This window comes from Platalea leucorodia, assembly GCF_965183815.1.
Source record: "Platalea leucorodia genome assembly, chromosome: 5".
Taxonomy (NCBI): Eukaryota; Metazoa; Chordata; class Aves; order Pelecaniformes; family Threskiornithidae; genus Platalea; species Platalea leucorodia.
Window position 1 is genome coordinate 50,409,313 of NC_138827.1, and position 121,896 is coordinate 50,531,208.

The 121,896-nt window shown below is 47.9% G+C and overlaps 6 protein-coding genes across 6 annotated transcripts; 3 read left to right on the plus strand and 3 right to left on the minus strand.

Moving 5' to 3' along the window:
* Window positions 1-36,170: 36,170 nt before the first annotated feature.
* Window positions 36,171-52,473, minus strand: NUF2 (NUF2 component of NDC80 kinetochore complex; the record flags this gene model as incomplete). The annotated part of the gene is made up of 13 exons (XM_082312161.1): window positions 36,171-36,320; window positions 37,482-37,617; window positions 39,463-39,638; window positions 40,850-40,990; window positions 41,994-42,131; window positions 42,906-42,968; window positions 43,919-44,015; window positions 46,397-46,470; window positions 47,072-47,169; window positions 48,459-48,520; window positions 49,655-49,731; window positions 51,094-51,168; window positions 52,351-52,473. 13 exons carry the CDS (start codon window positions 52,471-52,473, stop codon window positions 36,171-36,173), a joined length of 1,410 nt encoding a protein of 469 aa, XP_082168287.1.
* A 1,065-nt stretch (window positions 52,474-53,538) lies between these two features.
* On the plus strand, window positions 53,539-57,738 carry LRRC52 (leucine rich repeat containing 52; the record flags this gene model as incomplete). Its single annotated transcript, XM_082311841.1, has 2 exons — window positions 53,539-54,163; window positions 57,482-57,738. 2 exons carry the CDS (start codon window positions 53,539-53,541, stop codon window positions 57,736-57,738), a joined length of 882 nt encoding a protein of 293 aa, XP_082167967.1.
* Window positions 57,739-59,667: 1,929 nt separating this feature from the next.
* MGST3 (microsomal glutathione S-transferase 3) lies at window positions 59,668-66,473 on the plus strand. Its single transcript, XM_082311842.1, has 6 exons — window positions 59,668-59,768; window positions 62,487-62,610; window positions 63,815-63,888; window positions 64,582-64,639; window positions 65,824-65,896; window positions 66,245-66,473. The coding sequence occupies exons 2-6, from the start codon at window positions 62,494-62,496 to the stop codon at window positions 66,352-66,354; spliced, it is 432 nt and encodes a 143-aa protein (XP_082167968.1). The 5' UTR covers window positions 59,668-59,768; window positions 62,487-62,493; the 3' UTR covers window positions 66,355-66,473.
* A 226-nt stretch (window positions 66,474-66,699) lies between these two features.
* ALDH9A1 (aldehyde dehydrogenase 9 family member A1) lies at window positions 66,700-75,121 on the minus strand. Its single transcript, XM_082313757.1, has 11 exons — window positions 74,819-75,121; window positions 74,039-74,184; window positions 72,793-72,922; window positions 72,332-72,466; window positions 71,643-71,839; window positions 70,996-71,136; window positions 70,076-70,264; window positions 68,920-69,007; window positions 68,397-68,538; window positions 67,730-67,842; window positions 66,700-67,621 (listed from the first exon to the last, which is right to left on the minus strand). The coding sequence occupies exons 1-11, from the start codon at window positions 74,997-74,999 to the stop codon at window positions 67,527-67,529; spliced, it is 1,557 nt and encodes a 518-aa protein (XP_082169883.1). The 5' UTR covers window positions 75,000-75,121; the 3' UTR covers window positions 66,700-67,526.
* Window positions 75,122-76,884: 1,763 nt separating this feature from the next.
* TMCO1 (transmembrane and coiled-coil domains 1) lies at window positions 76,885-96,188 on the minus strand. The gene is made up of 7 exons (XM_082312109.1): window positions 96,000-96,188; window positions 94,556-94,633; window positions 91,059-91,118; window positions 86,958-87,004; window positions 86,278-86,345; window positions 82,549-82,693; window positions 76,885-77,239 (listed from the first exon to the last, which is right to left on the minus strand). The coding sequence occupies exons 1-7, from the start codon at window positions 96,067-96,069 to the stop codon at window positions 77,141-77,143; spliced, it is 567 nt and encodes a 188-aa protein (XP_082168235.1). The 5' UTR covers window positions 96,070-96,188; the 3' UTR covers window positions 76,885-77,140.
* Window positions 96,189-100,612: 4,424 nt separating this feature from the next.
* UCK2 (uridine-cytidine kinase 2) lies at window positions 100,613-120,593 on the plus strand. The gene is made up of 7 exons (XM_082314716.1): window positions 100,613-100,768; window positions 111,304-111,463; window positions 112,414-112,510; window positions 113,376-113,518; window positions 117,376-117,473; window positions 119,597-119,645; window positions 120,183-120,593. Exons 1-7 carry the CDS (start codon window positions 100,670-100,672, stop codon window positions 120,320-120,322), a joined length of 786 nt encoding a protein of 261 aa, XP_082170842.1. The 5' UTR covers window positions 100,613-100,669; the 3' UTR covers window positions 120,323-120,593.
* Window positions 120,594-121,896: the final 1,303 nt, after the last annotated feature.

Consider the following 121,896-nt stretch of genomic DNA (forward strand, 5'->3'; position numbering starts at 1 on the left):
ATCTCCTGCAACTCAGCCAAACCGTTCCAGCCAGATATAGAGAGGCTTAGACATTTCCAAAGGTACGCAAAGAACAAGGGGAACCAGGCAATTACATGTTTTCAAAAGCACTTCGGTGTCTTGTAGAATTAGAAGATGAAAACAGGAGTGCAACCCATCCCTCCCACGGCTGTGGTTAGAGAGGACAGTGAGTTATCACAGAGATTAGACTATCAATAGAGCGGTTGGCAGTGGGAACAAGGACAGGAAATACAAGGATAAGGCTTGCACCAGCTTTTCCTCCCCACGCTGAAGGAACTGTGTGCCGATAGACGATATATACAGTGCTAGGTGTGGAGTCCTCCTGCGTTTATGGAATCACAGCCCAAAAAGCTCGTGTGCAGGAAAGGGAGGGAGCAGAGCTGTTTCAGGTCAGCAAGGCGAGCCATAGCATCCAGGACACAAGTAATGGTTCACACTCTTCCCTTAGCAGCCACAATGGGGTAAAAACCACCGAAATACTTGTCTGTTCCCAAGGAGGGATGCTTCAGGAGGTTGCTGCTCATCTCCAGCTGCCCTGAGACACGAATGTTTTGCAGGACAAAAAATCAAAAGAAGTCCTCAGTTTACCCCCTTCCCTGTTGCTTTTCAATCTATATGGTCTCCCAGGAAAGCACTTGCAGACCAGCAACTGTCTCCAGCCCTGTGACAGGAGACAGATCAGGACTGCCAAGGATTGTCACCCATCACAGTGCTTCATACACCAAGCCTTTGAGATCTACATGGTTACAGGAGCACCAGCCAGGCCCACAGAAGGATTTGTCGTGTGACTGTATCACCTTCTAGGAAGCCTTTACTGTTATTTGCCCCAGGAAACCTGGAGGGGACAGGGCTCCTTCAACACCACAGCAACTGAGCTAAAGCAAACAGCCAGGTTTTAGGCAGAAAGCAGCCAAAAGAGCCCCAGGAGTTAAAACCAAGAGTTACTAACTCCAGATATCATCTGCCTCTTGGTGCCATCACAGCAGCAAATGATTTTGCATTTTGCTGGCAAGATGAGAGTCTTAGAGAAGCCAAGAAGAAAGAAAAGTATTTCACCAAGTAGAAACCACTCTTGGATGGCTTTCAGTGACCTTCCCAGTCCTCAGAGATACACAGGTGTGTACACACAGATGCACACACCACTACACTACCACAGCTGGGGTTGCTATTTTGGCAGCCCCCGGATCCGAGCTAATCGAAAATGCACTGGATGCAAGAGGAGCGCACACAGTGGCACTCCTGCAAAACATGAGCTCAATGCAGTGGCGGCAGCAGCAAGAGCCGAATTCCCATTTAAATAAAATGCCAAAAGGCAGTCAGCGAAAGTGACATTTATGGTGTTACTACAAATGCATTCAGTGGGAAGCTGAGTAGCAGAAGCAGGTTGGGGGGAAAAAAAACAAGCTGTAGTGAAAACTGCCATCTGTATATTGTGCCCCATTTTTAATATTCTGTATTCTCATAAAAAGTGTTGTTTCTGTCACTATTCAATCTCCCAAACTCACATGGAACACTGTTAAAAGTCAGCAGTGTGTGAAATGGTATTTTAAAATAAATGAAACCCGCTCGCAAAGCTGCGGAGGAATATTGCAATGCCAGGGTGCTGACAGACAGGCATTGAAAAGTAACAACCGTTATCATCTTAAAGCAAAGCGGATTAAATAAAAACCCACAGCTAGTGGTGCATTACCAAGTCTGATATTGACACAGCTGCCGTGGTGGTTATTTTTCATTGTCTCATCAAGACAAAGCATCATGGGATATCAATCTTCCCTCTGTCAGGCCATGCCTGGTGTAAAGTTTTTCGTTTACATTTTCATTATATCCCTTTTATCTCAGCTGCCAGCAAAAAAAAATATATATATGTATTTTATATATATACACACACATATATACATATATATGTATATCTATAAGTATGTATGCACGTATATACTTTTGGGAATGCTGAGACTGATTGACCTTTGGTGTATTGCCAAGGCACAGCCTCTGGCATGAGGGTCACCGTTGTCCCAGGACAAAGCCAATCCCTCCTTGTCCGTGTTAGAGGCGGCAGGTGCGTGGGCTGCAAGAACTGCTTTAGGTCCCCTCCAACTGGAGACGGGCTCAGGGGTGAGCTGGTAAAGATACGATCCCCTGAGAGCTTTATAGCCAAGAAATGCAATCAACACAGCTGCCAATGCTTTCTAAGCAAGCCCCTTCCTCTAACCAGATTTCACTGGATAGACCAGCGAAGTCTGTTCTGCTATCTAGCTCAGTTTGGTGCACAGAGAGGAAGAAAACAAAGCAGAAATCACAATTCTCCATGGAGAGCACCGGCTGTCTCATCAATACTAGTAGCTGTTACATTTCTTCCTTTGTAGCTCTGCAGATTGATCTCTGCATCCAATCACTCCACACATTTCTGTCCTTGATACATCTTTAACTTTTCCAGCCTTGCAATATTAGCAAAGCACTGCTCCTGTTTTTAGGAGGCTTACAGGCAAGTATTGCTAGGGCAGAAACCTCTTCCTGAGTATGCCAAGAGCCTCACAGTGCTCACTTACAAACACAGCCTTGGTAACTCAGTCTGTGCTTTCACTCACACCAACAACTCTGCTGTTCCAAGGCATGAGGCAGAACCAGCTGTTTGCAGCTGGCCACAGCATTCCCCAGAGCACCAAGGACTGCAGCAGAAAGAAAGGGTTCCTTCCCTCATTCTTAAGAGGGTCGCATCTTCCAAACCTGTTGCAAGTGTTTGCTATGGCTGCTCTTCTGTACTTGTTATTTAATTCAGTGCAGCCTCACTTCCAACATTTGCTGTTCTTGTTACGTCTCATCAGAGGCAGCTCAGCACTGCCTGTTACAGCACTTCACTCCTTTAAGAGTAGGAACTCTGGGAAACGTAGTTCCCAGTGGAAAAATAGGGCTAAAGCAGCCACAGAGGGCACGTGGTGCCCTGGGAAAGCTAAAAAAGGGGCAGTAATAATAATAAAGCAATACCCCTTGTGAAAGGGGCCACAAAGGAGCAAGTATCTAAGCAATCAGGCACGAAAACTCCCTGCCTCACTGCTAGTGGCCCCTCTGATGAGGTGTCTGTAGGCTGGCAGTGCAAAATCAGTACTTCCCCTCCTTTCTTCAACTCCTAAGTCAGGTAACTGCCCAAATCCTGTGCAACGTTGGACACACACCAGTTCACACCAGTCCACACATGCTGTGTTTATAGCCAATCATACTGAGTAGCATGAGTAAAACATTGATTACACCTTTCCTAAGCCAGAAAAGGGCTCTCTGCAGTGGCCCAGAGCGTTCTCCCCGTCCAAGTGGGTATTACCTCCAGTATGCTCGTCGGCTTCACTGGCACTTATCTTGAGGCCAGGCCTTTGCTGCTGCTCTACAGCCCAGCTGCCCCAAAAGCAGGGCTGACCAGTTCTAACACACAGCATTTCAGATACTCCATCATCTCCCTGGGCTCCACTCAGACCCTGGGGATCTTCACATAGATGGGATGGCACATGTTCCCTATAGCAGAGCAGGTGCTCCCTAAACACAAGAAATCCCTGCATGAAAAACACAATGCAATGTAAAGCAATTCATTCCCCCCCACCTGCTTTTCCGTGCCTCAGTTTCCCCAGCACAGGAGCAATGTCCTTGGGCACTCCACAGTCCCTCTCCTGCTGCATTGCTCGGGCTGTCTACACTGTTCTCCTCATTCCCCCACTGTAAAAACATGATCCCCCTGCCAGAAACCTCCATCCCACTGACAGGTCTCTACAATCCTGGGATGCGTGTCCTTTGTCCTGCTGCTAGGGACATTCCCTCTCCATCCCCCAAAATGTTCCCTTCCTCCAAACAACAGCCCATCTTTCCAGGTTGTTTCCATTTAAAGAGAGGATCATTAGCCCCTGCAAAAGGCCAATTTCTGGGAAGCCATGGCAGCTCAGTGAGACTCCAGCCTTCACTTCACCCCTCTGGCTCAGCAGCGTTTTGCTTGCTTTTACCCAGCCTGAATTTGACCTGTAGGTCCTGCCCCACCAGCCTGTGGCCCCAGACTGGCAGCAGTTACACCTTCTCCACAGCACTCAGCATAGCAAAGGGTTACACTAGCTCTTCCAGCAGCCTTTCCTCTCTCTCCCCCTCTGCAAGCAGCAGCAATTGCCATTCTGCATCCTTAATAGCAGCGTAATCAAAAGTTATGATGCATTTTTCAGTAATCACAAGAAATGATCCCCACTTAGCGTTAAGTAAAGCAAATTTGCCACTGGAAGGATGAAAAAAAGAAGAAAAAGAAGAAGTCAAGAGCATTTCAATTTTCATTTGAAATGAATGAGTCAGAGTCAATTTGGTAAAGCAGTTAACAGCAGCTGTGCTCCCCTTCCCAGCCCCTTAACAGGTACAATTTGCTTTTAACAAACAACCTCACGGAGGTCTCTGGCACTGTGTTAACATAGTGGCATTCAACCCCTCTTGCTGTTGTGTATTTAAATTGGGTAATAGAGTCAGGTGGAGGACATCCACCATGAATCTTAAGAAGTGCAATTTGACAGCATCTTTAAAAAAAAGTGGGGGGAGCCTTTATAAAAAATAATAAATTAGTTTGAGAGCAGGTTTTGCTGGGTTATTTCAAAGCAGCATATTAAAAACAAAAGTCCTAGAAAGCCCCAGCATGGTGGCAAGACCCCAGCAAGCTCCGAGCCATGAGCAAGCAGGGCCCCTCCACAAAAAGCTCTGCAAAACAAGCCAAAACAATTGACAGCCAAAGCACCCTCAGCCTGGGTGCACTTGGGATACTTCGCCCCACACCAAGAGCAACAGTGGAAGGCTGTACGTCAGGGGACAAAAAATTAAAAACAAAACCCAAAACAACAGCCATGCACACTCATGCTAAGGTTGCCCCAACCCCTCAGGACATCCCACACCATCCCATAGCCTCAGCAGTTGCTTAGAGAGAGGGCTACCCCTGGACTGGGAGGAAGAGCAAGGATGTGTGATGGGCCTCCAGACACCCCTTCTTATCCCTCCTGACCCCAGAGCATCTTTGTCCTTCCCTCACCCCAAAGACAGGCCCTTGACGATGCCCTCATCTCACCGGGCTTTCAGTTCAGGCAGTCATCTTCTCTCATTCATTTGTTCTTTGAAGAAATCTCATTTCATTACCTTCCAGGCTCCTCAGCTTTGTGGGGAATTACAGGAGGTCAATGAAAAATTCATGTTCTCAGTCAGTAATTGGCATTTTTGTTTCCTTTTTTTAGAGGAAGGAAAGCAAAGAAAAGGATGTGAATGGGGCAGACAGCAGGGTGAGTGGGTATCTTCTGCCGGTTATTAAGATAAAGTCTCTCATATTGCTCCTGTCCAGTGTACTCTGGTGCTTGCTCCAAGCAAGCCCTGTAATCCTGCATATTGAAATTTGAAAGCATTCCTGGTACTTTTATTAGAGGGACAAGTAATGAAAGCAGACTGGACATACGCAATTATTACAGTGTAATCCGCTGGAAATGAAGTCAATCCAATCACCCAGCGTTCTGCTTTCTTCTCATTTTTTAGACTTCAAGTAAGTGCTTCCCAAATTCCAGCTGAAGTTACTGTTACAATCAATAGCACAAGGGCTCTCAGCATAAGACTCAATTAATATGATGCTAGCAAGTGCTCCCTATTGATCTCAGGCTGGTCTGAAACACCAGCCAGCAGTGGAACCAACTACTAGCAAGGAAGACAAATGCAAAATAAGGGGCTGCCAGCAAGCTAAAAGCAGAAGCAGACCTTTTTTCAAGGATACCCAAGAAAAAGAGAAACCCCTGTCCTGAAAACACAGGAAGTTCTCCAAAAACCGAAGTCTCCCTGGCTGTGATCTGCTCCCGTCAGCAGATTTGCCATCAACAAGCATGAGATCAGGAATTCACCTGCCCGATGTGTGAAAAGAAACTCCGTTCAGCCACCTTCAAGGTCCTGCCCCGGGGAGCTGCGGATGGGCAATGCTTCTTCCTCCGTCTCTCCCTCCTGCTAGCAGCGAGCACGCTGTCAGCCAGGAAACAGATTGCTACATACGGCATGGCCAAGGCTTGCGATGATTAGATCTATTAATACAGTGCATCTGATTCACCTCCAAGGCCCCGATGTTCGGTGACAAATAGGGACAGACTTCCCTGCTTTGCTAGAGCGGGGCCCTGCGATAACGACCTCCTTGCCAGTGGCTGCTTGGAGCCTGGATGGGCAGGAGCCAGCAGAGACTGGGGAGAACAGCATCCCCCATGTGCTGGTGGGTGCTCTGGGAAGAGCCCCAACAAGGACAGAAGATAGCAGGGAGCTGTCAATCACAGGTGGTGGTCCCAGAGCTTATGTCCTGGCAGGTCCTTCTCACTTTGAGGATGGAAAGGGCTCCTGGTCTCCTGCCCTTCCTACATTCTCCTCCGGCCAGGGTTGGTCCCAGTCCCACTGGAAAGACCGCTCTGGTGGCCCAGTCCCTGCTGTCTGCTGCCATAAAAGACCCTTGGGGGTCCATGCATCCCCATTGACTGCCACTTGGGACCTGGGTTTTCCTGAAGTTAGAGGAGGACGTGTTCCTCTGGACTTGTCACCTCCAGGATCACTTCTCCCCACCCACATCCCCAGCAAGAACAGCCACCCACTAAGGCACAGCAGGGGAGGTGAGATGGGCATTTCCCTGGGACAAAGACTCTTCCCTTGAGCTTCTCTGACCCCACACCTAGGCCCAGGTCCTCCTGGTACCATAACATGCCCCACAGCTGTCTTCTCAGAGCAGGGGGAGCATCACCCAAGCTTCTCTACTCAACATCTCATACTTCCTAAGCACCTCCCTCTCTAGTTGTCCTTTGTCCATCACCTCATGCACTTAAACCAAACTGGAAAGATCACAATTTTAGCCCCTCAACCAAAGACATGAAGTGTTTTTATGACAAAGTGAAACCCTACCCATTCCCTATCACAGCCTGCTGCGTGACTTGTAGGCCCCACTGCCTCGAGGGCTGATTTACATAGGATGAGGCTTTCATGTCCTAACCTGCTTCCCCCAGCCTGCACCTTGCCCTGCAGAGCTTGTGCTCCCCCTGCCATGCCCGTGGCCAGGAGAGAAGAGCCAGACAGCTATCGCTCCAGCAGGCCTGACATCATCTGCTTATCGGGCAGCAGCTGCAGCCCAGGGTCTGCCTCTGTGGGGAGGCACACAGGCAAGTTAAAGGTGGACACTTAGCGCATTTATTACCTGCTTATTAGATACCGGGCTCCCATTATGATGAATTGGCTGGGTGATGGCTCCCGCCAGCTCCCAATGCTCAGCAAGGCTTTCTAATTCCATTTTGCAAAAGCTGGGCCAAAGCAAAATCGTTTCTGAGATGAAGGAAGAAGCGGTTGTTTTTCTCCTGCCTCCAAAACAATCTGACCCTTTGCCCATTCTCAGCAGGACCTTTTCTTAATATACTCTGTCTTTCCTCCTGACCGTGTAAGTGCAAAAGGGATAGCTGGGAACTGGCAGCTTGGGTGGCTGCAGACTTCTGTGGCTGCACGGGGCGGGCATCTCTGGTGCTTCCCGCAAAGGCCCTGTGGCTGCTCTTTGGCAGCCCTTGCTCATCACCGAGAGCAAACAGCTGGTTGATCTCCAGACAGAGAACACTCCAGCATAGGACAGGTTCTGAAGCAAAACTTTGTTGTCTCCTAAAGGTTTCATAGAGCCCACGCAGCAGCTTTCCCCTGTACAGAAGGACTCCTGCCAACCTCTGCAGTACCCCACCACACTGATGAGTCTCCCAGTGGAAAAAACACCAGATGGGGACAGGTATCACGAGGTTAAAAAGTCAGTTGATGGTGCAAAGACTTTTCTGGGAATGGAGACAGGCTTGAAGGACATTCCAGAAAACTGGAACCCAGGAAGGAGATGTTTTTTGCAATGCAAAATGATCAGGAAATAAGGAAATTCAGCATTGTTTCACAGGATCACTGTCCAGCTCTTTGTAAGGCAGGAGTGAAAACCACAGCCAAGAGGCTGATGGTTTTGGGTGCCTTTCCCAAAGCATGGAGTGGAGTGCCGTCATGCTTTTTGTGATGATTTCTTCCGTATTCCTCAGTTCTGTAGAAACCTGTTCTGTTATCCTTTATCCCTCCCACAGGCCAGATTCAAAACTGCATGAAGGGGCAAAGAGTTCAAAGGATGGTGAAGCTGCATTCTCACTGAGTCACTCCCAGACTTTGGCAATTTTCACATTATTGGGCTTTTTCTGCTCATTTTTATCAGCGAAAGCAACCCTTGGAGGCTGAGTCCAGCAGAAATGACCATGCTTTGCTAACCAGAGGTGCTTCATCACCCACTCAGCTCTGTTGGCAGGAAAGACATTCCCATGCTGTCTTTTCACAAGGGGCACCACCTAAGGGTGGGCAGCAATGACACACTGCAATTGCTCTGAACAATACTGAGGAACTCCTTGGTTGAGGGAGACAGGTGGTGAAGATAGTTTGGGGACCTTTGAGGTGGCCAAGCAGTCAGTTCTCAGTGGCCAAGCTGTCTGCAAACCAAGCACCCAGCTCTCCAGCAGAGAGAGACTTGTTTCTCCTACGAACAGTCCTGGTATGGCTCTCATCTCATTCCCGCTTCACCTGCCAAGGTCCTGCTGACTCTCTTCTGTCTGCTCCCCACCACACCCTTGCAAAGGACATCACGCATAGAGACAGAGGGGGCAAGGAACCTCAGTCATACAGAGCTGAGCAGGCGAGGGCCTTGCTGTGGGGTTAGCTAGCTCTGGATGCTGATCTCGCTGCTCAGCAGGAGGTGAGCACCCGCCTCCCTTAGGTATGGACTCAGTGCTCAAAGTTTCCCTCCTCTTCCCTTGCTGGAGGGCCCTCGGCCCCAGCCTGGGGGAGGGCTGCACATTATACATCTCCCCACTGAATTGTTACACGTTTCTGCTGTGTTCCTTAGACAGAGGACTTTGCTACCAGCAAGCGGGAGAGAAACTGCCATCTGGGACCGCATGTGCTTTCCAGACAGATGGCTGACTATTCTAGTCGTGTTTTATTTCTAGCAATGGTTCATACAGCAACAGCGCTAGTGTGAAAATGGGATGTGACAAGATGTGTATTGCTTACACCTTCTGTAAAGTTCAGATAAAACCAAGATGTACAGAATGTAAAAATCAATATAATTAGGTAATTAAGAGAAGCAAAAACCCCTGATTTAATGCTGCATTGTGTTCATGTATATTACAGATTGTGTATATATGTGTGATATGGAACATACATATGTATGTTTCCACATTTATGCATGTACACAATGTAAACCAAATGAAAAATAATGAATGCATACATTTATGCATTAAAATAAAGTTACCTGTTCCAGCAGGTGTTTCAGACAGAATTTCTGACAACCACTTGCTGTTTCACCCTTTAGCCTGGAACTCCACAGGGCAGGAAATTCCCTCTGTTGTGCTTGAGCACGACACAGAGAAAGGTCCTGGTTCCGCCTGCGTTCCTTGGGCATTCTGCATTCTGGAATGCAGAGTGACTACATCTAGAAAGGGTAGTAGTAAGAAGAGCAGCATCCCACATGCACAAGCTCTTGCTTTATAAGCACTGGTTAAGATAGGATCATTGCACTGCTTTCTGCAGAGCCAAGAATTCAGCCCTGTTGCTCTGAGCAGCATAAACACATCCACAGAGCTCGACACATGCCAATGTACATAGAAATAGTGAAACCTGGCTATAAAACCCATTTCCAAGTTCTTCTGCAGTTCAGGTAGGAATGACGGCCTGAGCTGAATCTGTTAAAGGCCACTGGTTACACATTTGGAGCTGGCTAGAAGCGGGCTTCCCTTGCACATGGAAGCACTCTGCAGCTCAGCTCAAGAATTCACACGTCCCACACACAGGTCTTCATACAGACTCAAAAAAAAAAAAAAAAGGAAAGAGATAGCAAGAAAGTATTCAAGACAAAAGTACCTATGCTCTGGCTGCCCAAAGAGCCAGTGGATGCAATGAGCTTCTGCAAGAGGCTGCTGCTGGACTCAGGCGTGTCTGAGGCTGCTCCTTCCATCGTGTCCTGCTTCTTCAGCCTCAAGAGCAGTGAGGGTCCATCTTGTTTTGCACCATGTGAAACAATGTGGGACTAGAAAGAAGAGAAGCAAACGGGAAAAAGGCATTATGTGATCTGCACCTCTACACGCAGACCCCACCCAGCAAAGTCCTGTGCTCGTGGGCTCACAACCCGTCTCTCAAGGGGCTCAAGATAAGCAGAGACGTCCTCTGAAACAGCAATAAGGATCCATTCCTACAAGCAAATATTTGTTATAATGGGCTAGTGCAGAGCAGTAATGGTAAGGGACCTGAATGCAATGTAGCATGCTGGGGTTATCAGCGTCCCTGTCCCTGAGAGGTTATCATCAGGTGGGCAAGAAACAAGGTATGCAGCTTTCATAACATTAAACTACAGGACTATGGCTCAGCAAGAGTTGGGTGGCAACTAACACAGGACACTTGGGCACACAAGGCCCAGGATCCTATGCAGGGACACAAAACCATCCTTGTAGATAAGCTTGGGGATGCAGAACAGGGAAAATTCATCTCAAACAAGAGACGAGCCCCATGCTCAAACCATTTGCTCCAGGCAGGGATCCAAGCCTGGTCAGACAGACAGGTGAGAAACTGCCACCTCTAGACCCACCATGACTCTGACTCAGCAAATGATTTTTTGCACTTTCAGGCCCCAAAATAGAGTGAAAAGGACATTACATAGAAACCAGAGCATGTTTTGGGAGTTTTGGCAACAGCTAACTGTCTTTTTGTCACTTTGCAGCTCCCTAGGTGTCACTCAAACTGGAAAGCTTCAGTCCAGTTCCCATTAGGTGTAGATGTGTTTTCACACTTCTGCCTAGCCAGGTACTTTCTGTACTGCTGATGGTTAATTACTTGAGGATGAATCACACTGCTCAGCAGGGAGGTGGGGCAAACAGTGTTATCCGAGCAAGTCATGGAATAGGGTGGTAGGGAAGAAAACATCTCTGCATCAGGCGGGTGGGCACACACATACAAGATTCACAAGGAATAATTTCAGAGAGGAATATCAATAAATCTCCCAGCCTGGCCACTGGGGTGGGAGTTTCTTTTCCCCCTCCCCGCAACAGGGAAATTCTGCTCTTTCCATGGGGGGTGGGAAGTGGCGCAGGGCTGCATTGAAATGTAAATTCACTCAAATTATTAAGCACAAGAGAGCAGCTCCTGCCAGCCCTTTGTTCCGCAGTCAGAATGTGTAATCTAGAAGAATAAATATAGTCAGATATCAGCTAAACAAAGAGACCCGGGGCCATGCATATTCAGCGACCCTCTCCCCCAGGACATCCCTTCCCCCTTTATCAGGGAGGCTCTTTCTGCAGTCAACAATTGTAGATCAAAATGCCCTCATTAACCGGGGCTGAGATGAAAACCTCTTGCTGTTTCATACTGAGGGTGGGGTCCTTTATTTCTCTCCGGGAGCAGAGACCTCCCTACCCCCACCGGGTTCCTCCTCTGCCCTTTTTCCATCCTGGGAGGACAGGGCAGAGGTGCCTCCGAAGCCCGTTGGTGCTACACTCCCATCAGACAGGAGGGGTAGCTGCAGGACAAAGTCCCAGGGTCCAGCAGCTGGTGTGGCTCCAAGAACCACCCTACACTTTGCTGCTATGTCCACCTCTGTGCTAGCAAGGGGAATACCCGCAGGAAACAGCAGGCAGACGACAGGTCTGCCCCAAAGAGGGCAGAAGCCACCAAATACACCCCCTCTGCCACTTCACAGAAAGTATTACCTGGACTGAGCCTGACAATCAGTGGAGACTCCCAGAGATGCTTAGATAAAAAGACCACCCATAACAACTGTTTCGTACGTTTCTTCCCACAAGCTACTCATCTCCCGCAGCAAGGGGAGCCGAAGCCACCCTAGGGGCTCCAGGTCCAACAGCCTTTGCAAAGCTGCAAGTTCACACTCTGTGCTGTGATGACTGAGGACGCCTACTGCCTCCACTCCTGGGTCATACGAGAGCAGGTGATCACACTGGAACGAAGCCATGCTGGTAACTGGATGGAAAAGACATGCCCAGCTTCTCAGAGCCATTCCAGCAGCAGTGGAGACCAGAATATCAAGCAGGCAGCCAAGAATTGCATCTGCCCTAAACCACAAGGAGAAGTGGTTGGAGGCGAAACAAGCATCAGGTGAGGAGGAGAGGGTCTCTCCCCACCCACAGCTGGGGTCATTACCTAAACACAGCTTTTCCATCTCCAGTGCTGTCAGTCTCACACCTGTCATTACCACTAAACCCACTGCAAGATTTAAAGATGAGGTGGAGAAGGAGAAAAAAAAAAAAATCAATTTGGTTGTTTTTGACTTATATGAATATAATAAACCCTGAGTGTCCTGCTTTTGGATGCATTTTGTGCTTCCAATAACTCAGCAATATATTCATTAAACAAAGAGAGGTAAAAGCAGCAAGCCATTAAAAATAAAGCACCAGGAGAGGGAAGGCCATGCAGGCTGTAAATATCTTTGACTTTTTCAACCTCCATTTTCTTATCCCTGCTCATTCACTAATTGACCTCTGGATCCTGCTTCTCAGAACTGTTTCCATCACTGCACTTTGTCCTTCAACCATAGCTTGCAACAAAGGATCTCAGACACTTTCTAATGCAGAATAAACTCATATTGTAGCCCTCCAAAGCAGGAGAAAGGGTCCATCTCACTCATTACCCTAGTGTTGTGATGCAGCATCCCCTGCACAGGGCTACAAAAACTACAGGACAAAAGATCAGATGTTCCAGGTGAAAGAATACCTCCAAGTTTTAATCTGTTCACGCCCTGTGCACAGACCCTCTATGCATACGTAAGAAATGCCCACTTTCTGGTATTTCAGCTTCATTGCGTGAAGTCTACTCATGGCTACAGAGACAGGCTCCTCTTTCTCACCCAGCTGGAGGCATTCTGGCCACAGGGCACTGCTCCCTATCCTGATCCAGCCAGGACTTAATTCCAGGCAGCAGGCACCAGAGCCTCACAAGCTGATCTGGACTGAGGACCAGCACACATTAGCACTGAGCCATCTAGAAAGGGTGTCCCCACTCCATAAAAGCCCACAGATTTCAGCACTACTTAAGCAGTCTTAAGTTTGGTAAGGGCATAAGTTTTTTTCTGCCCCAAACCAGAAGTTATGAGATTCCTCCATCCCTTGCCTGCAGGCACTCAAAATGCCACATTTACTCCTTTCCATGGGATTTAAAAAAGCAGCCTTCTCATGCTCTTAATCCTTTCCAAAGCTCACAGCATATGGCAGTTTGGAAGGAAATTGGGTTATGACCACAAAGGCTATTAGAGGAGTTTTGCTAAGTACTGGCTCTGCAAGAGAGAAGCTACAGGAAAGGGACAGCCTGGGGATGTTACAAACCTTACTGAGCCTTGCAGAGCAGAAAGCAGCGCCAGGAGCTCCATATCATATGCCCCTTTGACAAGACGTCTGCACCCAGTCCCTGTTAATGCTGAGCAGCAGAACAAAGAGAGATCAGCAAGCTCATCTCCCTGTTTTCTCTGAGAAAAAGACATGTTCAGTGCAAGGAGGGAGGAGGGACAGTGCATCCCTGGACGTCCTTATCTGCCACATGGCCCAGGGTTGACAGGGAATAGTTCATGCAACCTTTTGCCTCAGGCACAGCACAGGACATTATTCAGTTCAGTTCAGCCCAGCCTGAGGAAGCAGAAAAACCTTAAAAGCAGAGATGTCCAAAGCCATTCTTGCAGGTGTCAAGGAACTGCTCTCAGCCAGCCAACACCCATCCGTGTAGCAGGCAGGTGATTGACACTACGGTTCTTTGGGTTAAGCACAGAGTTTATGTAGCCACTTATAACTACCAGTGTGCTAGACAGAAGTCCCCTCCATACAGCCTTCTGCTGCAGGGAGAGGATTTGCCACAGCCAGCAGCTTTCACTCAGCGAGCCTGTTTTTAACTAGAAATCAGTTAATTTAAAGAAAAGTGCTGCCTTCTTCCCCTAATAACCACAGGTTTTCTCTCATTTTGTTTTTACAATGGTGCAGCTCAACCGGGTATAAATCAGAAAAGGAGAGCAGAATCTGGCCTCAGCTACTTACATTTTGCCCCCTAAACAAAGCCACATTTGATCAGGAATCTCCTTTTCCATCTACTCATTCACTAGTACTAGGAGATATTTTCAGAACAGCACAGTACCTGAGTAGTTTCACACAAGATTTCTTGCATTGTATTTTCCAGGATAGCCCAAAAGTTTATCAAATGCTGCTTATCCCCAGGTACCTTCTGATCCATACACAGGTGTATATGACCTCACCCACAGATTTGACACAAAACCATTAGAGAGAAAAAAAAAAATTCAAGGCCTCTCACTTTGGCTCATCAGTGAATATTAATTTCTATTGTCATGCAGTTGACTTGTAAATCAACTGGATCATTAACTCAGACCTTTTGTGTAGTAACATTACAGGATGTTGCAAGTTATTTAGACACCACAGTGTTTCCTACACTCCCACTGCTCTGAATGCAGAGTTCTGCTCCCAAAGAAAGAGGGGCACAAATCAAGTCCACCCAAATACAGGTAACGCTCAGTGTGACACCTCCACTGCTGTGACTGTATTGGCTAGCTGCATGGCGCTTCCCAAAATAACCACACCATGCTAATCTTTCTAGCCAAATAGTGGCTTCTGCTGGATAGATTTTTCCCCACATGTACTGGAATAGCAGAACTAAGGAAAGACCTGTTTCTGCCAAGACAAAAGGTATCCATGATAAATTTACAGGTCTAGGCAAAAGACTGAAGTTTTAACTAAGGATTTGTGGCTCTGCTGAGACTAGGCTGCAGTTTCAGGTAGTGAACAGACCTATATCGATTTACAACATCAAAAGGCTCAGATCTTGTCTGTTTCATATCTATTAATAATAAGTATTGACTATAATAAGCCAATTGAGAACATACCGCTGGATCTCAGTCTGCTGTGAATACTGAATTAGTGGAGTGATGTGAAGCACAGTTTGTTTGCTTCCCAGGTTGTTGCTGCCATGGATGTCCCACCTTGTCAAGCCTGTGCATTCCTGATCATTCTCCTGAAGAAAGGCACAAGTGTCCATTGTCTCTGCTGGAAGCTCTCATTCAATTTTTCTCTAGAGAGAAGCAATGACATTAAAAGCCAAGGTGTATTCAAGCAGTATGGAATGGTGACATAAGATGCTAATTCACCTGTGCAACTTGCAGCAAGTTGTGACCCATGGAATTTTATGGAGATTCATACAAGGAACAGCTTTTTCAGCCAGCTTTTCTTCTCTGGGAATGGACTTGGTGCAGACATGCTCACAGTCAGGTCAGGATCAGCTAGGCTCAGTGGTTCAACCTTGGTGCTACTGTGGTGCAGCTCTATGCCTCCTGCCAGAGGCCTGCCCAGAAGAGGATGATACCCCTCTGCAGGAGTGCACTTGTGTGTAGGAGCAGTAGTTTAACCTCCAGTACAGCCAAAAGGGCCTCAATGAGCTTCAAAATGGGTTTCTCTGCAGTGCTGCTACTCAGACCAAGTTTTAACCGGGACCCACACAAACACCACTTGTCCACATGACAAGGCATACCTGACATGCTGCTGTTCCAGCAGAGTACAGCTGAGATAGACTCACCTGCAGAGCCCATATGCAAGGAGGTTTCTGAGCCATACCAAATCTCCTGGTCAAGCACAGTCTGTTCAGTTCAATTGTGTGATGAAGAAGGCCTATGGCATACAGCCTCCCGTACCCCACCATTAGAAAGTACTATATGGCCCACCTACACACAAATATCGAGCATTGCTCCTGTATGTGCTCCCCTCCTATAGCATCTCACTTTCAGGTTGGCCATGTTACCCAAAGGTATGTCTGGTTCTGACCAGTCTCGTTCCTCCAGACTTGCAGATAGAAGGGAGATCACATCACCTACACGTCCATGCCCCTCTCATCCTTACACCATCGCTATCACACTGCCTTGGCCGCTACTCTGCTGCTCAACACTACATACATTTCTCCTTTCACAGACAGCCACCAGGGCTAAAAGAAGAGATGTCTACTATGAACAAGGCTACGCTGGGGGTCAGGAATGAGTAAAACTGAGGAGCTGCAGATTCAGGCTGAGGGGTATCGGCAGGACACGTTGGTAGGTGCACAGGGCAAGAGTGAACTGCAGAGAAACCGAGCTCAACCACGCTGTCCTACCTTCTCCTTTAACTGCATCATTCAGTCCCTCATTTGCAGGAGCCTAGTGTTGTGCTTTTGGGAGAACAGACTTTCTGTAAGGGAAAAAGAAGCCTGAGGCGCTAGAGCAGGTTAAGAGCCGGACAGAAGGGAGAGAAAGCGGCTCCGGAGAAGTGCGGGGGTCTCCGTTTCCAGTTCAACAGCGACCTCTGGTCTCGGCAGCCTGAAACGCACGTGCCGCGTCCCACCACCTCAGTTTAGGGACACCTTAAGACAGATCATTTTGGTCTGTTTTATCTGTGGGGAATAAGGACACATCTTTCACATGTGGGCAACCACCGTGACCTTCAAATCCCATCAGATGGAGCCGAGGGCTTCACAGCCCCAGCAGTTGTTAAAGCATCCTAGGATTTACCTTCTCTTACTTCACTGATATTTAACCAGATGCCAAGAGAGACAAGGACACCTGGTTTCTAAATAGATTGTTTTCAGCATACCCCGAGAGGGAATATAGATATATGTGCACTCTCTCACACACACGAGACTTGCATGGAAACTCTTAAACAGAACTATATAACTAAGACAAACAAAAAGAAAGCTGCAGCTACAAAACATATCAACTGCCCCTTGAAGGCTGAGGGACTTAACAAGTGTGGTAGGAGAGCTGCAACACCGTGATGCAGCACTCCGTTACCACATAGAGCAAGTTGGTTTGAACTGTCCAGCCTGCAGAACCATTCCCAATATACCAAGGCCAAAAGATCCATCTCAGCTCCTCAATACAGGCATCATTAGTCCTCTCTGCACCTCTCTCCTCCCCACATTCTCACAAGTTATGGGATGTCTAAGACTCTTCTGATAACCCCCAAAACATCAAGCCAGGTCACAACTCCCAGCTACTAGAGTTCCCCACTCTCACAGGAGCCAAGAGGGGAGAATCCCATAGGAAATCCCACCTGTGCCATGCCAGGGGTCCAGCACCAATATCTGCAGCTAGGCTGCAGAAACCATTGATGCAGTTCTCACTCTAGCAACTCACTTAGAGACGCGTGGTCCTTAAGAACCTGGCATGCTGCAGAATACCTTCCCTGCGTGTCCTGCATGGGAATGATCCAGAGGAAACTGGGGTTTGGGCATGATGGCGTTTCTTGCCTCATTTATGAAGATCAGAAGGCTAAGGGGTTTTCCCTTGCTGGGAACTGAGGGATCCACCCGTGGCAGCGCTTCCCTGGTGCCAGCTGTGCCTCTCCATCCCAGCACAACCATGCACCCACACAGCAGTAGATCCACTCCAGCCACTCCTATCACTCAAATGCTGCAGTGCCCAGGAAGAAAAAAGACTGTTCCAAAAAGTCCCAAGCATTTGAGGATCTGTTTTGGGCTGAACTAAGACAGCAAAGTGAGAATCTCACACCTCACAAGATGAAGAGATGTTTTAAAGCCCCCTACAATTTGAATAATAAACTAAATATATTAGATCAAACAGCTTTTAGGACTACACATGACCTCTGCATGGGAAGCCTCCACTATGTTCCTCCTTTCTCCATGCACACTCACACAAACTGTACCCTTAAGTTGTTGTGACAATTCTTAGAAAAAGCAGCAAAGAAAATGAAGGTCAGTTTAAAATACCCTCTTAGCAACAGATAAAAAAAAAAAATCAAGCTAAAATTTTACCATTTTGAGTAAGACAGAAGATCCATTAAGCAACTTTAAAATTGCTGCAGCCAAGAATGTCCAAAGCTTGGACAGAATTTGGCAGAACACACAAAGACGTTTCCAGGCACACAGGTCTCTGCAGCTCTTGAGGATGGTATGTGCTCTCCCCACATACAGTTAAACAACAACAACAAACAAACAAACAAAAAAAAAAAAAAAAGAGTTGTCAAACATTGCTTTACCTATACAAAACATAAGCTTATACAGTGTTTCTAGGAAGCAGTCATATCAACTTTAACAACTATGTTGCATATTTTTACAACTTTGTATGGCTTAATTACTGCTCTGTTTATATTCACAATATTATTTCTGTATTTTTGGCTGAACTGCAACTTCATCTGTTGCAGATCTCTGCCCTTGTTTTGTCTCTGGACCCTTGTTTGGTCTCTGGAGCTCTTTATGAATGGGGTGTTGATTCAGGTAGAGTCCTATGAACGTAACTGAAATAACATTGCGAATATAAACAGAGCAGTAATAACAACTGTCCCTACAATTGCTTCTTGGGTAAAACCTGTGCATCACCAGCCCATCAGTCCTTCTGCTTGCCTTTGTCCCCAAACACTAGTGACATGACCCCATTGGATGCCTGCCCTCTAAGGCGATGGACAGCCTCCAGGTGGTAACAGCCCAGACTTAGACTCCCACCAAGGGCGTAGAAGCAAAAGGCTCAGTATTGCTTTAGTCTTTCAGAGCTCCTCAGCCAAGGTAACGTGCTCTGCTTCACTAAAACCAAGAGCTTCGTGGGGTAGTCGTCCCCTTGTCTCCACAGCCCTCACAATCTCTAATGGGCACAAGTTTAGGTGCATTAGCATCCATTCAATTTTCAGCACTTAGACTTCATAACTCTCCCCATTTTGTCACTCTTAATATTTATAAGACATCTAGCAAATGATTGATTTTCCTTCGGACCCCTTGTCACTCACAGTTGCTTATCTCCTGCATGTAGGGGGCAATCAATAGATTTATAGCAGCCCATAAAAGTTGTTACCAAAAGTACAGTTTCTTTTTGTGTGCGATAATTTCTAATAACTCTTACGCATGATAGCAATTACTGACAAAAGTCAGTCTCTGTTAATAGAGTTTATCTCAGTTCATCATATATCCTTTGTCAGTGGAAGCATTTTGACAAGCCTGGGGTTAATTAAAACCAAGAAGACAATAAAATACACCTAATCAAACATTACAGGTACAGAAATCAATTAGCAGATTTATGGCACTTTGGAGCCCTTTATAACGTGCAAAATTCAAAGAAACTGTCAGTTCCATCCCCCCAAGACAGTGTAATTGAATTTCTAATTGAAACTATTTTTCAATAGGTAACACAATCCACAAAGTTTGATTTGCATTAAAGTGGCATCTGCAGAGGACAGAGAAATCTAAAAAAAAAAAAAAAAAAAAAGAAATCCCCTGCTGCTCCCATTATTACCAGCAATAATAATTATTATTTGCGTATTTTAAATTTTGCAAAAGCCCTTTAGAATCAATGGAGTGGCCAATTCTTTGCCAAGACAGCTCTAGACACCAAGATTCCTGTAGAAAGAGTTCATTTGGATCAAAAAGGAGGGGGAAAATAAAGAAGAAAATTCAGGGTGGGCAGAAGTAAGAAATAAGGTGGGCAGAAAACTGGCTGGGCCTGATGATCAGCAGTACAAAGTCCAGCTGATGGCCTGTTACCAGTGGCATGACTAAGGGATGGGCACTGGGACTGATATTGTTTAATGGGCCTTATTAACAACCTAAATGATGGGACAGAGCAGTCTCAGCAAGTAAGCGGACAACACCAAAACAGGGGGGAGCAGTCCATATGCTGGAGGACAGGGCTGCTTTACAGAGGGAGTCCAGTGGGCTGACAGGAACCTCATGAAATTCAGAGGCAAATACCTTCACTGAGCTGCTTGGCTTTCCAGCTGTCTTTCAGTACAAAGCTTCACACAAGCAACGCATCTATTGCCAATTCGGATGCATAATAGCCATACAGATCTTCATAGAAGCATAGAGTAATTCAGGTTGGAAGGGACCCCTTAAGGACATCACCCAGCTCCAAACTAGATCTTGTTCAAGAAGACAAGAATAACAAAATAGATTTTAAAAGGCCACAGTATAAAACACCTGAGCTTATTGTTACACAGTGTTTATCTCTGAAATACAATGAGATAAAGAGCACATGTGCACAAATATATAGTCTAATTACATACAGTACTGTTCTGTATATATTATCTATATTTTACATTGCTTCATTTCTTCTGCTGCTCATAAGATATAGCTAGGAGCGCTCTCTCAGTAATTTACTGGGAGATGGGAAAGACTAGGAATGAGAAGTCAGAAGGAATAAAGATACAAGGCCAACAAAGCTTTCCAGTACTTGCATCTCTTTCAGTGTAGCAAGCCAAATTATTTTAACTTCCAACTTTATTAGATTTTAGATATCCGAGTGCTATAAACAAAAGTATCATTGTTATTTAAAATATTAACTATTCATTTAATATTTATTAAAATAATCATTAAAATTTTATCATTCTACAATGAAACAAAAAAAAGAAAATTGTTTTTATTCAAATACCACTCTGAGGCTAGCAAGTTGTGCTGGTTTTGGCTGGGATAGAGTTAATTTTCTTCATAGTAGCTAGCATAGGGCTACGTTTTGGATTTACACTAGAAACAGCATTGATAACACAGGGATGTTTTAGTTGCTGCTGAGCAGTGCTTACACAGAGTTAAGGCCTTTTCTGCTTCTCACCCCACCCCACCAGGGAGTAGGCTGGGGGTGCACAAGAAGCTGGGAGGGGACACAGCTGGGACAGCTGACCCTAACTGGCCTAAGGGCTATTCCACACCATATGGCATCATGCCCAGCAATAAAAAGCTAGGGGAAGAAGGAAGGAAGTGGGGGGGACATTTGGATTTATGGCATTTGTCTTCCCAAGTAACCGTTATGCATGATGGAGCCCTGCTTTCCTGGAAGTGGCTGAACCCCTGCCTGCCGATGGGAAGTAGTGAATGAATTCCTTGTTTTGCTTTGCTTGCACGCGCAGCTTTTGCTTTACCTATTAAACTGTCTTTATCTCAACCCACAAGTCTTCTCACTTTTACTCTTCTGATTCTCTCCCCCATCCCACTGCAGGGAGAGTGAGCGAGTGGCTGCGTGGTGCTTAGTTGCCAGCTGGGGTTAAGCCACAACACAAGTCCAAACTCCATCTAGCTGAGCCCTGCTTCACAAGAACCAGGAAGAGAACCTGAGCAAAAATAAAAGTAGAAAATACAAAGCTTTTTAAAAAAATTCTGGGCAAAACATAACAGCAAAGAGTAAAGAATGAAGCAAGAGTAAAATGGGGCTTTCCAGTGATTTTTCTCCTATTTTAAGAAAACCATAGACAAATGGACAAGGTCCTCAAATTCCACCCAGTTTTCCAGAAAGGACATAGTCCCAACTGCACACCTCCCTGGTCCACACACATTTCTTATTCCAGGTTAACCCTGTTTGTTTTACTAATATCTCAGCAGCATCTCATCTGGAAGAAAAGCACATGCAGAGAGAACATCTACAGTAGCTTCACAAAGCACTAAACCTTATCCAAGAGAGAAAAAGCATTCCCAGGCAGTCGTCTCTGCAGGATCAATCAACAAGTGAGGCACAGGGGCGGGGGTCTTCTCACAGGGAGAACAGCCACCTGTAACAGAGATCTACTTTACAGGAGAGATCCCCTGTATTACCAAAGACAGCTTTTTGTCTGGATATCACTCATTATGAAATGAAATCCTGGCACATTTGGGAAATGGTCCATGGAGAGGTGGTTAATTCTATTAGAGGATCTGGAGGGAACTCACTCTTATTTCCTTTATTAAGGAACAGAAAAGGAGTCCAGAATTCAGATTGTAGCAGTTTCTTCTGAAGCTGATCCTTGAAACTGTCGCTTTCATTGACAGGGTTACTATTACATGGCTGTGCTTGTAAGAAGTGCACTTAAACTCCGTGTTTCCTACCATTTTGGAAGTTTGAGGGCTTTGCTCTGGCTGCCCCTCCCCTCCCATAGCGGCTCCATGGAGATGTACCTGCAACTGGACATTTCCTGGTACTGCAGCATTCACCTCCCTTATTTCAATAGGATAAAACAAAAGACTGTCCTGGTTTTGCAGCTTACACTGCCCCTCATTAAAACTTTCTGGTGGTCCAAGTATGCCCGTCATAAAAGAACCAATCTGAGACACCAGTGAAGCATGACCTTGCCGTCAATTGTAGGAAAGGAGCTGTTTTGTTTTGTTTGGGTTTTTTTTTTAATGTTTGTTTATGGTTATTTGGTTGGTTTGGATTTTTTTATTTTTGGCATTAGAGAAGTGAAACCTTTCCCTTAATTATCACTAGAAGCAGCTTTCAGTACCAGCCGCCACTGGAATTTGGTGGCAAAATAGAATGAAACAGGTAGCAGGGAACACAAGCTAAGTGAAAATGAGGAAGAGGTATGAAACCAACTACCCACACAGGCTGTAGGAACACAGGGCAACTGCAGAGTAGGAGAAAGCTCAGTTTTGCTGAGTTAAGAACAGAAGCAGGTAGAGCAGGGGACCAAAAGACGTATCCAGTGAGTCCAAGGTTTTTTTCGTGGCAGGCTGATATACGAGCATTGTAATTTATGGTTAAGGTTTTCCTGGTATCAGCTTAGTTCTCCCTTGCTGTAAGTGAAGTTTGTTTTTCTCCCTCTGTAAGACTTGTCATTACCTATCCCACAGGTCATGATTTCCCAGCTTTTTCTCATTTTTGGTTTTTGAAATGCAGCATGCAAAACTAGATATATTCTGCCAGCCTAGACTTCAAGTAACACAGTAGTCATATCTCTCTTCCACCCCACAACTTGTACATGACACTCCTATTAATACTTCCAGGGATAACATTTCTTTTTAAAGGAGCATCACTGACTCCCTTAGCTGTGATTCACTATGAACCCAAATCCTTTCCTGCAATACTGCTTGCCTAGGCAGTTGTTTCTCATTTTTTTTTAATCAGATGTTTCCTCCCTAAAGGTAATGTTTGTCATTAATTGCATCTTACTGATTTTGAAACATTCCTTCAATTTGTCTAGATCATTTTGAAGTTAAAGCCTGCTCTACAGGCTGCTTGTAAACTCACCCCCAATAGCAGCATCCTCAGGCATCATAAGATATCCTTTCCTGTACAAGCCAAAGTATTCATGGAAAAGAACTGTATCAACCAGTGTAGAGAGGTTGCAGCACTAGGAAAAAAAAAAAAAAAAAAAAAAAAAAATCACTCTTTGACAGTAAGCCAAGGACAACTGTTCTTTAAGAAAGGTTCTTCCAATCACTGTGATCCTGCTTTCTAAGCAAATTCAGTCTGTGCTGCCTTTTACAGTGGTGTCCTCAAGGATAACACCAACAACTGCAGTCAACAGGCATTGCACTAACTACCCCCTTATCCACCCACCCAGCAGCTATCCAGCCCAGAAGGAAGATGCCCCTTGGATGATCCACACAAAGGAAACAGGCTCAGCGTGCTTACTTGTCCCATCCAAATCATCATAGCTTGATCCTTCCTACCTAGCAGTTCAAAAACCTTCAGAACCCACTCTGAATCCCAATGGCATAGACCTTCCCACACCCAAAGCACCGCATACCAACCCAGACCAAAAACTCTGCTTTTTTTTATTTCATAGAATCATTTAGGTAGAAAAGACCTTTAGGATCATCAAGTCCAACCATTAACCTAGCACTGCCAAGTCCACCACTAAACCATGTCCCTAAGCACATCCAGATCATTGACAAAGACATTAAACAGGACTGGCCCCAATACTGAGCCCTGGGGAACACCACTTGTGACCGGTCGCCAACTGGATTTAACTCCATTCACCACCACTCTTTGGGCCTGGCCATCCAGTTAGTTTTCTACCCAGTGAAGAGTTTGCCCGTCCAAGCCGTGAGCAGCCAGCTTCTCCAGGAGAATCCTGTGGGAGACAGTGTCAAAGGCCTTACTAAAGTCCAGGTAGACAACATCCACAGCCTTCCCCTCATCCACTAAGCGGGTCACCTTGTCATAGAAGGAGACCAGGTTAGTCAAGCAGGACCTGCCTTTCACAAACCCATGCTGACTGGGCCTGTTTTGTCCTGTATGTGCTGTGTGATGGCACTCAGGATGATCTGCTCCATGACCTTCCCCAGCACTGAGGTCAGCCTGACAGGCCTGTAGTTCCCTGGGTCCTCCCTTCTGGCCCTTCTTGTAGATGAGCATCACATTTGCTGACTTCCAGTCAACTGGGACCTCCCCAGATAGCCAGGACTGCTGATCAATGATGGAAAGTGGCTTAGTGAACACTTCTGCTGGCTCCCTCAGTACCCTTGGGTGGATCCCATCTGGCCCCATAGACTTGTGTGCCTGTATGTGGTGTAGCAGGTCACTAACCATTTCCCCTTGGATTATGGGGGCTTCATTCTGCTCCCTGTCCCCACCTTCCAGCTCAAGGGGCTGGGTACCCCGAGAACAACTGGTCTGACTATCAAAGACTGAGGCAAAGAAGGCATTAAGTACCTCAACCTTTTCCTTGTCCTTTGTCCCTATGTTTCCCCCCCACATCCAATAAAGGATGGAGATTCTCCTTAGCTCTCCTTTTGGTGCTGATGTATTTGTAAAAACATTTTTCGTTGTCTTTGACACAAACCATCAAAACCATCTGACAGAAGTGCGAGAGTGCCAACACAGCAAACACTGACCAGCTGACACATCTCTACTGATACAGGGCAGGACAGCTCAGACAGAGCTAACACGTGCTCTGCAATATGTTCACTGCTGTTTTAAAACAGGAGATTACACCAATGCCCCATTCAGAAGATGTCAGACTGTGTTGGCACATGGTCACAATGTGTTGTTACATGGTAATTTTCCCCTCAGCCCAAATATCACTAGCTAGCATTCTGGCCAGCCACTGCAAGGTAATCCCAGGCAGAAAGAAAATCCAAAATTCTTTCACTATTAGGTCTGTGTACAACATAAGACTTTTTTTTCCCTTGCGTTTCAGCCTTTTGCTTGGCTGCGAGGAGACAAGGGTTTAAGAGGAATACATAAAAAAAAATGCTTTCTTAACACTAGCTGCAAATTCACCTGTCTCCTCAATGCTGATACATTTTCCTTCAAAAGTTTGCATCCTTTGACATCTTTGCAGTCCCTCCATGTTCCTGCTGCTGTTTCTCAGCAATAGATAAGAAAGCTTCAAAACCTTGCTCTGCACTGGCAATAATGAGATTTAAAAGAAAAGATTTTTTCCCAATCTTTCTACATAAAAAAAGCCTGAATCAGAGCCCAGCAGTGCACAAATATTACTCATGTCATTGACACTAAGAAAAGGGGAGCTGTGAATAAAAAATGTTAAAAATGAACACAAGGAGCATTGTTTGCATATCAGAAAAATTAATCTACATAGAGAAGTGTAAGAGCCTGCAATTCAGAAAGCAAAGAATTAGGACAGCCCAGCTGAGAATAATTTTCTAGCCAGTTAATTTAATTGCATAAATCATTCCTTTGTTAGCAATAAAGAGATATAATTAAAATGAGATTGCTTCTCATTTCTATTCTCTGGAAACTAAAGGAATTGATTTTGGGGAAAGCATTCTTCCAAATACGAGATCGGCAAATTACATTTACCTTTTTAGAAAGGCTAAATTATTTTGCGCTAATATCATGGAGGGTTTAATTAATTATAGATCTGCCATATGATCTTAAAGAAATAATTTACTTAATGCCCACAGAACAGAAGTTTGTAAGTGCACGTATCCCTCTGATAGATGGTGTGCAGATTTTTACAAACAGGTCAGAAGTTGAACAGGTGGCTGTCAGGAGAAATGAGGAAATATAATAAATGTTTAAAGATAGGGGATGGTTTGTTAAGAGATATTAAAGTATTGCTTCCTATTTATTGGCACATACCTGGATGACCGTTCTTTGAACCCCTCTGAGCTGATTTTCTTCTAAATATTGTAGTGATGGTTGTTTGCTATCCCCAAATCTTCAGGGCTCAATAAGCATTAACAGGTTAATAACAGAACAACAATCAGAGCGAAAAAACGTGAAGCCCACCTATTAAAACAGAATATTGCTTCTGCTGAATATTGCAGGGGTTGGCCGCAGTCAGGCCCTTAACAATGCTGTAACACAATACATCTAAATACAGAAGTCCTATGGCTGTGCCTCTGTCATACTGTACATCATACTTTGTAGGCTCTGCTTTCCCTGCCACAAAGAATCTCAGACCTAGGGAAATCACACAGGGTATTGAATTCCCTCTTCTGCACTTATGGCCAGCCAGGCAACAGGTCTCAAACAGAAAAAGATTAAAAGTAGCCTATGCTACATACATACCACACACCACAGCACTTCACCTAAAGTTTTCAGACCTGCAGTAAAAACAAAGGCCATAACATGCGACAAAGCATCACCAACACTCCAGCATTCACCAACACAGATACAGAAAAGATAAGTAGAAATGTTCCTAGAAATAGACAAGTCTTTCCAAATCTTCATATGCCCACAGCTCATATGCCTTGCTAGAAAGGGGTAAAACAATGTCTGTCATTGTCATCTGATGAGACCTCTGAAATTTAGTGATCGGCATAGCACTGAGTTTGCAAGCAGGACGCACCAGCTGATCACTCAAAATAATGTCACGCTAATGGGGAAATACCAAAGGTCCATACTAACACCCTGTCTGTATCATGCCCAATTCCTATGGATTCCGGTAAAGAAGAAAACCTCAGAAGCTTAGTTAATGGATAAAGTTGACAGGGTGGAAATGGACTCTTTTCTATATGCGAGGGATGACCAGGAGAAATCCTCCATCACAGAACTCGTGGCATGAACAGCAACACAAGTTACTTCTAAACCTCTCCTCACCAAACTTAGTTTCTGCTTAGAGGAGGCTCCTCTTCAGCTGTAAGATTCCTTCCATGCTCTTATCCAAGTGCCTTCACTAAGCAGATTGCAAGCTAGTTTCCAAATTTCATTCCTTTGAAGGTTAAGAACTCTTCTACCCCAAATGCAGCTATAAAGGTATATACATAATATACATACAACATCATTTGGGGAATCTGTCTTCTCTCACCATGCTCTCCTTGTAACTAGTTACCATGCAGGAGACCTCAGATACAATGGTGAGATGCTGGTGGGGAGCAGGGGGGTAAAAAAATTTAAGAAAACCCAAAATACAGCCAAACTTTTAATCTTCCATTAGCAGTCAAACAGGCTAAAAAGCAGGAGGAATGCAAGGAAGAGCTAAATGACCAGAACAGTTAAATCAGCTGCACTTGGCTTCTGCTGAAGCAGCCCCAGGCACTCTCCCTGGCCAGGCAAGCATCGCAGTATCATGAATACTTCGAGTGAGTTACAGACACCACACTGTCAGAGAGAGGCAAGTCAGGCAGAGATCTGTCATATCCACGCCAGGCTTCTCGTTACAAGAAGAGCAGACACTCCTTTCTAGTTTTTTGAGACCACTAGTGATTTCATGGACTTTTGTCATGCTGCCCACTCTCTCAATTGTCCTTTTCAACCAGGTAAGAACTGCCACCCTTCCACCTCCCTCCACAAGAGGCTTCCCTTGCCATCAAGGATTCCCAAATGTGATGCTCTTCAAAGGACAGACTGCTAGGGACAAATTTAAGTCAGGTTACTTTGATGAACTCTCCAAACATCCATAGAAAGTTTTCTACAGATCTCAGACAGATACTAAGCTGCATAATTTCCAGGGAGGACACATCCTTATGCAGTAAACCCTGCAGGCTATGGAACATCTCAGTAACTTACCTGCCTGGCAAGTCTGCTCTCAATACCAGCCTAGCCCATGCTCTCTGGGATCTGCAGGAAACAGAAGCTTCCCAGGATCAGCACAGCCAGTAAGTCATTCCTACACACAGCCCATCACACACACACTGCCTCTGCCTCATAAGCTCTTCCTTTTCTATGTGCTTTGGAACAGGGGGAACAGAACAGGAACAGCCTTGCCCCAGGAACATCATTCCAACAACATGCAGACCACCACTGCATAGTGACAGTACACTTATCACTAGAGAGGATGCTAAGAAGGATGGCAGGTAAGCTGAGAAAGGAGAGGGCTTTGCATGCAAGAGTTAAATAGCAGACAGATTAGATCTCATCATTTGATATTTCCAGGAAAAGTATCATGTTGCTATGGAAAACTCAACATAATCTGGGTTTTCTCTCCTTTTGTTTGTTCATTTTCTACAAACACTGGCCTCTCCCAGTCCTCTCCAATGTCGCTTGCAGCTCACAAAAACATTTTTTTTTTCCTAACATCCACTTGTCTTTGCAAGTATATTTTTCAGTACATTGCTTTTCACAATACCACTGCCACAACCTCCAAACTCTTCTTTTGCAAGAGTTAGGAAACTCAGCTCCTAGGCACGTTACTCTTTCTGCTTGGGGAAAAGAGGAGAAAAGCCTCATGGTAATAAATTGAGCCTTCTTGGGCTTCATTCAGGGAGAAACCACATCTACAACCTCCCTTCTTCCTCACCTCCAGTGGTTGTTTTAGTACTTGTAAGGACCCATCTCACTCTAGCATTGCAGGAGTTTACTCCCATTGCAACAGCTCTGCCCACGAACTTTCCCTGTAGAAAATTAGACTAAACCCAAAAAGCAACCTAAAACCCCTAGGAATGGACTTTGTATTTGCAGTAGGGTCAGACACACACATCAAAGCAAGGAACATCGCAAGAAACAAAGCGAGGTCCTGTAGATTCTTCCATGTTAGATAGCCCAGGCCTCATCAGTGACTATATGCATACAACTCGAGGATGCCAGATGAGAATCTAGCAATACTACTACAAACTGGCAAAGGATCGCATACAGGCAGTGACACTGGTGACACCCTGGAAGAGTCATTTCACCTACCTGTCACACTGTCTCTTTTAGATTGTCAGCGCTGTAGGACAAAGACCATCAGAAGCTGTTATATAACACACAGCACAAGAAGAGCCAAACCTGATTCTGGCCCGTTGGCACTAAAAAAACAAAAAAGTGACACAAGGTGATAAAGAATGAGAGGAACAAACCCAACCCAATCCCCATCAAGTCACACACACACAGAAAATAAAAACTTGGTCTCTACCTTGCAAGACATCAGTGCAGTTTTTAAGAACTGCTACTGGGTTTTGCCACTCTGAAGTCACCCTACTGTTATCAAGCAATAGACTGCAGAACAGCAAGAGAGCACCAAAACCTTTTGGGGTTGAAGAAACAGAAGTGTATTGCAGCAGTGCTGATACATACCTACCATTTATTTTCTCACATCCACTGGCATCAAGAAAAAGTTCACTGTAATCAATATTCTACAAGGATTTTCATAGAACTGTTAGCACTAAAAATACCACAAGTTAAGAGGGTCCCTTGAATGCCACAGAAGGGAGACCAACTGAGTGTGAAATGCTACGGAGTTTCATCATGCCACATATAGTTGTCCCCATTTAGAAGGTCTCAAGGACGAGAGTGTTCCCTTTTTAGCTTTGGAAAATAAGGCATTTTGCAGGCAAAGAGAATTTTAATATTCAGCTCAAAGTTTTCCTTTATTTTATTCCCAGGTATCTTTAACCATTTCTTTTACTCTGTTATAATAAGGATTACCCTTAACGAGTCTGATGGAAACATCACAAGAATCTTTCCAAAAGAAAAATGTCCCTCCAGATACAAGAGTTGAATTCACAGGAGCATTTATCTGCCAGATTCTGTTTGTTTGTTCCGCACCTCAAAACATCATCATTTACACACACGCTTCACCTCAACATCAAAACACAGATCCATGTATATGAGTCTTTCACACTCACTCCTAGAGCTGCCACCTGCACAAACTGCAGGGAAGTGACTACCAAGTGCAGGCTCTATTCTCTTCTTTCTCCAGACTAGCTCTTACTTCAGCAGCGTAAAGGGTTATATCCTTAGGTGGAAGCATCTGTCGGTAAGCTTTGGAGACTCAGGACCAGCTAGAGGTGGCTTCAGTGCCTGAGCAAGCTTTACTAAAGGCAAAAGGGCACTTCAAAGCTGAGTTTCACTACTGTATAATGCAACATGATTTCATGAGTACTGGCAACCTCAAAACACCCTTTATATCCTCCAGTTGGAAGACAACACCAAGAAGGATGCAGTGTCTTTTTGCAGCTGTTTGAACGGTCTTCATGCAAAACTGACCTTCAGTTGTCCGAAATCTTTATTTACAAAAAATTTAACTTTTAGTTTACCTGGTCCTGGCTAGTCCTAGAATATATGAATGTCAAGCTGCAAAGTTGTTATTCCGGGGCCCGAGATCCAGCCAGTTTCCTTTGGCTTCCTCAGCAAAGCTGTGGCAGAAGCAAAAGGTGAATTCACCGCCCCTATCCGTGCCAACAGCCCCACCAAGTGGCCAAACGCACCTGCAGCGCCTCTTCCCGCTCGCCCTGCCACCAGAGCAGAAACGCCTCACGAAGAGCTGCTGAAAAATACAAAACTTGCTCGCCTAACCCAGCCCTACCCACTCTGCCCGAAGCCCAACAGAAAGAGGGCTTCTGAGACAGAGTTCTGAAGATCTTCTTTCCAGCAAGACTGCGGAGTAAAGGCAAGACAGGGGAGTCAAAAAGAGGCTTCCTTCCTTCCCAGGGAAAGCGCAGCAAGAAATACAAGCAGGGGAAGAGGTATCACGCAGCGTCTTAAAGTTTTGTTCGTGCTCATATGCTGTGCCAAGCCGTAATCTAAGTTGCCCACCCACTTCCCATCTTACCCCTTACTACTTTTTCTACTTGCAAAGATACCAGAGTTGATTTAAATTCTCCAAAAAATTGGAACAAAGCCCTGTCCTCCCTCTGAGACAACATATCCTTGTGGGCAGGAGACACTTACCTTCATTTTTAATAGTTTATGGCATGGAGTCTGTGCCGAGGAAGGATGCTCACAAATAACAGGAAGTTCAAGCTGTGCTATCCATACGTATATTCTGGATGTTCGTATGTCTGAGCTTGTAAGAGGAGGTATTTTCATCTCTGTGTGAACGTACAGCACTCTCCCAGCAGTACAGCAGCTGCATACAACTCTACTGATAAGCTCCATACCCTCTCCTCTACTCCCCCTGCTTCCCCCCATACACACTTTTTTTAAAATTCTAAGCTAAAACTGCTCAGCTCTAAGGAAGGAGGTTTGGGGACAGGCTAGGGACAAGCTGACAGACAATCCATCTTAAACTTCCTGCTTCTGGAAAGCGACCTTCTGAATGGTAACTTATATTCGCACCGACCTTCTGGGTGATCTAAGCTGCTACCTGATCTATGCAGGCTCCCTAAAGAAAAGCTCTAGTAAGACCCAGACCATGCTAAATCAGAGCACAAAGCAAGTGCCTGGGCTCTGCTCTATATCAATCTGAATTGGCATCAAAGTTACCTGGTTACTCAAGCATACAAGCAGAGGTGTAGGGCCAAGTTTACAAGATGTTTATACAAAGATGGAGTAGACATTAAATCCCCCACATAGGTTAGCACGCTCAGATCAGGGCTACATCCTGCCCTGGCTTCCCAAAGATCACCAGAAGCAGTACACGTATGGCCTTCCACACATGGAAGGCACCCACATGTGGCCCAGCAAAAGGATTATGAACAAGTCAGACACTAAACAAGCCCATCTTAGAATAAAAGATCTGACAATTGTTAGCATCAGAGGGAAAGTGGTTACTGCTTAAAAGGACATTCTGGATCATTATATAGCTACAATAATTTTTTACTATACAGAAGGAATAGGCAGCATATAATTTACATATGACTATAAGGGAGCTCAGTTTCTTCTGAAAAGAAAAGGCCTGGCATCTTCAGGTTGACTCTGTAAGTAGCCCAAGCAAAAGATAAGCACTTGTAACTGGATCTAGATGACACCTAAACAAAGAAAAGGTCTTGCAGATGTTAGATTAGCTATAGAAATTCAGAACAAGGGCTTGTTGGCATGCACTAGATGTTTAGAATACAAATACAGTATAAAGCCACATTAATAGCACACATGAATTATTGGACCTTGTGTGTTACTGATGGTGCTTCACATCATCCAAATACTCTCATTGTTGATCTACCCAAGAAGAGGCACTAGCACCACAGCAAGATGAAGTCTGAGGTCAAAAGTGGATGTACAACCAGTGGTAAGCATGAAGGCTGATGGGAGGTTTCCCAGACTGAGCGAATAACCGAGATCAGCTCACGAGACCACTGCAAAGATTCCTGCTTCCCTTTGAGCTCTTAGCTTAAAAATCTAGCAGATGCATCTATGAGAAAAATAAAATGTTTTTCAATTTGATAATACACAAGATAGCACATTCCCCAACATACATATTGCTTATAATATTAGCATTTTCTTTTTTTAAGAAGAAAAGTTTGTAGGGAGCAACAGGCTTTTATGACCAAAGGAGAACAAGGTAGCTTTTCTCACATAGAGTTGTGCTAGAAGGAAGAAGTGGGGAAAGAAGTATAGCAACAGTAAAATAGAATAAGCAGCATCAATACCATAAGAGAGTTAGGGATTTTGCTGAAACAGCTACAATAAGCTATTCCTGCCCAGGTGGGCAACCAAAATTACTTGATGCCATATGCACTCAAAGGGGAGTGCATGTATGTATAATGTATATGTATACATTATACATATATTACTAGACTAACAGGTTCATATGGAACACTCTCAACTCAGTAGAAACTACACGCTTGCTTACAGAATTGGGAGCTAAGAATATTTTTCATGTTACTCTTTAAAGCTAATATCTAGCTGCAAATATACACATGCATGCAGTCTGTATTTCTGTACTGCTAAAGATTTTACCCTAAAATAATCCATGTATTGAGTATAAGATGTAGTCATGAATACCACCGTTATCAATGTAGGCTTTTTGTGGGTTTTGTCTGTTTAAAAGCTCCTCAAAAATATCATTTGACCCAGATACTATAGGCAGTACAAACACACCCAAGCTAGAAACCAGATCAGGGTATGACTCTCAGCCTTAAAGAGCAAGAAGACCCCACAGTACCACCAACCAACAGTTGCACTAGCAAGCTGAAGCGGCAGCACAAAGGAGGTAAGACTGGAATTCTCCAAGACAAAGCTAAAGTGAAACACACACATTAGATCAAAGCCCTCCTCAACACCATCTTGGAATGCTTTTCCCCTAGTCCTAAGAAAAGCGCTCTCACTTACCACATAAGAAAATATTGGTGGGAAACTAACAAGAGCTATCAAGGAATCGGAGATTCACATACATTCAATTATGAGTGAGATACTAATACTGGGAGGATCGCTTATGCCTGTCTAAGGGAAGAGCATACAGAGCTGAGCATAACCTTTTCAATAGTCTGTAATGAGGCTGTTATTTTCAAGGACCTGCTTCTTCATTGCTTACAGAATATTGTTAGCAACTAAACACATTTGAAACAAGTGTGACCAGAAAGCCTTACAGCCCAAGAAGTACAATGCAAATTTGTTACAAGCTTTATGTAGTATGTGAAATACTGAAGTACATGCAAAAAAAAAAAATCCAACACATTTAAACAGTGTTAAACCAAGGAGTATAGCAGCTACTGGCACTCAGTTATTCTCACAGGTAGACCACAAGAAAGGCTGTGAAGGTCTCATTCCCCTAAGTCTAGCCCAGGTATTCTCTTCTATCAGCTTTGTGATAGATGTCCATCTATAATTTGCTTATTTCACACCAGTGTCTCAAAATAGAGGAGTTGTGCAGTTTTCTTTGATTTAGGCCTTGGCAAAGGGCTCTAAGTATTTAGACAAAAGTACTAACAAAAAAAAGGAAATTTTGAATAACACTGCCCTCTTGAGGGAAATTGAGCTGTATCGCCTTTGCAAAGCCATCCTCCCTTCACTGCTATTCAGGTCACAGTAAAATTCCCCCCACTGCCTTACCATATCATTCAAGATGAGTAGAAGTTCTTGAAAAGCAGCAGCAGACTCAGACCTAGGAATCAATTATCTCTAGATAAAATATAGTTTTGGTTATATTTTATTTATAGGTATTTTAGGTACAAACAAATAGACAGGCCACTCTGAAGGCACAAGAGCCTACTGGAAATACATAAACCCATCCCTGGAAATCAAAAGTTTTGTTTCTTCATTAATTGCAGCCTTTTATTTTACCCAACAGCTGGCACTGCAAAATCCAAGAGCAGGAACCAGAATCTAGCATTTTTTGTCCTGCAAATTCCTTATCCCTGGGCTACACAAACATGATCTCTCTGGCCTAAGAAACTTGATCTTTATATGCTGTTTCCTGAAGGACAGTAAGCTTATCCCAAACTCATCTGCTATCTGAAGTAATCCCTTGCAGTATTTATTTGAAGCTTTTGGGAATCTCTTTCCCAAGAGCTGCTGTAACATCCAGGCTGTGAAGCACAACTTCTAACCAGTCTTTTGAGAAAGCAGATACCACTGCTATGTTTATAGACAACCAAGTCACATGAGTTTACTTTGTATCTTTATAGCATCACAAAAAAAAAAAAAGCTACACCCCAAAATTCTCAGAGAAGTTAAAAGAAGAAATGCTTGGCTTCCAGTGTCTTGTCAAGCTGGTATATAGGCTAGACTGACAGGAGAAGCAGGGATCTCTCGAGAATGCTCAGGGAAAGCTCTACATAAGCCTTGCCATCTGTTTTCAAGAATTTCATAGTATTGTAAGTCTGGAAAAACCCTAAAAATTATCAGACAGTTTTGCAGAGACATCAAGTTCATTAGCAAGTACTGCCAATGAGAACCCATGTTATGGCAAAGGGAGTGGAACACACCTGCACGTGAAGAGCATAATGCTTTAACACACAGCACAAAAGGAGATTCATTAAAAACTTACTTTCAAAGCACAATATCCAAAACATCACTAATTATTCCATGTGTGGCCTAGCGCATGAAATCCATACAGATTTTTTCTGTGCCTTGCATGTTCTTAACATCTTTAGCTCTTGGGAAAAAAAAAAACAACCTACCACCTTGGCAGTTAGACTCTCGCTCGTCTCCAGACTAGGTGCTGCTGCACAATGTTGCAGGACTTATTTTGATAAAGAGTACACTCACTTAGAAACATGCAGTTGTGTTACACGCACACCTATCACACAGACTATATTTGGTGGAAACAGGAAAACTGTATGAGAAACTTGGTACTAGGTTAAGATTTGCAGATTAACAGACTTTCACCGGAATGTCTCACATGCTACGGTGTAAGAAAAAAAAACTCAAAGCAAAACATTAAATCTTAATGAGGCGTCAAACCCTTCTAGAAGCAGTGATCACCTGCTGTTCCTAGCTTGCTAGCACCTCTAGCTAATAAGAGAGGCTGAAGAATTAAACAAAACTAGAAAGATATTATCTATACAGGCTTGAATCCTCCTCCCTTCATTAAAAAAAACTTTCAGTAGTACATATTGCTACAAATGTACAAACCAAATTTTTTTTTAAATTGGAATGTTACACCAACTCAGTTGGGAGAGTGGGGAGGGAAAAGACGTAAGAGAAATAGGGTTAAATATCCCTATATCAGCTATTTTAAAAATTAACATTTTATTTCTGGAAATAATTAAAAACACTATGGCAAACTGAGTGCCATCATAAGTTAAAGTACAAAATACTCATCTATAATTTTTTTATAGGACTAAGCACCCAAACACAGACTTTCTGATAAACACAGATGAGGGTTCAGTACCCCACAGTACAGAAACAATGAGTTCAAGCATCTAGAGGTACTGTACTATTAACTAAAATGATACTCTTGAGTGTTCACAGTCACCAATATTCGTGATGAGAGTAAGTTGCCATTTACATGGATGCTACTGCTCCATCAGGATTTAATCTTAATCGAATAATGGTAGTGGAATATCAGCTATTACTGACTTATCTTGAACAGTTCAGGCCAGACCAAAGCACCAGGTCTTCCCAGATCAAAGTCTGCAGAACAGTTTCTACAAAAAGCAGGATTCTGTCTAAATGTCAAGCAATTTGGTATTAGCAAGACTTGCATTATCACCACTAAAATCAGATACTGACAGAAACAATGCAAACAGGCTAAACCAAGTGTTTTTTTTAACCACATTAGCAAGCTCATGACATCAGGATCTGTCTAGAAAGCCAAATGCATTCTGACATGGTTTTTGAGAAAGCTGGCTTTTGCCTGGAATAATTATCCATCCCATAAAAAGCACAAGCTCTTGAGTTCGGATATGAGGATAAACATAATGAAAGAGGAATACAAGTGAAGACAGGTCTAAGAACTATTTCCAGGAGTCTGAACTCTAAGCAGCCCCTTCTTCAGTTCAGCAATTTTATCTTCTCTTGAGGCTGCATAACTCTCTGCCATCTTGATGAGAGAGTCATGACGCTTCTCCAACCCAGCCTTCAGATTTAGGTATATTTCCTAGAAAGAGGAGATAAGGGAGGGGAGGAAAAAAAAAAAAAAAAAAAAAAAAAGAGAGAGTTCATCAGCAAAGTTAACATTTGTGCTTTATAAGGATTTAAGTGAGAGTGGTCTGGTGGTCTCAAGTGATTTCAAAGGTACCTTGTCCCAGGTTTAAGCAGCAGCATTCACAGAACACAGGGAAGTTACAAAACATCAGAATAAGAGCAGCCACAAGCAAAATCTCAATATTATGATTCTGTTGTAACGCTAGTGGTCACAATACTAAGATGGTAAAAAAAAAAACAAACCAGCACTAGCCCAGTGTTCACACTATTCTGTGTGAACCATTCTGTGTTAACCTGTGTCACCAAGGTCTCTGCCACTGTGACTGCTACCATTATCCTCCCAGCATGAACAGTACTTCAGCAATGACCAGACAGGATAAGACCCTACAGGCAGACTGTGATCCCCTACTCCCAACCCATCAGGATTTCTGCTTCTTTCCAAAGCTGAGCTGGACAGTCATTTTCCTGAAACCCTAGGAAGAAAGGGTTTGTGACACGGCAGGTGGTCCTATATTTGAGGGACACAGTTGAGAGGATTACAGTACTACCCATCACTACAACATGAATGTAAAGCCTCACAGGTCAGGTCTCAGGGACCAAACAAAAATCTGACTACTTAGAGCTGGAAGTACCATGATACAAAAGTGGACATAATGGAAGTAGCATAGTATCTGCTACAGGCACAGGTGGGAAGACAAGTTTTATTTCACCTCCCAAAATACTGGGCAATCACACCATTCCGGAGTCGAGAACATAGTTTAGTGGTGGACTTGGCAGTGATAGGTTAACAGTTGGACTCAATGATCTTAAGGGTCTTTTCCAGCCTTAATGATTCCATGATTCCATAATTCTCTGCAAAGACCACTTCTCCTGTGGGCCATCTACAGCCTGCAGAGATGAGCACAAGCCCTAGCAACCCAGTGGAACCACAAGCAGGAAGTGCTCTCCCTCCCACTATCCACCCAGATGCCACCTGTGCAGCCTACTCATTTTTAGGGCCAGTAAGTGTTCCTTAATCTACATAGTCCAAGTTAAAAATCAATTTTGAGAATACCAAACAAGATTCCTTTAGGAAAAAAAAAAAAAAAAAACAAACAAAAAAAAACACACTCACCTTGGCTTTCATTTCTTCTTTTTCAGCATTCTCATTCAGCTGCTGAATTTTGAACCTCGTCTGTTGGATTTCCTTGTGAATGGCTGTCACTTTATCATATACAGCACCCCTCTTCTCCTGAACTCTGTTACAATATCTAAAAGGTGGGAGAAAAAAGTTGGTACTGAGCCATTTGACTAATTCTAGATTAAACTTAACTCCACCACAAGCAGAGCTTGCATTTTGTGAGCATGAAACTAACAGCTTCTAGAAGCAATGCTGTATAGAATTTACTGGCTTGGAAATTTGTCCAATTCTTAAACTAGAACAACTTAGGTACAAGAAGTGAAATTTGAAGTGGAGTTAGAGGAGTACGTTGAAGATCCTCAGATCAAGGCAACTCAAGTGACTCCAGTGGAACCAACCCAACAGACAGCTGGACACTGCATCTTCCTGCCTTTGAGTAATGCAGTACAGGTGTCAGTGGAGAGCCCTGCCTAAAAGGCCAGCCAGTGGACCAAGTTAAAAGCAATATAGCTGCACTTGCTGCTTCAGCATAATTGAAAGTCAAACGTTTTCCTTAGCCTCAGATCGCCTCCCACCAAGTTAAAGCTCTAATCCCATACATCTACATATGTTATCTGCAACTTCCAGTCCATCATTTCACTGCATCCCAAACAAAGACCAAATAGCATTTCCCTAGCTTGCAGGTAAATTCAGATAGCTCCAGCTGTGAGCTGACATGTAATCAGCAAAGGGCTAGTGTGGGAACAGGAGATCTACTCTGACTTCAAGTGCAAAAAACACCTACCAGTTTATACTAAGCTTTTGTACAATAATTACAGTTGGAACTGTAGCAGCTGCTTTCTGTAAAGAATGGCTGAAATCACTCATACTTAGCAAGAGCCTACTTACATTTTCCTACCTCAAGGGAAGAGTCAGGATGCGTTCTTGTATTCACCAGCACACACTCTTGTTTTCAAACCAAGGTTACCTCCCTTCCCCTCTTGCTTATCAAAGCATCTAATTTTATCACTCAAGGGAAATATCTAACACATTAAAAACAGATAAATTGGCAGCAACTTTTAACATAAAGGAGCATTAGATTATATGATTTTCATTCTTTATTTGGAAGGAAAAATTAGCTTTTAATTGATCTCCTTTAGCTAGTACAATGCACTAAATGAGAAGCAAAGAAAGCCTGGGAATGTTGCTGCCATTCTGCACAACACACAAGCCTTTCAGCATGACTAAATCTTAGTTGACTCTCTCAGCTATATAGAAAAATCTCTCTTCCATCGTAGTTAATCTACCCAGCTAATAATTTTTCCATATTCCCTTTCCTATCCATGTACAAAAAAAATGTTATATAATAAGCTTTCTCTATAACAGTTCAGCACTTCTAATTTCCCAGTGAAGCCACAACCTTACAACGTGGCAGTTTGCTGCTGCAGAAGTGACTGCCATGCTGTAAACGCTGCCTTGCAACTTGCCTTTAGCATACAGTAGGAAGGAAGATGGGCTAAGAGGCTTTGATCAAATTACACTTTTCCTTTTGTTTTAGTAGCATCATGTCAGGGTAATACTCCTCTGAGATATGAGCCCCATTTCCCCATGGGTCTTGAACATCTTTGATAATGAGCAAAAGTGGCAAGGGAAATTATGAAAAATTCATGAAAGGCAAATGGGGCTTTGTTGAAGTCTGATAAGTTGGAAAATTATCCCAATGTGACATTCTCTTTAAGAAGATAAAAGAATCAAGAATAAGCATTATAAATTAAATTAGTGCTCCAATAAAAGAATTGCTGTCAAGTCACATTGCAATTATTGATTTGAGACCCCAAGTCCCTGCCTGCAGCATTACTGGTCTTCATACAAAGCTATCCCACATAGCTCATTTCCTTCTTACTGCTAAGCTACGTGTTTGTACCAGACACGAACTTTGGTAGCGAATAACAAAGACATAAACTAGCATCAGGCAGAAATGTCAACTCATCCATACTCAAATACAGTCTGCTTATATTGCTCAACATCTTCACGCTTCTTTTTTATCCTTATTTCAGCTGTAGACAGCTTCTCATGTTTTGCAGTGACCAGTCTCTTTAAGGGCACTTCATCTGTCTTCCACTTCTTCAGCTCTATCTGAGCACTCTCAAGCTGGTCCTCCAGATTTCTGACCTAGAGTACATAAGTATTGAAATAAATTAAATGGGGAAAAAATAATCAAAACAGCATAGCCTGTCACTTTACTAAGATTAGAACTAGCATCCTGCTTTTGAAGATCTGATTGCTAACTAATTCTCCCAGTTAAATCCCAGTTCCCTAGCCTTTATCCAATTTTAAATACATGCAAATGGACAAGATCCCATCACTTAGAATGATTTTCAGAAGTTACTATGCATTCTGCTATAGCTATTAGCCAAGGGTAATTTGAACGTATGCTGTAAAAATACCCCAAAGACTGTATATCATTTTTTAAACACTCCTAACAATTGCATTCTCCCAAAACTGAGTAGCAAATTGCAAGGTACAGTATTGAGACAAACATTTCATCAGGGAAAGGCTGACTTCACAATATTAATATAGTTAAAGACACTTAAGACATGTCTCTTCTTGAAGTAGTAATTTTTTTGCTCTTAGTTTCTGCTCTCTAGGCAGAAGAAACTGGATCTCACTTTTCTTCTTCTGTCACTTCCTACCAACAACCCCAAGACAGTTGAAACTATTTTAGGTCAGGTTTCTATGGCAACAAAGGCTTTAACTATTAAAAGTGGTCAATAGTACATTAGCTAGTGGCATGCAGCAAAGCAGCAGCTATGTTTTACTCATGTTTTTAAGAATGAGATTTTGAAGTTATCCACATTCTTTCTTTTTGGGGAAGAGGAGATATGGGAACTTTCAAAATACAAACATTTACTGATGATCACCTATAGAACCATAGAATCGTTTAGGTTGGAAAAGACCTTTAAGATCATCAAGTCCAACCATTAACCCAGCACTGCCAAGTCCACCACTAAACCAGGTCCCTAAACACGACACCTACACATCTTTTAAATACCTCCAGGGATGGGGACTCAACCACTCCCCCAAGCAGCCTGTTCCAGTGCCTGACTACCCTTTCAGTGAAGAATTTTTTTCCTAAACCTCCCCTGCTGCAACTTGAGGCCATTTCCTCTCATCCTATCGCTTGTTACTAGGGAGAAGACACCGACCCCCATCTCGCTACAACCTCCTTTCAGGTAGTTGTAGAGAGCAATAAGGTCACCCTTTTCTCCGGGCTAAACAACCCCAGTTCCCTCAGCCACTCCTCATGAGACTTGTGCTCTAAACCTTATCTTGCTTAGACATTAAATTCTCCCTAACCAGATATAATTTGAAAAAATACAAACCTCTGATAATACACTGCCCAGTCTCTCCACATTTGCTCCTTGTCTTTCCATCTTCTTTTGATATAACTGCACCTCCAGCTGGCATGATGGCAGAACCTCAACTAGATCTCTGTAGCCTTCATATTTCTCAATAACTTCTTGCTTTAAAGAGAAAAAAACTGTTAATAAAACAGCTTTGGAGTGCAGCAGTTATTTTGTGTGTATTAATGCATATTGACTTTTGTACCCATTCCCTCGTTGTCTAACATACACTGGAATTAATATTTAGTAGTTACTGAAATGAGATCTTCAGTTTGTAAGCAAGCATCTATTTGGAAAGCAGAAAAAGTGACATGCAAGTGTTTTACACTGAACTAACTAGCTTGTTACAAGACCTTTCAGGAAAGAAAAAAGCTGTACAGTGAAGAAATTCTGCACTGGTAAAATAAGAGTTACATAAAGCATCAGAAAAACAGATGTCTGGAATCACAGCAATAAAGTTTACACCTTTGGAACAAAAATACCTAGGAAGATGAAGTTATGCAAGCTTTACTTACATACGAGTGATCATGAACTACAAACATTTAAAGACTGGACATTACTATAAAAAAAAAAACCACAAAAAAAACAAACACACAAACCAAAAACCTAGGAAGGGAACACTAGTATGCTGAACACCGAGGAGACAGCCATCAATTCCAGAAACAGTGAATGATAACAGAGACCCTATGAAGCATGTGTTCTAAATCCAAGGACATTTGTGAGCTGACAAAATATTGTTATCTCTTGAGAGCAAACAGCCAGACAGGTATAGTATAGATTCAAGAGTTCTATGCCTAGTTTCACAAATAAACAGTTACTCATTGAGGACAAAGCAGCAGTGACTGCAATTCCACTTTTCAAAAAAAAAAAAAAAAAAAAAAACCAAAACAAAAACAAACAAACAACCACAAAAACAAAAAAAACCACACAAAAACTCTCCCCCCACAACCAAAACTTCAGTTTTCTGTGAAGTTGTGATTTCATTTCAGACTAACTGCTGTTCTGTTGATCTTTGACTAGAAGCATAAGTCATTCAAGAAGCAGTTCTAGATGATGACAGTTCAATAAAACATGTGCTTTTTCTAACAAAATACCTTCTTTTGTGGACAGAGGAAAACCTCACCTTGGATTTCTTCAGCTTCTCAACAGTGTCTTTCATCAGTTCTTTGTAATTTTTCAGTTCCTCTGGACTTTCCACAATTTTTGATTTCAGCTGCTCTTGTTCTTCTTTCAAAGTAGCCATTGTCACTTTAAGCTCATTCTAGTTAACACCACAAACACACTTTCAATATTAGCAGTTAGGTGAACAAAGAGGTATTGTGAGGCATGGTTTGCCAGGATCTTATCACTGGAGAGGTTCTTTACTCGATTGTAAGTCATTCCTCATCAGGAAGTTTGTTTTAAAAACAAATTCCTCTAAACAGCATTAACATTCCCAGTCAAAGCAGTTAAGAGTCCATTTTGGTCCCTGAACATGCATACAGGGGTGCAATATTAAGTCACAAGAACAGCATTATAACTAGGACTCCACAAAAAGCCTGCCAGCTCATACATATTAGTAGCAGCTCTCTCCTTCAGAACCCCTCGCCTACAGCAACCTAGGCAGTCACTGCAGGGTTTCAGAGCCAGCTGTAGCAACCTGGTAGAAGAGCAACAAGCTCCCTGTGCAACCTCTCAAAAACCTCCTGTTTTGTCCCCAGCAGGTCAGTAGCTGCCTCATTAGCCATTCTATGCACCTAAGGTAAGACCATAGCTTCTCAGAAGTCCCGATTTCTTGGCCTTTAGCAGATCAGCTTCCTGAACACAGACAGAGCTTTACATTGCAGAGATGCATATTTAAAATTAACAACAAAACAAGCTACTGCAGTAAAGCTTCCATGGAGGGAAAATGAAGCCAAATCAGTTTTTTAAAAAACTAATAATCACCACCTGAACATTACCTAACTCCAAGAATAATTTGATCCTAGAAAGAAAGATGATTTTAGTTGATCTGAGATGCAAGCTACAGCCTACACCTACACAGAGGTGTACTTACCAGTTTTCGGGTACTCTCTGCAATATCTGACTTCTTTTGCGAAATCACTTCTTGCAAAGCTGTCTAAAAAAGCAACAAACTTTAAATAAACATCTCTACAACTGCTACTTCCTTTACCCTTCTATCATAGAACTGTCTACAAGAGAAATCCCATTTATGGTTTCTTTGGAATGCCATAATTAGCAGGCAAAATTGCAGTCTATAAGATTTAAAAGATAGGGAAGGAGAACATTGTCGCAAAAGCCACTGGGAACACTAGGGATGCAGCCAGCAGTAGGTAACTAGGAACAGGGATAAGAGACAGACTATCTATATTCTTACTGACCCTGGCAGCATTATACACACACAGCCGCCTTCACCAGAGGCGCTGTTCTTGAGAAAAAACTAAGTTAATACAAGGTCCCCAATAATATAGAAGTCAATCACATGGTTAATAATATTAATAGTATAGACATGACTTAACATAACAAAAAAACTAACCACAGATTTTTGGTTTGTTTGTTTTTTTTTTTTCTCTAAAGCAGCTGAAAAGGTTACCTGAGACCTTAGAAGCAAGTTGCCATTGCTGGAAAGCTACCCCTGCAATCAACCCTACTCTTTTTGCCAGGCATTCCCTTAGGTAACCCTTCTCAGGCCTCATTTCCTGCCATGGCTCACCTCCAGTTGCAATTCTTCAAATTCAGGTGGAAAACAAAGGGAAACATACACATCACACTTCTGAACAATAACACCAGTATCTCCCAAGTCATTGCAGTAATGCATCTCAAAAAGAAAGAGCCAAATACACTTTGGTATTCCCTAAGTCTGATTTTAAGTGTGTTTCAAATTCCTTACAGTAAAATGAAGAGTTTGTGCTAGGAGTTAGACAAGGTATTATGTTGCAATGACCTTTGTTTTAAGTCAGAAAAGTCTCCTTTATCCTTTGTAGAAGTAGGGGTAGGGGAACAAAATAAGGAACACCCATGATCAGAAGCTATAGCAGCATTTCAGAGAAATATATAACACGATCATACTTGTTTCCGACGATAGTCTTGCCTTAGTAGTTGCTCCAGTTCTCGAATATTATCTGTCAGTTGCTTGACCTCTGCTTGATGTTCAACTGGAACGGTGCTAAGCAAAAAATAAAAGATATTGGAGAGTTTCAGCATCATTATAGTCAGGTCAACAGAGTACAATATATAAAACAATCACTCTCTCCAAAGAGTTTACAGCCAGTAACTTTAGTAATCAGGGCAAGACAGTCTCAAATTAATACATCTTACTTTGCTTCTAAGATTTTGTAGTTGAAGCATAATCTAAAGAGCTATTTTGGCAAGAAGTGGTACAAGCATAACAGATGACTAAATTTAAAGATCATACTAAACAAAGCACAAAAGAACAATGCTTCTACCAATTTTTGTGGCAATTTTCATTTATGAAATTTGCATAATATTACATGCCATAGGAACAGCTTGTATTACAGTAGACCTATAGCTAGCTAGAGAACCTCCTGTCTAGCACATACTAAGAGCAGCTATCAGAAAAAACTCTGTTTTGAAAGCTATCTTGGAAGCTAGTCATCTCTTCATCCTATTATCCACAAGCAAAAACAAAACTTAATGGTGCAAAGACATAGGCAGTAGGACTAAATGGCCTGAAACGGAGAATGTGGCAAACACGTCAAATAACTAAGGAAGACAACTTTACCCATCTATTAAGTTAAAGATGGGCTTCCTACAGCTATCAAAGAGATAAAGACATATCACTTAAAACTAACTGTAACAGCAAAAAGTTTCACCATAGTCCCCAACATACAAAATACAGTATCATCTCAAAGCAACCATATACTGGTGAGGCTCCACCTTGAGTACTGTGTTCAGTTTTGGGCCCCTCACTACAAGGAGGACATCGAGGTGCTGGAGCGTGTCCAGAGGAGGGCAACGAAGTTGGTGAAGGGTCTAGAGCACAAGTCTTATGAGGAGCGGCTGAGGGAGCTGGGGTTGTTTAGTCTGGAGGAGGCTGAGGGGAGACCTTATTGCTCTCTACAACTACCTGAAAGGAGGCTGTAGAGAGGTGGGGGTTGGTCTCTTCTCCCTAGTAACAAGTGATAGGACGAGAGGGAACAGCCTCAAGCTGCACCAGGGGAAGTTCAGGTTGCATATTAGGAAAAACTTCTTCACTGAAAGGGTAGTCATACATTGGAACAGGCTGCCCAGGGAAGTGGTCGAGTCCCCATCCCTGGAGGTATTTAAAAGATGGGTAGATGTGGTGCTTGAGGACATGGTTTAGTGGTGGCCTTGGCAGTGCTGGGTTAACGGTTGGACTCGATGATCTTAAGGGTCTTTTCCAACCTTAACGATTCTATGATTCTATGAAAATCACATCTTATTTTCTGCCAGCAAGTCTTCTAGCCTAATGCCAGTAGAGCTATTTCTGTAACTCTGAGCACAACCCAACAGCAACATCTCCATATGCTCTAGCGTATTTCCCAGGGAGGCTAACCAGCAACAAAGTCAGACAAGGCCCAAAGGAGAAGCCAAGTCTGCTCAAATTAAATGTTCCTACAGAAGTTATCAAACAATTCTGTCAAATCACACAGCTTAACTACTCAGTTCCTGTTTATGCACCCCATATAGAACCATAGAATCATTTAGGTTGGAGAAGACCCTTAAGATCATCAAGTCCAACCGTTAACCCAGCACTGCCAAGTCCACCACTAAACCATGTCCCTAAGCACCACGTCTACCCTTCTTTTAAATACCTCCAGGGATGGGAACTCAATCACTTCCCTGGGCAGCCTGTTCCAGTGCCTGACAAACCTTTCAGCAAAGAATTTTTTCCTAAAATCCAACCTAAACCTGCCCTGGCACAACTTGGGCCCATTTTGTCTCATCCTATCACTTGTTACTTGGGAGAAGAGACTGACCCCCACCTCGCTACAACCTCCTTTCAGGTGGTTGCAAAGAGTGAGAAGATCTCCCCTCAGCCTCTTTTTCTCCAGGCTAAACAACTCCAGCTCCCTCAGCCGCTGCTCATGAGATTTGTGCTCTAGATCCTTCACCAGCTTTGTTGCCCTTCTTTGGTCATGCTCCAGCACCTCAATGTTCTTCTTGTAGTGAGGGGCCCAAAACTGAACACAGGACTCAAGGCGTGGCCTCACCAGTGCCAAGTACAGGGGGCGATCACTTCCCTAGTCCTGCTGGCCACGCTATTTCTGATACAAGCCAGGATGCTATTGGCCTTCTTGGCCACCTGGGCATGCTGCCGGCATACAGCCAGCTGTCAAGCAACACCCCCAGGTCCTTTTCCACCAGGCAGCTCTCCAGTCACTCCTCCCCAAGCCTGTAGCATTGCACGAGGTTGTTGTGACCCAAAATGTGCAGCACCTGGCACTGAGCCTTGTTGAATCTCATACAGTTGTCCTTGGCCCATTGATCCAGCCTGTCCAGATCACGTGCACTGAACAGGAAAGTTAAGCAGTGCATCTCACAGTACTTACTCCTCATACTCACTTCAGTTTCTCCAGCTTCATTGCTGCCTCCCGATTTGCGGTCTCCAGTTGTTGGTGTTTCTCCATAGCTGATTTCTGAAAATTAAATATTCAGAGATATTTTTTATTTTAGAGGAATGTGGTTTCTCTCTGGGCTTCTATTAGAGCCCTGCTCATCATTATTTTACATGAAATGCACCATCTCTGAACTACTGAGATATTCAGAAGAGAGGCCACCTGCAATTCCAGCTTCAGCCCACTGACTGTTACATCTATCTTTTCTCAAACCAATGTGACGTGTCAAACCTTCACTTAGCAGGCTAAACTATCAAATAAGTTACTGGAAAAATACTTCAGATAATAGCCTAAGTAATAACTTGGTCATGATCACATAGAAACCTTTACAATATTGACAAGCTCATCCACACTTCTAAACCAACATGTTTCCTTACGGGCTTTGCAAAGGTTTTTCTTAAACCATTTACAGTAGCTGCATATGCTTATAAAATGTAATATAGTTGTGCAAGTTTTACATAATATTAAACTGGCACCTTCCTGTATTACTTGGCTATGTTTAAGATTCTAATGTGTTATTTAAACATGCAGTTAGAAAACCACAACCTTTATGCTCCTAGTTCTAGGTTGACATTAATTATACTTAAGTAGGTATCTGGAGTAACATGGCACCCAATCTTACGTAGTTCAGTTGTAACTCCAAGTAGACCTCACGTCGGAATTCTCTGAAATTTACAAAGTTGAGAATGCCACTCAAGAAGCGAGCTGTCCTCTTCGTTTCTGAAATAGGAATTGCAAGCCATCACTATTCTGGTTTCCACATGCATTGCAATTGCTTAGAAAAAGCTGGGCAAAACATAATTCAGAGAAGAGAGACAGAAATTACAAAACAACAGAATCCAAATTAATTCTTCCCCTGCTCACCTCGCAAAGTGTTCACAGACTACACAAAAACTAGCACCAAGCTATGAACTTACAATGTCTTAGCAATCCTATGCAATTTAACAAATTAAAATAGAACCTAGGAGAAAGACTATTAAAATACAGTCTCCCATTAAAACAGAAGTCAGGGAGAAAGACTGTCAATTTTCAACAGCTCTGAAAACAGAGCCTCACTGTAACTATCAGGCTAACTGAAGACAGCAGTTTGAATGAACCACAGGGACTTTTTGGCTCTATTCCAAGCAAACTTTGTGAAAGATCATTACAAAGGCCTTGAATGTCTTAGACAAGACAGAGCCCAAAGTGAAAGAGTTCTTCAGAACAGCCTTTTCTAAATTTTGTGTTGTACCAGAATCACCACTACAGGGTATTGAAAAGGGCGAAGCAAGAATTCAGTTGCTTCCTACACAGGAACAGTCAATCATTGGAATAATCTCCCCAGGGAAGTGGTTGACTCCACTACACTGAACACGTTTAAGACTCAGCTGGACATGGTGCTGGGCCATCTCCTCTAGATTGTGCTAGAAAGCTTGGACCAGATGATCCTTGAGGTCCCTTCCAACCTGGTATTCTATGATTCTATGATAGGCACCAGCATAAGAAATCCTATAGCACTCCAGAGTTGCCAGAATAATCATAGAATGGTTTGGATTGGACGGGACCTTTAAAGGTCATCTAGTTCAACCCCGCCTTGCAATGAGCAGGGACATCTTCAACTAAATCAGGCTGCCCAATGCTCCAATCTGACCTTGAATGTTTCCAGGGATGGGGCACCTACAAGCTTATTATATTTTTTTTATATTATAATTTTCATTACCATCTGTTCTTACACTATTTCAAACATGTCACAGTCTGCTCTCCAGACCAGCGGTTCAACAGACTTGTAGCATTCAAAACTCCCCTCAGTTATTCAACTGGATTAGCCTACATAAGGAATAAGGAGAAGAACTGCTCATTAGAACCAGCTTGTCTAAGGGCCACAGCAAGGGTCAGAAGAGCAGCTGGAAGCCTGGGACAGTTCTCCATACTAGATGCCCATCTAGCTATGCCAAATGAGAAAAAGCATCTGGATATTAAGTGAAACACACCACCCCAGGAAACATAAGGATTACAATACACTTGCTTACTTGGGTTTAAAACATCAGCAATTTGAAAATCATTAACCCGGCACACAGGAAGTAAGCGCTCCCTGCAAGGAAAACAAAATACAACCTTATCTGCAGTGACCATTACTCAGTTTTTGTGCAATATCCATTTGCTACAAAACAGATCTTGTCCTCTCATCCCAGAACAAATGTACAGCAGACAAGACAACAGTAAGTCTCAAGAGAATAACACAGTAGGACTCCACACACAGACCAGCATTAAAAATGTGTATTCTTACAGCATCTCATGAAGATTTCTATAGACAAAATACTGGCCTGTAGAACAACTTTTCAGCTTAATTAGGGAACTCCTACACTTAACTGTTAGTCAGTTCTCCCCTTACAACTGAATTGAAGCTTAAAGTCTAACACTTACCTCATTCAAACAAAGATATCTACACAGAATTCAGACAGCAAATTTACACAACAGGTACTTAAGATCCCTCTTCTAGGTTTAATGATGACCCTCTAGCCATTCAAAGTATAGATTTGTGCTCCATCTTGGTGAGGCTGGATTATTTAGTTAATACATTCATTTTGACAAGATAGTTGCCTGCTGAGAATTTTACTCTGTTAAACATTGCTGTCCTTCGGCTGGGGCTTCACGGCTAGAAGGCGCGTCCCCTGGGTGGTGGATAGGGGATCCCTCTCTGGAGGGTGCACCAGATAAAATTGAAGAAGGTGCCGCGAACCAACGCAGCCTAAGGGAAGGCCACCCTGACAGAAAAACCACTGGCCCTCCAAGTCATGGGGGTTGGGCAGGAGGCCAACTACCTCCTCCCGGAAAAAAAAAAAAAATAAAAAAAAAGTTGCAGAAACGACGAGCATCAACTCGGAGATGGAGAAAATCAGTAATGAAGTGAGGAGGAGGAGATGGAACTGGATCGGTCATGTCTTGAGGAAAAAACCAACAGAAGACTGCGCTGTGGCCCTTGGGACTCCAGAGCACGCAGCCGCAGACCGATCGAAGTGGAAGAACGATGTTCACGCCTTGTGTGCCTCCTGGCACTGAGAGAATTCAGATCAGAAACATTGCTGTCCCCTGCTCATCTGCAAATTTCACTTTTCTCAGAGCCAACAAGCAGTGGAACCACCATCAGCAAAAAGCCCCACTACTTCTAGTAAATTGGACCTTTACAAGGAATAGCAACTGAACAAATGCAGCATCTTCTACTTACATGTGAATATACAAATTACAAACAGGTAGAAAACCTTCAAATATCTGTGGATACATTATGTCAACGTTGACTGGCATCTAAAGAGTAAAGAAAGTCAATATATAAGTAGACAATACTTAAACAAAACCACACAGGTTTGTTTCCACAACATAATTCAAATAGGTTAAACACACAGAGGATGGTCTCCCCATCCACAGGGAACACATGCTAGAGGCTCAAGAATGTCATCAAGTTAATCAGCAGACTATTTTAAGTGTCAATTTTGGCTGGTCAAAATATAAAAAGACAATAATAACTAAAGGAGCAACATTACAAACTCTGGAATTCAATCTAAACCTTCTGTTTTAATTTGTTCAAAGTCAGAAGGAGAAGGTAGTGGTACACTGTCACCTTTTCTGATATTTTAAACCTCATAATACAGTATCCCAGCTAATGTCATTGCCTGTGAAGAACTGAGTTATCTTGTGCACATATGATCTTCGCCTTCCGTTTATCCAAAGCTGGTATGAGACAATACTATTTATTCTCACTTTCACAAATCAGTTCTTGTCTAACAGAGACAGAAGGTAAGTGTTAATGAACAAGGTATCAGTTAATCTCCAGCTGCACTTCTTACTTTACTTTCCTTCTAGACCAATCTAACATCTAAGCAGAGACCCTTCTCCGGCCATGGCCAAAGGCGGATGCCCAAGAAGACAGTATGTATTTTCAAGGCCAGAGATGGTGTCCCTTCATAAGCTTGTCCAATCCCTCCTGGACCTTAGAGACATTTCTGGTACCCGCAGCATCTCAAAGAAAAGAATTCACAGCTTAACCACAGAAGGAGAGGTCTCTCCACAGAGCCTCGCCTTACATCCTACAGTGGTAAGTGAGCTCCTCTTCATGCCCGCTAGTTCCTGTAGTGGAGAAGGGAGTCTCCTCTCCATGAAAAAGACCAACCAACCAACCAACCCACCCCCCACAAAAAAAAAAAAAACCCAGAGGCAGCACACCCACAAAACTACTATTTCTACAAGTATGTCGAGCTGAAACCAACTTCCAGACCAGGAGCAGTGATCAAAGCAATTTCTCAGATATAATCAGCAAGGCCGCAGCAACAGCCCACAGGTGACGCTCACAGGTTCATTTACCTCTGGTAAATGACCCATGCTGATGATTGCACCGCAGTACTGCACTCTCATTCCTGCCTAAGTGAACAGCCTAGTTCCCTCCCCGAACAAATGCAAATGTCCATGGGTATACAGCATCTCACACACAAGTTTCTTGCAATAGAGGCAGAATTTCTAAGCTCCCATTCATGCAACTACAACATACAGAACAGCAAACTACTTGCCATTTGCTAGTGAGAAGACAAGAGGGAGATACTTCAACATTTAATTTGTTAAGTGCAATATTTTTTTTCCTTTCCTATTTCATTACACCTGCCACTACAGACTTACCATGTAGAAATGCTCCAGGCGGATTCCATATACCTTCTGCAGGATTCTCATGTAAATCATGTGTAAGACGTCAGGCTGCAAGAAGAAAGGACGTGAATCAGTATTCCATATGATCGATTGCTACCATATGATCGATTGCTACCATATGATATTCCATATGATCGATGGCTACCAGGCTAGGCCATGAAAGTAGTTCTGCCTTTAACACATGAAGGCCAATTTCACTGAGCCACCAAGACTAACAAGTTTTACTTTCCAATAATTTACAGTTCAAGCATTACTATCTCATAATACAGTTGTAAGAGACAGCAATCGGCTCAGACAACTACAGCCCTAACTGCCACAGCTATGCATTGTTTTTCATTACATTGCTGCTCACTGAGCAGTTTTCAAACCAAGCAACACCAAAAATCTAAGAAAGGTCACAGAAATTATAATCCCATGCCAAATAGTGCCCTTCATCACATTATTAAAATGGAGAGGAAAAAACACCTACAAGCCAAGCAGTTATTGATTTAGAGCACTAATCCACAATCAGTTCAAACCCATCTTCCTTCTTAAAAATGATCATCCCATCATCGTTTCCTAAACAAGCAGGGCCAGTCTCCTCCTTCAGCAGGCACAAGCACTTGCATGGAATCACACCGAGGCATCAATTCCATTTTAAAGCCACTTCTCTTTTGTTGAGATCACTGCAAGACTATTTTAATATTAATGGTCAGACCAATAGAAGAAAAAAGCAGGTAGAGCAGGGAGGGGATGCTTTTTACATGATTGGTTTAAAAGCATTAGTTGATCAACTAAGCTGTCGAAACTATGACACTATACCAAACACAGCAGTTATTTTAACCTAGTTCCCACAGAACTGAGAAAGACAGACCATGTAATTTCATGTTCGTCTGTTTATGAACCAACACCCTTCCTGGTAAGGTTTAATCAAGCTTCTCTCGAGCTGAAGAGAGGATAAGCTCTAAGTTTAGTCCTCTAACTCCTACGAGACTAGTCTGCCACATCGGAAAAACTAATCACCTCACTTAAAAGGCATTGCTGTACGCCAAAGTCCGTGCAAGCCATGGGAGGGATCACCCAAGAAACCAATCGACGTGCAAGAAAACCGCTGGTGCTACGGCACGCAAAGGCCTTCCTTCGCGATGAACGGGAAGCTGCCTGAGCGCGGCGGGGCTCCGAGCACGGCTCCCTCTGCCACTCCCGCCCCGCCAGCGCAGGCCGCGGCCTCCCCCGAACCCCCTCACGCACCTTCGGGTTGCCGAACACGTCGCCCTTGACCAGGTTCCGGGCCTCGGCGCCCGTCAGGACGTGGCTACGGAGGTAGCTGATGATGTCGTCGGGGCTGTAGCGGGGGAAGGTCAGCGTCTCCATCCTGGCGCCGGGCAACGGCCGCGCCGCCAACCGCCCCTGGCCGGCTGCAGCTTGAATCTGGCGGGCACCTCCTCCGCCCCCGCCCCGCGTCACGCGCAAGCCCGCCGGTGGCCTATCCGCGCCGGCGCCGGCGGGACGGGGGCGGGCCTTGCTGAGGCTCCGCCCCGCCCCCGCGCGCGGCGGCCGTTGGCCGTTAGGGGCGGGGCTGCCTGAGGCGCTCGGGGCGGGGCCGGCTGCTGCCTGCGAGGAGCGGAGCCCTGCGCCCCCCTCGCTGCCCGCAGCGCCGGCCGTCACGGCCATCGCGGCCGAGGGAGCGGCGGCGGCGGCCTCGCCCCTGTCAGGCTGTGGGGTTCCGCAGCTCCCGCCGCCATGTCAGGTGCCGCCTGCAGCCGGAGCTTGAGGTGGCTCCGTGGGATGCCAGCGCCTGCCGCTGTCAGTGCGGGCCCCGCGCCGTGCAAGTCAGCAGAGGGAGCTGAGGCGACTTTGGAAAGCCTGTCCTGGGTAACAATGCCAAAAATGCCTCTGGAAGAACCTCCTTAGCTGCCTTCTCCTGCCTCCTGAAAGGAGACCAAGCCGATCCAGTGCCACATTGCACAGGCCTCTCTTGCTAAATCAGTACAAGTGACCGCCTCTTGCAGTTTGACACGATTTGTGACAAAATTTGCACTGTTCACACCTGCTCTGCACAGTTTTGATGCTCTCAGCCAATGCACGCTTTCCCCGCACCTCCACTCAGCTGAAAGAAGCTCCCGCTCAGCCAGCAAGGTCACGGCACAGTCCCCAAAGCCGGGCAGGTTTTGCAAGCCATTGACATCACAGAGGTGTCATCTGGCACCGAGTGCGACATGGAGACGCTGCAGCCACTGTTCCACACTTGCCAATGTAGAAACTGGGCTCGGTTTCCAGCCGGGCGCTTTGCCAACAAGTCAGGTGAGTCACGGACACAAAGTGCTTCCTGACAGCCTTGCAGCCGGACACCTCCTCAGCATGGCTGGGATGGTAACACAGCTTCCATAGGGCTGCTCGCAGTCCCCAAGGGCTGAGCGGCCTGGAAGGTCTTAGACCATGTCTCCTTCAGGTAGACCGCGGCCCCTGAGCCTCATGTTTCTTTTGGGGATGGGGATGGCATCAGAGAGGATCAACTGCCCAAGCAGGTGTAGCTGTCAGTACCTGGAAGTGAACTGCACAGGGCAGCAGTTGCAGGAGTTCCCTGTGGCCATCCCGCTGGACACCAGGCAGCTGATTCTGGCGGCAAACAATGTCTCGTACCTGCCGGCAGTGGAATTGAGCTTCTTGGCTGATTTGGTCTATCTGGACTGCAGGAAGAATCTCTTGGGGGATGACCTGGATTTCACTTTCATTGGTGTGGCCAAGCTTGTCTATCTGGACCTCAGCTTCAACAACCTCACACAGGTCACCTTCAGCACCTTCTCACACCTCCAAAGCCTGGTGGTGCTGAAGATCTCAGACAATCCCAACCTTATGGCCATCAAGAAGGATGCTTTTGCCAACAACACCTGGCTGAGGCACCTGGATGTGAGCCGGACGGGCTTAAAGTTCCTGGACACCAGCACTGTCCGGGACCTGCCCAACCTGAGGTTTCTGGGGCTCAGTGACAACCTGTGGCACTGCAACTGTTCCTTTTTGGACTTCATGACCTGGATGACAGAGAGCAACGTTCATTTTCCAGGTGAGGGCTGTGTGAGCAGGACCTCTCTCCTCCCTACTCCTGCAGACCTGTGTGGAACGGAGAGGGCCCTCTGTTCTCTTTCCCAAAACTTCAGCTCACGGGGCTGTGCCATTGCATGTCAACTGTGGGTCCCATCTGCTGGTGTTGCACAAAACACGGATCGAAGCAGCTGGGTTACACGCACTCCACCCACAGAGAGTCACGCTTGCTCACATCCTCAGGACAGTCAGGGAAGTGTAGCCTGTAGCTAGGACATTGCTGCTGCTCTAAAACACCTGGCTCCAGCGTCAGGAGGTGTCCCTGTGCCCATGAATCACAGCACCCCGTGGCTGCAGGGCCAAGAACGAGAAGCCCAAAGCAGCTCTTGGGAGATCAGCACTGGGAAGGCTCCTGCTCTGAATTTCCTGCCTTGTCTCCATCTGCTCTGATCTTTCGGTGCTGCTGCAGTACTAGTGTGTCCGTAACGATGAGTTAACCCCCTCTCTCTGGAAATGCTCTCCTGCCTCTGCTCTGACCTGCTCAGGGCAGCCTCTCCAGCCCTGGGCTCTCCACCGTTTCACCAGTGTCCCCTTCACCTCGAACACGTCCCGCTAGCCTCTTCCTCTACAACGTGCCTGGCAGGCAGACATCATTCGTGCAACCTCTACAGCAGTTCTGCTCAATGCTGAAAACAAAGCCGGGTTGAAAGCCAGTCAGCTCCTCTTCTGCTCTGATCTCTCACTGATGAGGTCTCTGGGAAAAGTTGGGTAGTGTAGAAGCCAGCAAGAGTTTAGCTGCTGACTTCTGTGGGGCTGTGATCGCACCTCGCTCCCTGCCGACCCGTTTCCATACATAAATAGTGTACACAATGCCCTTTGCCTTAAGAGCACAGCAGCTGTTATGCTAGGACAGATAAAAATTACAAATCCTGCAACCTCCAGCTGTCACAGTGCTCCTAGCCCTCAGAGCGGGTACATTGGACTGATCCTCTGTGTCAGACTGTGACCCAATGCAGGGAAGTCAGAGAAGGACGTTTTGCTCTTCCCATGGGAGCTCTGGTTTGGGTCCCAGCTGACATTTGATGGTCAGAGTGAAACAGAACACAAGTTGCGCTCAGAAAAGCATCTGTATCCTTGTGGCTGGGAAGCTCCATATGTTCCCACTCTTCCTCCAGCACCCCAGAGCAAATTGGCTCACTTTTATTTTAAGTTTTCCAACATAAGAAATGCAATGCAGGTGAGCACTGAGTCCCACGGGCTGCAGCAGCACAGCGCAGCTTGCTTCTGAATAAAAGCCATTTCTTGAAAACAGGGTCTCCAAGACTTCTTTCCTTACATCATCTGGGATCCCAAAATCATCTGTTTCCCATCATATTGAGAGATTCTGCAACTGGGCCATGGACACCGAGTGTTCATGAGGCAGGATAATCACCAGTTCCCTTTCCCAGAAAAACTGGTCCCAAGGGCAAAGCTTTGTTCTGCAGCTGCAGCACATGAACTTGATTTTCCAAACTGAAAAGGATCACAGCACAACACATACTCATGAAGAAAGCTTGGTTTTCAGTAATGCAGGACACAATGGTGAGAGAGAGCTGCGAAAGAGGAATTGTTTGAGAAAGTCTGTCCATCAAATAAGAAAGGGGCACAAAAGAGCCCCCGGGGGAGAAAAGGGAAGGGCAAATGGAAGCTGGTGTTAGGACAGAACCAAATTAAGGACATCTCTGTGTCTTATTAGATGTCCTAAGCTCCCTATAGACAGTAAGGTTTTTTATTTTCCTCACACAGGTTACAGGCAGTTATAGAACAGTGTAAAAAAGTACTGTTCTTAGCAATAAGATTGGAGATAACACACTGAACCCTGGAACAGGAGAATAAAGCTCACTGCAGGCAATTTGAAAGGGTAGGAGCAGGGAAGGCAGTAGCAGCAAAGACTGGAGGTATGAGTATGGATCCCTGTGCCATGCTCTGGAAAATGGGAAAGCCAAAGAAACCAGGGAGTCCGCGGAGGCTGCTCCACTTCCCTGCTGTGTCGGGCTTTGCTGCGTCCTGGGAAGATGCTGTGGGCGAGTCCGCAGGAGGCCGTGTGCCTCCCAGTTCTGCTGTGAGGGCTGGGCAAAGCTCTCGTGCTGCTGGTAAGCGTACACGGGCTGGACAACCTGTATGACAAACGCCCGCCTGCCTTCAGGCAGGAAAGGCAGCTCCCTCTTCCTTGGGATTAGGTGGCCCTAAACTGAGCGTTATGACAGGACAGGAGCTGACAGCTCCAGCGCAAAGGGGTGTTGGGACAGAGCCCTGAAATCTGCTGCAAGCAGATCCCCATCCTGGCCTTTAAAAAGCTGCTGCTGCTTCACAGAACACTTTTACACCAGTGTTTTGCGCTCAGCTGGATCTGTGCAGGCTCGGTGCTGGCATGAAGTTGCCCAAATCTAGATGGATTTGGGTAATAGAGAGATAAAAGCTCTCCAGTTATATTCAGGACAATGAGAGATACCAGCATGATACAGCTGTATTGCTCAGTAATATATGATATAATGTAATGCAATATAATATCAATCCCCTGTAGCTTCTTCCTCTCCACTGCTGCCTTTCCCTCAGGCCTGTCCATCCAGCGCATCAAGCAGCGACCAGCCCGTGTCTGGTGCAGTAACTGTGTCTGGGGAGTTCACAACCTGCAGGGGAAGGAGAGAGCTGCGGCTGGGGGCACGCTGTGCTTCTACAGACACCGAGAGGAGACTGTGCTTTTACCACACCCGGCCTTTGCTAACTTCAGAGGGGAACGCCAGCGTATGTTTTATTGTCGCGTATATTACAATATGACAGGGCACAGTCGTTATTTCAGTGGAACTGAATCCTTGATGAGTTTCTTCTTCCTCTCTCAGAGCAGGTGAGGCTATGCCCCACTGCAAACCCCTCTAGTTGTCAAACTTCACTCCCTGCGCGCAAGCCTCATTATTGCAGCATAATTTAGGCTATGTCACTTCAGAAGGTGTTTGCGAATAAAAATAAACAAACACGAGTGCTGTTATGTTAAAATAAAAGTGCTCAATCAGCAGAGATGAACAGTGCAGGTACAGCAGTTTGCCGCAGTGGCATAATCTGACAGGCAACATTTTCCTGTGGAGGCAACACCACAGAAATCATTCTGGCAACCTGGGAACTGTGGTTCGGCAAGGGTTTGCCTCTGTGATTTTACCTAAGCCACGGAAGAAGAGGGATGTGAAGTCTGTAGACATTTTTCAGGAGTTTAGCAAACTCCTTCATCATTTTTCTAGCAGGACTCCAGTTCGTTAATCCTTCAGACACAGGCAACAGAGTCTTGCTTCTGCTTTTCCCTCCGCAGATGCTGACAACATCACCTGCTACACCCCGGAAGGCCTGCGTGCCCTGAAAATGCCTGCAGCGGAGGCACAGCTCCACTTCAACTGCCTGCCCCAGCTGTACAAGCACGACTACATCTTTCTGTGCCTCATTGGCTTCTGCATATTCTTTGCTGGCACCATGGCAGCCTGGCTGGCTGGCGTCTGTGCTGTCATCTACGAAGTCCACGCTTCAAAGGGAGAGGAGGGGGAGGAGGAGGAGGAAGACACAGTCACTTAGGATCAGCCCTACAAATCCTTCTGAACTCCCACCGTGGGAACTGAAGGCAGGCCCTTCCTGCCTGATTTCCCACATGATGCCCCACTCTAGATGCTGGTTTTTTGAAGTGTAATAAAACTGCAAGAGAAGAAAGTCTCTGTGCTCCAGTTTCACTCACTGTGCTACCTCCACTTGTCTTCTTTCTCTGGGACTCAGGGCGTTGGCAAAATATTCATTTTTGGGGGGCATGAGAGGTGTGCACAGTGCCAGGCATTTACACTCCCGCTTTACCATGAGACCACAGAAAAGCAGGCTCAGCGTGGGGCCTGTCCTGTCGCAGCGACAGGCTAGAAGAGGTACGACCCGGGATACGGGAAAGGCCCCAGCACTGTGCTGCAGCCAGGGAGTTCACCAAAGCCTTTTTGACCAGAAAGCCCAGCAGAGCTTATTGGGACCAGCCCAGATAGCTCACTGGAGCCCCTGGGAATCTGAGAACGTTCTGCTGCGGAATGGCAGGTACGTGAGCAAAGAGATTAAAACCAGGGGCCCGGGATCCCACTGGGTCTTGCTTTCTTCCCCATTACACTGTCGACAGCAAAAGACACCATCTGTCCCCCTGCAGCCGGGCCCCCTGTACCTCCACCGGTTTATGCACATTTACAAAACTGGGAAGTCCAACTCCAGTTTTGTATCACATATCCCTAAAACTGGAATTTTTTTACTGTAAAAAATATTGCTTACACACTCCAGATATTCTTGGAAAGGCTTGTGTTTCGATGCCAAAGTCCCAGGGTTGCATATACAGACCAGAATAAAGGGAGATGTAAATAAGATCCTTCATATCACTAACGCTGGTAATTGCCGCAAGAAGTATCTGCTTACGTGACCGAGTGCAGCAACTCCACGTGTGAAACACTGGCTTCTTCGCTGAGAACAGCCCTGAGGAGAAGGACTTGGGGGTACTGACAGATGAAAAGCTGGGCATCAGCCGGCAACGTGACCTCACAGCCCAGAAAGCCAACCCTATCCTGGGCTGCATCAAGAGAAGCGTGGCCAGCAGGTCGAGGGAGGCGATTCTGCCCCTCTGCTCTGGTGAGACCCCACCTGGAGTGCTGCGTCCAGCTCTGGGGTCCTCAGCACAGGAGGGACAGGGACCTGTTGGAGCGGGTCCAGAGGAGGGCCACAAAAATGATCAGAGGGCTGGAACACCTCTGCTATGAGGAAAGGCTGAGAGAGCTGGGGTTGTTCAGCCTGGAGAAGAGAAGGCTGCGGGGAGACCTTATTGCGGTTTTTCAGTACTTAAAGGGGGCCTACAAGACAGACGGGGATATACTTTTTAGCAAGGCCTGCTGTGACAGGACAAGGGGTAATGGTTTTAAACTAAAGGAGGGCAGATTTAGACTGAACGCAAGGAAAAAAATTTTCATGACGAGGGTGATGAAACACCGGAACGGGTTGCCCAGAGAGGTGGTAGATGCCCCATCCTTGGAAACACTCAAGGCCAGGCTGGATGGGGCTCTGAGCAACCTGATGTAGTTGTAGATGTCCCTGCCCATTGCAGGGGGGATGGACGAGATGGCCTTTAAAGGTCCCTTCCATCCCAAAGCATTCTATGATTCATCCGACACCAGCAGGATCTGGTGAAATAAAAGGGAAAAGCAGGAGAAGATTTCAGCAAGCATGATGTAAATTACCATACTGTCTTAGAGCCATTAAACTGCAGACTGTGAATCAACCCTTAGCGACCTTCGTGGCCTGCGGGAAGACACCGGCACGGCGAAACCCTCTGCAGAGCCACACGAATCCGTGCCAAATCCACCCCTCGGCCCAGGACCAGCGCCCACGACGCTGACCGCCACCGCTCCGCACCGCTCCGCTCCGCAGCGCTCCGCACCGCCGGCAGCGCGGGGGCGGCCGCCGCCAGGCCCCGCCTGCGGGCGGTGCCGCGGGCAGAGCCGGCCCCGGGCGCGGCCCCCTCCCGCCTCCCTCCCGCAGCCTGCAGGGCCGGGCCGGGCCGAGCCGGGCTGCTCCGCGCCGCGCCGCGCCGGAGGGTGAGTGCGGGCCGGGGATCCCCCGCGCGGCCCTCCGGGAGCGGGGGCCGGGGCCGGGGCCGCGGCGGGCGGAGCGAATGGTGGGAATGCATGCTTATGCTGATTGTCCTGATAGACAGTAAAGAAGGTATAGCAAGCGCTGTGGCCCTGCTGCCCGGCTTCCCCTTTGTCCCTCCGGGCGCAGGCTCCGGGGGAAGGCGCCTGCAGGGTGAGCAGAGGGCGGCGGGCCCTGCCCGCGCCCCAGCGTGCTCAGCTTGCTTAGAGTCGGGGCCTGCGGGGAGCTGCGCCTCTGGAGCTGAGCCCGCACGCCCGCCTGGCAGCAGACGGGACAAGGGGCTCTCCGGGCTTGAGGGAAAGTCTGAGCTTGTATCTGGTAGCCCAGTCAGAATCCGAGCATGGGTCTGCATGAGGAGACTTCATCGACTTTGCTGACTCATAATAACTCTAGCGTTAGGGCAAACTTGGTTAGAACCCTTATTCTGGGGTAAAAGCACCCCCAGAGGCTCTTCTGCTACAGCTCCCAGTCTGTGCTGTGTCATGCTCCAGAATCTCTTGGTCGTGTGGCTCCAGCCTAAAACACTGCTGCATGGAAGATAAAAATTTGGTCTTGTGCAGCGCACCAGTGCTTCTCAGCAAAGTCCTTGCAGCTGCGGACAAAGGTTGCTGAAATGCACCAGAATCCAGAAACAGCCGCAAGGCGTGCAACCCGAGAGAGGCTGAAAGTCCTGTGGACTTTGAAGTGCTTTATATGGCTCCACATTAGTAGAGCAAAGGCTCGCAGTGGAGTTTTATACCTGTAATGTAAGATTAGCAGCTTTATAATACACCTGGCTTAATGCTTTGCTGTGACTGAATCGTGCTCTTTGCTGCTAAGATAAAACCCCGCATTATAACTTACCACCGTGAAGATAAAATGTCTGGTCCTTGCTAGCAGGCTAGCTAGCACTCCACTAACCTTCTCCGCTAACCTTGTAATTTGAAGGGGGAAGTGTGACCATCAACCTGCTCTACCGGGTGGGAATGTGGTGTATTTTCAGTGTCTCCTCTGTCAGGCGTTAACCTCTATTGCATGTGGGTGTAGCTGATGTTTCTTACTTACCTGAGGTTTTGAATGTTCTTACTGATAATTGTTTACCAAACTTCATGTGGACAAACCCAGCTGTTGGCTTCAGCTTGTTCCATCAATAATAATCCCTTTGTAAATGAGAAATAAAAGCCTCTGGTCCCTGAAGATCCCTTGCGAGGGGTGCTGGCGCTGTTGCAATAGGAAGGCTGTTTGCACCGGTTCTGTGATGTGGCCCGTCTTCCCCCACACTGACAGATTGTGCTGGTGGGACAGTGCGGGAGACACCAAAACCTTGCTACATCGTGGAGGCACCAGATGGAGATAGGCATCAGCTGGGGTTTGGTTTGGAGAGGGTATCGTCTCAGTGCTGGAGAGAGGTCTCTGCTGTGCTGCATCGTGCAGCACCGTTTGGGGTCACACAGACAGAAAACATCTGAGGTTTGGGATTGTGCAAGAGAACCAGTGCCAGGTGGTTGTGGGGAAGGGCCCTTGTGCTCACTTGCAGCCGGGGAGGGTGCCAGAGCGCTCGGGGTCGAGCACCGCCCAGCAGCGCAGGCTGCAGGTCCGGCAGATGGGGAGCAGGAAAGAGGGAGAAGCATGCAACACAGCCTTGCTGCGGGGCAGCGCAGTGGAGGCTGCTGCATGCGCCTTCTGCTCCGTGCTTCCATCTCAGGCCTGTGTGAGGAAGCGCAGAACCATTAAATACAAACCACACAGGCCCTGGTGTCTCCTGGCTGGCAGACCAGCTCGTGCAGATGTTGGTAAATGCCAGCAGCTGCGTGTTGCTGGGGGCTGTTCACTGACTTGTGACTCTGAGAGGGTTCCTTGAAGCTGCGGGGGTGAGCATTGCTCGTCTTGCCAGTGCCGCTTTTCTGAAAAGGTTTGGTTATTATTGCAATTGTTGTGGTGGGTTTTATTGTTATTTTATGTAAGGATGACCTTAGTGATTCAAACTAACTGTTCATGTAGCCCTGCTCCTTCCAGCTCAGGGGATTTCTGAGCCAGTTCTAGTTTGTCTGTATTATAATTCCCAGTTTACCTCTCATTCCCAGAACTTGCCCAGGGTCCCCATGAGTTTATGAAAACTGCCTGCACTCACAACATCCCTCAGCAGGGAGTTCCACAGGTCTGTTTCCTCCTGCATGAAAAAACACCTCTTTTGGTTTGTTTTGAATCCGTTTCCTGACTTCACTGGTGGCCCCTAGCTCTGGCCTTGGAAGTGGCCGTGAGCAATCGGTTTCTGCCCACCTCTGCAGAGCGTCCCTGCAGGCACAGCACTGTCAGTGAGGTCGTGGGACGTAGCCAGCCACAGCCAGAGCTGATGGGACCTACTGTTAGCTGTAGTCCTGCTCTGAGCCCGAGGCTTGGACTAGGGTCCTCCAGACACCGCCTCCCACCAACACTTCAGTGATTTTAAGGCTTGCTTGTCAGGAACTGAGCAGAGAGCCCTTGGTTTGTGCTGCTTAATACCCAGCAGGCACCAAGAGGTGAAAATTTCCCAGCTCAGTGTTTCTCCCTTCCTTCAGCTGGTCCCCCTGCTAGGAGGTCTTGGGTCCATGCTCAGGAACTCTTACACACACGTCAGCATGCAGTGAGCTGCCACTTCTCCAGTCACACCCCAAAATACTAATGGGCTCTCTTTTTTCTGACAGCACCAAGATGGCTGTTCTCTCAAAGGAGTACGGCTATGTCATCCTGACAGGGGCTGCCAGCTTCGTCTTGGTCACGCACCTCGCGGTGAAAGTGGCCAAGGCCCGCAAGAAGTATAATGTGGAGGTGAGTGCTCAGGCTGAGGGAATGGGAAGGTCGGAGCCAGTCTGCAGGGGATGTTGCAGACAAGCTAGGAGACACCTTGCTTATTTTTGGGTGATCTGCTGACACTTCCTGCCCCACCACACGGATGCAGAAGGAATGGAGCTGCCATTCTGGCTCTCCAGACTGGAGCAGATGGCACAACAGAGCTTGGGGTTTGGCAGATCAGGCGATTGGCACCGAGCTGAGACGGCTGAAAGCACAAGGCTTTGAGCTCGGAAACACTGATGAACAAGAAACAGCACAGCCCTTTTTCCTGCAAAGGCGGCCAAGGCAGCACTGGGGGCAAAGGGATCGTGGTAGAACAAAAGTGACAGGAGGGTGTCTCAAGCTCAGAGGGAGCACGTGAGCCCTATCACAAGAAGTATTTCAAAGTGACCTTTCCTCGGCATCCATCGAGGAGCCCACGAGCCGGGCAGGGCTGTGGGCTGGGTGGGGGCAGCTGGTCCTGTCCGTGCGTCAGGGCGATGGCATGCAGAGGCTGCTGTGTCACTTGGCTCTGAGCGCAGACACTCCGCTCCTTCGCTCGGGGAAGTGGCAAGAAAGGGTGGGCGCAAGGACGGCCCCGGGCATGTGGCGCAGGCCCTGGGTGCCTGTTGGGGTGACCCCACTCCTGCTGCATGAAGTCAGGATTATAGCAAAGCTGCCCAGTGCATATGGAGCACAGAGCACTGGATTTCAGGCTGGGAGAAGCCTCTGCAGCCAAGCGACGGCTCCGGCTGGCTGCTCAGCTCTGCAGTGGTGAGGAAGGCGGTGCCCTCCCAGCCTGTTCCTGGGTGATGGGCTGCTGCCGGCTCCCCAGAAGAGACATGGGGGCATGCCCTCAGTAACACTGCTTTGCTCTCCCCTCCAGAGGGACGAGATTTAAACAGGGAGGTCACCCAGTACCTGGCTATCTTCTCTTCGAAACAGGGCCACCTCCACGGTAGTCAGGTTGCTCAGGGAGTTGAGGAAGTGGCCTGAGGCAAGCAGCAAATTTCAACAAAGCAGCTGTGGGCCATGGGGCAGAAGACGGGGTCTAACTTGCCAATTCAAGTCAGTCTTGCAAGCACCCATGCAGCTCAGGGCTCCCTGGCACTGGAGGGCGCGCTCCTCGCTGCTGGAGAACAGGCTCCCGAGCCCAGGCTGTGCTTGCTCACGTTTTGCTGCTGGTTTATTTTTTTGGCAGTATCCAACCATGTACAGCACAGACCCTGAACACGGGCGTATATTCAACTGCATCCAGCGTGCACACCAGAACACGTGAGTACCACGTATGAATGCAGACCTTGAAAATACACGGGGCTGTGGATCAGGGCCTACAGCTGGAGACTCGCTGCTGCCGAGTGCTTGGGTTCAGGCTCAGTGCCTGAGGAAAACACGCGGCCAGGTGATGCTTCATAGTAAGGCTGTGCTGCCTCCTTACCATGCCTTAAGCCATGAGATGGGGCTGTGAAGCAGCCTCCTCTTCCCCAGTGCCTGGCTCTTTGCCTCCATGGGTGGATCTTAAGACACTGGAAGTCTCGTTTCCAGAAGAGCCTCTCTAGGGGCTGCTGATCTGTGGTATTGCCCAAATCTCCCTGGGGAGAGGCTAACGTGGGCCACGGCTACAACAGCACATCAGAGGGGTGCCGAGAGGAACAACTCCTCCTGGGTTAGGTGGTGGCTAAGTACTATTTAGCAGTGGCTTAGGGCACAAAACGGAAAGAGTGGGTGGGTGGCCTTGCAGAGAGGCACAGATAGGGGGGGAAGTCCCTAAAAGTCTGTGGACACTCAGATTCCCTCTTTCCTCCATCTGTGGCCACAGCATCACGCACAGCTCTCCTGAGCATGGAGATTCGTAACAGTCAGGCCCAACAGAGACCTTGGCAGGGGATGCTCGCAGCTTCTGCGTTTCTGGTTTCCTCTTTGTAAGCAACTTGAGCACAAATGCAACCTCCTCACTTTTATTTTCAGATTGGAAGTTTACCCTGCCTTCCTGTTCTTCTTAGGCACCGGTGGAGTCTACCACCCGGTAAGTGACACTACAGTGCAGGTCTGCATGACTGAACTCTGCTCTTGCTCCCTGACTTGGGGAGGGTGGGGAGGGCAATAGGCCAAACTAGCCCCTCTGGAGGCCAGCTAGCCCCTCTGGAGACAGCAGGCTGCTTCATTAGCCGTATCACACTTCACAGCTGTGCCCCTTCTGAAAATGTAGCGATAGAAGGTCTTGTGCAGGGGAATCACAAGTATTTAATAAACTCATTACTGCTGCTTCAGCTTTAGACCCCTTTCCTTCCCCTAAGGCTGCCTTGTTGGACAAACCAAAGCATTTGTAGCCTCCAGTCCGAGTGGGAAGGGTCCCTCCAACCCTGCCTGGTTCTTCCAAGCCCCACAGGGTCCTGCTGGGCTTACAGTAGCACTACTCAGCAGCTGGTTGCGTGGAGGACAGGAACCCTCTCTCCCCCTTCTAAGCACACTTTCTTTATCTGATAAGAATAGATGGGGAACATGGCGATCTTCCCACTCACTTCCACCACCCAAGGAGGTGCATGAAGGATCAAAAAAAGCCTGGATTATTTCTAACTGAAAGATGTAGACAGCTCATGAGGAGGCAGCCATGTGGGAGAGGCCAAAACTAGTAGCTCTTTGCCACCAACAGACAAATCGGGTCGTTCTTGAATATTCCTTTTTAGAGAGGGAAGGAAGCAGCATAGGTGAATCTGGCAATCTGGAGCCCTATTGCAGCAAGCTCTACATTAAGAGGCAAGGTGGAAGTTTGTAACACCTGCTGCTGAAATCCTGTACACCTGCTGGAGGCAGTGGACTGGGGCCTGGGGCAACAGCTGCCTCCAAGATCCTGGCACATGGTCTAGCTCGCTAATTGGACAGCGGTGAAATGAGATTCAGCACCTGCTGCCTGTATGACTTAACCATTTCTTGCTTGGGAAGAGCTGTGCTGCAAAACAGCAAGGCTCTGCAGCACATCACATGCTACCTCCCCATTGGCATCATGAAAGTGACTCCTCCCATACAAAGCTCACCCTAGCACGCTGCATCAGTCACCCACCTCCACCGGGCTGACTCCCAGTAGTTCTAGCTGGGTCAGGACCCACGCTGGAGTTGGCGGTTGCTTCTCTGAAGCAGGGCTGCTGTAACAGCTAAGCACTTGGAAGCGGCAAGTCTCCAAAACCCTTAATGCTTCTGCTTTCTCTCTAGCGGGTTGCCACAGGACTTGGCATCACCTGGATCCTTGGGAGAATCCTCTATGCCTACGGCTACTACACAGGAGGTAGGTCTTTACCCTGCAGCACAGAAGGTGCTTGGAAACTCAGGTCTTCTACAGTGGCCTCAGGGCTCTTTCCTCCAGCTCACGTCAAGGAGGCAGCATAAAGCTTCCAGTCAGGGTGTGGAGAAAAGGGTGCAGGTCCACGGGCTGTTAACTGCAGCATGCTTTTCCTACTGATGGGAAGAGCACTAATCTAATAATAGCACAGACTGAGGGTAGGTACCTGGCCTGAGCTGGTGCCTGCTGTTTTGCCTTGAGATTGATCTCTAGTTCCTGCTCCCTCTAATTTTCAGGATGGGCTAGTCTTTCAGTGATGGGCTGTTGAGCTGACAAAACGTCTTTTTTTTCCAGATCCAAAAAACCGGAGGAGAGGGGCCATTGGTTCAGCTGCACTCATTGGGCTGGTGGGCACAGGCGTGTATTCAGCTTGCCAGCACCTCGGCTGGATCTGCCAGGACTAACTGACCATCGTGATGGCTGCCTGGGAAACTGAAGGGATTTTTGTTTTGTTTTCTTTTAGAACATTTCATTTCCTGCCTTTTTTTCCTTTTCTCCTCATTCAATAAAATGAAGTTGTCAATTCTGTTATTTTCATTCTAAAGTTATAGAGGGTTTTCTTAAGATGTTTTGCAGAATGCTAGAACAACTCTGGTTTTGTAAGGACTCCAGAAATCTGCCTGTCAGGCAGAGACGTCCTAGCTTTTATGATTTTAGTGACCAAAAAGCCATCTTGCAACCTGTTTAGCCCATACAGCAACAGCCCTATTTCTGGACCCCTCAAATTCATGTAACTCTCCGATAAGATGTTCCAGACAGAATTAATATTTATTTGATTGCTAAAAAAAGATGTAGGCAAACATTTAAAGTTGTTACTTCATCATGTTTATAAAGAACAGTAGGCCTAGAGGAAGGAAGTCAAATAGCTTTTGCTTAAGAGAGGCAGCACTCTATCCTGTGCTGGAGCTTGCTACCACTCCAGTTGTGCTCCATACTCTGTGTGTGGAGATGATTCTCAAGCCATGCCTGTGCCAGGCAGCAACAGCCTACCCTCCCCACAATATTTTGTCCCACCTTGGAAGTGAGGTACAGATAGAAAAAAAACAAAACTTGTGTTTATAAGGGGGCTGAAAGGAATAAACAATCCTACCCTTAAGGCTTTTATGTAGTCAGAGACTAGACAGAGCCTACAGCTACAGGATATCAATGTGTCCAAGAGCTTATATGTGCATTGAGTAGGGTCATACCTGTTAAGAAGCCAAAACTGCAGCTGACTGGGGGTGGAAGGTAATGGGGTTCAAGGCACGCAGCAGGGGAAGCGGCCTGGGCTGGGCCTCTGCCACTGACAAGCCTCTGGTAACACCTACGCAGCTGTACCCGCTGCTGCTGAAAGCCATACTGCTACCTCCTGCTCTGAGATTCCCATCTTCCACCAGACAGGACGGAGCAGGCCCACAGGCTGAGCCCTGCACATACGTTCCCGCCTGCAGGAGCAGGGCGGCTAAATGCTGCTCCAGCTACATTCCCCCCCCAGGCACTTACAATTTTAGAGCACTTTATTGCTGTGTAAATGATCCACATCTCTGGCTGACAGACAAGACCTGGCTGATGCTCCCTTGAGCAGGCCCCAGAGCCACTAAAACACAGATTCCACATCACCCATCTCCACGCAGACAGTCTTCAGCTGCGAGTAGTACTCGATGGCAGCCCGCCCGTTCTCTCTGCCAAATCCTGCAGGGACAAGCCAGAAGTGAGAACGCAGCTCCAGGCAGTGCCAGGTACCACTCATACCCCCTGTAACTGGCATATAGTCACACCAGGGAAGGTCAAACAGCTCACCTGATGCCTTGTATCCTCCGAAAGGCAGCTCTACGGGGCTGATGTTGTAGTTGTTAATGAAGCACATCCCAGCCTTGAGAGCAGCCACTACCCTGTGAGCCTTCTGGATATCCCTGCAGGAAAAGGGCAATTCAGCCGGATCCCTTCCCATTCATCCCCTCCTCCCCTGCCAGCTGACATCTCACTAGAGAAAGGCCAGCAGGTCGCAGTGGTTTTTGGAGCCTGACCTGCCCTACTTTGTTTCTGCCTGCTCAAAGGATGTAGCACCTATTCCCAAGGACACTCAAAACTGCATTTGATTTGAGAGGGCAGGACAAGGACACCAGCAAAGCAGACTACGGCAAGCGGCCAACAGCTGTCTTTGTGTGTTTTCAGCAGCGTGGCAGGCTCCCGGTGCACATCTCCTGGAGATGCAGGAAGGCAGGCAGCAGGCCAAGTGCAGGCTGGAAGGAGTCTGAAGGACAGCTGGGCCCACCTAACCCCTCAGGAAAAACTAGGAGGAGATGTGCTGTCATGTAAAAAGTTCCCTTTTGGCAATCCCTTGCTCCAGCTTTTCTGGAAGAGGATATCTGTGCCTATGCCAGGCACCACAAGAGGAGCATCAAGTTGCTGCAGTATTTCCCTTCGCCTCCCCTCCCTAGACCACTTCCACACCACCCAGTCATACCTGGTGAAGACACCACCTGCCAGGCCGAATTTGGTGTTGTTAGCTCTCTCCACAACCTCCTCCTCTGTGTCAAACGGCAGAATGGACATGACAGGCCCGAAGATCTCTTCCTTGACACACGTCATGTCATCCGTGCAGTTCCCTGGAAGCATGGCAGAGCACATGTGCTTCAAGAGGAAGAGTTAGCAGAACAGCCTGTGCATTCAGCAACCCACACAGCCTTCGAGACAGCACTCAGCACTGCACAACTCCCGCGGCTTGGCTAGCAGAGGAGCAAGTCCCATCCTGCATCTCAAGGCAGCAAAGGCACTAACTGTATGTGTCCTGTCAGATCGTCCAACAGCAGAGATTTCTCTGGATGCAGTTCCTAAGTGCCTCAGCTCTCTCTAGTACACCCATACCAGTGCCTGGCCACACTGCGGACATACACAGAGACAGGTCACGCTGAACACAGCTTTCTCTAGAAGAAACTCAGCAACATCCATGTAGAAGACTGCAGTAGCATGAATAGGAAGGATCATACCTAACACGCAGGGTCGCATGTAGTAGCCATTCTTCAGCTTTGGGTCATCTGGCACGTACAGGTCCCCACCACACAGCACCTCTGCCCCCTGAAAAAGAGCCAAGCAGAAGGTAGGCAGGCACATCCAGGAGCATCCTGCCCAGATGCCACAGGTCTGGCTGGCCAATACTCCCTGCTGGGTTTACAGTCCTATCAGACAAACTGTGCCTGTGCCCTCCCGGGTGTCTCTCCAGGTCAGGACTGCTGACAGAGCATCACCGATAGATCAGGGTCAGGGGGTGAGACCCATCCTACAAGTCCAAACAACGCTGGGTTGGGGTGCAAGTGCCACAGGACCCAGTGCAGGTTGGAGGAAAACAACTACAACTAGGAGCAGATCCTCAGCTGGCATCACATTGACTTCCACATCTTCGCATGGTGTGAACTCCCTCATTAGCGAGTCAATCAGTCCCTTCACACACTACCTGGCAAGAAACGCCTACCTCTGTCAAATGCCCTGCTTTGGAGATGGAGATTTCTCCTCTCCTTCCCCATATCTCCTTCCACATCCATCTTCCTGTTTCCAAATCCTCATCTAGTCCTCCTGGCTTTCACTCACAGTTCCCCTTCTCCAGCCCATCCCCAAATTGGCTACGCCTAGTCATATACCTAGCGCTGACATTTAGAACATCTTTACACTTCACAATAAAACCTAGAGAACAAACAAAAAAGCCTGGGTAGATCTAATTGCTCTTACAGAGATTGTTGCCAGCAGCCTGTAAATTTGGCCTTTGATCCTTCGTAAACTCTTTCTGCAACCAACAAAACTGGAACCCAAATGAAGTAACAGCCAAATGTGCAAGGTGTCAGCACAACTTATAACCAGCCCAAACGTTATAGATTATCCCATTTTACAGACTGCCATGCTAGGTATCTCACAACCTCTAAAACTCGGCAACATCAGGATATGAAAAGCCATGCCACCTTCAGTGATGATCCAGAGATGTGCACTGGGTCACTTTTAATCTAGTGGCCCAAGATACTTACAGAGTAATTCAACGACAACAAAAAAACAGCTTAACTGGGAAGGCATGGGGCAGGAAAACAGCTGCCAGTCTGTTTGTCTAACAAGAAAGAGACATTTCAGGGCAGCCACAAGGCAGCATCACAATCTCACCTGCTCCTTTGCCTGCTTGATAAAGCCCTGGACACGATCCAGGTGGGGCTGGTTGATGAGGGCTCCCATCCGTGTGTCTTCCAGAAGCGGGTCTCCAATTTTGATTTTCTGCGTGCGTTTCACCACCTCCTTTGTGAAGGCATCCAGTATCTTCCTCTCCACAAACACCCGCGTGCCATTGCAGCACACCTGGGATACAGGACAGGCTGCTCAGAGTAAGACACAGCACTCCACAGTCTTTCCCTGCTTGGGTCCTGCTACAGAGGTGCTCAGAAAGACTCTCCACAGCTGCTAAAACAGCTAACTTGTCCCTGGGGACAAAGATGACTAGATTACCTGCTGCTCATGACTGCACTGAACAGTCCATGCTGGATATAGTGGTACTGATGCCACCAGGTGGCAAAAACGCATCAAGTCACCAGCAGGAGAGAACTTTGGCAGCCTTTTCAGTTCCCAGAGATGATCCTGGTAAGCCAATTTGTCAGCAGGATTACACAAAACCTGCAGCATGTGTGGAGGTCCCAAACTTGGGGCAGACATAGCCCCACAGGGCTGTCGCTCAGCACACCAGACTGGAACCTGCTACCCCTCCAGAGGAAACCAGCACAGCTTCTTCTGACCTCAGTGTGTCAGACTGGAGCCCAGGGCACAGCTGCTCTGAGCTGAGTACTAGGTGCTAAAGAGGCTCCACTTCTGCAAAGGACAGGGCGTCGGCTAAAGCATGCTCCCCTGGGACGCCCTGCACTGGCTTCTGCAAGGCCTGCTTCTGATCCCTTGTGACCTTACAGAGGGAAATGGGCGGCAGGATGGGAGCTTCAGGGCATCCCTCACCATGCAAAGTCATGGGCTGGCTCTGCCACCCGGTTTTGAAACCACCCCGCCACAGCAACGAGGACCACTCCCACCCCACAGACACACACCTCGCCCTGCGTAAGGAAGTTGGCCATGAGGGCTCCGTTCACGGCATTCTCCAAGGCACAGTCCGAAAAGATGATAAGGGGGGACTTGCCCCCCAGCTCCAGGGTGACTGGTTTGATCCCTTTAGCTGCCATCTCCATGATCTGATGGAAACAAGGACAGAAGAGACAAGTGACCCACTGGCAAAGGGGAGGCTGGTGGAGGGAGGTAAGAGACAGCCAAGGGGAGAGTTTCCCCCAGTGCCCTTCACCAACAACAGATGCAGCACAAAGGGCAAGCTGGGTTTCCTAGAGGTGTTTAGCTCAGACTGGGGACAGTCTCAGAGGGTTTGGGGTTTGTCTTTTTTTAAAGACAAAAGCAAGAAAACCTGAGGAGTCATTTGCAGGAAGTCTCGTGCTCAGCGTAAGCCCAAAGGACAGCTGTAATGGCATCTGTGTCACTGCACCCCACAGGTACACACACATAAGGAGAGTTCAAGGGGCAATATTTCCTCTCTTTCAAACCAGAATTTATTTTTAAGTCTTTTTAGGGATTTTTAATTTTTTGAAGAATAAATTGAGGGCAAGAAATTCACAGAAACTAACCTCTTGCTTAAAAACTGTAGGTTGTACATACCCCCCTGTGTCCCTGAGTGAGAAGATGCCTTTACCTTGATGCCAGTTGGCACACTGCCAGTGAAAGAGATTTTGGCCACATCTGGGTGATGACAGAGGAACTGGCCTGTGGCCGCTCCACCCTGCACCACATTGAAGAGCCCTTTGGGCACACCGGCCTCTGTGAAGATCTCTGCCAACCTCACCACCGAAATGGGGGTGAAGGGAGAGGGCTTGAAGACCATCGCATTGCCTAGGGGAACCCAGACAGAGGCAAGGTGGAATTAACAGCCAAACTGCTTTAGGGAAAAGAACAACAAACAAACAAACCACCCCACACAATGAGTTTGTCTCAGCAGATCCCAGAAGATCCCCCCCAAGAGCGAAGAAAACAGTTTCAGCTGAGCAGTGCAACCAGTGAAAGGGAGGAACTGCACCTTCCTGCTGGGAAGGGCTGGGGGAGATGGGGCTGCTGGTCCTGCACTGCAGACATTTCCAGAGACCTTCCTCGTCTGGTGCAAAGCCAAGCAATCAGCTTTTTTCCTGATGCACTCCTGCCCTCTGAGCATCTGCTGTGTTCCCGCTTCCATTTCCTTTCACTTCCTGCCAGAGTAACAGCCTGAAAGCTTCTAATCCTTCAACACCTCCTTCAAGGTAATCCTAGACTTTATCCCCCAAATCACTCTCCCCTACAACATCATTTGGCTTCAAAGAGAAGCTTGCACGGGCAGAATGTCTCCATTACCACAAGCCAAGGCTGGGGCAGACTTCCAGCATGCAATCTGGAAAGGGTAATTCCAGGCTCCAATGCCAACACACACCCCAAGGGGCTCTCTCCGAGTGTACCCAAAGGATCCCCCGGGAAGTTGGATGTGTTCACCTGCAAAGAAGAAAAACAGCCAGAAGGTAGAGAAAAGCAGAGTCCCTTCCTCTCTTATCAGAGCCTCCGAGGCCAGATCTCGCTTTGATTGGGAACAGAGACACACAGCTTTTACCCCAGCAAGCTCACAGAAAGTGCGTAAGTGCCCACAGAGCACAGCAGCATTAGGCAGAGATCTCTGAAAATCCTTCCAAGATCTTCAGAAAAAGTAGTTGTCCATCTCTTAAGAGAAATCAACAGCAGAGATGGTCTTGTGCCATAGAATTTACCAGGGAATGCAAGTGGCAGGACACAGAGTAAAGAGCAAACTCTGGTAACGTTCTCACCAGCTAGAGATCCTGCCAGTCCTGCGTAATACTCCAGGCACTGCCAGGATATGTCAATGTCCACTCTGGCTTCAAAGATGGATTTCCCATTGTTGATGGTTTCCAAGGTGGCAATTTCTTCTCTCTGCTCCTGTGAGAGGCACAGGACAGTGACAACATGTTAGAGAAGCCTGTAGTAGAACTCCACAAGGGGACAGCTGCTTCCCAAGCACGCAAGTCCCAAACAAGGCTCTGCTATCAGTAAGCCAGGCTCTCCCATGAGAAATTGTCATCTCTAAAAGATACAGTGCCAACTGCTATTTATCCATTTCCCAGTGGTGACCAATTGCAGGGGAATGTCAAACAGGCAGCTGCTGGGGTTCACTGCTAGTCCAGTCTTGCTTAACATTCCTGTTTACCTAAAAGATGGGCAAACTTGAACTGAGAAGCCAGTTGGTAAACAATGATTAGAATTCATAGAACTTAAACTGGGAGGAACAGCAAACAGCAAGATCAAAATGGAATGAGAGGACTTAGTGAAGGACAGACAAAGTAACGCAGCTGAGAAGCATCATTTAACAGACCGCCTCCCAGGCAAAAACATGACCCTGCTGTGGAATTCTGGCAGAAGCAAAAGTCTGGCAGAAAGAGAACAGTTTTCTCATCACATATACACACTGGGGAAAGAAGGTCTGGTTTCTTACAGATCTGTGCCTCAACGGGGATTAACTTCGATATCCAAGAACACGTTATCTCACAAAGCAGTTTGTGATAAAGCTAGCTTATTTGTATCCTCTCCCACGTGTATTATCTGGTGTCTAAGACAAAAAACAGCATTCCTACTTTTTTTTATTGCTAAAACAAGACACACTCGAGTCACGTGACAACAGTGTCCAACAAGCTGAAAATTCACAATGTGACAGTTACACAATTTCAGCTTTGAAATCATGTGCAGTGAAGCTGAATCTTGAAGTTATGAAAAGAAGCATAAGCCCTGCAAGATCTCGACTGGATGGCTTCAGTTTTATGTCTTCTAAGAGAATTAAGCAGAGAAGGTACACACTGGCCTTGAGTAGAGTGATAAGACTGAAGCCCTGCCCAAGGCAGCCTACTGTCTCTTCTGGTTAAAGGTGGGTTTTAACTCCTGCATTCCTCCTGGAGCTCTGGAAGTCCTCCTGGAAGCCCCCAACAGCCACATTAACCCACAAGAAAGCTCAGAGACGGAACCACCCCTCTCCAAAAGAGGAGGCAAGCTCCCACAACATACCCGAATAATTCTGGCGGCCTCCAGCAGCACCCTGCTCCGCTCCATGCCAGACAACTGACTCCATATTTTAAAGGCAGCCTTTGCACTCTGCACAGCCAGATCGACCTCCTTCTCCCCAGAGCAGAGCAGCTTGCCTATCACACGACCTGGGTACATTTTAAACAGGAAATAAATAAGACAGAAATCTCAGAAAAGGGGCACAAAAGAATATGGCTTATCTTGCATCAGACCCCAAAGACTTCAGGCCAGCCACCTATACCAAGCTACAGAACCTCATGCTATGGTTCCCACTGATTTGTAATTGGCTACAGAAGAGGTGCTGCAATTCAGCTGGTCTAAATTAAAGATCTGCCATTCTCCACAGTTGTGTTCTAGTTACTAATTAGCTCCAATTGTTACAAAATTCCTCCATTTCCCACTGGAGTTTGTTATACTTCTACCACCAGCTTCAGGACTCTGTTACACATTCCACAGCATAGTTAAGTACTCTCTTTCTTGAAGCGATTCTGCTGAAACTTAGGGATCTCCAATTAAAAAAAAGCATTCATTTTAGAAACGTTTAAATCGCGTCCTTTGCCAAGATCAGGCACCACTCGATTTTTTTGTTTGACTGAGAGTCAGAGCTGAGTTCTGCGAAGAAGTCTGATGATGGACCTGCACTGCAGGAGGCAAAACGCAGTCACCAAACCGAAGGCACCCGGGCCTTGCAACTCCCGGGCCCGGGGCCTCAGCGCAGGTTTAACCCCCCCCCCCCAGCCCGAGCAGGCAGCGGGGCGGTACCTGTGGCCGGTTCATACACCTCCTCGGCCTGTCCGCCGTCGGCGGGCTGAACGCGGGCTCCCGCCCTGTAGTTGAGGGGCTGGTGGATGGTGACGGTACCGGTAGCGCTGCTCATGGCGAAGGCGGGACGGAGGGCGCAGAGCCTGGGCAGGAGGTTCGGCAAGCGGGACCCGGCCAGCATCGGCTGGGCCGTCGAGGCGGGGGGAAGAAGCGGTGGGCTGGGAGGGAAACCCCACGGGAGAGCAACTCGCACCCCGTGGGACGCCGCCTCCACCGGGGCGGTTACCTCAGGGCCGCGGGGCCCGCCCCACCCCGGCGGGCACGCGCATGCGTGCCCGCCGGGGTGGGGCGGGCCCCGCGGCCCCGCCCCGCGCTCGGGCTCCCCCTGGCGGCTGGGAGGTAGCGCCTCCCACTCCACCCCGGGGAGGGGACGACACTGGAATTTTAAAGGTTTTGGTAAACGAGCCGGTACGTACAACCGAAAGGCAGGGCTGCAGGAAAGCAAACGCCCACGGATACATTTCACCGTGGAACATATTTCAGAGGCAGCTGCCGCAGCTTCTGAGAAGTTCCGCTAAGAGCGGCGCAGTCTCGCGTCCTGTCCCTGGCCGCAGCGATTTGCGCACAGGACAAAAAGGGGAGCAAAGGACCAGGACTACAGCTCTGGGAGAGGATCAGTGGAGCACCACGTGGTGAATTACCACCCCCTGCATCACCAGCATCGACACCTCCTTGAAGATGTGACCACAGTTGCCATTTCTCTTGAGATACATGTGCAGCTTTTTTCTTTTTTCTTTAAGTTAATCCATGAAACATCCTTTCTTCCTCAAAACCAGAGTCTTCCTGTGTTCATAAAGTTGTTTTTCATTCCGTTTTGTAGGTTCTTAGAATTCAGGCCGAGGTTAGGAAATTTGTTCTCCTCAGTTTGTTATAATGATTAACAAGCCCCAGGGAACTACTGTATCAAACAAATGACAGCAGAAAGCAACCAGAATATAGCAACAGATCAACGATTTTCAGATAACATTTAGATGCGCAAATGCTTCCCTCCCCAGGTGACAAAGTGTGGTGTGATGCAATGCCTGCAGATTTGCTGAGGGCAGAGTTTGACAGCAGCAGGGAAGGCTACTGTACTGCACATAACCCTTCTGAAGCCATTTAGGTGCCGTTTCCCGTTATGCTTGATCACATTTGGCTTAGATCCTGTTGGATCCAACAACCATATGCTGCAGAATAAACTACTGCAACAAAGCTGACCTGTGCAGGTAACAGGCTGGAGAGGTTTCTGGCTTTGCTGTGCAGTCAGGCCCTTGAACTAAGAGAGGCTACACAAGGGAAATAGGAATTACACAACCAGGGCTGCTCCCCGTGGAAGGTTGTAGCTACACCAGACACAACTGTAAGTAAAAATAAAAAAAATGCAGCCGTAGAGCCAGGCAGCATCAGTATGCAGTAGATGCTTTCCTTTACCTGCCAAATACTCATTTTTGAGAGGCAGAGCATTGAACAGAGGTTCCACACTCATAATTTATCTTTAAATAATCCTATAAAAGTGTCCCATACTTACTAGTGAGAATTAATCCAATGTTTAGTATTTAATATGGTATTGCGTGTGCTCCACACTGCCATAAGGTGTTTCAGATTTATCCTCTTGCCACGCATCTAGTGAAAAACTCCCAGTAAGAGGTACCGTGTGATAAACCTCCGGTCACAGAAGCAAGAAATCAACAACCCCTATGGGGACTGCCTGCAGGGGCAGGTTCTGGTGCCTGCAGTCACCTGAGGCAATGAAAAACCTCACCCTCCACGCTGGAAGTTTTGCAAAGGGAGAACAAAGCACACCTACCTCCCCAGCTCCCTGCTACACAGGACTAGAGCCAGTAAGGCTAAGACAAGAGAGTCACTTCGCAGCACAATCGTTCTGAATTTTCCAAATTGTCTACTTCGCAGATAGGTCTACTTTCTACTCTTGCTACCTGAGTTGATTCGCATGCCGTAAACTAAATCAACTGCACTACATCAATGTATTTCTACTTGTCCTACAGCACAATTAAGAGACATCTAAATAAACGTGCCCATGCCATTTATTTCTCAGAAACACCAGAAAAAAAAAGGCCAAGTTATCTTCTGAGAACTTTCTTGGTTTGATGAGCAAACAGCTGCTGGTAGAACACTCCAAACGGAAGATGTTTCCAAGACTGTGGCCAGTACTGCATAGGCTGTTTTTGGACATGTGAAGCCTGGTGCAGAATCCCATCTTGTTACCTCCCAAAGACAGTCTTGTGCACTGGTCAGACCTTCCACGAAGGCTGTAACTGTGCTTTAGGAGAACTTCCCTGCCTGAGGTGGTGGGCCAAGGAAGCCCCCTGCTTGTTTGGTGGCAGCCCGGGAAGGAGCAAGACCGAGCATCTTCTGGATGTTCTGCAAAAACAAGAACAGAAGAGCAGGATACTGTCAGACCATGACAAGGGAGACAAAGAGGAAGAAATCCCAACTCTGCTTACAAGTACAACCTTCCCACTAGTTTCCACAGATTCAGGTTCTCACCCACATAGCCTTACCAATCTGGCTACTATATATCAGACCTCTATCCCTATACATTTCAAAAAGCTTAGCACCGAGCCAGACAACCATCTACAATGGCTACAATTAGAGCTAGGCCCCTCTCCCCCACCTCAACAAAAGCGTTCTGATCATTAAATCCATATTGGGGTTGAGGGTTCTTTTCCACCTCCAGCTACATACCACACGCCATCAGCTGGCAGGTACCTCGTTAATGTCTCTGCACACTGGTTGGTTTAAGATCAACCTTCAAAAGTTATCTTTGCAATTTAACTGCAGTACACACACAGGAGCAGGTTCCTAACATCTGCTCACAGGCAGAACCGAAGCAGCCCTCGGTTTTCATGAGTTCCAGAAACCCCTGTTGATAGCGGCCATCAGAGCCTGAGGGTCTGCAAGCTGGTGAGGAAGGCTCTCTCCTAATGCAGTTGGAATTTGGGTCAGCAACATGGCAACCAGAATGCGTGCCAAGTTCAAGTCAGGAGCTTAGGCACAGAATTAACATGAATGCTAGTGATGCAGGCGGAACAATGGTTTGGTGGAGATATGCAGTATAACAGGATATATGTAGCAAAAACCAAAAACTGACTATTGAGATGACCTCATCTGCATCTGAGCAGGGTGTTTCAGTGGAAAACAACAAACAAGGAAAGAATTAAGTAGCAGAGCCAGGCATTAGCTAAAAACTCACAGTAGAACATTTAGAAGTTAAATGTTCTATTTTTGTGAAATTCCTTTCAAATTTTGCAACAGTGCAACTACAAAGAGCTATCAGTTCTTTCAGTTTCATCCTTCACTGTAAATAACTATAGCTCAAGATGCTGCTCATGCAGTGCTGGCAAGACGTCTGATGCAAAGGAAAGAAGAAAACAACCATGTCCCCCTCATGTCACCAGCTGAGTCCTGGCTATTGAGACAACAAAAGGAGGAAGGAGGATTTTCTTCAAACCTGAGTGTCCTCTCCAAAATAACTGTCAGGATAGGTCAGACAGCAAGGTCACAGAGTTCTTGAACTTTTTGATCATGGAAGGAGAACAAATGAAAAAAAAAGCAGACAGAGCTTCATAATTCCACAGTAACTAAGTTAAAAAAAAAAAATCAGAATCATTCCAGGTGGAGACTATGGAAAGGAAGGTTTCAGCCCACACACAAGCATGAAAGTAAAGGAGGGGAACACTTGAAAAGGAATTACATCAGGTTTAGTCCATGGCCTACATAAATCAGCCGCTGGTTGATATTCAGCAACTGAATGAGAGCATTTCACTGTGGGAGACTCCTTCCTGTGGTTCCTCTTCTCAGAGCATCCCTAGTGAAGAGATGGACAGAAGGGAGAAAACAAAAGCAGCTAATGGACAGATTCAGTAACACCAGAGGGTGCTGCAGACTCAGCAGCAGGCAGGACCGGGATCCTACCAGCTTTGTACTGGCTCACCCGTGGAGCAGAGTAGAGATCCTAGCACAGCATCCATGGAAGCAAAGAAGTATGCACTGCCTCCTCTCTGTTCCTTTAAGTATCAAGAGAGAGGAGAACTCTGGTGCTAAAGTTCACTCCATCTGCTTGAACAGTTCCAAGAGGAAGAGAGATGACAGCTTGTCTGTATGTGGATTCAAGGCTACAGTCACTCTCCAGCATTATCCTTCCACAGTAGTCCCTTCCTTGCTGTGGAAGGCAGCTAGCCTCCTGCATTAGCTGCAAAGCAAGTTTTGCTGGACAGCAATCCTGAAGTCTACACAGCTGGAAACACCAGGGCTGGGGCAAGGTCCAGCAGAAACCTGTCCTGTCTGGTGTACACCACATTGCACAAAGAAGCCTGCAGAGTCTCCTTCCAACACAAACAATACCATCACCTTCAGGAGCAGGGAGGGAAGACTAAGACTTATAGATCCAAATTCCTCATCTGAGCTCTTCTGAACTTTCCTCAAATGACTGCAGGAAGTACAGGAGCTGCTTCTGCTTTGTCTTCAAACCCAGAAGGAGCCTCAGAGACAAGGCAGCAAGTGGCTCCCTGCCCCAAGATCAGGCCGTGTGGGAAAGTGCACTCCTGGCAGTAGGGATAATTGCTGGCTCCCCTTCCCACTGGGAACACATCTCAGGGAGAGGCAGCCTAAGCTACAGTTCAGGCATGTGTGAAAAGGAAACAAAGACCAGCAAACGCCTGAGGAACAGCAGCATATTCCTCTTCACAAACAGCACAGGTGAAGGCTGGGAGTTCAGAAACAGGAGCAGGGACAGAGGATGTAACCCTGACATTATGCCTCCCGCCCAGCCCAGCAGCAGACTTTCCCAGCTGAAACCCAACAGCTCAAGGACCCTAGGAAGGCCTCTCCCAGCAACCCTCCTCTCTCCAAACAGGAAGGCAGGAGGAACTAGGGGACAGGATTTACGTGCCAGGGAGAGCTGGGAACAGCGCAAAGGAAGTTACTCACTGTGAGTTGACTATTTTGGGAGATGCTGGCCAGGTCACAGGCAGCAAGCTTCCCAGTCTGTGTTTGAAGAGTTTATCACTCTCACATGCCTGAAGACCACATGAAGAGACTGCCTGATGCTGCTACTGCCCATCCCACTAATGGCAGTTTAATCACCATCCAGTTAGTCTCCCCACCCTCACATACTCCCCTGCATTTCCCTCCAGGTCACATTTTTCTCACACACACACACGAGTTCCTCTACTTCTGAGCTCCATAGGGATGTCTCTCTTCCCTGTCTTTGATCCCTTCACAGGCAGCTCCAGGATTTAAGAGAAGGCTGAGGGATGTACGGTCTCCTTAGTTTGTTCACAACCTGTTCTCTGACTTTTGGTACACCTCCACTCCTCCTCCTGTGTCAGCAGTATCAAGCCAGACATTAACTCCCACATCAGTTCTCCTCCCTTGGCCTAACAGCTGTTTTGAATCTGACCTGGTGAGATTTCCCCTTTTGCACACAGTGAAACACAAAGGGTCACAAAGCTTTCACCTCCAAGGTCATCGAAAGCACCGAAAGCAAGACTTTGGCACCATTTTAAGCCCTTAATTACTTTCTTCCCCTCTCCCCTGGCCTCTCACAGCCCTTCAAAGTCCTCTTGCCAATGCTGTTATCAGTTCTTTCAAATAGTAATAAAGCCAAGAGCAGGATGCCAGCAATCACAGCTTTAGTTCCTAGCTTTTGCACAAACTAATGTGGCTGCTCTCTGCCCTTCCCTCCATGTATCAAGAAGGACAAAACCAAGCTGTCTAGCAGCTGGAGAACTGCAGGTATCATTAACCACGATCACACAGATAAAGCAGCACTATTAAGGCTGCAATCTAACACTTCAGAGCAAAACCACCTTTCTCCAAAGCAATAAAGTAACTTCTGTCCTCCACAGGGCCACCAGCATGAACTCTCAAGCACAAGGGCAATTTTTTTCCAGAATTTCTTTTGAAAGCCTAACCCACTGCAAACAGCTCAGCATTTCTGCCCAGAACCAGACTGGACTACCACTCAGTTCATGCCGTCTACTGATTTCACAATAGGAAACATCAGGAAATGCCCAGGACTAGAACTAACCACAGGAATTGTATTTTTGGACCAAAAAAAAATCCATGGGGGATTTTTCAGCAGGGGAGTTCCCCAATCAACCCAGTGGGTGCAGAAAAATCTTGCTGACAGTGCTATTTAGTTTCATATAATAGTCTGCAACATTGGAAAGAAGGAACTTTCCATGTAACAGGTGAGTAACACAGAGGAGCACCTGACAAGATTTCCTGAAGGAACAGCATCAGCCCACAGCATCCCAGGAATTCAGGAAGATGCTCTTAAGAGCTAAAAAGGTCTCATTTCTTTCAAAGCAGCAAACACTGCTTCAGTTACTGGGAAGTGAAACAAGATTTGTCTTGCAGCAAACAGAATGAGGAAGCCCCTGGCCTTTGCTACTCTGAAGCTGGCCCTGCTTGAAGTGAGGGGTGGGCCAGATGACCTCCAGGTGACCCTTTCAACATAAATTTATTCTCCAATTTATTATCTGCTTTTGCATAGGACCAGACACACATCCATTTCAACACAAGCACCCAATATGGAGGGCTATGGAGAATTCAATTCACTAGCATGCACTTTGTGACTAAAGGAACTCTCTATTATTAAGCTGCTCCATCAACCTCATCCAAACTTCTGACAGCAGCTGGCATAACATGTCACTTCCCTGTGCTGATCTGCTTTAAGTCTTTCTAAGTCCCTTGGCACCCCCTGAGGAAAAGCAACAAGTCGGTCAAGGAGAAAAGCAGCAAGAATTCAGGAAGTGAATCAAAGAAAAAGGAAATATAAATACAGAAGAGAAGAGAATTTGCAGCTAGTTGCACCAGCATTCATCCAGCCCCCAAAGTCTATTAACTTATCCCCAGCACTCTCTGGGGAAATTTGGAAAACAAAGTAGACTTCTGGTTGCACTGTGAAGGTCCACTTCTCCTTACCAGCCATTCTGCCACTTAAGCTGCTAGCAAACCTTCCTGAAAAGGCACCACCTTTGTCCTCACTGATGCTTCTCATTTCAAAAGATGGGGTTAACCAGCTTTGCTGGAGAGCTATGTGTAGCCTACTCTTGGGTTATCATACCACACCCCCTTTCTGTTCACATCCCAAACACTGGGAGAGACTTGACACCAAAGGTGAAGTTCTTAAGACTCTGAAAAAAGTCGGGCAGTCAGCAAAAACAGGAAGGACAAACCCAAAAGAACAGGTTTAACTCTTTCCTTACTTTTCTAGCAAATTTATGGACTGATTGAACCTTTATAGAACCTCAAGCCACCAAGAAAGTTTCCCCTGAAGATGCTACACTTCTCTTTTCTCATATTACTGTAAAAGTCATAATTACTGAGAAGCAGTGCTTAGATTGGCTTCTGATGGAGACAATCTCTTGAAATGGCAAACTACAAAGTCAGACACACACACACACACAAAAGTAACCCATTTCTGCCAACTCTGTCCTCGTGCCGTGGTGCAAGTCTCCAGTCAAGTCTCCTACATCAGTCCAGGACAGTGGCTGTTTTTATGATCCCAACCTAGAATTGCTTTGAATATGAAGCATAGGAATGAAGGCAAACACAGAAACCACAAACAGATCAATAACAGGCAGCAATAATAGACTCCTCTTTATGGATGGCGACGTGCTTTCCCTGCTCCAGGTATGCAAGAGACACAGCAATGTACTCACCTGTCTGATTGACATTGTGCAGAGAATGTAGAGGAAGATGAAGGAGCAGTCGGTGTAATCCTCACCCAGAAGATTGCGGTGGGAGAGACCTTGGATGTACGAGAGGGGGATAAATGGAAGCTTTGCCACCACTCGGCCATCAAATCTGGAAAACAGAGCACTGGATCACAACTGGGGACAGTAAGAGAGTCTTTGGCTATAGAAAGAACAAGCGAGCATCTTCAACAGGCAGATAAGACCACATGGAAGGCTAAAAAGCCATGCTGCCTTCTCCAGCCCACCTCTACATACACTACAACAAGGAGGCTAAATACACCTCTCTCGCAAAGCCCTCCACACGCAATCACCCACAGGGTAAGGAGGCTTCCCTCAATAACAGTTTTGCCGTAGTCAGAGCCAAAGTGTTTCATAGTGATTTCAATGATCAGCTGGACAAGCTGCTGGTTCATAAAATTTGGTTGGTGTTTTGCAGTTTACCGGTGCATTTTATTTAAAAGTCAAATTTAGCAGATAACTTCCCAGAACACAGTGAGCACTTGAATAAAAGATGGATGACTATCACCCTGCTGTATTGCAGTTAATGCAAGAAGATGGACTCTTTGCTTTAAGCAAAAGAGCATTTTTTAAGCGGAGCATAAACCAAAGACACCTTTTTCTTTCCTAGAGCAGCTATACTTCTCAGCACAAGAAGGATGCATAAGAGAGCCATCAACGGAATGCTTTTTAATACCAACAGTCTTCATTGCATTAGCTCTGAAAATGAAGGCAGTGCAGAGGCAGGACGATGCCGCATATTCCAAGCGGCCTGTCCTACTCCTGGAACTCCTCCAGGTCCACATTCCAGGGCATCAGGCAGAGTGTGAATTCTGGCCAGTTCGCAAAGATTTCTCCCAACCCAGACAGTCAACCCAATCTTTTGAAGTAAGTGTGTATGACGCCTCATCAGCATGTGCATATTTGGATGTTATTTTCTCTGCATGTGCTGATTTTCTAACAGGTGTTTCTTGTTTCAAGAGATCCTAAATGAGCGTTCTTTCCTGTGGAGATGCATTCACACAGCTACAGCTCAAACACACACCAACTTTGTTTACATCTCACAGGCAGTTTGGCAAAAGAGCTAGGAACGGATGTTTATCTCCCTGTAACATCCCCCAGTGGCTTAAAATTCTGTGTCATTCCTGCTGTGAGAGTGACAAGTACTTCAGCAGTAGCACTCCGAGGTACCTGCTTTTAATTCCAGCAGGTTTTCACAGTTATCACGAAGGGGTACTGAAATGCACAACTCCTAGAGTAAGACAGAGAATTGATTGCATTAAAAAGTTTCTGACAAGAGAAGACCGAGACACACAGAAGCCAATTACTCTCCCAGGAGAAATCCCATCTGCTTGGAGGCCACCACCACTACCGATCTCACTGCCCTAGCACAACAGTCATTCAGCTGCTTATCTTCAGCACAGCGTTCTATTCTTTGGGTTTAAACCAGCCTTCTTGACACTTACATAGCCTACCAGCATGGTCCACCCGGCTGCCCCATTACTATTGACACTCTAAGGAAGGGAGCCAGTCATCGCAGTAACTTCCATTTTGGCTAAGCTGGCATTTGGCAAAGGTGAGGTGCCCAGCCACAGAGCAGCAGTGTCTGCATGGTACTTGTCCAAAGGGCAGCACATCATGCTACTTCTATGCAATTCCTGCTCCTTTTGTCCCCCAGAGCAATGAACTCATTCAAGAACAGGAAAGGCAAGCAAATGAGGCTACAACCATTGCAGGTGTCAGCCACCCTTTTCTTCCTTTTCATACCACACCCACAGCACCTCCACGGATGACCTGGCAGTAGCAGCTTCCCAGAGGGAGCCTAAGAGCCTCCTGAATTCATAACTGAAGTACTCTCCTCCTGAGACAAGCAGCTGCTCTTTATGCTATGTCAAGAGAATGACAGTACATAAGTGAGAACCAGCTCCATCAAACCATTCTATCAGCTTCAAACAGTGCAAGTACAACCCATCAAAGCTGCCATTCAGATACAAGTGCACTAGCTACCTTGTAGTGAGACCAGAAGCAAAAATTTAACTATCTAGCCCCAAAGACAAGACAGCCAAATCTTTAAATTTTAATTCAATAGCCTCAGCTATTAGTAAGAAAGCTATTTCAATTCGAACAATCAGTGAGCTCTCTGGATACTCCTGCTGTTCAGGTTCCCTCTAAAGAAAGAGACGGTTAAAGGACAGGTATGCGCAAAAGCTTCATGTCAGGTCTGTGGCTTATAGCATGGTCGCTGTGGGCAGGAATCCTCAAAAGAGGAACAAGACAAGTAAACTTGGTGGTCTTAAAGGAGAAGAAACCAATAAACTGATTTTTAGGTTAATATCTATGAAAGGAGGAGCCACACAGGATGTAACCAAAATCAGTTCCTTCCTAAAGCTCTTGATGAACGTAGTGTCCTGTAACACTCATCAGTCACAGCATACTCTGAACTGCCTCTTCCCCACTCTAGGAAAGTGGGCAGAGTAGGGTGGGTTTTTTTAGTTTGTTTTTCAGTCTGTTTCACAGGCAGGGGTGGTGGTGGTGTTTGTATTGCACCCAAATAGCCAGGCAAGCACTTGAATGCCTCAAATGCACCATAAATCCCCCACTGACATTATGTTGCTGGGCACATGACTCACGATGCACCTCCATCCCCACTCAGGACTACAGTTAAATGAGACATCAATGACTCGAGATTGTATCCAAATCTTGAAGTCCTTTAGTGCTGTGTTCCTCTGCTGAGTTTCACAACATTCCAGAGAATGCTAGATGCTGAAGTCTGACTGAGCTGAATAAATGAAGAGTCCACAGAGTGGTACTTCTGTTATTATGTTACCCCCTGTTTACAATTTATCCACTCACAGGTCTACAGTAAAATAATAATTGACTGTATCCTGGGGACTGCCAGCACAGAGACCAAAGGTTTTGGTGCCCAAGAACATAAAATCCTCTTTGCAGGACAAGTATATTGCCCAGATATTAAGCAGCCTCCCAAAGATTATACTAACCATATTCATGTTATCTTCAAATTTCACAGCCAACGGGAAGTTCACATTTCAAGACTGAATCAAGGTTTAAAAGTCAAGCAGAGTCTTTCAGTTTTGCATGTCTGAAATAAAGCTGTCTACAACTGTGCAAACCAGTTTGGGCTTTTTCTGTCTTTTTTTTTTTCGTTAAAACTAGACCTATCCCAGGTCATTTTTAAAGCAAAAGAAGATTAGAGCCGATGTCTGGACCTGCTAGTATCTTGACTCTGATCGCCTTAAGTAGGGCAACAACAAACTCTGCAATTACAGCTCATTTCTAAGGGCAAGAGAGCTGACCCAGTTTTACTTGCAAGAGCATTCTTTGGTCACACTATTATAGCAAAGCCAAAGAAGCTGAAGACTGTAGCTGCTTGCCTGACAGCTACCAAACTTGCCCTTACCGAGATGCTCCCAAGCAGAAAGAATGTTAGAGCTGTATCTAGATTGAATGCAATTTGTTCAGTTTGATTGGATTCAGCATGCAGTGCTCCCTCTTGAGCAGAATATGGGTGTGATGACCAAACAACAGCATCTTCATATGAAATATTCATCCATTTTATACAGATTAGTTATGGTTCTTGGATGGACTCTGTCACTGTAACACTTCAGGTGACAGAGGGAAGGTGGAGAATACATTCACCATGAAAATTTAAGAAAAATCCAGAAAGTTGATACTTACATGGAGTTAAACATTCCCATCAAGGCAGTGAAGCAGAAGCCAATGGCAAACATGGATTTCATCCGAACCTGCAAGCAGAAAGGTCAGAGATAATCAAAACAATAGGCCTACACTGAGGGATTATGGGCTCGCACCCTTAAGAACAGGCTTTGTACAACATCACGGGAATCCAGAAGGAAAAAAAGATGACCTAGAAGGGTAGAGGGATTGTAAAAGTGACCGGAGAACTCCTGAAGAGAAGTCTGGTCAACAGCTGGGTATAAAGGCAGCCACAAAGTGGACCACTGATGTGAAGAGCTGCTTCAGGGGCGGGCGGGGGGGGAAGTGCTCAAGAACTATCCTGTTACCTTCACAGGTTGTTTGTTTTTTTTTTCCTTAAGCCTATACAATCAATCAGCAGGGGATCATTATGGAGACCGAACTTACAAGAGGAAGTCAGACAAATTAATTCTACTTTGAAAACATCATGAAGACTTACAAAGATGAAAATAGCTAAGACTGGGCATGAGATGAGGCAGTAACTGCTGGAGAACTCTGTGGCTCATACTAAAATCTGTAGCTATTAGAGATAGATAATCCAGAAGGACCTTTCAGGAGGAAAAGCCGCTATGTCTGCCAATTGCATAGTCTTTCTGTTGGAAAGCTGACTGAAATCTTCAAACTGGCTTTAATTTTCTTACCATTGACAAGTCCCTGTTGTTATTCTTCAGTTTCTCTTCTTGTCTCTCTGGAAGGACAAAAACAACAACAGTTATAATCAGTTGTACCAACCCAGAAACCAGAGTGTTTTCCTTTCCAGGAAGACTTAACCTTCTTGGCTCTTCAAACAAATAACACTTCCAAAACCAACTCCAGCTCTCTATCTCAGACAGTAGAAAGTGAAAAACTGTACATAGTCAACTGCTTCTCCACCACAGCAACATGCAGCAAAGCAGGCACAAAAGAGGAGGCGGCTAGAAACGCACATTCAGCGCTTTTGAAAGAAACGCACAGAATGTCAAATTTGCGAACTCAACCAACTAACACAGTAGCGTGAACAGTGTTGCCAGAAAGCAGACAGTGCCTCTATATCACATTTCCGAAAGAGAGCAGTCTCAATTTGCTGCACACCAGGCTCACCATTATAAATACATTATGTAAGAAAGGATTTCATTTTGGAGGTGTCACAAGGGACTCCGAAACCGTACACAGAGCTGGGAGCTGCACCTCCACAAGGCTAACATCCTGCTGGTCTTAGTAATGAATTTTGGACCCTTGTCACACCTAAAAGATTCTCCAAAGAGGAAAGAGATTTTCTACATGAATTTCAGTAATGCATGTATTACTATGCTTTGCAGAGAATACTTTAAAATACTATTTTGGAAATTTAGTCTGTCCCTAAGTCACCACAAACTTCAAAAGATGCCTAGTTTTCTGAGAGGGCATTTTCCATGCCCCTCATTGGAGGACTGCTCTGGCCTTGGGCATTATCCACCACCTGTCACCTTTCCTGTCCCACATCCCCATCGTCCCTTGTCCACTATGCTCCTCTCAGACTGAGGATCCAGAGGGGCAGCCAGGGCTTGGAAGCAACATCTAGCTGAAGTAAGGATGTGGACAATGAAGAAATATCCAAAGAACAGTGTGAGCAAAGAGAGGGGGGATGCAGAAGGACTGTCAAGGGGTATCCAGCATGCAAGTTGTCCAGTGAATCCCTGCTGAAGTTTCAGTACAAGAGGCCCACAGCACAGAAGCTCAACAGTTATCTTTCAAGCCCCTGCTAAATACAGGGACTCACAGTAAGCATTATGAAAGGCAATAGCAATGCCCCTATCCAATTGCTTAGAATCCTCATTGCTGTTTTCAATTGCTCCTAACTACAAACCATCCACTCTGGCAGGAACTTCCCAGACACCTGCTTCCTGACCCAGGTGGAGAGTTTTGTTCTGGGACATTTCAGCAACCACAGGCCAGCTCTTTAGGAATCACATTTGGCACAAATACTTGTTTTTTCCCTCTGCTACATACCTAACCATCTATTTAGATGGGCTAAAGGTTACACAGGGATAAAGAATACAGCCCTGATCCCCCAATATACCTGACCTGTTTCTCACCCATTTCTACAAATTCAAAACAAACAGGCTCTGGCTGTCCTTACATAAATGGTCTATTCCTGCCCAAGTCATACATAAGCAGCCTTTAAGTACTTTGCTATATAGCTGAGTAGAGGCACAGAAAAAGAGAACTGGGTCAACAAACAGCACCCTGGAGTCCAAAAATCTTATTCTGCTCATTGGAACACAAACCATGAAGATACAGGGATACAGCAATAATCTTATTTGCCAGCACTGTGTGCTTTTTGTTTGTGTTTTGCTGTCTACCCAGCACTCCTGGGAACATCACTGACTTTTCTTCCAGGGGCACATGGACACAGAAAACAGTAGCAAAGTTTAAGCTAACACACACACTCCTTAAGCTGAAATGACAGAGGGCTGCACCATGGTGTTAAAGGCATCCTGTTCCAGCAGTGTGAAAGGTGATTTAGACACAACGTGACTGAAGTCGGTTCACTTTACACTTAAAAATAAAAAGTCTGATAAGTAAGAAGCACCAAATTAAGCCTTCCCATGCAACTTTCACCCTACCTCCTCCTATGTATGATTCATCCCTTACGTAACCAAGTAATATCATACACACACCTTCTGTGCACAAAACAGATGGCAACTGAGGCAGGTCTGTACCACAGCTGTGACTTATCTGTAAAGCCTCAGCTCTTTTTTTTTTTTTTTTTAAACTAGAATGGTAGAATTTAAAGGAACTCCAGCACAAGTAAATTAGCTGTTACAACAATGTTACATCTTGCAGAATGATCTGACATCCAGTAAGTTACTGGGATCAGAGATTTCAAAAGCAGTTAACAGCTGTGAGTCATTTTCTGGATGTCCAGCTTGACATTTAGGGCCTGATTTTTCATAAACACTAAGAATTCAGCTCCGCCTGAAAACAAATGAGACACTGAAGTTATGCAGCACACGCAAAAAGAAAAATCAGAAAGTCAGTCTCAGTATCTTAGGCTTGGCCAGCAAGCATCACAGCAAACAAAATCAGTGGTCATTTCCTAAGTTCTGTTCTTAGTCCCTTTGTGCTTTGTTTTGCATTTGCAAAACAAGATTATTTCAGTGTACAAAAAAATTGGTGGAGCATCTGAATTCCTCAGATTCTACTGTTTATTAGTTTAATCCAAGCACAAGTAAAATATTCTCTGCTAGGAACATAGCTTGGATGGTGCCCTGCAAAAAAAGTCATTGCCGCACATTCAAAAGCAGCCATACGTAACAACAGCATGTAACATTAAAAAGTTGCCTTATTCACCAAGTAGTATTCATCCCATGCATGGATTATTCAAGATTAAGAACTGAAAATGCACAAGAGGAAGAATTTTGGCTCCTGTCCCTTCAAGAGTCTAGCGATAACAGGTTTTATACCTAGGGAGAACTGTTTGAAGATATGTTTATAATTATTACCAAGCTTTGTACAGATCAAATGACTAATCCAGCTACCTGGTGTTACAGAGGAATGAGGAAACCAACTCCCAGGAGCTTTCAGAAGTGTTCCTGCCACGATTTCTGTAATAATTTAACTGAGCTTTGCAGCACGTTTTACTTCAGAGTCCTGCAGATAACAGAACTTTCTAAAACTCATGTCTGTTAAACATCTACCACGTCGTGCTTTCATAGTTCAGCACTTAAAGACTTAAGCTTATTGACAATAAAAAAATAATGGAAAAATAAAACACTACTTAAAATTGAGCAAAACTGATTTAATCAAACTTGAAAAAATCTAAGTGCAGTTAGAGTTAACATGCAAACACCTTCAGCTCTGAAGTGTTCAAGTGAGGAAAAAAAATGAAAGATCCAAAAATCACAATCATACAGTCATATAGCTATTGCAAGCTGACAGTGCACTGCAGCAAAGAGCTTTGACAACAGAAGCTAACAACAGTCACTGATATAAAGGCTCAAATCCGAGAGAAAGGCAACGAGTTCAGCAAGAAGTGCTGCTCCTCTCAGTGATGCTGCCCTTTTCCACATTTGACTAAAGCCATCAGGAGGCTAGATGTCTCCTGTCTTGGAAGAGTAAGGCAAAACTGTTGATATTCTAGTCATCAAGCCAAAAATCAGCTCTAGTACCACTTTAAATAAATAGTTTTGAAAGGAAGGAAAGGATAATCACTTCTATAAGTTTCTCAACCTTCTCTCATTCTTGGGGCACCGCACTCATAGAATCATAGAATCGTTAAGGTTGGAAAAGACCCTTAAGATCATTGAGTCCAACCGTCAACCTGTCACTGCCAAGTCCATCTAGACCATGTCTTCAAGCACCATATCTATCCGTTCTTTAAATACCTCCAGGGATGGAGACTCAACCCCTTCCCTGGGCAGCCTGTTCCAATGCTTGACCACCCTCTCGGTGAAGAAGTTTTTCCTAATATCTAACCTAAACCTCCCCTGGCACAGCTTGAGGCCATTTCCTCTCGTCCTATCACTCATTACTAGGGAGAAGAGACCAACCCCCACCTCGCTACAACCTCCTTTCAGGTAGTTGGAGAGAGCAATAAGGTCTCCCCTCAGCCTCCTCTTCTCCAGACTAAACAACCCCAGTTCCCTCAGCCGCTCCTCATAAGACTTGTGCTCCAGACCCTTCACCAGCTTCGTTGCCCTCCTCTGGACGCGCTCCAGCAAGACCCTTCACCAACTTCATTGCCCTCCTCTGGACACACTCCACTCCTCTCCCAATCTTACCTATTTTCTTTTTCTGCTGTCGGCCTGCAGATTCAGTTATTGTTTCCTTCTTCTTTTCCACTGCCAAGTGAAAAGAAAGATATTCCATCATTTCTGCATAGGGATACCACCACCCGTTTTCCACACACAAAACAAAACATTGTATTCCTTTAGAGAAGAGGGGCAAAAAAGGAAGCTAGGTATGACTAAGAACATATTCAGAATCAACAAGTTATAAACCACCAAGGCTGACTCCACCGAACACTTAAAAATAATTAAAAAAATTCAAAACCCTGGATGACATATCAGAATATTTAAAGGGTTAATTTTAAACTCTGTCAAGAGCCCATTAAACTGTTAACTGAGCAGTCTGGGGACAATTTTGGCTCAAATGACCCTTGCTGATTTGTCATTAGTACTAGACAGTACTTTTGATTCAGCAAGTGTAGTGAAAAGAGCTTTGTGGCAAGCTCTGCTCCTGATTATCTGCAGTGGGAAGCAGAACATAGGAAAGCCTGTGTTCTCGTACATCCCTTCTTCACAGGCAGGCATTCTCAGGGGAAATGCTGTCCAAGCAGTCAGCCACAGCCTCTCCATTCTTCAATTAATTAGTACTGAAGCATTTCCAATATTTTAAAGTAGGAGCCTAAGCTCAAAGTTACTAAGACCCCAAATCAGACACTCACCAAGCATCTGCAAACAACTACCACTGCAGCAAAAAAGGCTAACATAAAGCCAGTACAGTGAACTTATAACACAGTAAATGGGCTGCTCATCTGCAAACGCTCTTCTGCTGACAGCAAGAAGAGCTTTTCCAGAAAGTAAGAGACATTTTAATTTAAGACCTATAACAAGAGCACTACAAGAAGTGGAGACGGTAAAGCACGGCTACGGTTTAACAACAGATAGCAAACCCTTTATTTACTCTAAACTCTATGTATCTGTACCATATCTACTCTACCAACGAATAGACTTGGCTCTTTTATTAGCTCACAGAACCAGCTTAGAGACCTGAGCATTAGGACTGTTCTCCCATAGGAAATACTAGCTGAGCACAGATCTAGCCTTGACTTCAAAGCACAGGTGAAATAAAGAGAGCCAGCTTTTAAAGTCACACAAGGATTTGTAGTGCTGGCTTCTGAAATGCCTGTGATAAGCAAGTGAGTCACAACTGCTAAGAAAACCACACTAGCCCAGACAAGATACCTAAACATCATCTCTTCCACGGTAATGTAGTAAGACACAATTGTTTTTTCCAAAGAACAAGCATACCTCTGATGGGCAGGCTAGCACAAGGGGAAAAAACAGGGAAGTCTGCTTAGAGGGAATGTGGGAGAGAGGTGCCAGATGATACAACCCACCCACTGCTAACAGAATGCTCTCTCCGTAACCTTCCTTATGCCAAATCCAGCTCGGGGATCCTGATCAGTCCATCAATCCTAGTCCACATAACCCCATGGCCCCCCACTCTAAACCCAACTGAAGAACACTTTGACTCTTTTCAGGCCTACCTATTGCTCCGAGCCCTAACAAGAGGGCTCCTCCAGACCCCAGCTTCACTCTAGACGGCACTATTAAGCCTTATGCCAACCCCGAGGAACTCTACAGCCCTACTCCCCTTATGGTTCGAGCAGAACAAATAACTGTCAGGCATTCTCGAAAGCCTGTCTGTGGGAACGTACATGAGCAACATAGCAGCAATTCTAAGGATAGCCTTCAGCCTTGCAAATTTACCACTACATTTACCCCAGAACGCTTACTGCAATCTCTGCAGCAGTCTCAGACAATGCTGTGCTTCTCAACAGAAAGAGGACAGAAAGAGATGAAACTAAGGACTGTGAGTAACAATGTCTGCTCAAGCACACCACTTGGCCCATTTGTTTTTGCAAATCCTAAGGATTGCTAGGACTCTCATGGGAGCACTTAAAGATCTCAAATGTGTTTTTTCCTGTTTCAGATGTGTTAGATAACAGTTGAAAGGTGTGGCTCAAGTGGTCTACTCTGCAAGTTGTCTGTAAGCCTTCAGGTCAGCCAGCTGTCCTTAGCTTAGGAGGAAAAGAGAAAAGCCAAGCTTATTTGGTTCTACTTTTTTTTTTTTTGTTGGGGTGGGGAAATCAAACAAGGAGGTTAGAAACTAATTGAGATGCATGAACCTCACATCTTTCCCATCACAAATTATAGCCTAGATACCAGGAGAGCTATAAAAACAAACAGCATTAAACTCTTACAGCAATCACAAAGCCCCAGAGATTAAGTCCTCCTAACTGCTTTCAACACACTAGGACATTAACTCAAAGTTTTCAGCTGGGTTTCAACTACTTCTCTAACTTGCTCTTCTGGGGCTAATTCTACCCTACACAATTTTGTCAGTCAAGTGGGATTAAAGTGAGGCAGGCAGAGATGCAATCCCCATCTGCTACTGCTGTGATGACAAAAAGCCCCTAATTTAGGAGCTGTGACACAAGCATGACTATACTTCAACTCTTCAGTTTATTTTGCCCAGGAGAAGGCTGGAATAAGCTAGACTGGAAAGAGTATGCTTTGATAACATTGTTCTCTCACACACTAAGAGCGCTGACATCATGGCGAAATACTTTTAAGGTAAAACCAGCTCAGGTTTGGGCCCCATTGTTGTGTGCTGTCTCTTACTGCTGCAACTTGTGTAGGCACATACAGCTGAGTTTGAAAGGTCAGCTGAATTTCTCCTCTGCTCCTTGGCTTCTGATACAGACTAGTCCATTGAAACACTCCATGCTTAGACCCTCCTGTTTGCCATTCCTCTTAATATCCAATGCATATCTTCTGACTGCTCAGCCTCTGCTCCCTTTTCCCTTCCTCCCTTGTCCTTTGTTCAATGCCTCTCAGTAACGTGTAACTGAAGTAACCTGGGACTTCTTTTTCTAATTAATTCTATTTGTTTCCAGTTTACACTAGTATAATTTATTTTTATACCAGCTGAAAGCTCAGACCTTTCTATCATGACTTTGTCTTTACTCATCCCCCACCATTAATCATCACTTTTACTCTTTATTTTATGCTTTCCTCTCATGGTATTCATTATTCAATCCTAGTTCTTTCTTACTACAGATGTCAAATTCTCCACTGCCCTTGAAAAGCAGAAACTGCACCTTTGAACTTATTTCAGGTATCTAAAGGAATCTACATATACAGACACCGGCTACTCATGTTCAGAAGAAAAGATGCCAGTACTGATCTCTTACTCCCTCCTGTCCTCCATTAAGAGGAGGGGCAATTCGGACAACGCAACAGGTCTTTGTACTAACCTTCCCTCCAGCAAAAGACAAGAATTAAGGACAGAAACAAGTCCCCTCAATACAGATTTGTGTACCTTGTAAAATTACGCTTCTATGAAATCCAAGCTGAAGAAAGTTCTCTCCCTCAGCAGAAGAGGCAGCAGGAATTTCTCAGAGCACAGACTCTATTCAATTTGACATCTGCTAAAGCACGATGTAACAAGAGCAGCAAGACACGTTCTCTAATGTCTGAAGAGTACTTACATTTCTTGCTCTGTTTTTCCACTTCAGCCTTTAATCTCTTGTATTTGTCTGTTCGGTATACCAGCACCCAAGTTATACCTGAAACAAACACTCAGCAAGTAACTAGAGAAGTAAAGACTTCTTGCAGTAATAGCGATACAAGTTAGCAAATACATATGCAAAAAATAGACGTCAGGTCTACAAAACCACGCTATAATACAGCAAAGATACCACAGATCACCAGAAAGCTATATCATCACTTCCCTTCAAACCTCCTTCTCAAGTTCCATGTAACAATGGCGCCTATTAAAAAAAAGTCTTTAGAAGTTACCAGCTATCTTACTGAGCACCGCTGTTTTGTGGGTCTCATTCAGTTCCTTCATGATCATATTTACCAGCTGTTGCTCACCTTAAAACCAGGAGCTGATTAAAGCAATAAACATCTTTGTGTTCTACATTTTCATAGCACCTAATTAAGGCCCAAGGAATAATTTCCGCTCCTACCAGGACATGCCCATTAGTAGTAGCACATTTTGAAAAGGCAGACGAGATATTGGGCTATAAGAGATCTCAAGAGATTCTCCAGTCTAACTCCTTGCGCTCAAACGTCACCAAAACAAGTTGTGCCACAAGTGCAGAACCAGTGGTTTGTGGACAGTTTAATCTGAGCTCCTACACAAAACTTTTGGCCCTTTTTTTGGCTTTGGTTTGACAACAGGACTGTGCTACTGAGACCCAGGGATTACCAGCTGCAGAGAAGAGATGTAGAAGCTTCTGAGGTCAACACAGCTTTGTATTGTGAAAGGCAACGGATGTGTACACCATCTAACCCCAAATGCAATGCAGTAGAGCTCCTAAAAAGCAAGTATCATATCCCACCTGGGACTCTCCCCACCCCTGAACACCCAGAGATGGTATCTTGCAGCTCTGTTACAAAGAAGATTTAGGGATAGAGCTCAGTGCCAGGAAGAGGGAGCAGCCTCCAACTTTGACTACCCCAAAAGGTACCTATCCAACTTGTCTTCAAAAAGCTGCACCTATTTCAACACTCTACCATTTAAAAAGCCCTTTCAAGCAACCAATCTAAGTCACCATCATTGCAAGTTCAGGCAATTTTCTCACATCCTTCCCACAAGAGTTACAGAAAACCACCAGTGTCCTCTTTCAGGCACACTGGAAACTGTTAACCCATCCTCCCATAGCCTTCCTCCTCCTCGACCAAACGAGCCCAATCCCCACCCCTTCACATCAGAGGTCAGTTTTGTCTAAGAGTTATTCGCTGCTGTCCTCCACGGTGCCTACACCCTGCCTAAGCCAGCCGCCAACCACCAGGCCTCAAGCGGCCCTGAGTAACTGAACCCCAGGCCAGGACCGGCCCCAAGGCCCTCCCCGCTCCGCCAGCGCCCAGCTAGGACAGGCCCCACCGGCCCGCCGCCGGCTGGGGGAGCGGCGGCCCGGCACTCACCCTCCGCCAGCAGCGCGGTGCACACCGAGATGAAGACGATGAGGAGGGTGTCGGCGAACATGGTGCTCATGATGGTGCCACCCCCCACCCCGGTAACGCTGCCGCGCTCCCGGAAATAGACCCCGCCACCCGGAAGCTACCGGGGATCACGTCGCCTAGCAACAGCCGGAAGCGAGCTCCCGCGCTTCCGGGAAGCTACGCTGACCAATCGACGCGGCGCTCAGAGAGAAGCCGCGGGAAGAGCGAGGGGCGGGAAAAGCGCCAGCGGACGCTGCTCTGATTGGGCGGGGCGGCTGTCAATGCTGGCGGCGGGGCCCCGCCCCTCCCGCCGGCTTCGGGGAGCGCGGCCTCGTGGCTCCGCGCAGCCTGTCATGGCGGCGGGGGTAGGGGTCCCCGGGCACGGCTCTCTTTGGGGAGCGGAGCCGGGACCAGGCGCCATCCCTGTGGCTGGGAGGGGGCCGGCCTCCTGCCCCAGCACCCCCCGAGTCCCACACACCTGGTTCTGGGGGTGCCCAGGCCCTGCGCGGGGCCCGTGGTGGGGTTCCTGCTGCCAGCGCTGCCCTCCCGGGGTCTTGCTGGGCCGTGGTGCCCCATAGGGCTCCCTCCGAGCCGCTCTGAGACCTTTTCCAGGAGAAGATGCACAGGGCATCTTGTTCAGCGTTCCCACCACAGTCACCAAGGGGTTGTGTGGAGCAGCCTTCCTGGTTTCTAAAGTTGTGCCCTGGGTTAATTTGCCAATGGCGTGAATAACCTGTTAGCGCATAGCGGTGGGAGGCATTTTCTGGGATCAAATATTTGCAAATATGTTGCCTGCCCTTTATCGGGATTCATTGCTCGCCTGTTCTCTCATACAGCCAGCAGCAGAGGACTGCATTCAGTAATTCAAAGGGCTGGAAGCAGGGAAGTAAATCTTACATTGCTGTGTATGTGTAAAATATTCACAGATGGGATGAGACTAAGAAGAACACTAACGAGGACAGTGAAATAATGGCAAGGATTTAGCAGAGAGACTAACTGACTTTTATTGAGGCTCCAGTGGTTATACCTGGAGCAACAGAACTAGACCAAATCCACAAGTTGTAATGGGGTAAGGAGACCTAGAAAGCAGAAATACAGAAAAGGAAACAGGGCAGGCAGGGAAGGGCAGGTTTCTGCCTGTCCTTACGTAACGGAGGAGCGTGCCATCAGTGACGAGCAATGCACTGTGGGATTACATGCGCAGAGCTGAGTGAAAAATACGGAAGGTAAAAAGCCCTGCCGTCGCCCATAAATTAAACACTCTGTTCAGAAAGACGGTGACAAAACCATAGTTCAGAGAAAGCAGCGCAAGTAATAAGTGAGGGCGTGAGATTAGACAGCAAACAAATCCTCCAGAGCCTGGTGACATTTGCATACAAGGAAACATGAAAGTCACATCTCTGCAGGTGGCTATGCAATGAGTCAGGCGTCAGTGCAAGTTGCAGCTAAGCACCTTCTGTGCCCCAGGAAAGTCCTGGCGCCGCCTCCATGCATGAGGAGCTTTTTGCAAGATCGGGGGAGAACTGAGAGCAGAACCTGGCCATGAGCAACAGGAGTCCAGCAGGAGGAGGGAGGAGAGAACTGAGCAAGAGCCATCAGGGAGACAGGGATGAAATTAAGGATGGATATTTCAGTTTAGGGTGAGCAGCAGGAAGATATTAACGGCTGATGATGTGGCAGGACCCATGATAATATTTTGTGCCCTGCTGTGTGCCACCTCATGCACTTGGCTGTGCTGTGTGCTGTCCGCCACATTCTCTCCCTCTCTTTAGAGCTCCCTGGCTTTCCTCGCTGTGAGATGTATCACTATCAATCAAGGCAATATTTGGAAATAGTTTCTTTTATACCACTATGGGAAATGATTCACACGGTATCGGTTATCAATACTGAACATGGTCTTTCACAGAACACTTGTGCGGCAGAAGCCAGGCCAGGAGGAGACGGTCAATGACATGAACCTCTTTCCTCTCTAGTGTCGGTGCTTTGAACTGGAGGTAGAGGTGACACGGGCTCTTTGTAATTTCATCCTGTCATTTTGAATCACACCAGGATCCTTATCAGCAGGTTTTTTTTCAGACAACAGAAGGCATATTACTCTCAATGGCATTTCCTTTTTAAAACAGCATTCTGTGCTTTGATGAACGTGTAAAGGACAGATGCACTCTTGTTGGGTGCAGCCTAATTTGATCTAACGAGCCTGGGATGTGAGAAAAAGGAAAGCATTTTTCATAATACATAGCTCTGGACGCATGAGTTAGGGGCCAGTGCAGTCTACAAATATTCTAGATACAGAAGAGGTAATATTTATGGAGGCAACCTCCAAACCAGGCCTCCAGAGAGACACGTCCAAACAGATGTCATATACTGAAGTCTCCAGATGTAAACCGAAGAAAAGATTAAGTTGCTTTGCACAGTATGTTAGTGACCGGCAGCTAGGAAGAAGAGTGTGTAAAATTCTCATGTAGTTTTGAGGAAAGATGCCATCCAAAACTAACTGGGACTTGGATTTGATTCACTTCCAGTTTACAGCCCTGGCCTGGTTTTGAAAGAGCTGTTAATCTGATCTTTACAAGTTCTCCTTGTGTTCTATATAAATAAGCCTTGAATATCCTTAGCTCGTACCGCTCGAGGGCCCATCAAGAGGTGTTTACTTGTCCTTCCCTCTACAAGTGTGTCTGCTCCTGCCATGTGTCAAGCGTCTGGTTTAAAAGCAGAACTGGAGATGAAATGCCACGATGGGCATCCTGCAGAGACGCTCAGCTCTGAGGTCGATGGACAGCACAGTCTGGAACAGCTTCAGCACACCAGGGGTTTTGATCTGTCCCCAAGCAGGGCAGCAGAGAGGCTAGCAGCGATGAGCGTAGGCACGAGGAGAACCAAATAACCCCGAGGTCATGACGCGCTGAGGGGGTTTTGCCGTTCAGATGCGGGTGTGTCGCTGTGGGGGTAAGAAAGAAGAGCTGTGAACAGCTCCTGGGGCCCGGCGATGTGCGTAGGAGTCGTGCCCACGGTCAGTGCTTGGAAACTGGCATGGGGCCGTGGGAATCCGCTGGAATTCATCCCCGCAGGAAGTTCTTGTCCGCATATAGCACTTCCTCCCCTGGCACGGGCTGCGTGCGGAGCCATGGTCCCGTGCCACAAGCCGCAGCCCGCGGGGGGCACGGTTGGAGGGGAATTGGGAGCGGTGGGCAGAGAGGGGCCGCGCCTTCCCAGGAGATCCTCTCTCACATCCTGCGTGATGAGGGCTGGGACGTTGCACTCCATCTGGCAAACATTTCCACACCTGTTTCACTGTATTGAAGGGGGAAGTTAAAAACCTCACTGAAACTTATGATCCTACGAACAGCGCTGGGAGGAACCTTAGGGCATTGCTTAGGCCATCTCCTGCCGCAACGCAGGATCAACTCTGCTAAAAACTTTTTATACAGGAGCTTGCCTAGTGCATTTTTTTTCAAATCCTTAGTGCTGGAGAGTCCTTATTTCTCCTTCAACAACTTATTCCAGGACTTAACCATTCTCACACTTAGAAAATGTCCCTGAATATCTATCCTGAATTGCCCTTGTTGCAATTTGAGCTGGCAACATTTTGTTCTAATCTCCATGGGTAAGAGAAATGTATTCCCCTCCTGTTTGTTGCAGCCTTTTACGTAGTTGGAAACGGTTATCATGTGTCCCCGCGGCCATCTCTTCCCCTGACTAAACACGCACGGTTCCTGCGGTCCTTCTGCGAAGCCAGACCCCAGGCTGTTCCTGAGACCCTGCTGGAGTCTCTCCATCAAGCCTCACCTTTCCCGAAACACGGTACCCAGTGGCGTTGGTACCCAGCAGAGGGTTAGCTACCGCATCCCGCCTATGTTTAGGTGTTCCAGTGGGATGTTTGACTTTTTCACAGCAGCGCAGCACTGACTCTTTGATCCACCGTACTCCCCGATCTTTATCTGTAAAAGGGCTGGCTAGACAGCAGGTTCCCATCTTGCGTTTTTCACGGGTGATTACTCCTACCTAAGTACAGTACTTGGCACTTGCCTGCATGGACTTGCACCCTATGTTTTGCTGAGCCTTTATCCATTTTGTCAAGAGCATTTTGACTTTGAATCCTGGCCTCCAGAGCGCTCGCAGCTCCTCCCAGACGGGTCCCGTTTGGCAAAGACTTAAGCATCATTTCTATTCCTGTTTTCGGGTCGTTAATAAGTGTTCCTAAGTGCTCGCAGGACCAGGGCCCGGGTGGGGTGGGAGAAGCCAGGGTGGGGGACGTATAACGGGCATCCTGCTGGGGTCCACCCTGGTGTGGTCCCAGCGCTCACTGGAGGCCGATGGCGAGCGGGCAGCGGGACTCATCGGGCAGAGGGGCGAACCGAGCCGGCGGGGAGAGGGAGCGAGGGCCGGGGCATCGGGCGGCCGCGTCGCCTTTGTCTGCGGGAGGGCGGCGGCGAGGTGCGGGCCCATGTGGCCGCCGCGCCGCGCCGCCCGCCGCCGGCAGGCTGGGCCGGAGCATGTGCAGCTGCGGCAGGCACCTGGCAGGGAGCCGCAGCGCCGGGGATGTGAACCAGGCGGGGAGGAAGGCCCTTGACTCATCAGATAAATCCAGCCCCGCACGGAGAGCGAAGGCGGAGGAGGCGAGGCGGCGGCGCTGCTGCTGGGAGCAGGGGAGGATGGCGGGGGACAGCGAGCAGAGGCTGGAGGAGCACGGGCAGCCCAGCGGCGGCGAGCCCTTCCTCATCGGGGTCAGCGGCGGCACGGCCAGCGGCAAGGTGCGGGGGGCTTGGCGGCGGGGCGCGGGGGAGCCCCGGGGCCGGGATGGGCTGAGCTGAGGGGGAGCCCCGCGCCTTTCCCCGCGGCGCAGCCTCCCCCCGCCGGGCGCGGCGGCCACATGGCAGCGCGGCGGGTCCGAGCGGCCGCCCGGCCACGTGCGCTGCCCCGGGGCCCCGCCGGGCCGGGCCGGGCCGGGCCGGGGGAGGCGGCGGAGCCGGAGCCGGAGCCGGGCGGGCCCGGGGGAGGTTGAGCCGGCGGAGAGAGCGGGGCCGCCCAGGCCTCCCCGCTGGCGGCGGCTGCGGGAGCTGGGCGGCCGGGAGACCCGGGGACACGTGGAGGGGGGGGTGCGGGGTGGCCGCAGGCTTTGCCCCCCCGGCCGGGACCCGGCTCCCCTCCGCCGGGCCGGGGGGAGCTGCCGGGGGGCAGCGGGCAGGGCTGGGGGCTGCGCGGCGCGGCGTGGGCGGCCCCGGCCCGGCCGGGATGGAGGCGGCATCCCCCCTGCAAAATCCTCCCTCCCGTGGCGTTAATGAGCGCTTTTCCTCCGTCACCCTTCCACTTGCAGCGTCCCAAAAGGCTGCTCGCCCCGCGGCAGACCCGCAGGGCGCGTTGGGTGCCGTGCGATTATTTAATTTTTTTTTTTTTTCCAATGGTGTCGGTCGTGCATGGGGGGGTGTGTGTGCCCTTTTCTGGCCAACTTTGGGGTAGCAGGAGTGGAAATTCTGCAGTAAATGCTGACTCACAGTGGCAGAACGACCTCCTTGCTGCGCCCGGGAGGGGATGGTCCTTGGCAGCGGCAGGTAGGAGCGGGGCGGGGGGCTGCGGGGCCGGCCGCGCCGGGGAGAGCCGCTCCGGCCGGGCTCAATGCGGGTTTTCTCTGGAGGGCTGCTACACCCAGGCTGCAGCGCAGGGCAACTCCGGCAACGTTACGGCTTGCCTTTTTTTTTTTTTTTTTTTTTTTTTTTTTTTTAAGTTATTTCATACAGTCGCTTTTCCTTTTAACCTGAAATGGGTTGCTTTCTATCCTAATATGAAAAGACAATTACTTTTTTTTTTTCCTTATTTAAGAGCAGTAAAACCAGATCCACAGCTAATCAGCCCTCCCATGCAGGGCAGCACAGACCTTCTACCTACATCTTTAACAGGCATTTCAGGCGGCGTGACTAGATTTGGAAGTAGCAATACCTTTGAAATATTTCTTGCTAAGGAAAGAGAATGTGGGCCATCACAGGAGGAAGACAGAGCCTTGTATCTCTGGGTTGATTCCTGTTGCGGGGGGAGGGGGGGGGCATCTCTTGAAGGATGGCATAACCCAACTGCTGTACCTCAGCCCACAGTAACAGTGTTTTAAGAATGTGTCTCTAAGTACCCTAGCGATTCTTGGACCGCTGTTGCTATTGTAAGGGGGAAAAAAATCCAGATATAACAGGGGAGGGTTCGTGAGAGAGGATGCCATCTCCTCCACTGGGAACCAAAGCTGGATTCTTCGTGCAGTACAGCTCCTGGTGACTCAAATGCGCTGGGTTTGTCTGCTCTCTGATGCGTGGGTCTGCCTCTCTGTAGCTGTCCCAATAACATTGTGTCTGGCGCTGCTGAACTGTTATGTCTCTGAACACTGTGTCTCTGGCCCACAAGGTAAAAGCAGTGATTACAGTACAATACGCCGCAGTTGTTCTCAACTTCAAAGTCAAAAAGCTTGGTAGCAGCAGGCTGCCTTAGGAAAAAAAATAGGGAAATGGTTCTTTCTAGCAAGGGAGATGTACTAACTGACTTTTCCTGTCTCAGCTTTGATTTCCCCCTTCCAGTGATTGCTGGCTGCTAAAAACCTCTGTGCAGTGCTGCCCATTGAAGGGAATCCAGCAGATTAGTACAAAGTTTGTGGGAAAAGGCTGCAAGAAATATCCTGGGGAAAAAAAAAAAGCTTGCTCAAGGAGAAGCAACAGGAAAAAAAGGACCTGGGGCTTGTGCACACAGACCCTCAAGTTCACATTTGATGCAGCTGCAAGACAGGGGTGCAATGGGGTTGTCCCCCATCTGGCTAGTGACAGTGCCCTGCGCCGGGCGATGCCAAGTGCCGCAGCATGCTCTGGGAACGCAATGGTGGGGCTGGTGCAGTTTGCTCAGCTAAAGGCTTTCCTGCTGCTAAAATCCAGCCCAGGGGCTGCTGTGCTGGTGTGTTGGCTCTGGGTGAAAATAAAATGCTCCTAGAGGGAAAGCAAAGCAGGCACCTTTCGCGCTGGGAAAGCGGCAAATCCATCCAACTTGCCTTCACACCAATTGAGGGTTGTTGTCATAACACACCCCTTTGGCAGCACACCAGCCCGAAGATAACAGAGGGTATTTGCCTTCCAAGGTCCCCCCCAGCTCCTCCCTCTGCTGCTTTTGTTGAGTCTAAGATGGGAAAAAGGTTCTGTGGTCCCCCTCATCCCTCTCAATGTACCAGCACAGTCGGGCTGTGGAAGGAAGGGATCCTGTTTGTAGCTTGCCGCAACTTCTTGTGTCACGTGGTGCCCTGGGGAAGCTGGCATCTGAAGCGGCCAGCCTTCACCAAAGAGCTGGGGGGAGCGTTTGGCTGGTATTTCTTAAAGACGAATTGATAAGAACTCAAATTCAAAGTTTGACTGCTGTTCTCTAGTGAGCAAAAGAGGCTTGAGCAACTTTCGGTACTCAAATAGGAGGTAGAAACCTGAGCGTCCTCCTGTGTTTGGCTCTTAAAAGAAATCTGGACTGTGTTGGGAGCAAAACTGGGGAGCTGCAGAGGTGCTGGGCAGGCTGTGATGCTGCAGCCTCTATGAGGGCAGTGCCAGCTGCATGGTGGCTGTTTTGTGTTGGCTCAGCTGGGACGGGCTCTTCACAAAAGCTTGCTGGGAGGCAGCATTTCTCCCACTGTCCCCCAGAATCCAAGCACTGTGCAGCCCAGGCAAAGCTTGCTGCAGTCTCTTGATGTGGAGGAGATGACATGGCATTAAGACCCCCTCCTGTGCCAAAACCGGAGAGGACTGCAACTGCCTCATTTCCTCAGAGGGATTCCCAAGGCTGGTTGTAGTGTTTTCTTTCATCCTATATGCTTTCAAGTGCTCTGCTAAAGCTCTTGTTTCCTTCTTACACCCATGGTCTTTGTGCTAACAGCTTTTTCCCTCCCTCCCGCAAGAGATTCCTGACTACCAAGGACTGCAGCATGCAAGGCAGGCAGCCAGGCTGCGGGCTGGAGGAAAGTTCAGCAAACTGACTACTGGGATGAGCTGGAAAGTGTTGGGATACCTGCTTAAGATCTTCATGTGTCCTCACTTCAGTTTGGCTCCTGGAGCCCTGCAGCTCTGCTGGCAATGCTGGAGTGGCTTGCTCCCAGCAGCAGTGGAAGCATCTGGTGCTGGGGTGGTTGCAGGGGTGGGGAGAGTGCTTCGAACGCGGGCTGAAGCATTAATTGCTTGTCCCCACGTGCTGCGAAGTGAGGTGCTGATTGCTACCTTCCAACAGGAGGTTGTAAGAAAAGACAGATTTACAAAGTGCTGAATGCTTTCCTTGGCTGCCTGGCCCTCAAACTAGTGAGGGCTGAATATGGGTGTCACCGTGGTCCAGTGACTGCACTGCTTGGATCTTTAGTTAGCACATAAAGTTGGAAATGTCTGTTTGAACATGCAGCCTGGGAGTTTCCAGACTGCAGGGCACCAAAATTGCAGCATGTGTTCAGCCAGGTGTATTCTTCATTGTTAATCCATTAGGCACTTCTGCTTTAAACATCAAAAACACTGTCTGAGGCTGAGCTGGCTGCCTAGAAGAGTGAGCTAGCCAGAAGGCTGGTATCACCGAGCCAGGGTGGGACAGCCAGCACGTTGGTCCCCAGGGAAGCAGCGGCCCCAGCTGCAGTGCATCTCCACGTGAGGCAGCTCCCTCTCCACGTGGGGCTTCTTGCATGACAGAGCTCAGACCCCTACGCTAGCAAGGGCTGAGGTTCGCCACAGCAACCTGGGGGTTGCTGCCACTGTGTCACCACCTGCATGCTGGGCAAAGAAGCCCAGGGACGCCTGGCAGCGAGGCAGTGGGGAGCCACGGGAGGGAGACTAGCAGGGATTGCAGCAATCCTGTGTCAGTTCAGCACCGTTTCCTGGTGACGTTCTGTGCCTGGCAGGAGCCCTGAATCACAAGGTCTGACTTGTTAAACGCTGGTGTCGATGCATGCTAGAGACTCGTCAAAGTTTCTAGCAGAACATCATTCTGTGCCAGCCTCTGATCAGACTGATACACAAGATGTTTTGACTGGTCAGCCCTTTCCTGTTACTGACTGAATACGTGCGAGTTTGTTATGGAGCCTGCTTACAGTAGTCCCGTGGGCTCAGCCAGCTCCAGGCTATGGAGTTTGCAGCAGGGGCTCGAGAAAAATACCCTGCATCCAAAACCAGTGGATTGGGAGGGATTGTGTTAGGGGGGTTGTTTTCCTCCCCACGCGTAATCTGTGTTCAGATCCTCTGTGTGTTTGTGTGTGCCTGTTTATGCTCCAGCCCAGGGCTGCTGATCACATGTGCAGTGTTCCAGAGTGAGCGAACAGAAACCTGGCTATCCCAGTCTGGGGCTGATTGGCCTGTGGCTCGCAAAGGGAAAGTCAGGAACAGTGAACCTGCCTGGGAAAGCTCTGGGTGGAGGCCCAGGCTTTTCGTACAAGAATAGCAAGTTTCCAGTCCCAGTGCTGCCATATGGATGTGCTCCATTAGGACTGGAAAGGATTGCGTGGGTCATGAACTAACTCTCTGCAGTCGCAGGCAGACATTTAATAGATGCTCTGGGACCCTTCCCAATTTAGTATCTGTTCTGTGTGTCACCCCAGTCCACCAAGCACTTCCTAATACTCTATAATTAACATAACCTTACACGAAGAGACCAAAATCCACTAGTGTGCTGCTGGAGAGAAGGACAGCATTGCTATGGCTCCTGATTTCAAGGACCCAGTTGAGTCCCTGTGATGCCTGGAAAGGGAACTGTGCTATAGGGGACATTGAAGAAATACAGCAAGTAACCCCAGTGGTCCCTGATGTGATCTTAGGGAAAATCATGTCAGATCCCAAAACTGGAGACTATTTTATCCACAAGCATGTGATGAGGACACCCCAGCCAGGCTCCTGTGGATGCAAAGTTATTGACAGACACTGCCAAGCCTGTTCACATCCAGATCCTACAGGAAAGGGGTCGTGGCAGTGGTGTCCATAGATATGACCTCTGGGCTTCTCTCCTTGGTGTGAGGTGGGAAGTGACTGCTGCAGTCTTTCCTGTCTCCTGGCTGTCTCATTTGTTGTGGGCCAAGGGCATTGCTCTGCTGGGGGGGGACTGTCCTCATGGTGAGCTGCATCCTGGCTCAGGACGAGCAGCCTGAAGCCATGGCAAGAGTCTGTCTGGAGCCCAGCACATTGCCTCTCCTGGTAGGTCTTGCTTCTGGCACAGCACTTCTCCCTTTACCTGGTCCCAAGGGGACTGGCAGCTTCAGTGTTTCTTAGGGCTGGAATAACTTTATCTGGCATAAGTCACTTTTGCTAGGTGTCTAGTCTGGAGTCCTTGGGAGGATGAGAGGTCCTCCCTGCTGCTGTATTGGGAGCCTAGTGAGCAGCTCGGTGTAGACATCCCTCTGCAGTGCCAGGCTCCCTGGGGATGGATGAACTGCTCTAAGCAAGTGGGTTTTGTCATATCCACATGGATATGGGTTTTGTCATATCCACAAGGCTTAAAGATTCCTCCTAGCCCAGGACAGGCCTTATGAGCCAAGGCAGAAGTGCCTGTACTGCCCTGTCGGCCACAGCAAACCTGGGGCTGAAAGCATCAGCTGTGTCCTGCCTGGTACCTTCACATGGTGGTTGACTGTAGCACTGTCCATCACCTTTCTCTCTAATACCCGTCTGAAGTCGTAATTCACTGGCTGATCAGAGCTACCCAAGAGGGATTGTGGGATAATGTGCATAATAATATTGGGGAATTAGTCAAATCCTGAAGAATATCTGAGCAGCTGGCTATAGGCCATGAGTGAATATGAATTAAATATGTAATGTAATTAATATCTTTCAAAAAAAATGTCAGGGGTAGGGCTCCGAACACCCATCTGTTGAATTTCCCCTGTGCACCACCTCTCTCCTTTTGGGAAAATATGCTGGAGTTCTTCTCTGGGTACCCTCTGCGTCTTCCCCTCCCAGCAGAATAAAGCTGTACTTCTTCCTAAAACACTGCTTATTTGTGTGCTTAGTTCAGAGGAGGAATCCTGCAAGGGGAGCTGCAGCCGCTTCTGTGCAGGAATAACATTTCCCTGAGCTCCCTTCTTGCACTGTGGTGTGCAGATACCTCCCTCTCAACCGTCTGTGTGTGGTGTGGGTTGGTTTGCACAGCTTTCTTAGGGAGCAGCTCAAGCGCAAAGCCTGGGGGAGCGCAGCTCAGTGGGTCGCAGCCAGTTTGCTCGACCCTGGAGCTGAGTTCCCCTCGCTGCAGCATGAGGAAAGTCATGAACGATGGCAGAGGGGCTGGCGCTCCCTGCCTGCATGCTTGGAAAGTCCTGCATCGGTTTCAGGTGGCTAACATCGGAAAGGTCCATTTGGCAACCATGGAGGCTCAGAGGCTGCTGTGTCCTGTCTATATTTAGTTTTAAACAAGTTCTGGAGGAGGGGAAGGCTTTTGCTTGAGAAAGCATCCTGTTGCTGGGAGTGCGCTGCAGCTGAATCACCATCAGCATTCGCTTTGGGTCGTGGCGAGGTGCGCACGGACAGTGTAGATCTAGGGAAGGGGCTGAGCAGAGGCAAGGAGCCCTGTCGTGCCTCTCGTCTTCCTGCAGATGGGATGTGTCATGCAGGGCAGAGCTAGGGATGGGGCTCAAATCTCAGAATTTCTGTATTGGGATTCATCTATAGCATCATGTCATCTTCCTCAAGTCATCCTCCATTTGCCTTTGCAGTCCTGGGCTTCTCAGGGAAGAAACAATTGTTGTCTTCACCCTTGGGAGAAGCGATGGCTGGTAGGAGCCAGGCAGTTAGGAGTTGGCAAAGGAAGGAATCAGAGCCCAGGCTGTCCCTTCAAGCGGGTGCTGAGTGCATGTGTCAGCACCACGCAACCCCTGGGTTACCATGCATCCAGGCTGGTTGCAGCCTGGCACGGTACTTCACAGTCATGCTTTGGTCTTGGTCTTTCTGGGCACCTGCAGACGTCCCCAGAGCCTAACCACTATCAATTCCAGTTATTAGTGGATTTTTCACACTTCTGATTAACATCAGTCACACGTATGTATGTATGCAGCGCTGGTTTGGAATAAGGGGGTTTAAGCAGGGGACATGCGTCATTCATTTGGAGGGACGCTTCCTGAGGCTGGGAGTTTCTGTTCCCACTGCGTAGGGGAATTCGTAACCTCTGCATTTCTGGTTTTTCTTCCTCCTTAACATAGGGTGTTTATCGACCAAGGGGAAAAACTGCCTGTCCAGCTGTAGGAGGTATTCAGACTGGCATCAGGGAATGTCCCTCACGAACCTTTCTTATTTCCATCACAAGTGATTGCAGGGAAAGGAAAAACCTTCTTCACTTAGACCTGAGGTGGGCGTTATTTCTTACCAGCCCCAAAGAGAAAGCTGCAGGAGGCCTTGCCGAGGTTTGCTGCCCCGCTAAGGCAAGCTGAACACAACCCTCGGGTTGGAGGAACGTGCCGTGTTCCCTGCTGTCCCTATGTCCCACTGCAGTTTTGCAGGTATCCCATGCGAGCAGTGCCCTAGCCCACAGCTGCCCTCTGTGGGACCAAGGTGACGTGTGCCTCTTCCCAGAGCCCAGAGGTGACATCTCTGCCCACCTGGGCAACATGGTACACTGGACCTGAGCTTTGTCCTGAGAGCAGGATGTCCTTGTGATCATCTTTCTCCACCACTTATGATAGCTCTCCAAAGCCCACCAGAGAAAAGGGAAGGATCTGTAGCATCTGCCTGGATGCTTTTGCAAGAGGCACGTGCCACCCCAGAGCACTGGGTGGTAAATGCATCTGGGACATGCTCTGATCCTTGTCCTGGGAGGACGTATGTCTGAGCCAGGACTTATGTTCCTGTCTCCAGCTGCCAAGGGCTACTTTCTCCTTGGGTTTTTCTCACCATTGGATGTCTCATGTTGTGGGGTATGGAACAGGAGGGCGATTTTCAGAGCTGATGGGGTCTCTTTTCCCCACTTTCCAGGATCAGTAGACCAGGGATTAGTGTGCATAAGGCAGAAGAAAGACTGGCCGGAACTGTGTGATGCCCTGAAATGGTTTTATTGTCCATCTGTGTGCTGAGGTCCAAGGGGAGAGTGCGAGTGCAACTGGTGTGTTGCTTTCACTGATCCAAAGTAAAGGAGCCCTGCTCCTTCCCCTGGGCTGGGGAAAGCAGTTACTGGTGCAGATCCGTATGGAGCCTGCTGATCTACAGGCTGGGGATCTGAGCTGGAAGGTGATTTATTCCCCATTGCAAAGGGCCTGAGAAGTCTGGTGTCCTCGGCAGCTGTGGCCAAGGCTGAACCCTGCTGCACTGTGTCTCTTTGCAGCATGGGCAGCACGGAAGGGCAGCGGCATCCCGGGGAGAGAGCAAGGGAGGAAAAGTGGAGGAGAGGAACTGTGCACACCCTGTTTTTGCAAAACCTATGGGATACAGCTGGATAAGCAATAGGGCTGACATGGGCTGGAGAAGGATGTGGGGAGTGGGAAAACAGAGGAAACTGAGAACGGGCTCCGGCTTTGTGTCTGCGCGTGCCGAAGGGTGAGTGACTGGCACTGACTTGCAGTGCTTTGTTCTGGGCGGTAGCAGCTTGCTGCAGGGCAGGGCTGCCAACGTGGCTTGGGAAGCACAACTTGCCAGCTGAGAGAGGCATGAGAAGAAGGTGGGATGCTCAGCGAGACCCCATCCCTGACCCAAAACCCAAACTTCTGCCCAGGGCCGCAAGGACTGCTGTCGGGCAGCCCGAGCCGGTTCGCTCTGCAGCAGTGCTGTGTGCGGAGGCTCTCCAGCCGGGCTGGGGCTGACTCACAGCACAGTGGTCACAGCCAAGTCAGGTCAGCCTGGCCTGGAGGGGAAGAGATGGTCTCTGGGGGCAGGAATGCCGTCAAATCTTCCAGCTTCTCAGGCAAACAGCCTTGCCCTCTGCCTGCTGGGGTGACCTTCTCTGCCAGGCATGCCTTCCCCTCCCTGTTCCCTCTCACCACTGCTGTGTTCAGCTCTGCATCTGGAGGTTGCCAGCCAGGTACGGAGCAGATGGTTGAGCCAGTGGGGAGGTGAGAGCATAGAAAAAGCCACGGGCAGGCTGGGGCAAGCAAACCTCCTTTGCAAAGCAGAGTGCTCAGCAGAGAGTATTTGTGGTAACCAAGGCCAGGAGCAGCTCAGATGGGCATCTTGCAGCAAGCATGATTTGTATGAAGTGAAGCAGCTCAGTTTGGCACCAGGAGCACCCCTTTCTCCTTAAACAGTGGATGCCACAGGGGCTGATGTGCAGTGCTCCTGCAGGCAGCAGAGCACTCCCCCGCCAGCCTGACCTTGGCTCTCGCTGGCCGGGGCAGGCGTGCCGGCTGCCAGTTAGTGATGCAGTTAACGCCGCTGTGTTGCGCAGCGGCCAAGGCCTCGTATGACTAAGGAGAAGAGACTGAAGCAGGCTTTGGGATTTGTCCCCCAAGCTCTGCTCTGATTCATGGTGTGATGACGGGGGTCCGGCGTGACCCTTGGCCACGCAGCTGGTGCCTGCTGCGGTGCCAGCAGAGAGTCGATGCTGGCCACTGGCACCCAGCCCACTCTGCGCGGTGTGCAAGGTGCCGGCTCTTGTGCCAGCAGTGCTCGTGGGGATCTTGCACCGGCAGCCAGAGCCACGTGGCTCTTCAGCCACTGGCTCTGCAGTGCCCTTAGCCTTGCTGTGCCAGGAGGCACCAGGATATGCTCACGGCTGCTCCTCCCAGCCCTCACAGCTGTGGTAGAGATCCCTGATAAAGTCCCAGAGCTCTTCTCCTGGTGTCTTTTCATCCTGGGCTTTATTTAGGGTATGAAAACAACCTGGCTCTCTCTCTCTGAGGACTCTCTCCCTCCATGCCTGTGCAGTGGCGGAGTTTCTGGGCTGGACTAGGGCTGGGGGAACCAAGGCACTGAGGCTGCCTCACAGGGAGGAGGCTCAGCCCTGGTGCCATGCACAGCTCTGCTCCCTGGGGAGCTGCTGGGCAGGCTGGAGCTGGCCATGGGGGCCCCGAGGGGTGCGACTGAACCCAGGCAGCAGCCGACTGGTTTCCTGCTGCAGTTTGTGCTGAGAACAGGAGCTGTGGGCAGGCCATAGGGACAGGGGAGAGGGAGGCAGGGAGCAAGCTTGGTGCTGCTTTCACACTGAAGCACCCCATGGTGATGCCCCTGGAGCACTTTTCCCTCACTGGGTTTGGGCTGTGCCTTTGAGGGTGCCATGAACTCTCAGCTGGAGGTCCAGCAAGCAGTGCCCCATGCACCCAGGAATGGCTGTTACCTGGGGAGGTCCTCCCTGCATGGCTCAGACACTGCTTGCCACTGACTTGCATCCTTTGCTCTTCCTTTCCCAGTCCTCAGTGTGCTCCAAGATCGTCCAGCTGCTGGGCCAGAACGAGGTGGACTACCGCCAGAAGCAGGTGGTGATTGTGAGCCAAGACAGCTTCTACCGGGTCCTCACCTCAGAGCAGAAATCCAAAGCACTCAAAGGCCAGTTCAATTTTGACCACCCAGGTGAATGGAGAACAGCACCGGGGCCTTGCTGTGCAGTGGGGGGCGAGGGCTGGAGCAGGAATCCCCGCTCCACCAGCAAATAGCCTTGCATGGACACTGGGACTCTGTCTCCGCATGGGGCAGGAGTGGGTGGCTTGGTTAAGCTCTTCTGGAAGCGGGTGCATCCCTGGCAGGGTGGCTGGGGGTCACCTGTGTCCCCTGCAGTACAACCTCTGTCTCTCTTGTGAAGGAAACTGCCTCTGGGGTGGAGTGTTTGGGATGAGAAAGGGCAGGTTGTGAACCCTCAAACTCCTTAAGATGCTCCTCTTCTCCCTGCAAAAACATCCCCCAGTTTGAAAACCTTTCTGGTGCAGCTGGGTTGGGACCAGGGAGATCTGGCCTGGCACAGCCCCCTGGAGCCAGCAGCTCCGTGTCCCTCCTTCAAGGAGGGAACTGTCTTGTGCAGCTGCTCTGCAAACCCCTCCATCGAGGGGGCCATGCCCTGTTGTTACAACAGGGGCTCTTTGAACCATCTCCGGGCTTGGTGGGGAAATTTCAGAGCCGCTGTCCCTTCATCCCCACGAGGACAATGGCCAGAGGCAGTGAGCACTGAGCAAACAGAGCCCTGTCTGTCCGGCAGCTCGAGGCTGAAACACTGCTCCAGTCTCTCGAAGGGCTGGAGCCCTGGAGGAGATGCCTTCCCGAGCCCAGGCTGTCAGCACTGCCATACAAGGACAATATTGATCTCTGTGGGCCAGATCCCAGGCTGGTGCAAAGCAGTGAAACCCCAGGGGCTCTGAGAGAGCTGGGCCTTGCTACGCCCACGGGGACGTGCAGGGCTTTCCTCCTGAGTCTGTGTGTCTGTCTGTCCCCAGTGCGGGATGCCAGTGGCTCTGGCTAGGCTAACCTCAGCATCTGGTGGGTGGGAGAGGTTGCAAAGCTGCCTCGGGTAACGTTTCTTTTCTTCTCAGATGCCTTTGACAACGAGCTGATCGTGAAAACGCTCAAAGAGATCACGGAAGGGAAGACGGTCCAGATTCCCGTCTATGACTTTGTCTCCCACTCCAGGTCTAACAGTTGCCCCTGCCTTGCTGTGCCTCTGCTAACGCCCTGCGGCGCAGCACGCAGCCATGCCAGCCCAAACTGCCTGCCCCTCCGCTTGTGCCTGCTCTTAGGCGCCTAATGTGCTAACTGAAAGTTTCAATGCTAACTACTCCAAACGCTTAGTTAGAGGATCCAGGGCAGATACAGGTGCAGTCTGAGAGTCTGGAAAGCTGCGCAGCCATGCTGTTGCGTCCAGCAACACACAGGCATCAGTAGAAGGGGGTTATGGCCTCCCCTTTTCTTTCTCCATCCACACTTCCTCTCCCCATAAACTCTGTGTTTGCAGCTTTAACAAGTATTCCAGGCTCAAACAGCCCGGCACTGCCAGGAAAGGAGGAGGACGACAGTTCTTGCTTCTGTAACTCTTCCCTTGCATGTGTTCAGCTTGTTTTTGCATGCCTGTGTTGGTCGTGGATGGCGTGACCTTGCTCCATTTCCCACAGAAACACTGTGGTGTCAGGGGAGTGCTGCCTGGTTTCCAGGGGAGCAGAGCTGGCCCTTGCAGGTTCCTGTGGGTCAAGCCCCATGCATAGGCTTTCTGGGCTTTACGGCTTGGCACATAACACTTGCAAGCAGCAGCTGGCCAAGGTGGGGGGAGAAGGGCTAGTCTGCTTCCTGCTCTGCCGTTTGTCCTTCTAGGAAGCGTACGTATGCCTTGGATTCCCTTCACTGCGGTGGGGTAGGTCTGCCCTCTCCTCGGTCGCCCCCCTGGTGCAGCAGTGATGTGCCAGGGTTGGAGCAGTGCCTAGGAGCACCGCTGTTTCCCCCCACCTCTCTTAGCTTGTTTCCCCCGCCACCAGCGTATTTTGACTCTCCTTCCCTCTGCTAGGAAAGAGGAGACGGTGACTGTCTACCCTGCCGACGTGGTGCTCTTCGAAGGCATCCTGGCCTTCTACAGCCAGGAGGTGCGAGATCTCTTCCGCATGAAGCTCTTCGTGGACACGGACGCAGACACCCGGCTGTCCCGCAGAGGTGAGGCCCGAACATGCCTTTTGCAGCAGGGACAAAAATGTCACTTAACTGATCTGGGCAGCTGGTTACAGAGGCAGGTGACAGTGACTGGAGCAGAACTGGAATTGGCACAAAGCTGTGCTGCTGCTAGCAAAGAGCCAGGGAGCTTTTCCTCCCCAGTGCAGCGTGTCACATAGGGCAGCTTATGGCAGTGGGGAGCACCTTGTTCCCTGTCTCTTAGGATTCAGCAGGGTTTTTGCTGCCTTGTCTGGGATTCCTCCTTTGATGCATGCAGCAGTGTGACTACTGAGCGTGCTGTGTCCTCATGTGGCCCTGTGGCACCAGCCCTGCGCCATCAGCTGAATGGCAGATACTGCTGGTCAGCAGATACCAGCAAGGAAGGGTGCAGTGGGCACAGCAAAGCGGCTCGACAGCTCAATCAGAAGTCAGTGCCTGATGGATCTGCTCAGGATCTGGGGTATGGGTGTGCTCCAAGGATGGCATTTGGGAGTGAGGGTGAACTTTGTGGATGATGCAGATAGGGAGTTTGGTTTTACATCTTGGTTTCTGCAAGCACAGCCAGTGCAGCGTGGAGCCTCTTTGTGGTACTTGGCACTGGGGTGATGGCTTTGGGGGCAAAGAGCCCTAGAAACCAGAATATCCCTCTCTAGGACTCCCTAAGTCCAGCTGGCTTGGCTGCAGGTTGCCAGCTAACATAGGAGGAATTCCAGCTCTGCAGGGTCTGCATGGTTTGAGATGCAGTTCATTTCAAAGCAGCCTTTAGGAGTGGGGTCACTGATGTAGCACCTGAGTCTCCTGGATGACTAAGAAAGCGTTTGGGGACTCTCGGGGCAGAATTCAGTTCTGTCTGAACTGTCCCTACCCCTGCCTGGCTCCAACAGCCTCCACAGGGTATCTGGGGATAGAGAAGATGACTTAGAAGAGAGGTCCCATCCAGACCTCTGTGCTGTGATGACAGGAGCCTGTCTCTCTGTCAGCCTGGGACTGCTTGTGTGCATGGGACTGTTCCACTCTGCAACGGAACTGGTCTTGCCTGCCCTCCTGCTGTCAGACAGATACACAGTCTCCTCCACTGTTGGGATGTCATCAGTGCCGATTAAAAGCTGCTTTTTACGCATCCTTCTTGACCCTGCCCACTGTTCTTGCATGACTCATCCAGGGAGGTGACAGCACAGTCATTGCAGGGAGACGTCTTAGCAGGTCACAGATACGCATTTGCAAGATCGTGCAATGCGAGCCTTATCCCTTAAGCAGACTGTGCTGTGCAGGAACTTGGGTTCACACCCAGCCACAGGGTAGCACACGTTTTTGGCAGTGCCCTGTCTCAGCTGTCTGAGGCGTTGCCTTGTGCATTTGCAGCACCACATGACCGTGTGTGCATCCCAATTGTATTCTGGCTTGTGTGGTTCAGTCACTTTGGACTTGGTACATAACTGCGAGCTCAGGCCTTGAGAACTGGTTGAGATCCCATTGACTAAGAACCGAGACCATCCAGCTGCCGACCACAATACACAGCTAAACCCTGTTGTGCTGCAGCTGTTGGACGGGGTCCTGAGACACATGGGCCCAGGCCATTCTTGGGGTATTTCTCCCGCCTACCATCAATTGCTAAAGCCTTGCAAAGGGACAGCTAGGCTGGCTGATGTGCTGGTGTCTTCTAGTTGGGGCAACTCATTGGCCTCCCGATAGGGAACTGACCATTTGGCAGTCTCCTGGCCTGCCATCAGTAGTTGGTAGGACCACTGCAGCAGCAAATCTGTTTACTGTATGTCTCCCTGGTATTTCTGGGAAAGGAGAGCCTGCGTGCAAGGTGCTGAACGTATAATCGTGTCTCTGAAATGTAGCTGGAGGCAGCTTGTAGCAAATGTCTGGATCTTGCATTGTGACATGGCTCTGAGTCATCTTACTCTCCCAGAAGTCCTGAAGAGTTGCAGCAATGGGCTTTTCAGCTGGGCAGCAGTGGGAGATGAGGTTCCTGGAAATGTAGCTGACAGCTCAGTTAATCAGTAGCACAGGGGTTCAGTACGTGCAGCTCACACTGTCCTCATCTCGGCACCTCTCCCAAGAAGAATGCTACTACCAGAGCGCAAGGGGCAAGGTCTGCCAGGTGCCTCAAACAGCCTGATCCCGTGCATAGCTGATTCTGGCTGAGGCCCCTTGGTGCCCCCTCCTCAGCCAGCTTCCATAAAACAAAGACCAAGTCAGGTGTCACATGCGTGTTTCGGGCCTGAGTTGAGTGATGTCTGCCTTCTGGCTCTGGACGGGTGCCGATCCATCCTTGGGACATTTGCCTGCCCTGCAAGTAGAGGGTGATACCTCCAGATAGGGTGCGTGGTCTTAGCCTGGGTTGCTGGGACCCATTGCTTTGGAGCCAGGTGCAAGACAGTGGGTGCCTGACTTGTGTTTGCGTGGGGGGTGATTGCCCTGCTGTGGTCTGCTCTGGGAGCGGACAGGAGAGTTTTGCCCTGTCAGGACCAGCCCCTGCAGCCTGGGCACTCACCCTGTGCAGCTTGCAGGCTTCCCGCACGCTGTCCCAGGCCATGTGTGCTGCAAATACACCCTCGCTATGCTCTTTCTCCGCCCCAGAGCAGCCAACAAACAGGGTGTGGGACCTGGGAAACAAAAGTCTCTCTGTTTTATTTTCCTTGCCTGTTTTTCTGTATTGTTTGAGCTGGGGCTTGCTCCCGCTCTCTGGAGAAGGCAAGGAGCTGGCTAGAGCAGCCTGGGCTGGGCTGAGCTGTTCCTGGAGCAGGCAGGGAGCTGGCACACATCCTGCTGCCAGCTCTTTCTTCCCCGTCACCTCCCCTGTGTGGGGCTGCAAAACGGCATGCTGCAAAGCTGCTGGCTGATGGCAAACAGAGCCGCGGGGATGGTGCCAAACCAGCGCTGGGAGAACAGCACTGTCCTGGCCTTGCAAGCACACGGGCACTGGCTGCTGAGCAGGTCACGCAGGCTGGCAGTGCCATGGCTCGGCTCTGCTTGGCACGTAGAGAAGGCTCGCTCTGAACCCAGTGCCAGGCGTTAGCGTGCTGGGGAGAAGCCAGGCAGCCTCTTGGGGAGAGCCAAGAGCTGTCTGCTCGGCCACAGCGCTGTTTTGGCTCTTACCCGTGGATTGAATTCCTGCTGAACAGGGGCACTTTTCCATGCTGAAGTGGCTTCAGACCAGAGATGGCAGTGGCCCAAATACCTCATGCAAACAGGGTGTTAAGGTCCAAATGGCAGAACAAGCAGGAGGACAGCTCACTCTCCTGCCTCCTGGCTTCCTCCTGAGCTGATCTCCTCCAAGCACCCCTTCAGCCTCTGGTTGTGGGAGCCTGCTTTGCCTTCCCATCCTGCTCAGCTGGGGACAGCACAAGGAGCCTGGCAGAGCTGGGTAGGTGGATGAATTTTACTTTCCTCACCTCTGCAGACCTGAGTTAAACTGCACCTTAATGTGTGTATGGGTGAACCCCACTGCTTTTCTGTTCTTTGGGCACCTCTGCACTGGGGGAGAATGCCCCATCCTTAGGTCAAGGGCAGGGCGGAGTGACAGGAGGGATGCAAGGGCTGAGGCTGGAAACAGTCAGGACTGGGGTGGCACTGGTTACAGCTGGAATGTGTCTGCAGAGTTGAGAAGGGAGGGAGACCAAGAAAAACCCTTAGTCAGGTCAGAGAGCCCTTAGCTCCCAGGAAGGCCTGGAAGGGGCTTAAAAGCATGTAGCTGAGCTGGGGTGTGCTAGGACATGTGGGCAGCAGCTTCCAGGAACAGAGACCTCAGGCAAAATACCTGGGTGGCTGGCCAAAGGCTGTACTGAAGGGAAAGGGGATGGACCGATTCATGTCTCAGCTGCTGATTGTGCCTTACATCTTCCCTGCAGTGCTACGAGACATCAGTGAGCGAGGCAGGGACCTCGAGCAGATCTTATCTCAGTACATCACCTTTGTCAAGCCTGCCTTCGAGGAGTTCTGTTTGCCAGTAAGTAAGGGGAGTGACAGCCACAGGAGTCTCCCAAAAATGCCTCATACCCTGCCCAGCTCCTCAGACAGGAGCATTTTGTGCACCAGAGCTCAGATCAGCCTGCCTCACCTTGCTCCCTCCCTGCAGGCACTGGCAAAAATGAGGGTGCCAGTGCTGGCCAGGGCAGGGCGAGATGGGGACTATTTATACAGCCACTGCCTTCCGGGTGAGATCACCCTCCCCTATGGGAAGGCTGATGCAGCAAGAGAAACCCCTCCCTGCACAGGGTCTGACAAACCAATACCATGCAGCTCAGCATATGCCAGCCTGGGAGGAACAATCCTTGGCATCTAGCCGGGGAAGGGGAGATCCCTGCCCTGAGGCAGTGTCCACTGTGTGTGCCTCCTGTTCTGGGCTGTCCTGCCTGCCCTTTTCACCCTGCAGTGCTGCTGGCTTCTTGCTGGCTGAATGCTTGGGAGAGCAGGGGAGCTTCATCCTTCACTCTGTGCTGTGGGATGTGGCCTTGCAGGTTGCATTTCCTGGCTGGTGAGAGGCCAAGGTGTAGAGCAGACAGATCTCGCTTGGGGCCAGGGTTGCAAGGTCTGCTTGGAGAAAGGAAGCTACTTTAGGAGCTGATAACGGAGGCAAGGCTCCCTAGCAGACAGGGACTTTGCATGCAGGAGACCACTGCAGTCCTGCAGAACTTGCAGGTGAAATAGCGCATTTGGAGGAGTAGCCATTGCACACCTCTCCTGGCTCTTGTGGAGAGGAGCCTGCACCTTGGTTCTCAAGGCTTTTCAAGCAGATGTGGTAGTTACATGAGGAATTTCTTCTTATTCTGGAGGAACTGAGCCAGCAGAGTCCTGCAACCTGGGAACTGCTGGCCAGCACCACAGGCAGGAATTGAACCTGTGCCTTCAGCCTCAGGAACATCTCTGTGCCTGTCTATGTGGCCAGCTCTGCCCCTTCCTGTAAGAGGGGCTGATTCTTTCTGTGCTACAAGATCTTTTCTTGGCTCCTGGCCAGCATTCTCTTCTCCGTCTCACTCAGTTGTGGCTCTGGGGACCAAGGTCCAATTCCAGTGTAATCCCAGAAAGGCTTTTCCTGAGAGGCAGGTCCAGCTTGGTGGCTCCCCTCCTTGCAAGTCCCCAGCAAGGTAAATCTGCAGCTTTGCAAAGCAGCAGATGCTGCATCAGTCTCTTCTGTTGAAGAGTCTGTAGGAGGACAAAATGTGAAACAAGGAGGGTAGAAAACAACTGCTTTGTCCCTACCCACCAGCTTTGCAGTGGTCTGCTCCCACTTCCAACCTGGTGGTGGGCTCAGCTGCAGAGCAATTGCATGCGGAGGTCGAGCAGGCTCAGCACCTCCTGTTGCTGTTACTCAACTCCTAAACCAGCTCTGGGCCAGGTGGTCCAGCACTGCAATGGTCCAGCATGTCCTGGTGATTTTTGACATGGCTGGAAGCACCTGAAGGTGTCAGATGACACACTTCACCCAGCAGGCTGGCTTGTTTTCTGATGGTAGAGCTTGGCTGTCAGGAAGCTGATCAGCTGTAAAAGCTGACACAAATAGAGGAGGAAACTGAGACTGGCACCTGCAGGTGAAAATAGGTCAGGACTGGTGTCCTGACTCAGACAGGTGAATTCAGGTGAATCAGACACCTGAATTCACATGTCCCGAGTTTACTCTCAGGAAAAGCCTTTTTTGCAAGTGATGCTGGTAGAAAATTCTCCCCACATCCCAAGCAGATCACATGGCTGTGCCCCGCATCTCCACACAGCCCAGGCATGCCAACTCTTGCTCTTGTACCAAGTCTGGCTGGATTCAGGGGGGAGGTTGTTCCCAAAAGCATCAGCTGCTGGAATCTTGCAGTTGTGAGGCTTTTTAATTTCAGGTTTTGTTAGGGTGCCTCTTACTGGAATCTGTATGAGCTCATGAAAATGGAGTCAAGTCGCAAAGCATGGCCTTTGAAACACAGAGCAGAAGACAAATAAGAGCATCCAAAATGTATTATCAGCAGCCACATACCTCCCAGTGGGTTTGGGTTTGGCAAGGAAGGACCTGCCCCAGGAAGCAGGGACAATGCCCCAGCCTGCGGGGTCTCCACTTTCTCAGTAATGCAGTGCTCTTTCTCCTTCCAGACCAAGAAGTATGCGGATGTGATCATTCCCAGAGGAGCAGATAATGAAGGTGAGTGGACCCAGACCCTGCTGTTACGTCCTGGCAGCTGGCTTTGGGCTGTTGCAGCAGAGTTAGGTAGGAGGTAGCAGGACCTGCCGTGGAGGTGGCTCAGGCCACTGCCACCTGAGAGAGTGCTGTTACCACACACCCACGGAGATGAGCCTCTCCCCTTCGCTCCTGCCTGGAGCATTAGTGACTGGGAGTTTGTGCACCTCTGATCAAGCCTGGGAGCCCATCTCCAGTGCAGTGCCTCCAGGCAAACTTCTGGTTCATCCCCCACAAAGGGAAACGTGCTTCTCCAAGGCCAGACGTGCTTCTCCAAGGCCAGACGTGCAGCTGGGACAGCCAGGTCTCCACCTGGCTGGAATCAGCCTGACCCTACTGGCTTGAGTGCCTCCCCGCAGGGTTGCAGTTCCCCACCATGCGATAGGAGGGGATAGGAGCAGGGGAAACAGCTGGGTCGTTGTCTCTGGCTTGGCTCTAGTTTATTTGCAGTGATCCTAATGCAATCTCTCCCCCATGTCTTTCCCTCCCTTTTGCTTGCAGTGGCCATAAACCTGATAGTGCAGCACATCCAGGACATTCTTAACGGAGGACTCAGCAAACGCCAGAGCAACGGCTACCTGAATGGCTACACTCCTCCCCGCCAGCGGCAGCCCTCAGAGTCCAGCAGCCGGCCTCACTGACCCCGGGTGGCAGGCGTGAGGCTGGGGGCAGAGGGCGCTTGGGTCCTGCCACTGCCCCTCTGTACATACTGTCCGTTCATTCCCCCCTTATCTATTTAAGAAACCAGACGGAGACGAATGCCTTTAATTTTGTATGTTGGAAATGCCGAACGAGAAACAGCCGGCTGCTTGGGAGCCTGGACCGCCCACAGCTCCTGGCCTTGCTCAATAGCTCCTCCAGCACGGAACCGGCTATAAATCTCTATAAATATAGAATTGCTCTATTTTTGTGTAAATGCAGAATAACGTAAAATTACTTGCCATAAGGTATTTGCCAGGCTCAGTGTTGCTGGGAGGGGGCTGGGAAGAGGGTCCTGGAAGGTGTTGGTGTCAGGATCCTCACCTCAAAGGCAGTAAGGAAGGAAGAGCATTTGACAACTGCTTTAGTATCACAGTGGTCTCCATCCTGGGGAAGGAGCGGGCTGTGGTGGAGGTGGCAGCTTGAGTGTGGCATGGATTTTGTGACTGGGCTGGGGTTGCCTCCTCCTGCCATTGCTGTTCAGGTCCGAGCAGCCTGGCTTTGGCTGGCAGGCACTGCACAATGCCTCTGGGAGTTGGGAGAATGATGTGTTATACCTCCCCTGACTGTCTCTGCACCTCCAGCTCTCAGTCCCTCAACAGCATCCCTTTCTGTGTCTGACAGCCCTTCCCACCACAGGTGTGGCTCTGCTGTCACACCCTCCAGCAAGGACCTGGTAGGTGATGCTGGGTATGAGATCATATAAACGTGGCAGCTTGCGTCTTTAGCAGTCTGACTGCCTGGCTTGGGTGGGGGCGGCGTGCGAATACCTTCAGCCCCTCTGGAGCTCGGTGGCCATGTGTGTGGTGGGACTTCTAGCCGAGCCCTGAGCTCAACCCTGAGCCTGGAGGTTGGCTTGCAGAAGGTCAGAGGTGTGTCTGTCATTCCTCACCTGGAACGGTTTTGCTCTTGGATGGGGGATTTTGGGTCTGTAAGATATGGTTTAGGGAGAACCAGCCTCTTCTGAAAGAAAGGGGCAATGGATGATGAAAAGCAGCTGCTGAGCAGCCTGTCTGAAGGGTGGCACCAGTGTGTAGCGGTCCCTGGGCTGCCTGGCATCCCCATGTGGGACATCCACAGGTCCCAGCTGGGTAGCATGAAACTAGATGCCCAGGAGTCTTCTGCTCCCCTTTTTCAGAGCATGCTCTTGCCTGGCCTGTGTCCCTTTCATTGCGTCCTGATGGAGGGCACTGTGTCCCTGCAGTATGTGTCCCCAGGGCTGCCCAGGAAGTGCCCTCCCTTGCGCAGGGTGAGAATTGGTCTCCCTTAACCTGGTAGTGCTGCAACAGCCGTGTCCCAGGAGGGCCTGGTGGGGCAGTACTGCAGGTCTGGGGATGCCTGGAGAGCAAGGTGGGACAGCTGGGCTGGGGCAGGGGCTCGGTGGTGGGAGCCAGGGAAGGGGATGTGGTCGGATGGTAGCCAGGAAAGATCCTTTGGCCCATGCTGCTGGGACTGACTTGCCCCACTGAAAACAACTTTCATAGGCATCCCACAAAGCCTGGAGCAGGGACCCTTA

Coding starts and splice junctions, on each gene's coding strand:
- UCK2 (XM_082314716.1), top strand. CDS start 100,670: ATGGCGGGGGACAGCGAGCAGAGGCTGGAGGAGCACGGGCAGCCCAGC. Junction 111,464..112,413: donor GTTCAATTTTGACCACCCAG/GTGAATGGAGAA, acceptor TTTTCTTCTCAG/ATGCCTTTGACAACGAGCTG. Junction 119,646..120,182: donor CAGAGGAGCAGATAATGAAG/GTGAGTGGACCC, acceptor TTTTGCTTGCAG/TGGCCATAAACCTGATAGTG.
- TMCO1 (XM_082312109.1), bottom strand. CDS start 96,069: ATGAGCACCATGTTCGCCGACACCCTCCTCATCGTCTTCATCTCGGTG. Junction 91,119..94,555: donor GGAAAAACAGAGCAAGAAAT/GTAAGTACTCTT, acceptor TTCACTTGGCAG/TGGAAAAGAAGAAGGAAACA. Junction 87,005..91,058: donor ACAGCAGAAAAAGAAAATAG/GTAAGATTGGGA, acceptor TTGTCCTTCCAG/AGAGACAAGAAGAGAAACTG.
- MGST3 (XM_082311842.1), top strand. CDS start 62,494: ATGGCTGTTCTCTCAAAGGAGTACGGCTATGTCATCCTGACAGGGGCT. Junction 62,611..63,814: donor GCAAGAAGTATAATGTGGAG/GTGAGTGCTCAG, acceptor TTTTTTTGGCAG/TATCCAACCATGTACAGCAC. Junction 63,889..64,581: donor CAGCGTGCACACCAGAACAC/GTGAGTACCACG, acceptor TTTTATTTTCAG/ATTGGAAGTTTACCCTGCCT.
- ALDH9A1 (XM_082313757.1), bottom strand. CDS start 74,999: ATGCTGGCCGGGTCCCGCTTGCCGAACCTCCTGCCCAGGCTCTGCGCC. Junction 72,923..74,038: donor AGGCCGCCAGAATTATTCGG/GTATGTTGTGGG, acceptor TGCCTCTCACAG/GAGCAGAGAGAAGAAATTGC. Junction 69,008..70,075: donor TCAAGCAGGCAAAGGAGCAG/GTGAGATTGTGA, acceptor GCTCTTTTTCAG/GGGGCAGAGGTGCTGTGTGG.